Source organism: Lepisma saccharinum, chromosome 10 (assembly GCF_977018435.1).
Source record: "Lepisma saccharinum chromosome 10, izLepSacc3.1, whole genome shotgun sequence".
NCBI classification, from domain to species: domain Eukaryota; kingdom Metazoa; phylum Arthropoda; class Insecta; order Zygentoma; family Lepismatidae; genus Lepisma; species Lepisma saccharinum.
In genome coordinates, this window is record NC_139238.1 from 42250076 (window position 1) to 42394254 (window position 144179).

Consider the following 144179-nt stretch of genomic DNA (forward strand, 5'->3'; position numbering starts at 1 on the left):
TTAGGTTAGGTTAGACCAAGACAAAAACCTTGGTGATTTTTTCGAGTAAGATGTTGGCAACACTGCGAGTCCCACTTTCGGTTGCAGAACTCTCAAGCAAGGTTGCCAGCTCCTTGCTTTAGGTTAGGTTAGACCGACAAAAACCTTGGTGATTTTTTCGAGTAAGAAGTTGGCAACACTGCGAGCCTCACCGAGCCCCACTTCCGGTTTGTGAACTCTCAAGCAAGATTGCCAGCTCCTTGCTTTAGGTTAGGTTAGACCAACAAAAACCTTGGTGATTTTTTCGAGTAAGCAGCTGGCAACACTGCGAGCCTCACCGAGCCTCATTTTCTGTTGGTGAACTCTCTAAACTGCACTACTCCAGTCTTAAAAATAAAAATAAACACATAAACACTGCTGATAAGTGAGTGAGTGAGTGCAGCGTTCGCGTGGACAGCAACTAGTTTTTGTCTTACTGTATTCTCTGGCTGGTCCATTCAGTTTGTTGCTAGTGTGTTTGCGATGTTTTTTTTTTTTTTTGTTGTTATGCAGCAGGCAGCATGAAGCGAAGAAAGTTAAGTGGGGCGGTTTATCATTAACTTGCAAACGAAAAGCATGAACGAGGAGCAACCTTACAGTGCAAATTTCGTTAATGATCCTGCCGAGTGGTGTCTGAATGAGTCTACAATTGACATTCTTCTAAGACGTGGAATTAATCAAAACGCTGAAAACGATTTTTCTAAATCGCAAAGACTCATAGCAGGTAAGACAAGATTTTTAAATAATAGTGTTTTTTTTCGTAAACTTGTAAATGGCGAATGAATTTTGCGGAATTATTTGGTATATTCGTGCAGCACTGGTGCCGTTTATTGTGCATCATGCTGGTTGTTCAAGGGCAAGACAAACATCGCAACTCACGGCATTTCAGACTGGAAAAGCATTTCAAATATTCTAGCATCACACGAAAAGTGGTGAGTGCTGAATTTAATTTCTCAATACATTACATAATTTTAGGTATAGCACATACAGAAAATGAATTGTTTGTTATTGATTTTTATCCTTTGTTTTTTATTTCAGTATGTTCACTAATTTTTATATTAGCCTGTAAAAATACTGCAAATAAGTTACTACTTTTCTTTTGAGAAGGGCGCACATTAAGTTTATGCCTAGGGGCGGCGAGGAAGCTTAATCCGCCACTGATTGCAACACTTGGTTGGACCCCCGAAATGTATTTCTAGGTGCAGTAGTATTTGTGTTTATATATATAAGGGAGGCTGAATTTTGTACCCCTCCCAAATGAAAAACGTTCCTGCGCCACTGGATTGGATTACCGGGCAAGCTAGTGCCTTGGTGTCCAGTTTACAGGTAAAAAGGTAGTTTGAACTGGATGTTATTTTAAAGTAATTACAGTACAGCGCCTTGAATAACGTAGTGTGGAAAACGACCCAAGAAACTGGTTCCCCAGACGGATGAGAAACATAGATGGCAGTGCGATCAATGTCGGTGCTAATTTTCTTATGAAAGTAATGCGGCTTTGTTAGTTTTTGGAATATATTATGTAGATTTGTTTGTCTTGAAAGGCGGTACGTGAATTGATGGAGACAGTTATATTTGTGGAGTGATTTGCAGTCACGAAATGGCATTAATTTGGAAAGAAAAGTAAAATAAAATGAATAAATAGCATGCGTGCGTAACTCAAGAAGAATCATCGAAATGTGATTCCGGACGTCAGGTCTTGGACTGTGTATTAGAGTTTATTTTTCTATGTTATTAGAATATAAATAGTATCCTGAGAGATATTTCATACCGAGGCGACAAACCACAAGTGTCGCTTGAAAGCGAGCAGTCGGAAATCAATGCAGCCTTTCGAACCGTAGGGACACAAGCTCTGACTGCACCGTTTCCTCAAGGAGATTTTAGACCAAAGCGACACGCGACAAATGATACGAGGATTTCAGACCAAAGCGACACGGGTCATTCGGTCCAAGGCAACTTTCATACCGAAGCGACACATGTTGCTTGGAAAGGAACCAATCAAGAGCAACATTTCACATCGTAGCGGCATGACGGGAAGCACAGGCCAGAGTTCGGTTGGTGAAATCCTCAAGCGATAATTGTCGCGTGCCACTTGTCGCTTTGGTGCGCAATCTCACTAAAGCAAGACATTCATTGCATCGCGTATACGCGAACAACAAACCACGGCAACATGTTGCAAGCTATTGAGGAAATGGCCCAGTTTGAGCGACGCAGAAGCGACAAAGCGACACGTGTGGCTTATCGTGTCGCCTAGATCTGTTGTTGTAATGTGCGGTTTATCGTGTCGCCTCTCTGTTGTTCGCAAGCAACGCTTGCTAATAGACTGAAGGCACCATGTCGCTTGTCACTTAGTTGGGAACTCCCCCTGTAGCGCGTCGCTTCGTTCTCAGCAACCTTCCTTTAAGGAGCTTTCCGACCGAAGTAACAAGTAGCACGCGAATACGCCATATGAACGTGTCGTTTGCTGTTTGGACCCTCATGTGCAATGAATGCTATTTTACAGTCTGGAAGTGTGTGTCACTAGTGTGACAGTGTGGACATCCCGTGTCGCTTGTCCCATTGGCTTGAAAGTTGCCTTACACTCATGTCGATGGCACTAGAAGGTTTGTGGGGTTCCCCTTGTCGTTTCATGCAATCATCATTATTATCATCGCCGCGATTAGTTTAAAGCGGAAGAAAAGAAACAGTATAAATATAAAAAAATACAAATGCTTCAGTGTGTATATCTTTAAAAGAAATGATGATGATGATGATTATAATGAACCTAATTCATACACAAAAATTTAGTTGCCAAGAGCATTCCACGCGTATTTTTTCTCCCGTATTATTAACGAAAGTATGACGATAACAGGACGTGGTCGACTGTCTAGAATGTTCGTTAATATCTTCGCGACCACTGTACCAAATATCATAGCAATTATGACATTCATAGAAATGCTTCATGTAAAAGAATCAGACGTTGCAGCGAAAACTCCATTTACTTCCATTACAAGCAGACGAATATAAGCACCGGGTCCAACACCAGTGCCTTTAGCGGATCATTTTCGAGTGGAACCAGCCAGAGAGCTCAGAACCGTGCCGTTTTCTACACTACGTTATTCAGGGGGCTGTAATTACGGTGCACCGGGCAGCCTAGTGGCTTGTCACCATGGAGTGTTGAAAAATGTACACGTCGGGCGACCTCGCGCTTGGAGTAACGCGAGTCTACCTTGTGACAAACGTACTCACTATGTAATTCATGAAATGTAAAGCATCCAGTTACAAACAATAGAGATTTCAACATCAAAATTAGAGTTTTGGCCCGATAATTAGAGAAATGAACGTTCGGATACGACATGTATATACTTAAAATTTTACGTTAATTAAACTTATAGAAAATACCCAAAATTTATCCCCTATAGCAATTAGGTTTCGCAAAGGTTATCCGTTGTCTCTTGTAGTTAAATATACACAGTGTGGTATTTGTAGGGGAGACGATGGGGAATTCCCCCCTCTGTATACTTGCGTCCCCCTTTCTGCTTGATAAATTTTATATTTGTTTTATAGGTATGATACGAGAGCAGCGGCTGCGCCAGTTTGTAGGTGTGCTGAGGGGGCTTGGAATGAAATTTTCGGAGTGAGATGTTGAAAATAGAGAAAACATGCATTCTTTACCCATTACATCAAATACGAATGAACATTTAAGATGCTTTTATGAAAATATGCTAATGAAACTGAAGACTTGTTTGAGTTGTGTTTGTTTTGGCCACTACAAGCGCATGTTTTGTAATATGAAACGAACAAAGCTTGTTGATGACCATATACTGTCTTAAAACAGAAAATAAATTTTTAAAAGAAAAATAGTAATGGTGGAAGAACGAAACCGCCACTAATAACTGTAGAGACGCCGCCCCCCCACCCCAATAGAGGAATGCAAATGCGGGTTTCATTTCGATCAATGTCTGTTGTCTACAATGACAGTGGTGTTACTTCAATCTGACGACAAGGTTTTAGTAAGTCATACATAACGTAACATGGCAGATGCAGACGAAAATTGATGGTGATGAAACACCCCTTCGCATCTTCTTCCCCGCACCACCCACGCATGAGAGCAAGAAAAGTTTGGTCGAAAGCAGAAAGAAATATATAGCTATGACATTTTGTGTTGTATACGATTTCATTGTTTGAGCTCCGAAGCATGTAATCTCAGGAAGCAGATGCAAATGATCATATTTTTTCGGCGTCTGAAAGTGCTTTTGCGAACTTGTCCAATCTATCAAAATATCGCTCTTGTGCAACTGCTACGACAGATAATGAGCCATCGTGCAATATGGGCTTGTTTGGCCGAAACAAAGAACTGTTGTACGTACAATACTTCTGCAACAGCACAGATTACAAATGCCCTCCGATATCCGGATTCTCCGTTTTTAATATCCGGATTTGGCCATCCCTAGACTGTAAGGGTGTGCGTGATCCCTAAAAGTCGAGACCGGGATCGAGGAAAAAAAATTCCCGTCCTGATCCCGACTTTGAATTCCCCAATTATAAGTTTAGGACTACATGTGTTGTCTACGCGTAATCTACACGAAGATTACATTAGCTTATAGCTATGCTTATAGTTTACATAATCTACCGTAGACATTGCAAACAACAGGGAAGAAAGAAATCACAGTGGTCTTTGAAAGCGAATGTATTTTTTTCTTCAAACATGTCGATAATCTGGGCCAATAACCAACTTAAGACCATCCGACGTAATCAAAGATATATAAAGGCGGTCAGGTGCGTGATGCTGATCACATCTTCCCCACTCACGACCGGATCAAGAAAGTGTGGGGCGTTACACCCACACCCCGTATACGCCTTCATGGCGTGGTGCTAAGCACAGGGGAGCACATAGTCTACACGTAGAATGTAGACAATCATTGTTTACGCGTAAACGCACATCACTGGGAAATACCGAGTGGTCATTTTTAAAAGTCGTTAATTCTCGACGTTTTCTGCACTGTAAATGTCTGGAACTTATCGGAAATAGCTAGTTTTTGTACCAGAAATGCAAACACAATCACTTAAAGTGAAAATGACGTGTAGAATTCGAGATCTCCAGAGCTTCGGTAATTTTGAACATTTCCCGTTCCGAAAATTTCCTAACATATTTCAATTTTTTCCCGTCTCGAATTTCGGGATTTATAAAATTTCTCGTCCTGACCAGTGATGTGCCGTAGACTATAAGTTTACGTCTACATGCGTTGTCTACACGTAATCTACGCGTAGATTACATTGGGTTGTAGTTTACATAGACTACGTAGACAATCTAAAGTGTATTAAAATTAATTTTCAAAGGGTTTCATGAAAGGAAAGTGACAATTTCAACTATATTGGTTCCTAACGAAATAAAAAGAATCCTATTTACAACAAATTTCTCTTCTCATCTATTATCAACTATGGAAGAAGATAAATAGTATTCAAAAAACAACAACAGATGGCAGTCGTGAGGCAAAAGTGGTATTTTCCCCATAAAACACTAGAATATTTCCTATATTAGGTTTTTTCCTAGGTGAGAAATTGTTCGAATTTGGAAGAAAGAGTATGAAAATTTCTTCTCACACATCAGCAACTGATACGCAGTATAATTTTCTTCTAATTCCACGGCGCCCTTTGCTAAGTTATCACCTTTCGCCATGTTGTTTACATAGATTACGTAATCTACGTGTATAAAATAGTCTACGTGTAGAATGTAGACTATCGTTGTTTACGCGTAGACGCACATCACTGGTCCTGACCCAAAAAATTCTGTCCCGCACTTCCCTACTAGTCTGAGCTGATTCTCCGGATGGAACGGGGCTCTAGGCAACATCTGCTGCCGATTCGGACGCGGGCCTTGACCATTTTATTGCTATTTGATACTGTAGAAATAGCGAATCATCATTATTATATTTTAAGCTTCCTTTATGTCATTTGTAGGTTTCAAGAAACTTATCGAACAAACATTCGTCCGATTGGAGAGAAATAGGTTTATATCATAGTCACTCTCACCTTGGAACGGTAAAGGTTAAGAACCCTGAAAGCACATCTTATCCAACACAAGCCCCACCCCTCCATTTTCTGACGTCACGACAATAACCATATATGTGGTTGGGTTAAGCATGTTATGATCTCAGCACTCACACAGCATTTTTTGTGACGTCATAAATCGAAGGGCGGGCGGAGTTAAATAAGGTGTGTGAAAAGTGAGACCCTTGAGAAACGAACCTAGCAAACGCAAGCTATATGCATAATCGTGCATAACATATAATTTGTTGTTTTTATGAGAGAAATATTTATGTTTATATGTGTGATATAAGTAACAGTGAATAGTGTCAGAAGCAGAGTTAATACAAAACTGAAGAGAGACGTGGAAAGTGTCTTCAGGGTAATGCTATTTTCTGAGTTATTTAGCGGGTTTGTTGATGTTTATATGTGGTTTGCCGCATTTCCGTTGTTGGGTGATATGTAATAGTTTATTATAAGTGAGTAATGTAAAGAACTTTACATTATGTATATGGTATTTTGTTTGTGATGGCTAAACATTATCTTGTTTTTCGCAATGATTAGAGAAATAAAAATGTACACACCTGTCATACGTTTAGCCCATTGTTCATTGTAGTGGGGGATATGTTTAGTAAAATTTTATTTATTGGTGCCGATTATACGTATGTTGAAAATGCGAGAGTGATTAGGTCGCAATAAAATTGAATGAATGGACATAGCACCATATTTGCAACATTAGGCTACTGACAGAGTTGTCCAGGAGATAGGGTAACAGTTTCGTATATCGAAAACATATTTCTTCATTTTTACAGAAGAAAGTACGGTAACATTATCGTATGGGTAAGACGGATTCCTTCAAATTTCCTTCAAATTTACAGGAGAAAGTACTTACGGAAATCATTTTCTTGAGCGTTTTGGAAGTTCCTGAATGTAGATTTGATCCATTTTAATGTGAATACGTTTTGTTTTCTGCGAAAATCTCTGTCCGACATGCTGTTTCTGCTCCCGCCATTTGCTTTTTGCATGAGAGTGCAATGTTTCGTGTGTTAAGACGATGCAACCCCGTAGCCAGTGTTTCAGCCTCGCCGTGTTTTCACTAGAACCACCTGTAGAGTTCGGAACAAGCCATTTTTCCCCGAATGGGTGTGTCACTTATCGCACAACATTGTAGCAACATTGTGTTCGGACGTCACAGGAGAGAGCTGTTTTTACAATTTTTCTTTGTATTTATGCTAATGGAACCTAACCTAACAGGCCTAACCTAACCACGTAGGCATTCCTCGTCTGACGTCAATATTCAAGGTTGCAAGATTGTTGTGCGTAAAGGAAGAGAATTAACGAATTACGAAAGAAAGATGGTTCCGACCCGAATGGGTGTCACATATCGCACAACACTCTAGCAACATTGTGTTCTGACATCACAGGAGAGACCTTTTTCATGTTAGGCAATACAAAGGTAACGCGTCTCTTAGCGAAAATATTATTTTTTCTTTGTATTTATGCTAATGGAACCTAACCTAACAGGCCTAACCTAACCACGTAGGCATTCCTCGTCTGACGTCAATATTCAAGGTTGCAAGAGTGTTGTGCGTAAAGGAAGAGCATTAACGAATTGCGAAAGAAAGATGGTTCCGAATTGCGAAAGGAAGATGGTTCCGAATTGCTGTTTATGGACAATGAACGTGGTAAATCGCAAGGTTATTTTACAAGTTCTACACGTAAATGCGACGTATTAGCATAATTTCAAATAGGGGAACGAAAGTAGATATTTTCCGGTGAACGAGGTTGCACCACTGCATAAATCGACAAAACACTCTCAGAACGCCCCCTAAACCAGTATGCTATCACGGGGCCATAATGTGTTACAGATTCGAAACAACAAGTAACAGTAAGTACTCTTAAATAAAGAAAATAAACATTATCTTAGTTAGAAATGCATTATTTCGCCTTAAGAAATGTTCCGCAACACGTTAGCAATGTAAAGAAGTCCGAAATATATGATTCGTAGGTGTTTCACCCATACGATAATAGTACCGAAAGGACTTACGGAAATGAGTTTGTCTAAGTTTTACAACGTTCGTAGAGGTATATTCTTTCATCGTGGAATATGTATTTTTCAAGAGAAATATCTCACGGACGCACAATTGCCATTGTTTTTATTTGCCTCCCGTACCTAAACCGGATGCAGCATAGATTTCATGACGTAACCCCCTGTCAGTGTTTCCAACGGTAACACTTTACTATACTGGAGACGGATTTGTTATACAACATTTCAAACAAATCGGGGAATGCTCCCATCATCTTCAATTAAGCCGAATTGACAATAGGCTATAGAGAAAATCTGTAATTCACTTCCTACTTCTTATACACTCTTGGTGACGTATCTGGAGTTACGATTTGGGGGTCGCATGTTAAAATTGTACATTTACGTGTAGAAGTTGTAAAATAACGTTATTTACCGCGATAATTCTCCATAAAGATACACAGGCACAATCTTTCACGTAAGAACAAATGACGTTCAAAATTCATTGCGCTGTCTACAGCGTTGCCACGCTGTTCAGAGCATTGGTCGTGGAAAGTGATTGAGGTTAGGCGGGAGAGGAATGCAGGCTTCAATTACAGGTAGGTTTGGCAACAGTACTTCACCGTTGATTTCAGGAAAAATGGCATGTTCCGTAGTGATGAAACATTGTTCGTTGGGTACATGCTACAAAACTAGGAATTGCTTGTTGAAAGTGATCATTGTCGCACAAATCATTCACGGATAACCATTTCAGGTAAGGTTTAGTTAGGTTAGGCAAGCATAGTTATAATATTTCGTTCGTAAAACTACGCATATACTTCACCACTGATTTCAGGAAAAATGGCATGTTCCATGAATCATTGTTCGTGGGTTACGTGCTACAAAACTAGGAATTCCTTATTGAAAGTGATCATTGGCCCACAAACCATTCACGGAAGGTTATGTTAGGTTCAGTTAGGTTAGGCAAGCATAGTTATAACATTTTGTTCGTAAAAGTTATAGCATTTGTTTTGTAAATCTATGCATATACACCTATATATATATAAAAATTCAATCTGCTTTTTTCAAATTTCCAGACGTGACCCCCGGTTTTTTACAACAGATTTGTGATTAGGAGGCCAAAATTAGTTAGTATACCAAAAATTAACAAGATTGGAGACTTTCTCTATATTGTTAATTCACTCCTTTTTTTTTCACTATGCTTGCCTAACATAACCTTATCGGAGATGGTTCGTTGGGGTATCCGTGAATGGTTCGTGGGGCTATCCGTCAGCTACGCGTGCATAATGTACAATTTCCACCGGTGACCAACACGATAGTAGGTATTTTTCATTGAAGAAGGTTGGATACACTGCATACCCACAACGTGAGTCAAGATGTGGCCGACATATGGTGTGTTACGGAAGCGAGGAAAGGAATCACAGAAATCGCTCTGTATGTGAAAAATTGTGGTTTGTTTTCGTGTAAATAGCATAATGGCAACTTGAACTATGTTCCGCAATACACAATGGACATTTCCACTTTGACATGAAAAACGTTTTAAATCCATTCATTTTAGAGTCCAGCGCAGATATTTCTGCCGTGCGATGCGCGAAACAACTAAAGAAGCAGTGTTGCTAATGGAGCAGATAGAAAAATCGCTGCAGTGCGCCGATGCACAGCTGTTACGTACAACAATAAAATTAGAGAATTCAGGTCTATCTAACGTTGAGTTTTAAACGTCATGCATTATACCAGGACTAGGATTAATATGTACTAACAAGTGGCTTTGTATGTAGCTACATACATATGGATTAAAAATTTGCAAAATATGAACTAACACATAAGTAAAATTACCAAAAATGCTGCAAAGAAGACTTCTTCATACGATTCCTTATTTGAGTGATTTCAAACAAAATAAAATATATATATATATTATTTTTCATTGCATTAATGCACTGGTGGCGTTCTAACTTTTCACTCCCAAAACCCGTATACACTGGTATGGAACTGCAACGGCAGATAATAACATGCCAACTTGCTAAACTGCTACAATTGCACCATAACACTCCTCCTCAAGCAGTATTATTATTTCCTCTCTGAGATCGGCGACAGTCGGTTGCCTTTGTTGTACATTTACAAAGGTTTGTACATTTACATTTCCTCAACAATAACAAGTACATACACTGCCACTAGACGATAAGCTGCGCGGCTTTTTCTTTTGTTATGAACCAGGGCCGGCGCTAGTCATTTTGCCTCCCTGGGAGGTGGCGGCAGATGCCGCTCTATTTCGCCCCCCCCCCCTGGTCATTACGCAGCAACGGAAAATTGAAAATCAATATATTCCTAACTAAAACATCAAAATATAAAATAAATAATGAGACTTCTTATGCTATTTCAATACTATTCAGCGCAAAAGAATATCTCGCTCGATCACAGTTTTCAATAGGCTTATTTTTTTCTTCTCTTCAAATTTTGCCGCTCGGTTCGCCCTCCCCTTCCGCCGACCCTGCTATGAACTTGGTCACCCATCAAAGCATGGCAATTTTAACACAGAAAACAATATGCATCGCATTAAGCAGCAAAAATGACAGCCTCTTCTTCCTCCACCTAAATCCCATCTTTCGCAGCAAACGTTGCAAACTCTCTTGACTTCCCGCAAAATGTATGTCCGCCTGTAATTTGACATGCAATTTTTTCAATGTCGGCACTTCATTTTCACGCAGAGCGTAGTCGTATATGCGCCTACGGATAACGTTTTCATCGAAAGCGTCCACTGACGATTTGGTAGCTGGTCTTTGTCGTTCTTTCCCGGGAGTGTGGAATGATGTGGAGGGGCCTTCTGACATCTCAAGAGATTGTCTTTCGTTCATGATAGCCCTGATTGTCCGTTCAGGAACTCCAGTCGTAGCCGCTGCTCTCTTGCCAAAATGCTGTATTGGGATGCTAACACTTTCACTGGCTTCCTCCTTCATGAACTCGTGCACGTTGCTTAGAATTTCCCGAGCTTGGCTATGCAAGGTTTTTGATTTCAACTTTGACAGAACTGGAGGCATTATGGAATTTAACGTTAATTAACAAACGCACACGCAATACACGTACACAACGTCAAACCGGTAAAATACTTAGTATAAAATAAAAATATGGTGCTTCCAATCTAACAAAACTCACAGTCATTTTACCTGCCTTTCCCCTTCCGTGACAGAAATAGTGCTTCATTATTACAGTTGGCAACACTTACTAGCTAGCCAATGAACATGCACTGCATAAAAGAAGCAACCACTACGCCGTGCTATATTGCCACATTACCGTCTCTGCCGAACGGTGTGAACCGCGAGCTGAAGCGCTATTCAATTGTTTTCAATGATGTTTGCGCGAGTGTGTCCAGGAATGGAATGACAATATGGCAACAATAGCGAAGGTTTTCGAGCAGGGTAGAACACGTGATACTAAGAGAGAGGGAGACGAAACGAATATCTCGGCGATATTTGTCTTGGTTCTCGAGAAACATGCCTTCAAACACCGCTGAAATTCACCTCCTGCATGACGGATTTGAAAACGTCCTCTCCACAGACACGAGGTCCTCTGATGTCATCACTTAGAAATGCGTGCAGCCAGGTCTTCTGCTCGTCTTGTCAACTTAGCATGAGCTGCAGAAGCGACAGCAAAGTCACTTGTTACTATGTAAAACAAGTATATTGTAACTTCCAGTGCAAAAATCTGTGCTCCATTTATTGGAGATGAATTATGCCCTAGCAGTATTTACTATAAATCAGCCACTCGGTAGAGGGTTTTCCCATTAGGGTGACAAAGCAAAACTTGTAACAGTCAATGGCTGAACATGTGAACAGCCTTGTTCATTGCGAATACATAGATTGGGTCTGACTGGCAAGAACTTAATGTTATAGGAATGCCTTTTCTGGAATTACAGTTATTTTCGTCATAATATTTTCTTCGCAAAGTTTAAGATAATACGTTTAGAACACTGTGGTTTACATGCCAATTTCTGCAATATGCTACGCCCTTGGGGGTACGTACTTAAATGTTATTTACCACAGCTACAGATATCTTAATCTCAGGGGATAGGTTTCTTATTTGAGAATTCCAAATAAGAAAGCATTTTATAGCCAAGAGGATATAGTTAAATGCGGATCTATATTCTGAAAACTGTACACAATACAGAGAAAATATATATCGAAGCTTGTATATACATTGAAATATATATATATATATATACTGATTCCAAATTTATGTTGGTTATATTCTTCTTATACATATATGAATAATTGAAAGGAAATCTTCTTCTTCTTTCTTCTCGTAATTTCTAGAAAAAGGCTTCTTCTTCTTTCCTATCTTTGTTCTGGGAAAGGGCTTCTTCTTCTTTTCTTCTTTCTATTTTTGGAAAAGACTTCTTCTTTTCTTCTTTATATTTTTGGAAAATACTTCTTCTTCTTTCTTTTTTCTATTTAGGAAATGGCTTTGTCTTCTTTTCTTTCTTCTATTTTTGGAAAAGACTTCTTCTTCTTTCTATTTAGGAAAAGGCTTCTTCTTCTTTCTAATTTTTGAGAAGGCTCATTCTTCTTTAATTTATTGTCTTTCCTTGTAATCTTATTTATTACATATTTGCCCTCGCTTTCCCCGCTTCAGAAGCTATACTTATAGAAAGATTAAAAAGGTAAAGTGCTCCCCTGTGCATAGCACCATGCCATGAAGGCATATAGGGGGTGTGGGGGTAATGCCCCACACTTTCTTGATCCGGTCGTGAGTGGGGGTGATGTGATCAGTATCACGCTCCTGACTGCCTTTACCCCCCAGGGTTTCCCCCAGGTACCCATGTTATTCGACGCTGGGTGGGCGCCGGGTCCGCTTCCATTGTTAGAAAAGTTCAATTTGAACCTTAATTGGCTATATACAACATTTTATTTACTCCTATAATTTTATAAAACATCAAAGTTTTTTTTTTGTATTTATAATGATAATCCTTTGCATACGTTGTTAATTCTATATTTTTCGAGACTTGAGACGAGAACGAGAATTGCCCTCCCAAACCAAGATGGATGTTTATAAATCGAGACGAGACTGTCAATGAGCCATTTACAAATGAACACGAGGCAGACATTTGCAACTCTCAATGAGAATGAGACCAAGGCTGCCATGTCTCGTCTCGATAGGATTCTTAGTGGTGAAGTTGTGAACCAACCAATTAATGCGTTCGGGGTAACGAGATGAGGTGGCTTTTTTTGCAGTACAAAATTCAAAATATATTGTACCATTTCAGTATGGGATATTGTTATACACATAGGGGGGGGGGGGTGGATCAATTTTTGGTTTGATTAGGGTTGCTTTATTTCGTAAGTGAAAATCCAGGACACTGATGGCCGGAAGCTTGTTGGGGAGCAGGGGGTGCTGGACCTGACAAAGTTGTGTGTATGTAGTCACGCTAGTATTGATACTTTTTTGTTCATCTTGTGTCACTGCGTTTTTAAAAACCAAATATCTTTAAGATGACTAGAGGGGAAAAAATAACTGATTTGACAGTCTCAATGCAGTTTCTTATCTCAGAAATTCCGAAACAATCAGGAAATTGCAGACATTTGGTCTGCAGTCCCATCTGGTGTTTGGATTTTCGTAATTTCCTTTCCATCCATATCCCGTCCTACGTCTCTAATTTAAGAGAATAAAATAAGTCCGAAGAAATTTTTATGAACAAGCGGATAGAACAGGTAACTCTGGTAATTTTACTGAACCAAAGGGGGGGGGGAACCCGTTGAGCCCCCTTAAATACGCCCTTGGTTATACACATTATTTCCATGTAATAATTATACATAAACTAAGTGTTAATATGTACTGTGCAACTGATGTAATCGTCTCTGTGTATTTTCTCTTAATTGCCCAAAAATATTTGATCATAACTTGCGCAACTGAAAGGAAACACAAACTGAAATTGCTTTATGGAAAATAGGTTTTATAAATAAAGTGACGAATGTGAAAATTCTTATTTTGCACTACATAGGTTACGGTAAATTTCGATAAATATAAGTTTGAAATATATATATTTTTGAAAGTTTGGTGAGCAACCAATTTTACAAGCAATGTTTTTCGCATGACCTGAGAACATGCACGCAGCAGAACCCTTTCATTTATCTTTCACGTGAGCAGCAGGGATATTTTATGGAAGAATGATCATTACAAAGCATAGCTTTCCTTTCCACTGTCGCTCCTTCTTCCATTATTTAAATCTGTACAGATTTGTAAAACTGCTGCACATGTTTGTTCACCGTGGGCTACCTGCTGGAAACTGGACGCTCGAAGCAGATGACAAACGAGCTCTTTCTCTGAGTAGTGACGTATTAACATGGCGGCGGTGTGTTTTCAGCGCAACGCTAGCCTTGTAACTTTGGAAGTCTCGTTTTTGTTACCTTAAACTGGACGCAAAGAAACGCAAGAACTTGCAGGGGTCATTTTTCTAGGGTGTAGTTTTTAAAATTGTTGTAAAAATAATTGAGTGGAAATGTCCATTGGTAAGTACGAACCATGCGAAACCCAAAATATCCGATTTAAATGTGTTTCCGATATATGAAACTTACCAGAGGTAGTTGTTTTGAATGTAAAACGATGTAAAGTTGGGAAGTATGCAAGTCTTAAATGAGCAGTTACCATCCATTCTTTTGTCTTTTTAGTTCAAATACTTAACGATCAGGACTTCTTGCAACCCACCTCAAGTTTCACAAATATTATTCTGATTAATGTATAACATACCAATACATAGGTGCCGACTTTAGGGGCAAGGCACTTTCTGCCCCCCTCCCCCCAATTCCTCAAGTTAAACCATATTTATGTGACGTGCCAATAGGATAGTTACAAATTGGATATTGTAAACACATTTAACCAACACTTGATTGTAAAAAGGATATATGTGGGGGGCCCAAGTTCCATTTTTTAAATTCCAATTTTACCATGGTACATAAGCATTTTTTTTCTTGGTTCGATTTCTATTTTTGTCTTTTAACACACACTTTGGAGTTTTAGTGATTACTTACTACGTAGGTTGCTTGAGAATGTTTTTTCACTTCTGTATACCTGTATACTCCTATATGATTCTTCTCTTGCAACCAGCTATTCGTTTATTGTCACTTGGCTACAGATTCTGCTGCTTTCTAGGTCATTTATGTGGTGCGAAAGGGTTTCATAGTTAGGTTAGGGAAGTCTGGTTTAGGGCTCTTAAAAGGTTAGGGAAGTCTGGTTTAGGGCTCTTAAAATTCAAATAATGTTCCTAATGCATTTGTGGTAGGTTTAGCGTGCCACTTTTAGGGCTGTTTGCATTACAATTATTTTGCTAAATGGTTTCAACATCTCATCATTTTGGTGCTCGTCTCAAGCATGACACCCCTTCGAGCCTCATTTTGGAAGTAGTCTGTGGAATGCCTTATCGATGGGAAGTGGGGATATTTTGCATAAAATGCCTATTTCATCTTTTTGCTGCTAAATAAGACTTTTCGGAACTTCAAACACTTCTAATTATTTTCAGAAAGCTTGAAATTTACTTTTCAATCATTTCCACTTTTCTGTGAAACTTTTTCTTTCTTCTGTTAAATAAAATGGGAAGCTTGCATAAGGCACTTTTGTCTTTTTTCCCACATAAATTGCACTTTCCGAACTTGAAACAATGGTAATTACTAGGTAGCGATTTTTAGGTGTTAAAAAACTTTTACATACTTATTTTTTATATGTGGCTAAAAGTATAAAATATTTTCATTCAAAAATTATCAAACAAATAAACAGGATGTTAGATGCTTGTTGCATTCTATTTATTACATTGCACTACAAGCACACTTCCAAATTGTCCATTGAAAATGCTAGCTGATTATCTCTGAACAATGTATTGCGAGACCCACCATTTCACATCATACATAGTCAGATGTGTATATTTGAAGTGAGGGATGTCATGCACCCTTACACCATCCATATCATCTTCATGTTAACTCACCAGAACCTAAGAAACTGTACACATTTGTTGGTACCTTGTGCCCCCCCCCCCCCAACATATTTTGCACTTTGTCTCTAAGCATTCATATGTGTGCCCCTGATGGAGTGCCTTTCAACTGCAATAACGTCCTTCACTGTTTCGCAAAGCAGTTTTGTGAGATTTTCGTTTTTTTTATCATGCCACACAAAAGCTTTGATTTTCTGACAGGAACCCCGAATCATTCTGTAAACATCCACCTTTTCAATAAATTTTGAATCATCATTTTGGTGACGCATTAGCTTTGTCAAAGTCATTCACAACACAGGCAAAAGCTTCAAAATCATTTGTTGTGGAGTTCTGAATAGGGTAGTAATTTACTAATTTACCACATGCCTATTTTATGCATTAACTCCTAAATATGCATTTACAATAACAATTTGGAAACTTTATTTTTGCCTGTGCTAAAGGTAAAATTATGCATTTTTGTGTGAAGTTTGACTTTGCAGATTACATTGCAGTCATATGATCAGCACTCTTAACAAGTTTGGCTAACTTCTGAAGGAACAAAAAAAAATATGTTTTTTTCCTAAAAATCTGATCCCTAGTAATTCAAAAAGGTTAAAATTTACTGTAAAAGAAATGAACAAAAACATGCCAAAACCTGGCATTTTAAATATGATTAGTGTACATGTAAAACAACTACACAGATTGTTCACACATTTGTAAACACCGATTTGATTGTAGTAAACAGGCAGGCATTGAAACTGCACAATACAGCCTATCATGGCTTTTTTGTAATGGTTTTTGCCAAGATACGGGGTTATAATTATAATATATATGATGTTTATATTCATGTGGTAATACAAGGTGCATCCAGAAAGTAAGTTTAACTATTTTTTTCCCGTGAAAGTAAACATAAAGAGCCGTGTAAATTGTGCATGTGCAGCAGAGCTAAGACGTATCAGTCATATGCCAGGCGGACAGATCCCGCCCGGCGCCAGTAGCGAGGCAGCAGTGGTCCGAAGTGGAAGCTCGTATTCTTTCTCCCGCCGCATGCCAGTAGCGAGGCATCAGTGGTCTGAAATGGAAGCTCGTATTCCTTCTCCCGCCTCATGCGAGGTTCGGTCGGTGATAAAGTTCCTGAATGCACAAATTATTGTGCCAATTGACATTCATCGTCAGCTCTGTGAGGTCTATGGGCCGAACATAATGAGTAAGCAGATGGTGCGTCGCTGGTGTCAGCAGTTTTCGGAAGGTCGTCAATGTGTCCATGATGAAGAGGGCATCCGTCCCTCATCACTAATGATCTGTTTGAGCTGGTGCGGCAGTGCATCGTAGAGAACCGTCGCTTCCCGATTACAAAGTTGAGTAGCCTTTTTCCGCAGATATCGCGATCCGTGTTGCATGAGATTGTCATGTTGTTCAAAAAAATTGTGTGCCAGGTGGCTGCCGAAAAACCTGACACCCGAACACAAAATGAAACGTTCAGGAGCAGCACTGACATTCCTGCAACGGTACCATGATGACGGCGATGATTTCCTCGACAGGATCGTCACAGGCGATGAGACGTGGATTTCGCACTTCACCCCGGAAACCAAGCAGCAGTCAATGCATTGGCGGCATAGTGGATCTCCGGTGAAGAAGAAATTCAAACAGACGCTGTCGGTACAGAAAGTGATGTGCACCGTGTTTTGGGACAGGAAGGGCATTTTGCTCATTGACTTCCTCCCCAGAGGTGAAACGGTGAACGCTGACCATTACTGTGAAACACTAAGGAAATTGCGACGTGCCATTCAAAACAAGAGGCGTGGCATGCTTACTGCAGGTGTTGTGCTCCTCCATGACAATGCTCGTCCACATACAGCTCGGTGCACAGCAGCTGTTTTGATGGAATTTGGCTGGGAGTTGTTTGATCATCCACCTTAGAGTCCTGATCTGGCTCCCAGCGATTTTCACGTTTTCTTGCACCTCAAGAAATTCCTGTCCTCCGGTGAGCGTTTTGGCAACGGCAAAGAGCTGAAGACGTCTGTCACACGCTGGTTCCATTCACAGGCGGCAGAGTTCTACGACAGTGGGATCGAGAAGTTGATACCACAATACGACAAGTGTCTCAATTCTGGTGGTTGGTATGTTGAAAAATAGCTGAACCTTTGCTGTACTTGTTGCCAATAAATGGTTTCCTGAAACTGTGTTGTTGTTTTTTTTTAAAAAAAATAGGGAAACTTTCTTTCTGGATGCGCCTCATATATTTTAAGTGGAACAAGAAAGAGAATTTAGGTAAAACTGCATTTGCCATGGGAATATGGCAATGGGCAATGGTAGGGAATATGTATTACCTACTCTAATCCTTTCTAATGTCTCTTACAATTCAGGGAATTGGTCTGCAGGTTGGGGACTATCCTCAATGTCAGCTACGATAAATTTCCTATCCCATAGTATGTCTACCACCAGCAGAATGAAAAGACTTGCAGAAGTGGAAAAAGGCAGTTGTGTTTGTAGTGTGATAGTGTGCAGCAGGTGCAATAATCCATAAACAGTATGTTCAGAATTGTGGAAAACTGTACCCCCCCCTTTAATGGTATCATATAACCATTAACAATTTGCATATTATTTTCTTTCAACAGCTCAACTGTACCATAAAACTTGATTTGGTATACATTTTCTTATTTTGCAGATAATGTGCTTGTCTACAAGATAATCCAATGGTTTGTACAATGAGCTTTTCAAGTGATGAGGTCAATTTTTTGGTGTATCGCTACCTGCAGGAATCAGGTAAGAATAAGAATATGCTGGCTTGGTGGTTGAGCATTTGTATTATTTTTACATATAATGATGACAAAATTTAATATACATGGTTTTCAATGCACTCCTTGTTTTTCAATACAATTTCTTATGTAGACATTTTATTACTTTCTTTTTTGTTCTGTAAAAGTTTACAGTGAGACCATCAAAGTTCTCTTGAACACCTGACTGTACAGTAAAATGATTTTTTTGTCTTGTAAAATTATGTTGCAACTCATGCCACTGTCATAGGATCATCAGTTACGTACCTGGTGGAGGCACATTGCACAGTGGTTTGGATCCCACTTTAACCTTTAGTCTGCCGCAAGGGTCTGACGAAAGTAATCCCAGTGTCGCCGACGCTTTTGATCTTGAAATTTAAATTTGTATACCTATTGGAGAAAAATCGTAATAACTCTGGCACTATGGGACCAATCTACTTCGGATAACTTTTATTTTGCAGCTAAAACATCAGCGCATGCAACCGTGTACAATTTGGAACTCCCAACCATGGGGGGGTTTACGGGTGGGGGCCTCAACCCCCGAATGTCAATGAAAAAACATAAAAATGTGGAGTTTGTCCCCTTTTTCTTCTCTATTTTGGGAAGATCACACAAACTTTTGCCTTTTTTTCAACGAATGGACCTTTTGCAACAGAGTGAAACTTGTTTCATGTTTGTGGGTGCAATGCAATTTGAATAATGAGCCAAAATGTAAAACTCTGTTTTTTTTGTTTTTTTTACAAAAAATAGCCAATTTGCATATTACTCATAAAATTGTTATAACTCGGACACTATGGGACCAATCAACTTCGGATAACTTTTGTTATGCAGCTAAAACATCAGGGCATGCAATTGTGTACAATTCAGAAACCCCAACCGAGGGGGTTTTCAGACGGGGGACGCGACCCCCGAATTTCAATGAGGTAAAAAGAAAATCTGGAGTTTGCCCCCTCTTCTCCGGCTATTTTGGGAAGAAGATGCCAACTTTAGTTTTCATTGTATAGCATGAACCATTGGCAACGAAGTAAAACTTTTTTCGTGTTTATAGTTCCCATACAAAGTGAAATGTAATGCAATATGTGGAACTCAGCTTTCTTATAAAAAAAAAGGGGGGAAATAGTAATTTGCATAGCATAGCGCCCATGAAATTGTTATAACTCGTACAATATTTGCTGTAGCTGCTTCAGATAAGTTTTTTTTGCAAGCTAAAACATCAGGCCATGCAACGATGCACAATTCGGAACGCTGAACTGATATACAGGGGGTGTGGGGGCCTGCAACCCCCAATTTTCAAGAAAAAAATAAAAGTCTTGAATTCGCCCCCTCTTCTGCTATTTTGGGAAGAAGACGCAAACTTTAGTTTTCATTGTATAGCATGAACCATTGCCAACGAAGTAAAACTTCTTTCATGTTTCTAGCTGCCTTACAAAGTGAAATATGATGCAATATGTGGAACTCTACTTTCTTATAAAGAAAGGGGGAAAATAGTAATTTGCATAGTGCCCATGAAATTGTTATAACTTGTACACTATTCGCTGTATCTGCTTCAGTTTTGTTTGCAAGCTAAAACATCAGGCCATGCAACGATGCACAATTCGGAACGCCAAACTGATATACATGGGGCGTGGGGGGCTGCGACCCCCAATTTTCAAGGAAAAAGAAACAAAAATCTGGAATTTCCCCCCCCCCCTCTTCTCCTGCTATTTTGGGACGAGGACGAGAACTTTAGTTTTTCATTGTATAGCATGGACCATTGGCAACAAATTGAAACTTGTTTCATGTTCCTAGCTGCCATACAAAGTGAAATAAGATGCAATATGTGGAACAATGCAATTACTAAAATATTATTGTGTTCATGCTTGATTTGTGAAAACATTAAGGAATAATGTTCTTCTTTCACTGTAGATGGTCGTAAAGTTCAGGTCTCATACTGTCAACTGGTTCATACAGTTTATTTCCACTGTCAATAGATGTCATATAACAGCAGTTTTATGTGAGCTACGCATCACACATATGTATGTTGATATCATACTGGCTGGAGGGGTTAAAAACAATCATGGCTTAATGGAATTAATTTTTTAAAGCAAATAATGGACTAAGATTCTAAAGCAATGATTCATAAAATCTGATCTGTTTTATTTTGTTTGCCTCTTTACCACTTTCGGGTAATTAACCCTGGAGAAGGCATGTGGCGACATCTTACGTAAGGAGGCACATGCGGTCACGATGACTGCGCTTGAATATTTAGGTCTATTGGGTTTGTTTCATCATATTCCAAAATTAGGATTCTTGTACTTTATTGTTTCCTTCTTTCTTTTGTATATTTTTGTAATTTTTAACACAATAAATAAAACTGGTGAGAGTTTTGAAAAATTTAATACACTTTTTAAGGAAAATGTTTTGTTATCTATTTTTGTAAGAATATAGTAGTCAAAAGAAACATGATTTTACAAAAGTTTAATAGGCAATTGTTCTTGTTCATTTTTATTATTGTAAGAATACAATACATATAATTTTACATAAGTTTCATGCAAACATTTTAGAGAGAAAAACAAATATGATACTAAATGGTATTTACAATTACAGTATATTTTCTACTTTTACTACTACAGTTTTTTTTAAAATATATTTCATTTCTTTACTCGACATCTACTTCATCGCCATCAAGATTTCCATTTGCACATTCCACAATTTAAAAAATTATGTGTTCACTGCAGATGTAGAGTGAACAGTGGATGCATTTCTTTCTTTTTCTCATTCACATTATTCTTACTCTTTTAAATTGCCTTGGAAGCTCTTTATATCACATGGTGTCTACTTCTTGATGCTTTCAAGAAACCTATGAATTCGATCCTCTTCTTCCGGGCTAATAAAATACAGGAAAATCCAATAAAGATACATTGTTAAATCTATAACACGAGAAAGTGCGCGTGGTCAAAAGCACCGCAAAGGAAACTGAACTGTGCATTTTAAACGGTAGAAGGTCACTGTTAAAATAGTTGTCTGGCCAGCACGTCTCCCAGATGTCCAGCATAGATAAGGTGGGGGGAAAGAGCTAAATCAACACGTATGCGTAAAAAGGCAAGCAAGCAAAGAAATTTGCGGTCAAATCCCTGCCACGCGCGTTCTCCGGGGTTAAGTAGGTGAGTATGAAAAGTGATGATGAAAATTGATGAAACTACAATCTCAAGCCTCGCGGAGAATTATATGGACTATGAGACCAGATGCCAGAACTTTGTTTGTGTGTAAGAATGCAGTCCAGGGTGTACTACGTGTACAGTAAGGGCGTTTGGGTACTTACAGGAAAGTCATCTCCTTACACCCCTCTTTAAATCTGGTTGTAATTTAGTATTTTTTACTTTACTTTTACCATACTTTAGTATTTTTCTGCAGTAGGTCTAGTTGTGCCTTTTTATTTATGGAATTGCAATCACTTGAAAATGAGAAGAAATTATTGCATATTTTTGTTAATCTTGTAACAATATATAACCTACAATAGAATACATTTCATAAAGTGAATGCTCTTTAACTACTGTTTGAGTATGACTCATGAACTTGTGCTTTTTATTCAAAATTGCATGGTAATATCCAGGGGTACAAAAAAGAAACAGGGTGCCCAGTCACCATAGTGCATTTTCACTTAGTGCCTGAATTTTCAATTCAGTTCCAAAAAGAATATATATATGTATATATTTTAAAAAAGATCGAGTTTGTTTATGAAAATTTCAGTTACCTTATTTTTAAAATGAGTGTTTTTTTAATATTCATGTTTTCTGTATCACGTGTATCATTAAATCAGAATAATAACCGAATTTTAAAATCTCGGCAATTATTCATGCTGTTACCATTTGAGTCTTGTTTTGCAATGCCACTCTAGTGCAACAATTAATTACTTTTAATCTAATGTTGTATTATTTAATAAATGACATGATTTAAGATGATATTTCAAAATGTGTAGCTTTATCTTAGCTGGATTCATGGCTTTCTTAGACAATATTTTCCCAAAACAAATTTAAAAAGCTGTCTCCTGAGTAAAATGGGCTGGTGCCTGAATTAGTTTTAGTTTTTTCTAACTGTGGTAATATCTTACTTTATTGGTATAGTCATCATCTGTTTATGTGGAAAGTCATCCAGATCTGGGATCTTCATTGGTCTGTGTTCTGCCTATGTGACCCTCTCTGGCTTTCAACAGAAAATATAAAAATGGAATTTCCAAGTCCATTCTTTGGCCAGAATGACTATAGATCGCCATGGCTCTCGCAAAACTCTATATGGCAGGGGTTTCCAAACTTTTTCATTTCACAGCTCCCTTAGTGTTTCAAGATATTTTCCGCAGTGCCAAATTCAGAATGTAGGCCTACGTAACACTTGCAATGCTCAGTTTCTGTTCGACGTTGATTTTTGCACGATACTTGTTGCTCTTTATCACAACCACCGCCGAAAATCCAGCTTCTCACGGCTCAACAAGATTTCTTCTTCTGCAGAAGTAAATTCAGATGGCGTTCTGGCTGTGAAACCGTCTTGAAACCATGTGAACTTTTCAATAGTATCTTCTTTAAAATATTTCTCAAACCAGTTGATAAGCTGTGAAAGGTGCTCTTCAAAAACAGATTTTATGTTGCTAGAGATATCATTTTAGTGACTGTAAGTCCTGGGCAGTGCGGCACCACCGTGCACACTTTGGGAACCACTGCTTGTTTATGCATACATATAATATAAAATCTAATATATAAAAATGGATGTGTGTGTGTTTGTTCCGGCATAACTCTCGAACGCCTGGAGCAGGCACGTATCCAAGGGGGGCTTAGTGGGTTTGAACCCCCCCCCCAAAGCTTTCGGTTTAAACTAGATAAAATGAGATTTGTGGTTTCTTTTGGTGTGAAATAAAATAATTTGACGATAATTTAAGGAGATAAATAATTATCGAGGCAAGATGGATAATGTCCTATAACCCTTTTATTGTTAATAGCACATATTCAAGGTGGGAATCCCCCCTTTTAGGGAATTTTTTCTGTTTACGCTAGATAAATTTAGAATTTTGACTTCTTGAAAAACGTGACGATAATTTAAGGAGATAAAAAATTATCAAGACAAGACGAAGAATGTTCTATAACCCTGTTATTGTTAATAGGCATATTCAAGGAGGGGGAGGTGGTTCGAGACTGCCCCTCCCAGGAAATTTTTCAGTTTACACTAGATAAAATTAGGGTTTTGGCTACTTGAATAATGTGACAATAATTTAAGGACAAAAATAATTATCGATGCAAAACGGAGTATGTTCTGTAACCCTGTTGTTGATAATACTGCACGTAAACTTTTCTTGCGCTTTCGGTGTTGTCACAGCGAACTTGAACACTATGTACCTGTCAGCATTGGAAGCTGCACAACAAAGGTAGCTCCACACGTAGGGCAATTTGTTGTAATTTTTAATCTCTGGAAAACATGAGAGGGAACGTTCTTAAATAAGAGAAGAAGTCGAACCACTGGCATTATTTACGAATCATTTTATCTGTGGAACATTCTAGAATATAATGACGATATAAATACGCGACTAACAGAATCGGTTAATGAGACTTCAGTTCATACAGTCGATTAGTGATTAGTCAGTGTCTATGTGTCACCAAGCCACCCTTGACTTCGACTGATTTTTCGGTAAAATGTCTACATAGTACATGTCCTGTGTATAATATGTCAAATCGTAAGATGTTGCCTGTATAGTGAACAAGCACAGATGATAAAGGAGAAAGAAGAAAACTGAGGAGCATTCTCACCGGTTGAGGAGAATTTTTTCTTCTGTGGTCAAGAAGAGCTACCACTTCTAGGTGACGATGACAGTGGCCTACTAAGGGAGATTTCACACCGTGTCACCTGAGAATCTCACAAGTCGAAAGTAGGTTTGTGCAGCCCTTTGTGTCGCTACGGTGTGAAACGTTGCTGTTGATTGGCTCAATCCAAACGACATGTATCGCATGTCCCTTGAGTCTGAAATCTTCCTAAGTCTTGAAGATTAGTCGCAAGGATGGAAAATGAAGGCTTTGCTAAGGTTAGGTGCGAAAGCAGGCGACAGCACCCTAAAGGATAATATCCAAACCTGCAGAAAGAACGCATCTTACTTCAGTCTCCAATACGAAATGAAAACTCACTTCTGGTGAGTTGATTTTTAAAAAAATGTGTCCGAAATAAAGAGAGGCGTGCCCAGGATTTTCGGAGGGGAGAGGGGTTATGCATATTATTTTTGGTGGTTAGTCCTTATTTTGCCATCTTTTCCTGTCTTTGACACTCTTTTTTAAGGAAAACTGGGTCAACCAACCCTCCTTGGGCACATAACTGGATATAAATGACTAAGCATGTGATCATATCGGGAGACATAACATTACATGTGTTGGGAACGGAAGGGTTTACGCTCTGCATTAGTTTCATGATCCAGCTCTATTCTAGAAGATTTCCTTTCTTTCGTGCCGATATATGACAAGACTGCAGAAGCTGAGACAGACAATTTTGAACACTTGAGTGCTTAGGCCTGAATATGAACAATTTGGTGGGTTTCGGCTGTTATAAGAGCTTCAAACATGGGTGGACAAGACACATTAGTGGTGTTCAGGCTTGAATCAGAGAGAAATATTCGAGAATTGTCTGCGTCCAGTTTGCAGCCCACAATTTGAATCTCGTGTTGTCCCGTGCATGTGTAACAGCTTGGTAAAAACATTTCATGTACATAGATGTTTTGATGCCTCATGAGAAGAAATTGACATACACACGTACTGAGATGGTTCCGACACACAATGTTAGTGCATGGAAACAGAGGGGTCAGTTTGTAAAAAAGGTTCCAATTTCACCTTCCGATTAAAATGACAACCTTAAACAGTGGCGACAATTTAGGTGATAGTTGCTCCCCATATTTTTGCCTCCCCGCTATCACTATGGCCTCTTAATGCTAAGCCTTGTCTACCAAGATAAAGTTAACATTCCTTGCGCCCCCCCCCCTCCCCGGTTTTGGAACTCAATTGCCACCACTGCCTTAAACATACAATTGTGAGGTTCTGTCTATACCCCATTAAGAAATTTTGTTCACCCCCCCCCCCCCCCAAAAGGAATTCCTGCATACGTGCCTGGCCTGGAGCGATTTCAACCAAACTTGGCACGCATATCACTTCCAACCTTGAAAGAAATACTGTGAGGGTAAGACACCCCTGGCACCCCTAGGGGTGGGGGTGTAAGGGGTGATGTGAAAATAATGGAAAACTACCCATATTAGTGTGGAATCCATAGTTTTCGGGGTCGCTAAGTTGAATGGTGACATTCCCAACGCTGTTCAACTCCCAAGACACCCCTGGCACCTTTAGGGGTGGGTGTGGGAAGGGGGTGACATGTAAAAATAACAAAAAAAACGACCGATATTAGTGTTGAATCCATAGTTTTCGGGGTTTCTAAGATGAATAGTGACTCCCAATGCCGTTCAACTCCAAGACACCCCTGGCACCCTGGGTGGGAAGTGGGTGACATGTAAAACGACCGATATTAGTGTGGAGTCCATAGTTTTCGGGTTTGCTAAGATGAATAGTGACACTTCCAATGCCGTTGGACTCCAAGACAATCCTGGCATCCCTAGAGGTGGGATGGGAAGGGGGGGGGTGACATGTAAAAGTAATCAAAAACGACTCATATTAGTGTGGAATCCATAGTTTTCGGTGTCACTAAGATGAATAGTGACACTCCCAATGCTGTTCAACTCCAAGGCACCTCTGGCACCTCTAGGGGGGGGCTTGGGAAGGGGTGACATGTTAATTAATTGAAAATGACCACAATATTCATGTGGAATCCATAGTTTTTGTGGTCGCTAACATGAATAGTGACACTCCCAATGCCATTCAACTCCAAGTTTATGTTACACTATAGTTAGAATTCATTATTTTCCTCTCTAATAGAAGATTGGGATAAATAAATACCTGGGCAATGCCGGGCAATCAGCTTGTATAATAAAATTGTGTCAAGTGAATTAATTATGAATTACATGAATTGGTAAACCAAGTGTTTATAGCAAATAGAATGGATTTTGAAATGTACGTTCTTCAAGTTTGTACAAGGAAAGCACTTTAAATGCTAGAAAATGTGAAATGTGTAAAATAATTCTATTAATTTGTCTTTTTGGTACTAAGTACATGTGAAAAATGTAGGGTTCCACTATATTGAAAGTGCAGAGTCAATGAAACCAGAGAAATTAAATTTCAAAATTTTATATGAAGATAAATATCAGAGACTACATAATAATGATAACTATTCTCATGTAGTTTGTTCTAAAATAATTAGACCTTTTTTGTTCCAATAGGTTTCCAACACTCGGCGTACACCTTCGGTATTGAATCTCACATTTCCCAGTCCAATATTAATGGAGCTCTCGTGCCTCCTGCAGCCTTGCTGAGTATAATACAGAAGGGCCTGCAGTATACTGAAGCTGAGATAAGCATAGGAGAGGTAAGATATTGACAAAACCTTGTGCCATAATGAAGCACAAGATATTTAGATTCAGTACTTGTGCCTTGATTTTTTTTATGCAAAAAATACTTCATCTCAATACAATATTTGAAATATAGGATGATCCATTCAAAGTGATGTAAACATATAATGTTATAACCAGGTATGGACTAATATGTAAATATTCATACATATTTTCGTATGATGCTAAAATTAATATTATTTTTCATTATCTTTGTTACTCATGGTAAGTATGGTCTAAAAATGCTATTTTTATTTTCCTTATTTTTAGCATATATATATATATATATACATACATACTTAGATATTTCCATAACTTCAAACATTTTCTCTTCTTGTGGTAAATACCAAAGGTGATCCGTTCATTTGTATTCTGTTTATTTTGTACTGTGTTTGTTTTAAATCTTGACAATAGACAATGCATCAGTTGTTCCAACTTTTTTGTCAACAATAGAGAATGCAAGCTCAAGCATTCATGTCAATCCATTAGTTATTTTAAATATACTCAAATTACTTCATGTGATATTGAATGCAGTGAGTACGAATCTGTCTTTAAGGACAACAGGAGGGTATTAACCTTTTGCCACCCAAGCGTCTCGAATGAGATACCCAAATGTAACCCTCACTGTCTCAAGCGTCTCGATCGAGACGCTGTGTCAAGGTCGTAGTTTTTATGTTATAACTTTTCTATTTATGGCTAGAATTTCGATTTTATTGTTCCTAACACATGTATTTAACAGAAATGGTTTTTTGCATTTTTTTTTGTCTTCATGAAAATGGAGGGGAAAAGGCAGGAAAAGGTACTTCTCTTTTGCGGCTCTTTTCAACGTCACATTTTTGCCGATAAAGGAAGACGGGCTTTGTTGTTCTAAAGCAATGCTTTTCACTCCCGTCTGTTAACTGCATTCGAAGGAAACTTGTTTATCAGTATCCGATGTCAAAATGAAAGTTTTCCGTGAGGGTGCATGCAGGGGGTGCGGGGTGGGGGAGGGGGAAGACTGGTTGTTGAATCTGCGTTGTGAGAATGGAATTTCGAAGCACGCTGAAGGAAACTTTTTTTTTTTTAGCACAAGTGTCCACAAGTTGCGACAGGGGTTACCCTGCATTGTCTAAAAATAGAATTTCAAGCAGCTGCAAGAATCGCTGCTCATTTTTCACTACGTTCTAGCTTTTCGTCCGTGAATGTTGTGCGTAGGTGTCGTTTTGTGCCCAAGTGCGAGGACATTTTTTGGGTGAAGTGACAATTTTTTAAAATAATTTTTGGGAGTTTTCTCCCTTCCCCCTCCATATATACACCAAATTTGCATAAATTTTGCATTTTGTGCATTTTGACCATTTTTCAGGGGGGCATGGGGAAAATCCATTTTTTTTAAGAAAAAGTATTTTTGAGGGGATCTCCCCCCTTTCCCCCTCCATATGTACGCCGAATGTGCATAAATTATATATCGTCTGAATCTGTGATTCATTCTGCGTACAACGGTATATCTTCCATATCTCCAGGGCATTTAGTTTCTGAGCTATAGTCATTTCAAGGTACCGCTGCATTTTGAAGCTTGAATCAGTGGCGTGCCCACGATTCCTTTTGGAGGTATAACTCAAGTTACATTGGTCATACGACAATGATGCAAATATTTTTCTGTTTCTTACATTCCAGCGATAATTTCTATGTGCATTTTGAACTTTTCATATCCTTTTTTTGGGAGGAGGGGGCGAAACCCCATTTTTTAAAAGGAAAAGTATTTTCAGCAGATTTCCCCCCTTTCCCCCCTCCATATATACGCCGAATGTGCATAAATTATATATCGTCTGAATCTGTGATTCATTCTGCGTACAACTCTGCATTTTGCTCAAAATCGGCTCGGTACCGGGAGGCTTACATGTGAAAATGGCCTTGGGCACCAAAAGGTTAATGTTTCAGCACTTCTAAGAAAGTTTGGTAATCCATTGTTGTGGTACCAAAAATTAAGCACATTTTATATTTGAAATTTACATTAAAATTAATGCCATGTAAGGCTAATGCAATTTATTTAGATAGATGAATCACTGTTTATTGGAAATGCCATTGTTCACAATTGTAAGTGCGTATTTAATTCCATATTTTGATTAAATTAACTAAATATATGTTTACGTGTCCCAACACTTTTTTTTAGTACACATGTGTGTCCTTTCTCTGATTGTAACATAATGCTGTCAAGGTTTCTTTTTTACATATCTGTAGAGGAAACATGAGAATTTCTTGACAGAATGGAAACCTCAGTTGCAGGCCCGTAGATAGATTCGACCTCCCGGGGGGGGGGGGGGGGGGCTCACGAAATATCAGGGGGGGGGGCTTTGTAAACCAAGTCCATTTTTCAAAAGTTTAATAGTATTAAATGAAGGTAAATTATCTGTGTCGAGGGTCATTAAGTTAATTTAAAATATAAAATTTAGAAATATCATGTACAAATACTAGATTTTTTATATCTCTTGAAGTTCTAATGACTGCTACTGACACCATCCCTTTTATATCATACATGTTAAAATGTACAATATTCACTTCAATCATAGTGCCTACCCTACATTCCACACCCGGCCAAAGCATTAAAACTTGGGATCTGTTCACATTTGATGCAGATGCAGAAGGAATATGGATAATGACATCAAAGTCACAGATTTCTGTCAAACAACAGGCTGCAACAGGGGCAGGGAAGGTACAGATAAAGAAGGCTCCCTATGAAAGAACTTTCTAAAGTCTAGAGAATCTTCTACACTTTCCGCTGCTTAGACTTCTGCTCATAAACAAGATGAACAAAGTTGTGAACAAAATAATATATTCTGTCTACATTTTCACTGTTCACCTCAAACAAATTAGAATACAAAATAGTTTTACCTCAGCCCCCCCCCCCCCCTGGCCCCTGCCTGGCTACGGGCCTGCTCAGTTGCCTAGACCATTGAGTGGTCCACCCACCAGTGGCGGCACCAGGATTAATCATCCGGAGGTGCGATGTTGAAAATATAGAAAGCATGAAATCTGCATGCATGTTTTAGCAGAGGCGCAACTATGCTTTTTTTTGGAGGGGGGGGGGGTTTAAGTACCAGGATAAACGTGCCAATGACTTTATTATTATTATTAGTAGTAGTAGTATCAAAGATGTTATTATCGTCGTAAATCATGCAAAAATGGGAGAAGTCGGTGCTAAAGCATTTGTGTTGGACAAACTATTTGAAATATTTTTTTAGCATGTTCAATTTCACATCAGCTAATAATTGAAAACAAGCACAGAAACTGTATTTTTGAAAGACAGAAAATGCAGGACGAATATAATTATTTTTGTACATATGACATGTATAAATTTCATGTACAACATATGTTTTACACATTCAACATCGAGCGACATAAAAGATAAGAAAATACATATGCAACATGTTAACACAACATTGTGTACATATTCAAAGTTTCTTTAATACATATATGTAGCATATTATTTAAGTGCATTACATAATCAAAATTCATCTGCCTCATAACAAACCAACAGTAACAGTGGCTACTCACCAGGAATTCCTGGAATTCTGTGTGAATTATTGGGTCAGGGAATTCTACGTGAATTTTTCTTTGTAGACATGAAGAATTGCAACTTTTATATACATGAAGAATTGCAACTTTTATATAATCCAAGTCCCATTGAATTTATACATATTTATAAATGCTCTGCGGCAAGTTTTTCACAGTATAGGTTTTATTTTTATCGAAGAAGAAAACTAAAGCTGCGGGGAAAATAAAACAGAATTCTCTCAATCTGTTTACTTTTTTAGTGTCTTTTACAGAACAACCTATCTCACAGGTGAAGGATTTTTGCAAGATAAAATATCCTAAAGTTGAATAGACAAGTTTGAGTTTGAAGTTCTTAGATATTAGTATATCCCGTAACATCCTTCACTTGTATTTGATGATGTATTTCAAGTCTGGATATGTGGAATTGCAAATGTAAACACCGTACCTTAAATATTTCAAATATATGTACCTTTTAATTGAATTGATTCAGAGTTTTTGGATACATTGGAATCACACAGACCCTTTATATTGTTAATATACGTATTTGTGTGTACATATGTGTTAATGGTGAGATTTGTAACACGTTGATGTAGAGAAAACATCTGCTTGTTTACCCTTGAATTTTTGGAAAGTTCGCCTTGAAAACCGGGAATTATACTTGAATTTTAACATGGTCCTACAGTGGCCACCCATAGTAAAAATGATATAAATCTCTCAAATGTGCTTGTTTTCATCCAAACAAGTGTTCATGCATTTAACCTTTACTCTCCCGATGATACCATATGGTATCATCAGAGTGAGGTTGTATCTCCCCCAATGATACCATATGAATGTGCATTTTAAACCTTCATACTCTTATGTTTGGGTGGAAACTCGGACACAGGTCTGGAGCAAGCCTGCGAAAATCATTGATGACCAACCTCCCCCCTCACCCCTCTGCAACATATCCATGCCACATTTCCGAACAGAGTTTCACATTTTGGCTCATTATTTAACTTGTATGGCACCCAGGAACATGAAACATGTTTCATTCTCTTTGGAAACGTCCATTCTTTGAAAGGAATACTAAGGTTTGTGCCTTCCCCCCAAAATAGCGGGAGAAGAGGGGGCAAACTCCAGATTTTTGTTTTTTTCCATTGAAATTCGGCGGTCTGGCCCCCCAAAACCCCCTTCCTCGGTTCGGCATTCTGAATTGTACACGGTTGCATGCTCTGATGTTTTAGCTGCACAAAACTTATCCAAAGTAGATTGCTCCCATAATGCCCAGGTTACAACAGTTTTCCTCCAAAAAATGCAAATTACCTATTTTTCGTAAAAAAAATAAAAACAAATCACATTTTGGCTTATTATTCAACTTGTATGGCACCCATGAACATGAAACATGTTTCATTCTCTTGAGAAATGTCCATTCTTTGAAAAGAATACTAAAGTTCGTGCCTTCTCCCCAAAATAGCAGAGAAGAGGAGGCAAACTCCAGATTTTTTATGTTTTTTTCCATTGAAATTCGGGGGTGGGGCCCCCCAAACCCCCTTCCTCGGTTCGGCATTCTGAATTGTACACGGTTGCATGCTCTGATTTTTAGCTGCAAAACAAAACTTATCCAAAGCAGATTGCTTCCATAGTGCCCAAGTTATAACAATTTTCCTCCAAAGAGTGTTCCCAGGCGAGGAGAAGGGGGCTACTTTTGTAAACTTGGTCGGGAGTGTAATGGTTAAGACCAAACTGCTTAGCAGTAACCATCTGAAGTATAGAGTTGGTCTTTGTCTTACTTCTCTCTCTGGTAATTTACAATGCATTACAGAAATGAATGATATTGCTCTCTTCGCTAGCAAGAAAATATTTAGATCTAAATTATTGCAAACTGAAAACAATATTAATTTAATAGGGCATCACATTCTCTCTTTTATAACATTTTAATTTAGATTGTTTTCCGCCCCCTAGCTGAACTTTTACAATTTTGTAGTTGCGCCACTGGCTATCTTCCATCTGCCCCAGATGCTGCGGTGTTGGGACATAACACAAGATGCACAGCAACTTCATCTTTGTTAAAATCCCCTTCTGCCGCACTATCCCCATCAACAAACTGTAACATTTCTTCGCGAACGTTAGGCTCCTTAACAAAGTCTAAAATGGTACTTTACTAAACATGTTACGTAGAACATATAGAACGTACTAACAGGTAAACTACCTGTCAGGATACAACTCACGTTAAATAATTTCCCTAGCACGACCTGATGATATCTTGAAAGCAGTTGCAATTTTTGTTCCAGTGCGACTTTGAGAAAAGATGAACAACAAGTAAGTGGAAAATAAATCTGTTTAAGTTCAGTGCCAAATAAAGAAAATTCTCTGAGCTCTAGGAAAATATCGAAAAACACAAACAGGCCACTTAAAAGAAAAAAAAGTAGAAACAATGCTTAACAACAATACTGACGAAAGAAAAGACAACGGCCTCTGATCTTTATATAGACTGCTGACAGTACAGGAAATAAATGCGGCTTCTCTTTCAATACTTGGCTGTTGTATACAATAACAGTAATAACTATGGACCGGAACTTTATGTTATAACATATTTTTTATTTGGCATCGGATCGAATGCTGGGATGAGATCTTTACATATGTGATGAAAATCAGATGAAAATCAGGCGAAATAGACAAACTTCATAAGGCATATTTTGACATATTTTACCAATATCACATTTTTACAACATATTTCTTCAATTTTCTTGTAAAAAGACATATTTCTGTATGATTTTATAATTGTCTTGCATATAATCTGTTATTTTGTAATTTATTCTTCCTACCTTTAGCGCAACGGATGGCTAATATTATCGATGGCAGGATAAGGAAATTAAGAACAAAGAAATTAAAAGCAGATACCATCTTTTCTATCCAACTAGTATGGAACAATAATAATACCCCATTTTTTCATAGCAAGCTGACAATTATGCTTTAGTTTCCACAAAGGTGTAAATCTGACATAATAGTAAATGAAACTTAGGATAATTGCAGTAAACCTCACTATAATTTCAGTATATTCCCACTATATTCTTCGATTAAAGAGATTCTGACATTATTTTAATACCCTACCTCTCACCCTAGTCGATCTTCCCTGGAAGGTACTCATCCCATGTGATGAGAAATTCGAAAGTACTGTTGTGCATATTTTTGGCTTTACTTGGAAAATGATTGCCTTTTTCTGACATATTTTTAATTTTACATGATGTATTTTCCCATTTTTATGACATAATTACATACATATTTTACATTTTTATAGGACAGAAAGTCTGGGTCCTAGTAATAACAATAACTACAATACCTAACATTCGGCTGTTCAGTGTGACTGCTACATACTATGACACTGTAAGTGTTTATGTTTTCAACTTAGATTTTGAATAGGGGTGCTGCCCCTGCCACCCACGAAGGTTCTAGTCTTGTTTTGGTCGTGGGTATTTGTGAATGTGTCTTCATCTGATGATGATTCATTCCCTGTTATTGTGCTTAACCTAAACTGCCAAGAAAAGGATGATAAAATCAAGTGATTCATATAACAAAGGTCCCACTGTTCTGGAAAATACTAAAAAATGTGAAGGGATTTTGAAAGTAGGTAAAAGCTTAAGTTCCGTTTGCGTATAGCACCATGCCATGAAGGCACATTTAGGGGAGGAGGGGGGAAGTAGAGCCCCACATACTCCCGATCTTGGCCATTTTGGAGGTGATGTGATCAGCACGATGCTCCGGCTACCTTTACCATCCAGGGTTGCCCCCATGTACCCATTGATTTGAGGCTGGGTGGGGACAAGGCCAGAAAAATTTCAACCTTGGACCCTAGTGTGGGTGTCCCACGTGGCACTACAGTCGTTTAAAAAAGCCCGTTTTGCCACCTGAATTCTGGCAACCCAACACAACATTTGATCGAATCTGTGAAGTCATTTCCTGCAATGAAATAGCACAGGGCAGTGTTGGAAGGAACTCACAAGACTAACAACCATAATATGAGCTGTAAAACGAAGCGAAGAACGCGTCCAGTAGACCAAACATCCATGGTATCACAACCTACCAGCACCACAAGCCAAGCAGTCATTCCAGCGGAAGGAGTGAATGAACCAACTACAAGATAAATAGTAAATAGAAAAACAACGTATTGAAAATGAAGTGTTAATATCTGATTTTGTCTCAGCCTGATTGTCAAATATCATCATCAACAACAAATTTTATTGGACCTACAGCTTACAAGTGGCTGTTTACGCCCAGCTACATGTCAGATATTTGCAAATCTCGTTGCAAGATTGATATCTGCAGGTTTGTCCTGATACATGTGCTGTGGTATTGTGGTGCTGATAACCGAAGTATCCGATGTTCACCTTGTTACATTATGACTAAAACATGTACAACCACAGTAACAACCTAATGATGAATAATCAGCAGCGAATATACTGCCACGTTCGCAGTTGCAAACTATTACAACTGTATCCTGTGCATAGATAAACATAGACATTGTAGAGCTTGTTTTACTACTACTTATATCCTAGTATTTTCAACCATTTTTACCCCCTGGCTGCTACGCACGTATGTAGAAATACATTTTGGGGGAGGTAGGGGGATCCAAAAACATGTCACAATATTAATAAATAATAATAATTAGAATAATTATATTTAACTTAAAATATTAATTAAATATGTAAATCAATTAATATAGTATTGTTATTATTATATGAATAGGTAAAAGATAGTAAAAGAATAGAGGTATAACAGCACACATTCATTATCTAGCTTATGTGTAGCTAAGATCGCCAAGATTTGCATAAAAAGAAGTGCCCTGGCAAGGAATTTAATGTCAAATAGAAAAAGAATTGAATGTTTATTGAATAACAAAAACCGAGCTAGATCCAATGAACGAAAAGTAAAGTTCCTGATTAATATATTATGGATATTATCATTAGTAGTATGCATAAATCTTTGGAACTCTTCAAAGCCGTATGAGTCAAATTCCTTGCCTTCCAATAAGTTCAGCGGAAATAACCATTGATTATATAACTAACTAACTAACTAACTAACTAACTCTCTAGCCTTCTTAAACCCGAAGGTTCATGGCTGCAGCAACACAGGCCTTCCATCTGTCCCTATCTTGTGCAAGATCTATATACTCTTTTCCATCCCTACCGATTTCCCTTAGGTCCATCTCGACGTTGTCCCTCCATCTTCGTCTTGGCCTTCCTACTGGTCTCTTACCATCAGGTTTCCCAACAAGAATCCTGTAAACTCCTCTTTCCTCTCCCATTCGTGCCACATGGCCTGCCCACCTAAGTCTTCTTGATTTAATTATTCTAATAATGTCCGGACATGAATATAAATTATGTAGTTCTAAATTATGTAACCTTCTCCACTCACCTGTCTCCTCATCCCTTTTAGGTCCAAATATTTTCCTAAGGATCCTATTTTCAAATACTCTCAATTTATGTTCCTCTTTCAATGTAAGGGACCAAGTTTCACACCCATATAATACTACAGGCAAAATTACTGTTTTGTATATTTTAACTTTAACCATGTAAGTCAGTTTAATTCAAACTCAGTATCAGCACAATAGGTAGTAGCTATGGTGCTATATTGGAAAGGAAATTTAAGTTTACATATACTGATAACTTTATAATTATTATATTGATAAAAATGAAAGAAAAAAACTAGAAACAACCAAAATTACAATAGCATCAAATTATGCCTTTGTTTACAAGAATATTTATAAGATATCAATGCTATACATAAGAAAATATATATATATATCTTTGTTATCTCCTTCCAGGATAAAGCAAGTCTTTGTATCTACAATTCTGAGCTTCAGTTTTCGAAATTCATCATCTTCTCAAATCACCTCCAAACGTAGAACATATAAGTGTCACTCTATGCGACCTTCCTCCAAGCACTCATTTGAGGAACTGTAACATTCACAAGCCAGCCCCTTAAGGAAGATGAAAACAGATACTTATTCACTGCTTCCAATTCAACATGGCATATTTTATACATATCAGTGTCATTCCATAACTTTCGAATCTTTATAAGATTATATCATGATCAAAGTTCATTCAAGTCATAAAAGGCTTCTATATAACTTAAATATCCAAGTTATTATAACGTTGCCAAGTTTAATCTTTAAAAGCAACAATTATTATACAAATATATCACCATCCCATATTGATATATCTGTCCTTATCTTTGTTCCATCTTGAGCTCCACACCAAGTCACAGACAACTAGTATTAGAGCAACTAGTTCAAGCCAGATTTTTTAGTATGTGATATCTTCAATTGTTTTTGTTTTATATTTTTGTCCATAAGTGCTTAACAGCTTGAATGTTTGTGTAGTAAATGTACATATTTGCTCTGTTACAGCTATTTTACTATGTATATCACAATATACTTATCTATTGATCACAATTACCATTTTTTGAATGTTGATACAAAATACCAAGTATGACATCAGAATGTACATTGAACAATTTTAAAGAGTTGACCTTTGTATATAAACCTTGAAGCCAATGCAAATGTACACAATTTCAATAAATTTAATTATAAATTTGAATGTATCATATCTTTCTTGTCTGAAAGAACACATATGATTGAAGATATTTGTTTTTCATATTGCCAGTCAAAAATAACTGTTATGACAAAATTGTTATAAATATTGCACAAATGTGGAACTTTGAACTTAGCCTAACCTTCTTCAAATGTTGTTATGACAATATATTATTTTTATTGTCATACTGGCGCTCAACAAGGGACGGATCCACAACAACAGACCTGAGCACTACTGAGACTTTTAACATATAATAATTAATATAATTCCTCTATATTTACAAACTGTTTTCAGGTTTAGCATTATAATCAACTGAGTATAACTGAATATTTTTTTTAATGAATATAACTGAATATTTGTTTTCCAACAATAGAAAAAGAACATGTTCATCATGAACCAATACAGTGCAACTACATATAGTGAGTTTTTAGTACATAATAATGTTGAAAAACAAACAAAAAAAATCAAGTTCTACAAACCAACAATTATCTAATGAAGTTCCATATGAACCATTTTTACATAAAACAATGTGGCTACATAACATTTTTATTTATTATGAACCAATAAAGAACCATTAAGAACTTCATTCTTAATCTGAGAGCATTATTTCTATATTAATCTTTATTTAGCCAAAAATATATTAATTATAATTTTCCACATGTAGAGTAGATTACCTATGGTCCAACTAAGTTTCATAAACTAGTAAAGCATAATTGGGAATTCATCCATTTATCTAGTAACATCAGCTAACAAGACAAGAATCTAAGTCCTTGCATCGATAAGCAAACATCCTCAGATTTATGGAGTGCCGAAAATAAGATTTCTTATATCACAAATCATGCAAGAAATGTATAAATTATGATGTGCGCACAAAAATTATAAATCATAAATAACTGTTGTTCCTGAACTCACAGCGTCACGGCACGAATTTCCTATTCTGCCCTTTGTGAACACATTTTGGAGCCATAATGCATTCTAGCATTTTAAAGGAACCTACTACTTGACTTAAGCTTGGATCAACACATGAATCTCTTTGCTTCTTGTCAAGTTTATTTCTATTGGAGCCTACAATTCAACTCTTGGAATCTTAGAGCTCTAGTAAATGTTTTTAAGCCACAGCTAAATCTTAATATTAAAATCTATTATTGCGCATGCTATCACATTATATTATACATTTTTTGCACTCCAAAATACACATAACAAAGAATATTTGTTATATTGAATTTTTCCACCGTTAATCACAACTAAGGATCAAGATATATGAATGAGGACCAATGTCGGATTACGAAGATCAACTTAAGGCAAACTCTACAGATGAATACTTCATACCTGAACTAATGTTTCAGACTCAAGGAAAGAAGCACGAAAAATGAGAAAATTTTTACATTGACATCTGACTAAAGAAAAATTGTGCATAAAGTACTGTGACTCACTGTACCACCCTTAAGCAACAGTCTAAGAGAAGAACTCAACCAACCAACCCTCATGGGTATGGTTGTGAAACGAAGCAGTATCTTTTGTCCTTCAAAGCAACAAAATAAACAATATGTTGTCAGTCAAGATATCATTATCATGTTTTGTAATGATGAAGAAAATATTACATTATACATTTATGAAGTATGAAAATAAATATTGGATATATAATCTCAGATGTATAACCCTGTCAAACATATACATGTGTATATTTAAAAGAATTTACAACCATGAATCAATCTTTGATTATCCGAATTGCTTTGAGTTTGCAATTGAGAAAATACTATCTGAAATTGTCAAATAATTAATCAATCTGTGTCTACTCTTAATATAGATCACACTTATAGAGAATGACATCACACTGACAATACCTTGTGAAAGCTCATTACTATAATATCTTCAAGTGCAAAGATATCATATGATCATGTCAAAGTCCTTTGATATGTTGTAATAGGAAGTCACAAATTAACGTTGTTGCTCATTAGAATAAAACAACTAAAATATACCTCATACCAACAAAATTTCATCACAGTCTGTATAAATATTTTATCCTAGCAAGTGCATTGATAAAATAACATATCTCTGAGGCTTAATTGACTAAAACCTTTTTAACGTAGTCATGTGTGATTTCAGAAGTCATCAAAAATATATCTAACATAGCTTTAATCCAAAACATGGTAAGAATGGTTATCTCAAAAGATACTTGATACTTACGATCATTATCAATATAAGACATGTGGCTCAGATTAATCACTTATGTAATTAAGTACATTTATATTATAACATTAATGGAACATTACATTCCCTGAAAAAACGAATATAACTGGTCTTAATATGTATCTTTCCTTCATAAATTTATACCCCTAAGATGTGGAAATAGTCAACCTTCAATCATCATATATAGCATCATCATCGTGTGGCTTAGCTTGATAAGTGTATTTGAAATCATAAATACCTAACCTATCAACACTACACGATTACTATTGGAAGAATCCAAACTTGATAAAGCACCAAAGATAAATGTGCATCATAAAAAGAAATATATATATTCATGTAATAAATATTTCTACATTAAGTGTCACAATAGGACTTACTATTGCCTTTACGTGAACACTTCACAATGCTTTCATGCAACTGTAGCATGGAATTATGAGTGACGAGCTTGGATCATCTAGTGGATGTCTCTGCTACATGTCAACTTCATAAAATATACGAGGAAACAATTCATCTTCAGGAATTATTGACTTAACAATTCCCTAATAGCAAATAAAATAATTCTCGTATATAAGCATTTTAAATGCACTTACATTCTTGGTACACTACCACTGCTTAACTAACATCTTGGGTAACATCTTTCACCAGCTATTCAAGTTTGTTACATAGATGAACTATTAAAGTGTTTTAAAAATTTGCTTTTGTTGTGCATAATAATGCCAAGTTTCCCACAAACGTGCGGAGTTATATTTAAGAATAATAAACTTAAATATAGTGATCATGCAACTGAACTGTGCATAAAATGAATCACAAACTTGTACTTCAAAATATTATATTGTATTTTTGTCCATCAAGATGAACAGTAGTACTGTGGCCAAATATACCTCCCTAGACCAACAGTCTAGAAGATACTCCCAACCAACCACCCTTATAAGTTGATGTGTTAAGCAGTTACTACATCTATGTAAGATATAGAAGCTAAAGAAACATCAACTTGCATTTGTCTAACTTGGGCAAGAAACTTCTGCACAAGATCACTAATTTTACATTACAAAATAAATAAATAAATATCATGTATATGCCTACTTAAATATTTAATTTGATTCCTAAATTTAATTTTGTTATTGGCTTTGGAGTCTCCAATTAGAAGCTGAACTCTGAGTATAAGCAGAGTTTCTATAAGTTTTGCTACGGCCACCGTCACTAGTTTTGCTACGGCCACCATCACTATCTGATCGGTAATATTCTATTTTATCATAACCAGGACCATTGTTATTGCTCTCTCTGCATACTGTGTTTTGCACCCTTGTATCACATGATTGTTTATCATGCTGCTGTTGAATTTGATTACTAACATCAGAAGATGTTTGTTCGTTATTATTAGAAAAAGTCCTAGAATTTCTATAGAATTTATTAGAATATCTATCCTTATTTCTATTTTGATCATTAGCACATGAAACATTTGCTACTCTAGCCTTATTCTTTGGATTATAATTATTTCTGTTCGTGTCATTGAACCGTGCAGGATTATTTCTTAAAGATTGAAAATTTTCAATTACTTGCAACGTTTGTTGCAATGTACATACATTATTGATCACCATATGTTCACTAATTCTGTGTGGTAATAATGAAGCTAACTGTGCTATCAAATGAGGTTCTTCAGCATGAGGCTGAGTAGACTTCAAAATTTTGTAGTTCTTATTTGCATATTGTAAGAGGCTTACATTACTCTCTTTTGTAAAAGGAGAATTCAAAGTTTGAGTCAACTTTACTGATTTCCAGCGGTCATTCTGATAATGTGCCAAAAAAGCCTTTTTAAATTCAGAATAAGTGGTAAACTGATTCTTTACTTCTAAGTACCAAGTTCTAGCACAATCAGTTAGAAGTTTTGGTACGTACTTCAAGAATTGACTTTCTTTGATGTCATAAATATCTAGGTTTTCCTCTACTTTTTCTAAGAATTCCGATGGTGCAAACTCTAAAGATATCCCATCAAAATGAGGGAAATGCCTCAAGTCCTGTGGTTTAATGAGAACTTTAATTTGACTCTTATTACAATTAGTCAATGGAACATCTACTGAATGACTAACATTATTCATATGACCAGCATCATGTTGTGCATATGAAATTTTGTCATCAACATTATTATTAGCAACTGATTTGTTCTTCCTCAATTTTCGACGCTTAGATGCTAATCTTGTATTTCGGTATGGACCACTAAGCATACTTACTCTATCATGATCTGAATCTGTACTATTATACATCTCAGATTCAGTATTCACTCCTATATTATGTCTAACAAGACTACTTTTTGGTGAACCATGACAAACTTCATCTTTATTCCCAACTGTATGTTGTCTCTGATTTACAGTGTGAGAACTCATTCGAGGTGTAAAGTCACTCTCTGCTTTAGCTGTATTTTTAACTGCTCTTATATCATGAGTTGATAATGGTGTTAGTGCATTATTAACTACACTCATGATATTGGTTTCTATTTGTAGAAGTGCATTCTTAACACTTAATTCCAAAGAAGAGTTGATATTGCCTTTATTATTTACATCATGCAACTTATTCAATTCATCATCTCTATAATACTTGTGCCTTGTACTAATATCCACCGACTTATCACTATCAACATCACTCCTAATTGCATCATTCTCTGGAACGCGAGTGATAATAATATGCCTTGCACTGCTAGACATAACTTCTTTATCAACCTCATCATGTTGTATGCCAATAGATTTGACATCAACCTGTGGTTCAGTTGAATGAGCATACTTGGTTTCACTTCTTAACTTAGTTAGATCATTACTTAATGTACCAAGTGATACACTACACTGAGCACAAACCTCAAGACATTGATCCAGTTGAGAAGTGAACTGTTTGGATAAATTACTAACTGTATCGTCTAATTTTTTATCCATATCCGCAGCAAGATAAACTAGCTCATCATTCATCCCTTGATCCAGTAATTGAACTTTCTTTTCTAACTTTTCTGTTCTATCTAAGCACTCCTTACGGAACTGTGAAATATCTACTTTAATTTCTCTAAGTTCCTTACTTTGAGCTTTACTGGCTTCAATACTTTCTTTCATCTGACTCTGCACAGCACAGATACCTTCTTTCATTTCACCTTGCACTGCAGAGATACCTTCTTTCATTTCTGCCTGCTGCGATTTGAGCATCATCACAATGTCAGCCAATGTGATCTCCTTCTCCATAATGTTAGGTATTGAAACTAATATCAGAAACAAGAATATTCACAACTCAATAACTTATACTTTCCTATCCAATAATTGTACCATTTGAGTCCTCATAATCTATGTTTAACCATGTAAGTCAGTTTAATTCAAACTCAGTATCAGCACAATAGGTAGTAGCTATGGTGCTATATTGGAAAGGAAATTTAAGTTTACATATACTGATAACTTTATAATTATTATATTGATAAAAATGAAAGAAAAAAACTAGAAACAACCAAAATTACAATAGCATCAAATTATGCCTTTGTTTACAAGAATATTTATAAGATATCAATGCTATACATAAGAAAATATATATATATATCTTTGTTATCTCCTTCCAGGATAAAGCAAGTCTTTGTATCTACAATTCTGAGCTTCAGTTTTCGAAATTCATCATCTTCTCAAATCACCTCCAAACGTAGAACATATAAGTGTCACTCTATGCGACCTTCCTCCAAGCACTCATTTGAGGAACTGTAACATTCACAAGCCAGCCCCTTAAGGAAGATGAAAACAGATACTTATTCACTGCTTCCAATTCAACATGGCATCTTTTATACATATCAGTGTCATTCCATAACTTTCGAATCTTTATAAGATTATATCATGATCAAAGTTCATTCAAGTCATAAAAGGCTTCTATATAACTTAAATATCCAAGTTATTATAACGTTGCCAAGTTTAATCTTTAAAAGCAACAATTATTATACAAATATATCACCATCCCATATTGATATATCTGTCCTTATCTTTGTTCCATCTTGAGCTCCACACCAAGTCACAGACAACTAGTATTAGAGCAACTAGTTCAAGCCAGATTTTTTAGTATGTGATATCTTCAATTGTTTTTGTTTTATATTTTTGTCCATAAGTGCTTAACAGCTTGAATGTTTGTGTAGTAAATGTACATATTTGCTCTGTTACAGCTATTTTACTATGTATATCACAATATACTTATCTATTGATCACAATTACCATTTTTTGAATGTTGATACAAAATACCAAGTATGACATCAGAATGTACATTGAACAATTTTAAAGAGTTGACCTTTGTATATAAACCTTGAAGCCAATGCAAATGTACACAATTTCAATAAATTTAATTATAAATTTGAATGTATCATATCTTTCTTGTCTGAAAGAACACATATGATTGAAGATATTTGTTTTTCATATTGCCAGTCAAAAATAACTGTTATGACAAAATTGTTATAAATATTGCACAAATGTGGAACTTTGAACTTAGCCTAACCTTCTTCAAATGTTGTTATGACAATATATTATTTTTATTGTCATACAACTTTTAGTTTCTTAGATATTAAACGAGAAGACAAAAGTTTATGAAGAGAGAAGTAACATGCATTTCCTGAATTAAGCCTACTTTTTATTTCCTCTTTAATAGAATTTTCATTTGTTAATATTACTCCTAAGTATTTGAATTTGGAAACTGGTTCAAACGAGTTGTTATCAATAATTAGATTTTGATTATTACCTAACACTTGGTTTCGGCCTGTAAGCATATATTTAGTTTTCTCTTTGTTAACTTCCAAACCTATCTCTTTAGCAGTTTTGAAAAATATTTTAGCATTATTCTTAATTGTATTCACATCATCCCCCAGTAAGTCTACATCATCTGCATATGCTAACAACTGAGTCACACCATTTAATTTTAGTCCTTCTTTAGTTTCGTTTACCTTCCTAACAGCATATTCTAAGGCAAAATTAAAGAGCAATGGAGATAATGCATCTCCTTGTTTTAACCCATCATGAATTGTAAATTTGTCAGACATATTAATACCCACACGAATTTTACTTTCTGTTTCACTGGTGCATATTTTTATCATACTAACAAGCTTCTTAGGTATTCCAAACTCTACTAATATATTATATAATTTATCTCTTTTGACCGAATCATATGCTTTTTTGAAATCACTGAATAGCTGATGGACATTTTGATTATATTCCCACTTTTTTTCAAGTGTCTGTCTGATGTGAAAAATTTGATCTGTAGTTGATCTGTTGCGTTTAAATCCACATTGATAATCACCTATAATTTCATTAGCATATGGGGTTAGTCTTGTTAAAAGAATGTTAGATAATATTTTATATGTTGTTGAGAGTAGAGAAATTCCACGGTAATTATTGCAGTTCATTTTATCACCTTTTTTAAACACAGGAACAATTATGGATTCTTTCCACTGTTGAGGGATTTCTTCTTTATTCCATATTAAACAAATTAATTTATGAATTTGACATATTAATGAATTTCCACCATATTTAATTAACTCAGCTGGTATTAAATCAATGCCAGGTGCTTTGTTATTCTTTAGCCTTTTAATAGCATCTTTAACTTCAGTCAAGTTAGGTTCTGGAACTAAAGGTTCTGCTGTGTGGACTTCATTTACTTCTGATTTATCTCCTACATGGACATTTAAAAGGTCATTAAAGTAGTTCTTCCATCTATTTAGAATATCGCTTGGGTCAGCTAGAAAATCACCGTCTTTATCTTTTATCAAGTTTACTTTAGGTTGCCACCCCTTTCTAAACTCATTTACACCTTTATATAAATCTCTGATATTTTTATTTTTGCTGTTTGTTTCAATTTCGTTAATTTTGCTTTTCAAGTAATCTCTTTTTTTACTTCTAAATGTGCGGTTAACTTCTCGCTTTATTCTATTATAATTGTTTAGATTTGTATCATCAGAGTTATTTAACCACCATTGATTATATAACAAATGCTAAACAATTATATATTGATTATTTACTTTTACTACTTGGTAAGTCTTTCGGGAGGGGTCCGGACCCCCTCCCCCTAAATACATCCTTGCTGGCCACATAATGCCGTTAATATACATTACATTGTGTGTTACTTACTTTTTGGAATTTTGGATTCTTTCATTTTTATTTTGTCAACTGTTCAGTGTCTCACAGACAACCACTTTCAGATGAACGAAGTGGATAGACTACACTGTAAATGTCAACTTGGCAACGAGATTTGCAAATGTTTTACATATAGACTAAGAGATAAAATCTGATATTACCACTTCCTTTTACATATGTTGTTTTTCTACCATTTTTTGTGTTGTTGGTTTACTTCCTGTTGGGTTATTGAATGCATTTTCTTGATTCGTTTTACGGTACATAATGTGACTGATTACAGCTATGTCACTTTTCAAAGAATATGTGTGTTCCTGGCAACCCTGGCACACACTGCTTCATGACAGGAAATGACATCACAAATGCGATCAAACATTGTGTTGGGTTGCCAGCATTCAGGCAACAAAACTGGCTTTTTAAACGACTGTAGCGCCGAAACGACGCACCAGCGAGAAAAATGTTACTGAAAAGAGTTGTTAGTTTTGATGTGCTCTATATGTTTCTGTGGTCCGTGGGCACCATTAAAATGACACCCTGTATATATCTACATAATTCGTTGGGATAAAGCATTCATTCACTATGAGGCAGCATCACGTGTGCTTTAGCAGGGTGAGCAGGCCCAGAAAAAGTGGAGCATCTGCCATCATGCTTTCACAACTTCTTAATATGAAATGCTAAATACCATTTTGAAATTTTTGTTATAATAGTGCCTTTACTGCGTGGATACAAACGCATATGTATCAATTAACTCCCAGTGTTCCTTTTCACTGCTGAGAAAAGAGAGAGCATAACATTAGAACTTCATTAAACTTTTTTGTTCATTTCAAATGGATCATCCTTGATATCTTATGTGTATTGTTAAAAGGAAAACTTAATTTATCCCCAGTATATTACACTGGTCCATATAGGTGCATCAAGGGGGGGGGGGGTTGTTGAGGTATGCATATACATTCTGGATCTTGCCCACTTTTACCCCCCCCCCCACCCTTATCTGCCAGGTATCCCTTGATTAGAGGCTAGTTGTGCCCCAAAGTCTATATATGGAGGGACATTGTCAGAAAAATTCCCACTTCTGATCACTGAACCCAGATCTGCATTGCAGTCAGGTGCCGTACAGACTTGACTATCACAGATCTTGTAACGAATTAGGTGGGTCGTACAAAAATGAAGTATGAAAAAAGCTGTGGGAATACCACACCTAATAAGCATGAAGTATTTTGGTTTAGAAGTTTTCGGTTCATGGTCAATAAACCACTTCTACTGTGTTTAAGCATTCACTAAGTTATGTTTGCAACAGAACACATTCAAACAACTAATCATCAATATATTCTACATTGCTTTCTTTAACCCCATCTCTGTGTAATTTTCTGGCAAAATGCTTTCCGTTCTGTGTATTTTTTTCTGAGTTTGTGTAGTAATATTTTTAAGTAGCTACTGGTTCAGCACATTTCATCCAAATATCAGGGTTCATATGTCTTTCTCTTCAGAATAGAACAGGCTTTCAAATGGTACCACACACATGTGTACATCAAGTATAAGGAAAGGGAAATCAGGGATAATTCTGGAAATTTCCCTCCGAAAAATCCCTTTTGGTAATTTGGGGCCCTCTGGACCATCCCTGGATATAGGTACCTAATTATAATCTACCTTGAAAAATACTATGGTCTATATGTAATGCATCCGCCAAGTTTTGCAATATCTTCAATAAGAGCCTCCCCGATGGCACAGTGGTAACGTCATTGCCTTGTAATCAAGAGGTCCCGGGTTCGATACCCGGTGGAGGCACAAGTGGTTCGGATCCCACTTTAAACTGTAGGTCCAGTCCCAATTAGCCTTACTGTGCATAAAGTGGACTTAAAAACACCAACTCAACTCAATATCTTCAATAAGTATGAGGGAAAAAATATTTTGCAATCCTGTTTGACAAATACTATTAGATACTATTGGAAACTCACAAACTCAAAAACCAACAATAAATTACCAACATTGCAAATAACACAACACCAAAAAAAAATGTACATAAAGCAACTGACTAAATGCGGCACACAAACTAACACATGTTTGCACTTTGTCAGCATAACACAAGAACAGTTTACTTTCATCTGAACTACTACTAGTACTTCTTTTTCTTCTTCCTCTTCTTCTTCTTTGTCGGCACAGAAAATCATGACTATATAAAAGGTCATTGTCTCTTCAATAGCAAAACGTATGTTTCACCAACAAAAAATGTATTATTCCATTCAACACAGGTTACTTCAGTCAGAGATGTTCGTGGGTGTAATATTACGCTGAACACAGAATAAGGTATAGTGACCAAGGGCGTATTATTACATCGAACACAGGGAAGGGGTTAAGTAAAGTTTCATTCAATGCAACGAGCAGCACTCTAGAACACACTTATGTCTCAGTAAAATAATGACAGGTGTAATTTGTACCATCTTCACTACTAAATAATACCTAGGCTCGTGTATATTTGTCTACCTTTTTTGTATTGTCAATATGTTAATTAATCGTAAGATTTCTATAGATGTTTCAACGAATTTATTTATAAAACATTTAGCATTTTATAGGTTTGTCGCGTGTTACTCACAAATCCAGAATATAGAAAAGGAAAGTTAAAAATTGTACTTACGTATGTGAGTATAGTGCTCTTATTGTAGAACGACATTTCAGAGATTGACTATCTCTTTCCTCAGGTTCGTATAAAAACTAAGTACTTGGCATAGTACTGCGTCAAAAATGTAATATGAGGATTGTGGTTAAGGGTTGGTTATGGTACATTAAAATATTAAGTTTTTGCTATTAGAAGTACGTAAAAACCAAGCCGTTCCCTAATAAAACTTGCACAGTAGACCTATTCACAGGTAAAAAAGTTAAAAAAGTCAAAATTCTAAAAAACCTGCATAAATCACAATGCAACCTGCAGGTTTGGCCTTTCCTACCCAACTGTGCTTATCTATCCACATGAAGGTCAATTCTCAACGAATATTTCCCCTCTCCTTAATTTTCTCGTTTCCCCTTATTACGTCACAAATCCAACGTGAATTCACGTTCCTCTCTTGCAGCTTGCATAACTTCCGGAGTGACGTGGAAGCCGATATTGGGTTCAATCTTCCAGGCTTTATCCCATTTTTTGAGGAAATTGATCCACCCTTCTTCCAAATTTCCTTCGTCCCTATTAAGATTACTCTTTTACCCCCTACAAATACTCGCTGTTTCATACACGTTTCTTCCTAATTTCCTCCCTTCTTTTCTGATTACCTCTTTTTTTGCAATTCTATGCCCACTTTCCAAAATATGTTCTGAGAGACCCGTTTTGGGAACTTTTTCCCTTATGTCCTTTTCATGCTCGCTCCATCTTTTACCCATATTTCGGCCCGTCTGTCCTATGTACTCCTTCCCGCATTGGCATTCTATTCGATAAACCCCCTTCTGTTTTTCCGGTATTTCCCTAGTTGTCTTTCCTTTCTTATAATCGGTGAAGTATTTTTCTACATTCTTTGGTGCTTTCATCCCGCAAACGATTCCAAAATCTCTCGTTATTTTTCCGATTTTTTCCGATACGGGTTGATGGTAAGGGATGCCAACGTACTTTACCCTCCTATTTTCGATTTTTTCCCCTTCTTTTTGATCCCCTTCTTTCCTAATAATTTTCCGTGCTCTCTCCGCTATCTTATCCATTTCTCTATTTGTGTATCCATTTTTTAATCCTGTTTTTCTTATCCACCGAATTTCGTTGTCTTTTTCTTTTTCATTATTGCATAGTCTACCGGCCCTAATAAAAAAGTTAAGGAATACGTTTTTCTTTGTTATTTCGGGGTGCGCCGATTCCTTGTTAATATATAAGTTCCCCGATAAGGGTTTATGATGTACTCCTGTTCTAATCCTATTCCCTTCTTTCAAGATACTAAGATCCAGGAAATTGATTTTTCCATCGCTTAAGTTTTCCCTAGTGAAGTTTATTCTTTCGTCTTGTTTTTCTAATTCTTCAAAAACCTTGTTCAGTGCTACCCCCTTTCCTATAATCAAGATATCATCAACGTATCTCCCATAATATTTAATACACATTCCTGTTTTTTCCAAAGCTGCCTTCTCAATGAAGTGCATAAAAATGCTCGCTACTATACCCGAAATGGGGTTTCCCATCGCCAAGCCTTCTTTTTGTCTATAAATACTGTCATTGACATAGAAAAAGTTATATTCCGTTACAAGGTTATACCATCGTACATATTCCCAAGCAGTTAGGATGTCTATTCCTTTTTCTAACAGCCACCTTAGTAAACAATCTCCCGCCCGCCCCCTCGGTACACTTGGGTATAAGTTAACAACATCAAAACTACTTATTGTATCCTCGTCATCAATTTCCAAATTTTCTATACATTCTTTAACTTCTACGGCATTCCTAACGCTATATTGGGTGTTCTCATTTACCTTCCTTATTCTTTTTACCAGCAATTTTGCTAGCCCATATCCAGGATGTTCGTATGTTGGTATAATAGGTCTAAGTGGTATGCCTTGTTTGTGTGTCTTAGGTATTCCAAAAGCAATTGGTATGTTGCCAACTTTAATTTCCTTAATAAGGATTTTCTTTTCGCTTGTGCCCAATGTAATGCTTGTCTCTACCCCTTTTTTGATCTCTCTTCTAATCTTATTAATAGGGTCTTTCTCTATTTTCTCAAAATCGTTACCTTTAAAGCTATCTTCTAATTTTTGGTGATATTCCTCTCTGTCCATGATAACCATCTTGTTTTCTTTATCAGACCTAATTAGAAATACGTTATTCGCCTTCACCCATTTTCTTACATTTTTTAAATCGCGTCTTAGGTTTTCGTTTACTTTCTCTTTCCGTGTTCTCTCTCCCCCTTTCATGTTCGTTTCCTTTTTAATTTCTTTTTGCAAGTGTTGTTCTACAATATTACGTATCCTTTGTCTAACCTCAGTTTTATCCTCCCTTTCGTCAATAGTTGTTACGATCGTTTCTGCTGCTATTATGAATTCCTCTTTTTCAAGTTTCTCTACCCCTATTGCAAATTTCTGCCCCTTGTTCATAATCCTAATCAACTCTTTAGGTGGTTCGTGGGTGGTTAAATTTAAAATGTTCTCATTATTTCCCCACTCCTCTGTTCTTTGTTTCTTATTCTCTAGATTATCCTTCCTATTCAATTTTAATTTCATCAATTTCCTCTCTATAGTATTACTATCCCTAAATTTGGCTTTATCCACAGCTCTAAAGTGTCTCTCTTCAACGCGGTTCCACGTCACTTCGTCTAGTTCCCCACTAACTTCCAAATGTAATCTATAGCATTCCTTATTAAGACGTTCGACTTGTCCATGTGCCTCCCTAATACATTTCCCTAGTATTTTAAACTGTATTTCTTGTTTTTGTTCAATCATGCCTACACTCAACGGTTTATACCCCCATTTTAAAAAGTTTGGTAAAACCCCCATTTTCCTGCATTGTTTTAAAAATCTAATCCTGATTAAACCCTTATTCAACTTAATCCTCTTATTTTCTAGTGCACGCACTTTTCTCCCCGTATCGGAGATCAATAGCATTTTATAGGTTTGTCGCGTGTTACTCACAAATCCAGAATATAGAAAAGGAAAGTTAAAAATTGTACTTACGTATGTGAGTATAGTGCTCTTATTGTAGAACGACGTTTCAGAGATTGACTATCTCTTTCCTCAGGTTCGTATAAAAACTAAGTACTTGGCATAGTACTGCGTCAAAAATGTAATATGAGGATTGTGGTTAAGGGTTGGTTAGGGTACATTTAAAATATTAAGTTTTTGCTATTAGAAGTACGTAAAAACCAAGCCGTTCCCTAATAAAACTTGCACAGTAGACCTATTCACAGGTAAAAAAGTTAAAAAAGTCAAAATTCTAAAAAACCTGCATAAATCACAATGCAACCTGCAGGTTTGGCCTTTCCTACCCAACTGTGCTTATCTATCCACATGAAGGTCAATTCTCAACGAATATTTCCCCTCTCCTTAATTTTCTCGTTTCCCCTTATTACGTCACAAATCCAACGTGAATTCACGTTCCTCTCTTGCAGCTTGCATAACTTCCGGAGTGACGTGGAAGCCGATATTGGGTTCAATCTTCCAGGCTTTATCCCATTTTTTGAGGAAATTGATCCACCCTTCTTCCAAATTTCCTTCGTCCCTATTAAGATTACTCTTTTACCCCCTACAAATACTCGCTGTTTCATACACGTTTCTTCCTAATTTCCTCCCTTCTTTTCTGATTACCTCTTTTTTTGCAATTCTATGCCCACTTTCCAAAATATGTTCTGAGAGACCCGTTTTGGGAACTTTTTCCCTTATGTCCTTTTCATGCTCGCTCCATCTTTTACCCATATTTCGGCCCGTCTGTCCTATGTACTCCTTCCCGCATTGGCATTCTATTCGATAAACCCCCTTCTGTTTTTCCGGTATTTCCCTAGTTGTCTTTCCTTTCTTATAATCGGTGAAGTATTTTTCTACATTCTTTGGTGCTTTCATCCCGCAAACGATTCCAAAATCTCTCGTTATTTTTCCGATTTTTTCCGATACGGGTTGATGGTAAGGGATGCCAACGTACTTTACCCTCCTATTTTCGATTTTTTCCCCTTCTTTTTGATCCCCTTCTTTCCTAATAATTTTCCGTGCTCTCTCCGCTATCTTATCCATTTCTCTATTTGTGTATCCATTTTTTAATCCTGTTTTTCTTATCCACCGAATTTCGTTGTCTTTTTCTTTTTCATTATTGCATAGTCTACCGGCCCTAATAAAAAAGTTAAGGAATACGTTTTTCTTTGTTATTTCGGGGTGCGCCGATTCCTTGTTAATATATAAGTTCCCCGATAAGGGTTTATGATGTACTCCTGTTCTAATCCTATTCCCTTCTTTCAAGATACTAAGGAAAAATCAATTTCCTGGATCTTAGTATCTTGAAAGAAGGGAATAGGATTAGAACAGGAGTACATCATAAACCCTTATCGGGGAACTTATATATTAACAAGGAATCGGCGCACCCCGAAATAACAAAGAAAAACGTATTCCTTAACTTTTTTATTAGGGCCGGTAGACTATGCAATAATGAAAAAGAAAAAGACAACGAAATTCGGTGGATAAGAAAAACAGGATTAAAAAATGGATACACAAATAGAGAAATGGATAAGATAGCGGAGAGAGCACGGAAAATTATTAGGAAAGAAGGGGATCAAAAAGAAGGGGAAAAAATCGAAAATAGGAGGGTAAAGTACGTTGGCATCCCTTACCATCAACCCGTATCGGAAAAAATCGGAAAAATAACGAGAGATTTTGGAATCGTTTGCGGGATGAAAGCACCAAAGAATGTAGAAAAATACTTCACCGATTATAAGAAAGGAAAGACAACTAGGGAAATACCGGAAAAACAGAAGGGGGTTTATCGAATAGAATGCCAATGCGGGAAGGAGTACATAGGACAGACGGGCCGAAATATGGGTAAAAGATGGAGCGAGCATGAAAAGGACATAAGGGAAAAAGTTCCCAAAACGGGTCTCTCAGAACATATTTTGGAAAGTGGGCATAGAATTGCAAAAAAAGAGGTAATCAGAAAAGAAGGGAGGAAATTAGGAAGAAACGTGTATGAAACAGCGAGTATTTGTAGGGGGGGGAAGAGTAATCTTAATAGGGACGAAGGAAATTTGGAAGAAGGGTGGATCAATTTCCTCAAAAAATGGGATAAAGCCTGGAAGATTGAACCCAATATCGGCTTCCACGTCACTCCGGAAGTTATGCAAGCTGCAAGAGAGGAACGTGAATTCACGTTGGATTTGTGACGTAATAAGGGGAAACGAGAAAATTAAGGAGAGGGGAAATATTCGTTGAGAATTGACCTTCATGTGGATAGATAAGCACAGTTGGGTAGGAAAGGCCAAACCTGCAGGTTGCATTGTGATTTATGCAGGTTTTTTAGAATTTTGACTTTTTTAACTTTTTTACCTGTGAATAGGTCTACTGTGCAAGTTTTATTAGGGAACGGCTTGGTTTTTACGTACTTCTAATAGCAAAAACTTAATATTTTAAATGTACCCTAACCAACCCTTAACCACAATCCTCATATTACATTTTTGACGCAGTACTATGCCAAGTACTTAGTTTTTATACGAACCTGAGGAAAGAGATAGTCAATCTCTGAAACGTCGTTCTACAATAAGAGCACTATACTCACATACGTAAGTACAATTTTTAACTTTCCTTTTCTATATTATAAAACATTTGTAACTTGAAGAATATAACACGTGATAAACATTTATCAACATCCCAACATTAATATAGAAGTAGTTCATCGTCGCCTTGTAGTCAAGGGGTCCTGGGTTTGATACCCAGTGGAGGCACATGGCATAGTGGTTCGGATCCCACTTTAAACCGTAGGTCCAGTCCCGATTAGCCTTACTGTGCATAAAGTGCACTTAAAACACAAACTCAAACTTGTACAATTATCAACCAACAAATTTAAGTACAATTTCAAAACTAGAATATGATTACTCAAATGTAAACTGTAGGACTCTGTTTATGCTTAATTTTGCATAACGTACATTTACTTGTCTCTCGCCAAGGTACTCTAAATTACTTTTAATTTTAAAATTTAATTATGAAAGGAAGGGTTGGAATAATATTAGGTGAGGAATGCTCTTTATTTTAGATACTTCAATTATCATCGTCGATCTGGGTATTCAAGTTAACTGTGACACAATTTATTTGAATGCAGTTCATGGCTCGAATAGTTCACTTTGATCATGCCATAAAATTTCAAATATTGTAGCACCACACTTGTGAACCTGCATTTAACAAAGTTGGCAAACACACGCACAAATTAAATACTTTGGTCAACTTTATTATATTGTTCAGAAAATATCCTATACGTTCTTATGCAGAACTAATTTGATACGCAAAATTTATAGTCAGTGCAAGTTGGGGTGTATTTGTTCATTTTAAATAGTAAGTACTTTCAATTTTAAACAACAAGATATCTCGCCTTTTCTTGTCGTTATATTTCTCTCCGCATTGTAACTAATTAGGTGGGTAGTTAAATAATAAGTTAAAAGGGAAGACGTGAACTGAGGCCGTGGAGTCGAATTTGAACGTACCCAAACCCAACAATTACAAAGACGTTTTGTTTGAAGCTTATGACGTGTTTTTTTACACAGTCGCCTCAATCTCGTAAGAGAACCATGAATCAGGACAACCCAATTGATTAACACAGTGTATACCGCCGGTATTAATGCCAAGAGAAGTTATTTTCTCAAAAAAAAAAAAAAAAAAAAAGGCACTTTAATCTACAACCGAAATTGAGGGTTCGTTCCATGTCCATATGTTTACAAACCTAATTACCCAAGTTGGATCAGGAGTATATTTTTTTTAGGATAAATATGTAACACAATTTCTGACTTGTGACACGTGGTCTAATTTATTATAATAGCCTCGCAACGCAGAATGACTATTATTTTTCTCAACCTCAAATACATCAACATAACAATTAGACGAACCAGCGTCCATTCAATAGTCCAACCCTTCACCGTACTGTAACAATAGATTCCATCAACATCTTAAAGTACTCTCCAATGAAATAGCATTAACATATTTCCCATTAAACCTGTGGGAATTTAACAAATTAGCTTATCAGCAATTCTATAAAAATGTTTCTTCTTATAAATTACGAGGGTCGTTCAAGTCAATCGGGGACTTTTTTTTAAAACAAATAGAAGAACAAATTTCAAAGTGTGGTAACTGGATTTATTTTTCCACATAACCTCCTGCTACAGTTATACACTTATCCCAGCGTTTAACTAACGACTGGAATGCTTCGGCATAGAAAGATTTATCATTACGGCGGAACCATTGTAGGACAGCATTCTTCACTTCTTCACCAGTGTTGAAATGTTTTCCTCTAAGGAATTTCTTCAGGGTTCCAAACAGGTGAAAATCACTTGGCGCTAAGTCAGGACTATAGGGGGGTGTGGTAATACCTCCCAGCCGATTTCCTGGAATGTTTGGAATGTGCGTTGAGCGGTATGCTGTCGTGCATTGTCTTGCAAAAAGAGAACACCCTTTGTGCTGAAACCCGTACGTTTCTTCCTTAAACTCTTATGCACATCACGCAGAACACTGCAGTAATACTCACTGTTGATAGTATAGTATTGATACTTGCAATTTCACGACAGGTTATGCGACGATTGTCCAGGATCAGCTGCTCCACGCGCTGAATGTTCCCAGGAATGACTGGCGTGGGCTGTGATCCACCACAACCGGGATCGTCAGTAATAAAGATACGGCCATCTTTGAAGCGCTTACACCATTTAAATGTCTTACTGCGACAGAGTGTCTCATCACTGTACTGAGCCTGAAGTCTTCTGTAAATTTCAGCAGGTTTTCTGTCCTCGTTCACTAAAAAACTTCATCACAACACGCTGTTCCATGTAGACGTCCACACTGTTGTCCGCCATCTTGAATAACGGTCTATGCAGAAGCGCGGGAAATAAGCGCCACCTACCAGTAACAGCACACAGTTGCCAGTTCCTACTGCATACAAAACCTCCAGCCTAGTCGTCTATTTAAACCTGGAAAAAAATAAGTCCCCGATTGACTTGAACGCCCCTCGTACAAAGACCTAATCATGAATATTTGGCCCTTTAAATGACATTACACAAATCTCAATTTCATTGGTGCTCTTACAAGGGTTTTGTCTAAGGTACGTTGCATATCAATTTCTTCCCCAATACATCGGCGTGAATTTACGTAAAAATGCGCCTTTTTAAATTCCTTTTTTCCCACTCGTAGCGAACATGTTCCTTGGCATTTGTAAAGCGTAACACTACGATAATACTGTACATAGGTAGTTCGCCAAATTAGGCATACGTGGATAAGAAAGGGAGCAAAACGTCGCACCACGTCTCTCCGGGTCAATCGTGACGTTCGCCTTGACAACTAGGAATTGAAAAAATGTAACCCTTTTGTTTGCACTCTTTGCAATATTTTCTTGATAATTCACACGTTCAAAAATCCACGGTAACTATGTACGTTCCACGACGACACTACGTTATTCACTACCAGTTATCACAAAAGTACATACCTCAGTGAAGAGTCATTCGACTGCATGATTCCTTGAACCCTGGTAACATCAAAAGTCAATCCGTCCTCTTGCTAATCGTTGTCATGCCCAAACACGTCTCTTCTCAAAAATTACGTCCGTCCGTTGCAGCAGTGAAGAAAAGGCGAATAGTTAATTCTCACAATCGATCCCATGTCAGCATCCTAACCAGACTCCACTCGACATGACTTTCCTGAATGACAACTGGTATCCTTCTCTCGAACATCGTCAATTACACCCACCTCGTACGTAGTCAACTTCGATAACAAAAAAAAGGAATCAAAATGTGCAACAGTCAACCACTTTCGTAATAGTCCCAACACAACGTTGATCCCCTTTTAACAGCGACAACTCTCTCGGGTATTCTTCCCCATGCAGTTTCGAAGAACTTCTTTTGCCGTGATCCGAGAGTTGAAGGTAGTTAATGTTCTCGAAGGCCGATCAATGGAGAAGGAAGTAAAACTTGCCCAACGTGTCCTGTATTCCTTCTGGTCGAGACTCCTGCCCAAAACTGCCGCTTCTGTCTATTCGTCATCACGAAAAACAGTGATGATGCTGAGGACCTCTAGCGGCGATTCAAACAACTAGCCATAACAAAAGACTGACGCAAGGCGTACCGAAGTGATGAGGAAAACTGTGAGGTTTTTCTATGCGATAATGTAAGGTAATACTTTTATTACTATTCTGCGTAGAAAAATGTCACAGCATGCACAAGTGCACATAGCTTGGAATATCACAATTATTGCGTGAAGAGAGATTCAACTGCAAACTTTCCGCACAATAGGACAAAGTCAAATTCACTACGAACAACAAGAAACACATACCTCTTCTTTTGCAGTTTAGGGTCTTTGGCGAAGCTCTAACTGATTGGCAATCTGGGAATGGTATTTTGAATGGATTTTGGATTGGGTGTTTTAAGACCACTTTATACACAGTAAGGCTAATTGGGACTGGATCTACAGTTTAAAGTGGGATCCGAACCACTATGTGGCTCCACCGGGTATCGAGTGGTATTCTGGAGTGGCTTCTTACATGCATTGTGATCCTTCCAGTATATGTATGTGGGACAATACGGCTTCTGCATTCATGATACGAGCAACTTTCCTCCTTCAGCGTATCATTCAACCCATTGGTGATGTAATGTGAAAATCTTCCAAATTCTGGTAGTCGACGTCAAAATAAGAAACTTCGCAATTCCAGGTCGTAAGATTGAACTTGGGCGTACATGCAGAATGCAATTTCATGTAGACACCAATCCTTAGCTACCATGTAAAACCATATACAAAATTACTGAAGTCATACTTATGGTGAGAAGTACCCCATACTATGTAGGTAGAATCTGACGATGTTCTGCTGATAGTCAAAATTAAGCCATGACTGTGTGAGGCGAGAATCAGGCAAGCACTGATACTGTTATCTCTGTTCGGCAAGCATGCATGCGAGCAGAGCCAACTGTAGGTTTGCGGGAGGTTTGACATGAACAAACGAATGACAAAAATTGCAAACCTAATCAGTGGCGGAAATAGGTAATCGACTTGGGATGATTTTTACTTGTACTTTTAACAAAATACTTTATACTATTTTTAATGGCACAAGAAAATCATCTCAATCTTTGTGTATTCGCCTGAAGAAATCTATGCATTAAATAAAAATCAATATACTTTGCATAACTTCCAGGATATTTAGTCTCGACAGAAGTATCAGGCAGCATTTCCCAGTCTCATAAACATATCTCACCCTGGAAGAATATCGACTAATACCAGTGATTAAATTTGAATCAGTAGTTTTTAGCGTTTTGCGAAGTTCCGGACTCTCCCACTGTCTGTGAAGAAGTTTTTAGTATATTTTTACTTTTTAATGTGTTGTGTTTGTCTTGTGCAGGTCTCTTTACAACCTTGCACTTTTAATATTTCCCCAAGGGGCTTTTTACACCCCTTGTTTTAACTTTTTTGTAAGAATGTTAGGTAAGGGGATATTTCCTCAAATATATTTAAGAAATTTTAATCCAATCAATCAACCCTTCTTAAAGGCACTGCACAACTTGTACACAACAGCATCTAACAGCATATTTTCATGGTATTGTCGTTTCAATTTGGCACAAATTTCACTCTTTACAGCCTTCTTTGGTGAAGAATTTGATTGCAATGCTCTGTTCTCATGTGCAGCTTCCCTTCACTCATCATTCTAACGATTAACTCATTGCACAGCAGTAACCGAGTGCAACTGACTTTCGACAGTGTCTTCAACCTCCCAATACCACACTTGTTCTCACACCAGATGGCAGTGTTGCACTAGGTACAAGTTATAATTCATATTTACCTGAGCCTTGTGTATTACTTGGAAATCGGAATATTTTTTTTCCAGTTTATGGTGTTATATTGTTGTCCAACATTTTTTTTTCTGTTGAACCAGGATGGCTCGGAGCAGAGAATTGTGGAAAGTCTGTCATTGATTGATGCCGTGATGCCTGATGTGGTGGCTAGCAGACAGCAGCAGAACCAGCAGAAACATCAAGTGGAGAAAAATGAACATCCGGATACAAACGGCGAAGAAGGTAATTGTCTCCATTTATGCACAGAATATTTTAAATTGCATCCTTTTATGTTCTGCTTGTAAGTTGGGAAACGTGCTATTGGATTATTTTATAAACATTTTTGTGTGATGCTACTAGAGACAGATTAGGTCTTGCAGGAGGCATATGTGCTACCTCTGGATGAGTTTACGTTTGAATGTTCTACTCATCATCTCTCTGGGTTCAAGTATTCCATTCTGTTTCTTCTTTCATATATTTGACATGCACCTACTGCCTGTTGGGGCTTCTATTGGCCTAGGACTTCTCACTAGATTTATAGGTAGGTTTAGACGAAGTCCCTTATGCTGTCTTTGGTTTTGGATAGCTATGAACTTGGAATAAAGTAATTAATAATCTCAGTTTAAACATTAACTTTCCTTTTTGCTTAAGGTCTGGCATTGCACCCTTGGATGCTGCCCAACCTGCCAGGGAGCTAGATGTTACTTAGTTCTCTCATGTTGTATAAAATGTTAAGTTCAAACATACTGTCTAGAACACAAAAATATGATCCCTATAACATACATGTTTCGACATTCTGAGGTTAGCAATTCTGAGTGGTTGCAACTGGCTTTCAACCACTGGCCATCCATAGAATGGGGTAGGGGGAAAGGCAGGTAATGCATGTAAAAGGATAGGAAGGCCTGTGTGCTTCCCACAGTCTGAGCCCAAATCCTGATGCCGTAGACTGCATGGTCATGGTGCATGACTAATGAAGGCAGTGGTCATTTGAAATTAATCAGAAAACCAATTAAAGTTGCAATGAGGAAATGTGGAACTTCATTTGTGCAATTCTCTGAACTGGTTTATGGTGGGAGTTACTAGTAGGAGTATTAGTTTTGATGTTGGTTCAAAATTGTATTAGCTCAGCCCTAGTAAAATATAAAGAAAAAATACCACACTAATACTCCTGATGATTTCATAGGCATATATTTAGTTGTAAGTTTGAAGGCAATTCCATCTCGTTATATCACACATTCCATCCACAACACTCCTAATATTTGATAAGCTGATAAGATTAATGCAGATTGACACACCCATATACACACACAAACTGGCATAATTTCAAGAGAAAGAATAGTTATCTTTTAGTAATTATATGCTAGCTCAGCATTCAAACATTAGGTAAGAATATCTAAAAATGTCAAGGTACAATTCCTGACTGAAGCCCTAATTTTCACCAAATTTTAAGTAAGGTAACATTAATTTTTAGTTGTGTTAAGAAAAATGTATTTTTTTTTGTTTGAATTGGTTGATTTTAGCCATATTTTTGTGTTTTCAAATATATAATGTGATTTGTTTTAAAATTCCAGTTACACCAGTCACAAATGAGAACATGGAGGTTGACGGCAGCATTGAAATCCCTCCAAGCAAAGCGACAGTACTTCGGGGCCATGAGTCTGAAGTTTTCATCTGTGCATGGAACCCGACCACGGATTTACTTGCATCAGGGTAGGTGCTGCAAACATTTCTCTCAGGATTTATGTCGATAGCAAATTGTTGCATGAATGGATTAGGATGCAACATACATCTTTTTGTGCATATTTTACATCCAACATTTTGTGTTTAACCTTTAGCAGATGGAGCCTATTTCCACCTGTAAGCCTCTCAGAATGAGAGGTTTTCAAATGTGAAGTATTTCACAAAGAAAGAACTATTTACCACACACACAGTTTTTTCTCTCTCACATAGAATTGTGCTCTTATGAGCAGGAAAGAAATTGGTATCCTTTTCTCAAAAAAACATAAAACATATTTTCTCAGTATGGTCTTTGCAGGGGTGGACCATGTCATCAAACTATTTGGTGGGATTTTCCCCATAGAATAATATAAAATTCAACATGTATCTACTTTCTAAAGTATGTATGTATAAAAAGTATACCTTGCTGCAATATGTGTAGTGAAGCAGGGGAAGGGGGAATCATAATTAATGCTTTGTTCCAAAACTATGACTTTTTAAAACCCCACCATTATTTTCGGACACACTGTATATTTCCAGCCTTTCATGCTTAGCCACGTGAAAGATTTAACATAGCTACTGCTCTTTCTGATTTTCTACCATCATCCATCCTAATAACCACCACTTACCCTATCTATTATTTTAACACTGTCGTAAACACCTGTAATCTATTGCTTGAATATTAAATTTTGGTAGTTGAAATTATATTTAACATTCTAACTATTATGCAATTAAACATAAATTGATATAATTAATATTTGGTCCTTTCGTACTAAAACATTTTAAACATTAAGAGATAGAGTGCTACACTGCAACATTCCAACAGACAATGTGGCCAGACTGAACATTTTGTATTGTCTCCTATTTCCTTCAGTTTTTAAATCTAGGTATTATCTGCTCTGCTGGTTCTTCCTTTTGTTTGGTCAAGTATATCTTATAGTTAACCTTGAAAAATCAAGCCATGTGTTCAGGCTGAATGAATTGAACATCTATCCATTTTCTCCTTTGGGCCTCCTTGATGGCATAGTGCTACGTCACCACCTTGTAATCAAGGCATCCTAGGTTTGATTTCCGGTTTGGATCCCACTTTAAACTGTAGGCCCAGTCCCGATTAGCTGTTATGTGCATTAAGTGGACTTAAAACAACAAATCAATCTATCAAAAACATTTTCTTCTTTTCTAGGTCTGGAGACAGCACCGCTCGCATTTGGAACATGAACGATAACTCATCCTCGCCAAACCAGCTTGTACTTAGGCATTGTATTCAGAAAGGAGGGACTGAAGTACCAAGCAACAAGGATGTCACATCTTTGGATTGGAATGTACGTAACATTATATCACATCCTCGAACTCATAATTATCAACCTGCAGCTTAGTTTGTAGATCCAGTTTCATTCATGTTTCTTGTTATAAGATTAATTATAATTAAATGTAGGATTGTTGTTGTTCATGTTATACTAAAGCTGAGAATACCTCTGTGTGTTGCGGTGTATTCTGCGTTGGAGTCCATCAGGCAGCAAGACTGATAAGTGCATATTCTGTAATTTTTTAGTGTTCTTCTTCATTTTTCTTCAGAAGTTTGCATTCATTTGACTTATATCTTCTTAATTATTTTTTTGCCAGGGCACTCTAAAATTGAATCTTTCCACTTGTCTTCAAGATTTCATTAGCCTAAATGGTTTTTACAGTGGTCTATTTTTCTCCACAGTTTAACACTACTCATATTAACAAATCCCTTTTGAATGAATCAGTTAAACTGACATTATAAATAATAAAAAAAATAACTGTTAGTATTTCACAATACATAACAGTATTATGCTTTGTATGTTTAATCTTATTTTCTATCTTTCTATCACATTCTTTACTTGTGATTATTTCAAATTAAGTCTATTAAGTTTTCTGCTGCCATTTTTACTCCCCCCCCCCTAATGTAGTATTTGTGCCAAGTGAAAAATAATTGCGCACAAAAAAGTGTATAACAACATACTGAACTTTTAGTAGCCATAAATAAAGGAGTACAAAATTTAAAAAAGAAGGTAGAGAGATAACACTGTTAGATTATTTAGAAATGGTTGTGCAAAAAATGAAGATACTTACAAATTAAAAATCTGCTAGAGAGTAAATATAAGTGGAAAATAGATAATCCTAATATATGTATATATTGTGAGTTTAAAAATTTTATTATTAGACAATTTTTTTTATTATTATTTAAAGTTGAACAGATTTCTCAATGTTTTGTTTAAGTGATTGTTTTGTAATTATTAACCTATGTAGAAAACACATCATTTTAAAAACATATAGTCTCAAGCTTTGTCAGTAAAACTGATATATTTCTGCTCAGAAACATATTAACTTGTTTTATTTGTATTGATTGAGTTTTAGTATTTTTTTTAGCTGTTATTGCTCCAGAAACAAAATTATGTTTAACAGTATAAGTTAGAAGAATAAGTAGCCACTGTAAATAGACTAGTTGCGATAAAGTCTTTTCATTTCTTTCAGTGCGATGGATCATTGTTAGCCACTGGTTCATATGATGGCTATGCTCGGATTTGGACAACAGACGGTCGCCTTGCCAGCACGCTTGGGCAGCACAAGGGGCCAATTTTTGCCCTTAAGTGGAACAAGAGGGGCAACTACATTCTAAGTGCCGGAGTGGACAAGGTGAGTGATGTAATACTAATGTTTCTGTAAGCAAGCTTTTAGACGAATGTCACATGAGGAAGTTTGCATATGTACTATAGTGACATGACAAGCTGCTCGTGTTGCTTTGTCAGTAGCATACATCATGTAGCCTCAGTCTGTTGGTCACTCATGAGCAGAGAATATATATATATATATATATATATATATATATTATTTATAGACTTGCGGGGGTGGGGGGGGTGGGGGTGGGTATTCCAGTATGAGCAGTTTGTTGTTTTGTCACTTGTCAATTTGGTCTGTAGGCTCCCTAAGAAAGAAAAAGAACCGAAATACATTGAAATCTCAATTATACGTTTCGCGATAATACATTTTTCTCGTTAGTATGTTGTTTTTTCTGGCGGTCCATCCCTAAGACTGCGTGCTATTATATTTCAGTTATATGATTTTCAGATATATGATTTTTCAAGTTATACATTCTATGAGTTCAGTCCCAACAAGGAAAATACTTCATATGGAGAAACTAGTACTCACTTTTATCCGTGAAGTGGTTTTTGCTTCTTTATTGATTAATTTCAGTGGCCACTGCCACCATCCTCGTTGGAACTTGCTGCACTGTTGCTTGGCATGCGTCTTGCTAAACATATCAAATACAATAGCCATAAAATTCAAAAGGTTCGAGTCAAACACACTGCCCACATGCTCATAGACACCAAAATCAAGGAAACGCATGCCATAATGCACTTCCTGCATGAACTAAACATCGATAGCGGGCAAGCGCACCACACTTGGATTCCCCTACTGCAGCAGTTATTGCCCGGAAATAGCAGACGACACACCAAGATGCACAGCGCACCTAATGGCAGCCAGAGAACTATGAACAAAAGACGCATGTCAAGCAACAGTGCAGCAAGTTCCAACGAGGATGGTGGCAGTAGCCACTGAAATTAATTGAAAAAGAAGAAAAAACAGCTTCGCGGATAAAAGTGAGTACTAGTTTCTCCGTATTTATATACTACCGCGACTCTCTTTTCCCAATTACGAAAAGACTTCAGTTATACGTTTTTAACTACTTGCTGAAAAGAATGTTGGTCTTGGAGTTCAAGATTTCCTTGATGATAGCATCTGCCACCCATTTCCATACAGGTTTTCTTAGCTGCAAACATGGGACCAGACTCTCGACTTCGAATTCTATTGATGTTGCTTGCATCGGAGAGCATGGAATGGACAATGCACCCTTGAACCAGATTGGCCTGTGCCAAATAATCCTACTTATGTTCTTTGCATTGCAGTGGGCAAAGACACCTCAATCACACTTTTAGAATGTGTTAAAACCCTAGAGAAAGTAACATTTTCGCAATTGTACATTAGTTCCCCAATCGTAAGGCAGGAGTTCAATATTACATGGTGAATGAATGAGACTGCTGCAAAAGCAAGGGAGAGGGGAAGGAGAGGTCATCTGGCATATGGAGCAGGCTTCTGGCAAATTTTGTCATCGGCAGGATTTGGAAATTGTATAAAGCGGGAAAGGAGAGTTACAGTAAACATAAGATCGAGATATAAACGACTTAATGTACAACATGGTTTTTCACAGGGAATTTACTGAACGGATGAAGCGGGTAAACCTTGCTCGCACTCCTTCCACTCCCCGGCACATTCACTGTCTATTTCTCGTGATTTTGTGAATTTACAATAACGATTTAGAACAGATCAGTGCAATACAGCAAACTTTGGTGCATATGTCGTACACGTTTTCTTTCTTCATGTAGTTAATTTTATAATTTTAATTATCTTTCAATAATACATTTTTCTCAGTTATATGTTTTTTCCTTCTGTCTCCCCTAAAATGTATAACTGAGATTTCACTGTATATTATTTGAAGATGCGAGTTAAACTTTTAACTTTTACATGCCACATTGGGACAATTTGGTATTTATAATGTCAAATTGAGAAAATTGCATTTATGTATGTGTTAGGAATGGGCTGATATACCGATACTATATAAAATTCCAAATGGTTCTTGAAAAACCTGAATAGTTCATTGACCTTATTAATAAATGTTTGTTTCCAGGTGTGTGTGGTGGAAAAGAAGTTTCATATTTAGACATTTTTTTTAAAGTATGGCATGGAGATTATCCCTAAAAAGTGTAACAAAATGGCAGAATTTTGCACTAAATTATGAGTTATTTATAGATATATTGGGTTGGTAAAATAATTGGTAATTTTACCTATAAACCGATACACCGATATGCCTATATCGGCCCATACTGATACAGTATCAATTAATCTGCTTCATCCCTAGTACATATAGACTCATGAGTTTTAAGGTGGATTGCAGTCATGATTAGAAAAATCACTTTAATGCTTTTGAAAACCCGAATGAATAATTATTGTAATTTCATTTTTTGCTATTGTTATGAAAAGTAAAATATGATATATGATGCAGGAAAAGCTATAAGCAATAAGAGAAAAATAAAAATAAGAAACATCAGAACTAATCTGTAATTAGCTTAGCACCTGAATTAGAATCCTATTATTACCTGGTGATACCATTTGAAACATTTGAAATGTGCAAACAATACTGTACATTGGAACCCCAATTTTACGTTTGCATATTCTATCTTCATGGTCCTAATAAATCAAAACATTGTAAATTTTTCCAGAACTTTAATTTTTTTTTGCATTTTAAAGTTTTTCGTCTTCGTCCTGTGAAAAACATGAAAACAATGTTCTTTTGTATTATGTTCCAGAAACTCCAATGAAACACAAGTGTGTTGGCACAAAGTGTAATAGTCTTACTGTAATGATTTTCTGTTTTGCAGACGACCATAATTTGGGATGCGGCTTCTGGGCAATGCACTCAACAGTTTTCCTTCCATTCCGCCCCTGCCCTGGACGTCGACTGGCAGACAAACACAAGTTTTGCCTCATGCAGCACGGACCAGTGTATTCATGTCTGCAAACTGGGCGTTGACAAGCCCATCAAATCATTTCAAGGGCACACGGTGAGTACCACTCATAGCTGTGGAGAATGCATTCAGATTTTTAATTTTTTTTTTTCTGTGATTCAAGTTCATTACATGCACAATTCTATTTCAATTTCTCATAGAGTTTCATCTACTTGAAAGAAAAATATTTGATTGAAGTTGTGTTTGTGTCTTGTGCAGGTTCCTTGACAACCTTTAAAGAGGGGGGGGGGTAAGAACTCCCTTTACTCAAGAGGATTTTTACATTCCCTTTTTAATAGGGCTGATCTGATACCACTTTGAACCGAAACCCCATACTGATACTGATGTCCTTACTGATTCTCACCAACATGAATACTAATGCTTAAAAATTGTAACAATTAAAAGGGCAATTCTCTGAAAAGTGAAACCAGAATATCAAATAACGAAGTTGCAATATTAATTTTATATTCATGGTATTTAGGTAGAGTAGAATCCAAACCATCATGAAAAACAAAAAAGAAACAGTTAAATAATTAGAAAATATTAAAAATACATCTGTAAAGTTGAAGGTCAATTTACAAGTGAAAAAAACTAAAACTTTACCTCAGGTATATTTTTATATATATATATAATTAACATATTTGAATTATTTTTATTTATCAAATAAAGGGTTACTTAGCTGCATATTGAATATGGAAATAAACGAATTAGTATTTTAATACACTGCAAAACTGGCATTTTTAAAGTACTCCTTGGCCTTGTCCCGTGCATCATGCAAAATATTAAATTTTTCTTGTGGAGAAATAATTTTTTGTAGAAAAACATTTCGAAACTAAAATATACTTTCAATACACAGCATGAAGTACTGGAAATGCAATTATTACAATTTCATTCGAGCCACTGAGACACCAGTGCAAATAGTTTTCGTGTCCCGTGCACCACACTTCAAAGCATAACATCTTGAAACTTGAACTGTCCTCAGGAATTAACTATGAGAGGAGGCCTTTTTTTTGCCTGGTTGGGTACAGTAAGTTATTAGTCTTCAAAGGCCACTTCTAGTAGTTGGTTTGATTTAATTTGATTTGGTTTGGTTTATTTTGTTTTTCTGCCACTTTTGGCTAATTGTGAAGATGGGGATCAGTGATGATCTCATAAAATTTATGAATGGACACTCACAAACACCCACGCCCAAGATGGGATTGGAACCCGGAACACCTGGCATCGTAGCGCAATGTGCTAAACACTTCACCACAGGGGCCGGCCAAGTGGTTGGTATCACCAGCCTTCACCATTACGGATATCTCATAATCATCAGCAACCTTTCTCGCAACTGCACCACGATAGTGTTCGTCGTCATATCTTACTATGAAATAAATTTAGAACTGAGAAGCGAGGTTTTATGTACTTGATTTGTCTTTCATATTTTGGCTGTAATAAATATAAGTATTTTGTGTTCATAGATATAAAAATATGTAAAGTAACTCTATTATTATTCATACATCCTTGCCTATTTTAGTATGTACAATTGTATTATGAAATTACAATGCGGCTGCGTGACCTCTAAATATAAACCTATTTTACCAAACATTTATACAACTTATTTTTATATATATTGGCACAAAATGTGAAGGTGAGGCAAACAAAAATTAAAAGTTTATTTTTTTTCAATACATTTTTGAAGCAGCCTAATGGCTGGCTATATATGCTAACTAAATTAAGCCTGGGCAACTCGCCTTATCTGTGAAAGAGCACTCTCCAATGCACGCATGGAACTCAAGAGTGAGCAGCGGTATTGTTGTGTTGTAAAATTGGCAGAAAGGAGGGAGTGAGTGAATCATCAGGCTTTGAGGTGCAGTTTGTAGGCATAAACTCGTGGTGAATGGAGCAATCACTGGCCATGCACACAAGTTGCCCAAGCCTGAACTAGAATGAATGAATCATGTATATTCTTTGTGGAGTGTTGACCATTTAATATTAGATCGATGTAATGTTGATTGTTGATATCAGTTCATCTTTAATTTATATTAATGCTTTTAGTGGGTATGAATCTCTGGTTCACTCCTCCTGCGTATGACGAGCTACGGATTTGCTTATTTTTATATTGATTTAGTTAACATTTCCGCAATGAGAAGTCACTCTTCAGAAGTTAATTTGCCATAATCACATCAAGATAGAAACAGTGCTTCCATGTTGGCACTGCGCTAGCTGTGTTTATCTTTCACTTGCATATAATGTAGTATATAATCTGTGCTCAGAACCGAGGTGTGTGCCAATTCAGGAGCCACATGAGCATTTTTCTTGATTGAGTGATTGAATTAGGTTCTTTAGGTTGCTTTTCTGCCACTTTTGACTAATTCTGATGATAAGGATGAGTGATGGCCACATGATGAAATTGATGAAGTGACACTCACAAAGAACACCCATGCCCGGGCTGGGATTCAACCTGGGACACCTGACTTCTTGAAATTTGAATTTCTGCATTTTACAACGATGGATCAAAGCAGCAAAAGGAGTCTTCTATCTTGTTAGTATAGAAGATGCACTTTAAAGAGTGATGAGCAATTGTAATTTTTAAAATCACCCACTACGTAAGAGATTTGGCGTTTGAAAATTACTCACTTTAGGGGTTAAATAAGTATGTATATTGGATTCTGTTTCAGAAAAATCACTGCTGAGGACATTCAGATTCATAAATTTTCCACTTTGCCACATGACTAGTGTAGACATAGGCAGAGTGGAATATTACTTAGCGAGTTTAAGTGTATACTACTGTGTTTATTTATTACCCATATTTCTTTTTTGAAATGATGCTAATTCATTTTGTTCTCCGTACAGAATGAGGTGAATGCAATCAAATGGGACCCTCAAGGCAATCTACTGGCATCATGCTCGGATGACATGACACTCAAGGTAACTGTCCTTTGATTTGCTGTGTGCTAAGTGTTGGAAATGGTTCCTACTAGTGGACAGATCAGAGACTTTGGAAATTTGGATTGGATTGAAAATAAGAATTGTTTTAAAGAATTGGAGTTTATACATCATTCTCTGATGACGAGAGCAATATATGCTCTTGAAATGTTGAAAATAAATGCCAACTGTACCTGGCTGCTAACCCCAGAACAACTGTTTGGATTGGATTGGATTCAGGTTTTGAATATTGGATTCAGGATTCTGTTGAGAACCTCAAATTGCAATTCGAGATCCAATGTAGGATTTTGGATTCAAATCCTACTGAATTCAGATACAGGTAACTGTGGATTCAAATTCAAATGTCAATCCATAATGTCTGCTGATTGGGAATTCCAGAAATTATAAAGTTGGGAAGTAAATGTTTATGTATATGCAAGTGGAACCCCAATTTTACATTTTTCTGCATTATACATTCAATCTTGATGGCCCCAACATAGCAAAATGATAATACATTTTCATAGATTTTACATTTTCCTGCATTCTTAAGTTTTTTCAGCTGGTCCCCTGAAAAACGTAAAATCGAGGTTCCCTATACATGTGTGTATGTGCGTGCATGCATGCACAAAGTTGTCTAAAACAGCTGCTGAATCCAAATATTGGCAACTTTCTATATGTACTCATTTCAATGTTGTTTTATGTTACTCTTTGTATAAATATGATGGAATATTTGCAATAAATAATTTGTCAAATAAGTTTTCAGCTTCCATGCCAAAACATTGTACATTAGTCACCAAATGGTCACCTGAAGGTCAAATTCCACTTGTGAACATTGATAATTAACTCTAACACTCCTAACAGTGGAGACTTTATTGCCAAAACAACACCAACTTTCCTTCTGTTCTGATGCTTGGTAATGCACATCCAATCCTGACGATCCTTGGTAATTTCTCTTATCTCCTTTTCAACATTATCTTTCCACCTTTCTCGTGGCCTTCCTATCCACCTTTCTCGTGGCCTTCCTATAGGTCTCTTACCATCAAAGTCTCCTTGATTTAAGTATTGTGGTAATATTAGGATTGATTGATTTAGTTTATTTTACTTCGTGTTTTGTGCCTCTTGGCTAATTTGCAAAGATGGGGATGAGTGATGAAATTATGAAATTCATGAATGGACATTCACAAACAACCAAGCCCGAGCGGGATTCGAACCCGGGACCCTTGGCATCGCAGGTAATATTAGAAGAGACCCTGCTTAGCAAAATGGAAAGCACTCTCACCCTTGGTGGGAATTGTCCTTGTTGATTCCTTGTGAGAGCTTCAAAATTTCATTGTTGTCTTAGCATTGTGAGAGGACATTTGGGAGCTACTTGTAAGGAATAGCAGTGAACTTTGTCCCATAGGCCGGAAAGCAGCAGTGATCACACAATGAAAAGTTGCATAGAAGGCCTTGGAGATTAAAAGGTTGTTGAATGATGGAGTTTAGTATTATTAGGAGATAAACTAAAATATATGCAGTTCAGTATTCAAATCTTGCACTGCAGGGTTAGTGTGTTCTTTAGTACATTTTTTCACCCACCTAAAAGTACGTGGGAAACCTAGCTTCAAAGTTTTCAAATGAAAACATGTGTAATGTTGCTTTGTGATCTCTTGGTTTATGAAATGTAATTCTCTTACAGATTTGGTCAATGAAACAGGATACGTGTGTGCATGACCTGCAGGCGCACAGCAAAGAAATCTACACCATCAAGTGGAGTCCAACGGGACCAGGAACTCCGAATCCAAATATGAGTCTTATTCTTGCCAGGTAAGTTTCTGTTCAAAATCATATTTCCAAAATATTTCTGTTTCATGATCGTGTTAGAGTTAAGCCAATACAATGCTTTACTCATACTTTCTTGTGATGTCTAAATATGCAGCTTCTTTGCATTACAAAAGCTAGGTTAATCTGGTAACATACATTTATAAAGGAGGTCAATGAACCATTTGGAATTTTATATCAGATCGGTAGAATATCAGTTATTGTTATCCGTAAATTACATTGGTCCATCCCTATCATAATATTTTAAACTGTACTGTTTTAAATTATTGTCCCACACCATTGCTAAGCGGTCTAAAGTGGATGCTTTTGGCTACAGCTACAGGACATGCAACAGGTTTGAGTCTCCTGGGGGATGCGTAACAAGTTTTCTCCTGAGATTTCGATCTGTGTATGGGACCAGTGGCCATCCCATCATTGTGATAAAATTAGGGAGCTACAAATGAGTAGTGTAACCTGGTCATAGAAAACCTACAACAATGACTACGTCACATCATAACTCATTGGATGATCTCCCACTGGTGTGAGTGAGGCTGGCAGTCAGTAGGTAGACACTGGCCCCCACGGGCTGTTATGCCAATTTCAATTTCAGTGTATTATCATATCTATCGGGAATTGGTGTCAGCACTGGTATCAGTATTGGGTCTTCTCCTTACTTTTTAAATTTGCAGAACGTAAAACATTAAACTTGAAAACATAAGTTTTGACCTCATATGAGGGTCATCACCTCAGAGAATGCCAAAAGCTCAGTTTTGAAGTTTTAACTATATTTGTGCTGTTTATTTTATGCCACCTGTTTGAATGTAAGTTGAACATGATTTTTTTTATTGTTTATGCAATAATGCAGCAATCTGATTAAATTATGTAATTTCATAACACAGTGGAGACTTGCTTTTAGGAGACCAATATAATGTAACTTAAAATCTGGAAAAGCATAAAATCCAAGAACATTTTGTATCATGTTGTTTTATTGGAACCTCATAGACTGAATGTATAATGTTCATAAGTGAAAAATGAAGAATAAAAATCACAGAAAAATTAGGGGCTGGTGGATGTTATTGCACGGTAATTAGAAATGAATCAATATTTTTGGAACATTATAATTGGCATGTGCTATCATATATAAAAGAAAACTATGTTATGTTGAACAGCAACTCTGAAACTTTGTTTTGAATCTGCTGGTAGGAGTACGAGGGTCTGAAAGGTGTCTTCCTTGTCCTTTCAACTTATGTATCAACATATCAACAGGTGAATAACTAGGAAGAGCGGTGCATAGCATTACGCAAAATTAGGAAGGAAAACATAACAACTTGCAGGACGATGATGAGGGAAATGCACAAAATCAAAATAAAACAAATACCATCTTTTTAAAATCAACATAGCTTAGCTGCATGGCTGGGGAGAGACCTGGCTCGATCGCCAGCTCTGAACTTCGAAGGAGACGAAGAAAGTGAGTGGAAACATCCATCGTGACACTTTAGGCTGCTGCTTATAATGAACTAGGCTTCAGTGCGATTCCTCTCTCGAACCTTTAGGCCACCCTCTGTCGTCAGTGTTTTCGAGCATAAATCGCCCAATCGCTGCTAAAACATTAAAAAAAATAATCACGAAGACAAAGCATCCATCCTCATCTTTACCTTCCTATTTCCTTCGATCACCTTTCATATTCAATTTCATCTGTTTCTTCACCTCGGCTGAACTCAGTGGGCTAATGGGATGCTCTGACCCCTCTCAGGTACGGGTATAGTAATAGAAATACATGTGATATGAGGCTTCAACTGTACTAAATTGTTTTTGGCGTAGGCTATGGGAAAGGAGACTAGATAAATAAACGACATCTGATTCTGAAGAAAGGTCTGCATCTTCAGTAGGCTTCTTTATGGGCAATTATTTTTCTGAAGATGGTTTATTCTTAAGATACTTTCATAAATGTATATCTTAGTTACAGATCTTCATATACAAAGGACGGAACAGATTTCCTTCTTATAATTAAATCTATGCAACTCTTGCAGTTTATTTACAGAAAATGGATTAAGCTGTCATATCCGTTATATAAAGATGACCAGGTGCTTGCTTGGAACTTTAGGAACGCTCCCTGACATAATGAAGCATAACTTTGACATGACTGGCGAAGGTTTTGAGTATTGTTCCGATTTAATATTAATTGGACATTATGGTCTGGCTTCAAGAAACTTGAAGAAATACATAACTGCGATAATTCGTAAAATATTAGAGACATCGACTTGATATCAGGTATGGCAACATGTTAGCATGTTCACAGGGCGAAACCTAACCATGCCAGATATCAATAATGAATAACCTGATGAATTCCATATGATGGCATGTTAGCATGCCTACAGGGCAAACCTATTCATACGGCAGAATAACATTAAGTCCTGTGCTTTATGCAAAAATTGAAAATATATTATGTATATTGCGTATACGTTTCGAAGAAATCAAACTGAATTATCACAAAAGTTGAAAGCAATTGTAAATTAACTTATTCTCACGCATGGTGACATGTTTTCATGTCCACAGGGCGAACCTACCCATGCGTCAGAAGAACAGTAAGTTCTGAGTCGAAATTTAACATTGTTTTGCGAAGATACAATTTAAAATTTCAGAAAGCTTCAAAATAAAGTTTAAATGAATTTATTCTTTCGTATGGTGACATGTTAGCATGTCCACAGGGCGAACCTACCCATATGACAAAATAACTATGTCTCTAAGTTAATTTGAGAACGAATACTAAGTTCTTGAACCCTCCCATAAAGGGAGCTGAGTATTTAATACGTCAACTCATCGGAGTTGGTGATGAAAATGCCCCAGAATTAGGTTTCGAGGCTGTATTTATATCCCCACATGTCAAGCAGAGCGCCTCCCGTGACATGAAAGATAAACATAGCTACAGCTGTGATATAGAGAACTAATTTGTGTATAATGGCAATATTTTAAAGAAAACAGTATGTTCCATAAGGTTAATTTTTGTGTGTCTAAAACAACAATTATGACCCTTGAAGTTTCTAACAGTTGGGCTGAAAAGTTCGTAGGCTAAAATAGTAAAAAATATTTTTTTGACAAAATTCGATTTTATTATTCAATATAGTTGCCTTCGAGGGCGATACAACGATTATAGCGGTCATACAATTTTTCGATGCCATTTTTATAGTACGATTTCTCTTTAGCCTCAAAATAGGCCTCAGTTTCGGCGATTACCTCTTCATCAGTGCTAAATTTCTTTCCAGCGAGCATTCTTTTAAGGTCTGCAAACAGGAAAAAGTCACTGGGGGCCAGATCTGGAGAATATGGTGGATGGGGAAGAAATTCGTAGTCTAATTCATATAATTTTGCCATCGTTTTCATTGATTTGTGACACGGTGAATTGTCTTGATGAAACAGCACTTTTTTCTTCTTCAAATGGGGCCGATTTCATCCTTTAAACGCTCCAACAACGCTATGTAATAATCGCTGTTGATGGTCTGGCCCTTTTTGAGGTAATCGATGAATATAATACCATGCGCATCCCAGAATACTGATGCCATAACCTTGCCAGCCGACTGTTGCGTCTTTCCACGCTTTGGATTCGGTTCATCACGTGCAGTCCACTCGGCTGACTGTCGATTGGACTCTGGAGTGTAGTTATGGAGCCATGTTTCATCCATTGTAATATATCGACGGAAAAATTCGTGTTTATTACGGTTGAATATCGCTAAACATTGCTCCGAATCATCAAAACGTTGTTGCTTTTCATCGATTGTGAGCACGCGCGGCACCCATTTTGCACACAGCTTTCGCATGTTCAAATATTCATGCACAATATGTCCAACACGTTCCTTTGATATTTTTAAAGTCTCAGCTATCTCTATCAACTTCACTTTACGATCATTTAAAATTATTTTGTGGACTTTTTTGATGTTTTCGTCGGTAACAGCTTCTTTGGGGCGTCCACTGCGTGCATCGTCTTCGATGCTCATTTCGCCTCGTTTAAATTTAGCAAACCACTTCTCAATGGTTGATTTTCCTGGTGCAGAGTACGAATAATGTTTATCAAGCCAAACCTTGGCTTCAACAGTATTTTTTTCGCCAAAAAGCAATGCTTTATTAACACACAAAATTCTTTTTTATCCATTTTTTCACAATAACAAAAGCTGCTTCACTCACAATGCTATATCTCACGAACTAATTATCCGGCAGCTGTGAAATTTATACACGTATCTTTTGAAGGTTAGTACTAAGTAAAAATCACATGGATTTAATTCTAGTAACGCCATCTATGAGTCAGCCTATGAACTTTTCAGCCCAACTGTTATAATATTCTCTACCATAAACTTTGTCCCATTCTTAAAGAACAGCTTTCCAGTGTCCATAAGGCTTATTTTACTAATAACTTCAACTGAAATCTAGCTCTTTGGCTTTCATAATAGTTTAATTCTAGAACTGAGAACAACATATTTTTAATTAATTGTCAACAATGAAAGATTTTGCTTTCATGAAGCTTGCAAATAATAAACACGAAACTTTTCGAATGACAAAATTATGTCATTAGGTCAACCATTAAATATCTTAACCTTCATAACGTTTATAGTGAATATAAAAAGCAAAATAATTAAGAATAATATTAAATATGACAGATCTTTGATAGGATTCGGGAGGATCATATCAGGTCACTCTGAAAGTTTTGAGAATGGAAGCCTTAAAATGAGAAAAAAGAAATATTCTTTTCATTACATCTTCTCAAAGTACTCTCCACCACACACTATACAACGTGTCATCCGTTCAAACCACTTTTTGAATGCTGAATGCCATGCGGCATGCGACAAGTACACTGTTCATATGCAGCCACCGCAGCTTCTGGTGAGTCAAATCGACGACCACAAATGTTTTCTTTTATTTTAGGGGGGGGGAATCACATGGGACCAGATCTGGGTTGTAAGGGGGATGGTGTAATGTTTTGACTCGCGACTCGTTCAGAAAATCTGTTGTCTCCTTTGCGGTGTGAGCAGAGGCATTGTCACGATGCAGCATGATTCCACGCAGGCCTGTCTTTGGACGGTTCCTCCTCAATGCATCGAACACTTTGGGCAGACATTTTTTCATGTAGTATCTGGCAGTGACTGTTTTTTGTTCTTCAAGTGGAACATTCACAATGTGCCCACTTGCAGAGAAAAAAGAACAGATCATCTTTCTGCCAACATTTCTTGATCTCTTCACTTTTGTTTGAGGATCGTCCCCAGGGAAGACCCAGACTCATGACCGCCGCTTCGTTTCAGGATCATATTGGTATATCCAGCTTTCATCACCTGTTAAGATGTTAAAAATGTTTTTTGATCTTCCTCCACTGAATTTGTCCAACATTTCCTGGCACCAATCCACTTGTGTCCTTTTCTGCTCATTTGTTAGGTTGTGGGGGATCCAGCGACTCCAAATCTTCCTGACATAGTTTTTCATCCAGGATCTGTCTAACTGCTGCTGATCCAATATTTAGGCTTGTCTGAATATGTATATCGTTGATCTTCTCTTAACATTTGTTCAACTTTCGCCACATTTTCATCTGTTGTGGCTGTTGCAGGCCGCCCTGAACGATCTTCATCTTCAAGGGAGTCCCTTCCTCTCTTAAATTCTGCAAACCATCAATAGATGGTGGCTTGTGAATGTCAAAGATCCGCAAATGCACGGTGCAATCTTTCACGACACTCACTCTTGCCTAAACCAACTTTGAAGTCATAAAAAATAATTCGTTTCAGATCCATCCTTGCTCGAAACAAAACCTCAACTGCTGCTGTGTAAACTATCATGCTGACTCAGCTCATTGTTGGAGCAAGTTGAAACTTGCAGAGTTTGCTATTGAAATGTCAATCTAAATATAGAAACACCAGCATCGTGTTGCATTGGCTTATTGTTGTCAATTCTCAAAACTTTCAGAGTGCCCCTCGTATTTGAGGCTCTTGTTATTGCTCTATAATTTCTTTTGAAAAGAAGACATTCTGTATGCTGCAATATACAACAGAATCTGCTGTTGCTGTGGAAAGGGCTTTTAGACAAACATAACAGGTGGTCTAGATTGAGGCAAACTTAAACCTTGACTGCTACATGTTCGCTAGAAGCCCACAAAAATCAAGTTATTGCACCAGTCCTGAGTTAAATCATCATTATCTTATGATCCATTCCATCATATCACAGTGTGGTATTTCTTTTTGTAGGGTTACAAAAAGAATGGCATACCTTCGTCTGCTTCTTGCTGAATAGGCAAACCAAATACAGTATCTGCATTGCTACAGCAGTGTCCACTCCTAGTACTTGCATTTGTCTGGTACGGGTTTCATTTCATTCACGCATTCCAGGGTTATAATTAGGGATGTGACGAAGTTGAATATTTACCGATGCCGATGTACTCACCGATCATTTTTGGAACCGATGCCGATGCCGATATTTAACCGATTCCGATACATAAGATTATTAAACAGAAATGGGATGTTATTTTGAGCATGACAAAAATATATTTGGTATGTACATTTCTATTGCATATCATATGTATATACATATATATTCTCAAGAGATGCGAATGTACATTTGCATCTACAAAATGTTATGTGAACCTTTAAGATGAACATGGATTCTCAAGAGATTAAACATTAGTACACAAGCAGTTCTTTGAAATGCAAAATGAATTCCTGTTCTGCCAGATTCAACTTCAGAAACACGAGATTTGGAAGCACTTCAGGAAGTAACCTACTTCTTCTCTTATCTCAAATCTGTTCAGCAACATTGAACACTCAATCACTGAATACTGATGCAGCAGGTATGCCCAAGTATTTTCTCAGGACTTGCTTCAGGTTTGAATATTCCTTTTTGAATTTCCAATACAACAGCAGATCCTGGTTCAGCAATGTAGTGTTTTATTTCAGATTTATAGTTAGGTTGATCCTCTGAATGAGTTTGCAATAATTTTATTACAAAAACTCTACAATAATGACGAATCATAACCAAATTTTCAATAAATTTTACAAAACTAGAATATAAAACTTATTAGAACTTAAAAACTCTAGTATAATCTGTACCGGTTTAAATATCGGATTTTTGCCGAATTCGATACCGATGCCGATGTGTCAATTTCGGCCGATTTTCATACATCTGTAATCGGCTTTGGCACATCCCTAGTTATAATGCTCCAAAAGTGTTCAATATTTTACTTACCTTGAATACATATGATCAGCGAACGGATTTATATGTAAATTCATATTTATGTATGAAGCTGAAATCAGTTATATGTTCTATTATCTTTGCACATCATGACATGTAGACTCAAAGAAATCCATTTTTATTTTGCATATTTGTACATATATTAGGTTTTAGCTCATATTTTGCATATTTTAGTTATTTTTACGTATTATTTCAATATTTCAGAACATTTCTCAACATATACTTCATACAGAGTGTCTACAAAGTCCTGCCCCTTGAACTTTGAATAGCTGTAAGTTGGTAACGAAATATCGGAGATGAATATGACTTAACACAAGAGAGCATGGTCCTTTGGCATGTTTTTGCGGTTGAAAGAAAATACACCACGTACCTGAAGAAATGCAGAAGGGGGAGGGGTATCGTGCAGGGTGGAGGAAAAAAATGAACAAAATCATATTTTTGCCCCAAAACTTCTCTCAATTTCTAGTTTACGACAACTTTCTCTGAACTTTTAGTCTCTACGTACACAGAAATGTCGAAAGAGGCTAATTTTTTTGGGTTGCAATGTGTAGGGTGACAGAGAAATCAAATTTTATGACGTCAGCAGGAAAACCTACTTTTCGCACATTTTCACGGCAGTTTTCGACGCTGCAAGCATCAAATTGCACGGCACGATGCATACTGGGTATCTACACAACATGGGAAGAAAAAAGTACTGGTATCGAGTGATCGTAAATTGTAACATCTGGTATGGACGGTTACTTTTACTGTTTGTTGGTTAGCAACACTGACTTCTCTGGTGACCAATCTAGGTGGTGCTGCCATGCTGTGTAACTGGATCAAGCCGGTCAGCGCTGGTCTGTGTGTTGCATTGTTGGCTCGTTCGTTGTGTCGTATGTAAGTGACGTTGTTTTAGCTGCTGTGAATGCTGTTATTAATTTGATTTAAAAGTTATTATTACTTTATCTTTTGAAATGAGTTACACCTTGCAAGAATGTGTTTTTATCCTCAAATGCTTCTTGAGAACAAACAGTCATGAACAGGTGCAGGAACAGTTCGCATTGAGGTATCCTGGCAAGAGTGTACCACATAGGAAAACAATATTGTGGCTTAAAAACAAATTTGATGAAACTGGTAGCGTGTGTGATAAGCCACGAAGTGGAAGCCTTTACAGCTGATTTTTTGGAAGATTTGGAATGTCAGTATGTTCGATTGCCTAAGAAATCACTCCGGCGTTTATCGAAAGAATCTCATATCCCTAAATCTACCATACATAAAGCACTGCATAAGTTAAAGTTTCGTGCTTACCGTGTTCGTGTCGTACATGAACTTAAATTTACGAACATGGACAAAAGAATATGATTTGCTAGATGATGTCTTCAGACATTCAGGTCTCAAAGGGAACTTGACAAAGTTATTTTTCCGATGAAGCATGGTTTCACCTATCGGGTTATGCTAACAGTCAGAACTGTAGGATATGGGCTATCTAAAAACCCCATGTTTTACATGAGGAGCCACTTCATTCCATGAAAATAGATGTCTGGTGTGCGATATCATGGTGCCTCATTGTTGGACCATTTTTCTTCAACGAGACTGTGAAAAGTGCTGTGTATATGAACATTGTGCAGGAATTTGTGTCGATGTTAGAGGAGGATGAGAGACACACATGGTTTCAACAAGATGGGGCCTCAAGTCATTCATCACGCAAAACAATGCCTTTCTTGAGAGAATTTTTTCGCGACAAATTGATTGGAAAGGGCTTGTGGCCCCTTCGTTCCCCCAACATCTCCCCACTAGATTACTTCTTGTGGGGTTATTTAAAAGATGTTGTTTATCATGACAATCCACAAAACATTAGAACATCTACAAGCAAACATTGTGCATGCCATTAACAACATCAGCCCACAAGTCTTGAAAAAAGTCTTCCATAACTTACGGCGTCGTCTGCAATGTACCTTGGAACAGAGGGGTGGGCATTTCCAGCATTTGCTTTAGACGAGAGTGTTCAGACCAGTGTTGCCACCCATGTAACGAGTTTACTGTTTGTTACTAATTTCCAACAATTTTCAAAATAAATATGTATTCGTCAATGTCAGTACTTTTTTCTTCCCATGTTGTGTAGATACCCAGTATGCATCGTGCCGTGCAATTTGATGCTCGCAGCGTTGAAAACTGCCATGAAATGTGCAAGAAGTAGGTTTTCCTGCTGATGTCATAAAATTTGATTTCTCTGTCACCCTACACATTGCAACCCAAAAAAATTATCCTCTTTCGACATTTCTGTACATAGAGACTAAAAGTTCAGAGAAAGTTGTCGTAAACTAGGAATTGAGAGAAGTTTTGGTGCAAAAATATGATTTTGTTCATTTTTTTCCTCCACCCTGCACGATACACCTCCCCCTCCTGCGTTTCTTCAGGTACGTGGTGTATTTTCTTTCAACCGCAAAAACATGCCAAAGGACCATGCTCTCTTGTGTTAAAGTCGTATTTATCTCCGACATTTCTTTACCAACTTACAGCTATTCAAAGTTCAAGGTACAGGACTTTGTGGACACTGTATTCGCGCAATAACTACATGTCTCCATGTGACAAAAAGAGTTTGGTGATTTTCTTTCGAAAAACTGATATAGTTCAAATTGACGTTTTACACCTCCCAACTTTTTGCTTTTGCAAAACAGTTGCAACGTTATTTTGGCAATGTTTTAAGAGAGTCCCAAATTGAGCAGCCCATTGTTAACCTGACCCTCTCTACTAGTTGTGTGCCCGACAGCAGTGCCAGAAGCAATAATTTTGTGTCTCACGTGCGGGATATTTAACTAAGCTTTAGTCAATGTAAGTCCATCTTAAGAAACAACAGAAGGAAATCCACATTCAAACACTTAACAACAAAATTTTGTTATTCATTGTTCTGGAAACAGGAAATGAAAACACATTTTGTGTTGTATAATTAATGTCAATGTAAGCGTACTGTATTTTATGTAGCTCGTGTACTGTTGTATATTATTGAAAAAGGTAAATTTTTACGATTTTAAGTGCACATTTAACTCCTTATTTTGTTGAAAGTAACTAAATATGTATTCACATATTTAGCACATTTTTACTACATATACATCCGTTCCCTGCATATGATTATCTTTCTCCATGTAACATCTCCGGATATAACATAATATTTTAATGGTGAATTAACATGTTAATGTACCTAATTTTTTTAATTTTCTTCCTTTTCACAGTGCATCCTTTGATTCAACTGTTCGGTTGTGGGATGTTGAAAGAGGAGCTTGCATACATACTCTTACGAAGCACACGGAACCAGTTTACAGTGTTGCATTTTCACCTGATGGAAAGTTTCTGGCATCAGGCAGCTTTGATAAGTGCGTGCACATTTGGTCGACGCAGGTAATTGCAACATTTTTGTTTTCTAAGCCTTAAATTGTAAATGTATTTTATATATTTTTTCTTAATTCTCAAATTTCCAGCATCTCAGCTACTAAATACATGCAATGCTGCGCACAAATTGACTGCACAAATTTTTGCATTGTAATTGTTTCTAAATATATATGATATCTTGGAGGTTCTGCCATCCACGGTAGTGTAGAAGACAGCACCTGCTCTGGTCTGTACACCAGAATTCCTTTTCAAGGGAAATTGAAATCCTTAACACGTTCGCTGCCACCTAAAAAATGGCATACTTTGGTCAGGGTCAGATTAAGGTGCTGTTATGTAATGTTGCTTATTTGTAGCATAAAATACATTGTAAATTTGCATTTTCATGTAAATTTTACAATGATGCACATGTGTGTCACCGGCATATAGTATGAATTTTTGTTACCCTGTGCCGCATGACGTGCAAATGTGTCATGTTTTATTCACATAGATAATTTTTATTTTTACACAGCGTGCGGTATTTCACAATATTATATTTTTCTTTATTTTGCATGTTCCTCCTAATAATACAAATTATTATATTACAATGTAATAGTGTTATTATTATACACATGTGTTACATACATTATATAATTATATTATATTGCATTACATTATTTATTATGTAATGCAATATAATATATTAAAATGGCTATATTGATTTGTTAGATTTTGATTTAGTTTATTTTACTTCGCTTTCCTGCCACTTTTGGCTTCTCGCAAAGATGAGGATGATTGGCAATGTGATTAAATTGATGAAGGGACGCTCACAAACACCCATGCTCAGGCTGGGATTCGAACCTGAGACCCCTAGCATTGTAGCATGCTGTGCTAACTACTCCGCCAAGGAGGCCAGCAATACTTTGTTAGATATTTATGTAACATGACAGAATCACATATAAAAACAATGTTACATTTATAGGTTTGCTTGTGAAAGTCCAATGATAAATTTCGAAAGTTCCCATACATTCACTTGTGGGGTAAAGAGCAATACAAGGTTCAATGCAAAGGCCTGACTTTCATGGACATTCTAAACAACTATTCAAAGAATCCTTCACCAATGTGCCATGAAAGACTTAAAAGCCTGCTGTGCAGTGCCGCTGATGGGCAAGCATTCAAAGATGGAAATACGTATGATGCACGCTACAACCCCACATTACACATACTTGCATCACCGGCAGTGAATGTGTTAATTACCACATGTCCTTGGTGACCAAGCAACATGGGTTGTCAACTCAAGATCTTGCCACTGAAGGTTCTGAGTTCACATCGCAGCCTGGGCATCGTTAATCATTAAAGATCATTATTGAAATAAAATAAGAAAGAAACAAATACCCAAATGGTTGACACACTGCAGAAAAGGAGAAGATATTTCCGATAACGGGCAATGCTTTGGATGCTTGCTTGCTTCTCCGAGAAACTTTCATGTGCCTGTTGTCATTTTTGCATGAAACTTGTGTGTGACGATGACAGCATGCAGACAACAAGATGACCGAATGGTAGGAACTCCAAGTTTAGACAGTTCAGATTTGTAGAGATGGCATAATACAATCTGCCCCAACAGCCTGGTTAGTGTAGATCATACACTTAAAAGGATAAAGACAATCTCTCTTGAGACATTGTAATGAGCTTTCAAAGAGAAAAGAATATTAAGGAAAGTTGTTCAACTTGATCTTGTCTAAATGTTCTGAAAGTTTGTTTTATGTGAAATACTTTGATTGTTCCATGGTACGTTTCTTTTTTTTTTTTCGTAAGTACAGATGGGCCCCCCAAAAAATGTGTACACACTTTAACAAAAATAAGAATAAGAAGAACTGTATAACTGTGTTAATACTAAATTTACATACATGAAGTGACTTCTACAATTACTCTGTTATTGTCCAGATTTCAACAAACTACTTCTCATGCAACATTTTCCACAGTGTTCACTGGGATTGCTGCACAAGACATTTCAATTCCTTCCTGAAGTGCCTCCACATATTCTCAAATTTCCATTTCAAAATAGTGTTGAATGTCATCCATGTTTCTGTCGTATTTTCAGGCTAGTGTTACATGATTAACATATTTTGAAGGGACATAATACCAGGACATAATACCATACATTGCTACAGTAATTCTATTCAACTTTGAAGAAAAGTCCACAGATAACTTCTATTAAAGTAAAAAGCAAAGAAGGAGAAAGGAAACGCTCATCAGACAGAGAAAAAATTCGAATTTTTGCAGACTTTATCGCTGCATCATCAGTGTTAGGAAAAAGACGGACTGCGAAAATTCGAATTTTTTCACTGTCTGGTGAGTGTTTCCTTTCTCCTTCTTTGCTTTTTATTTAGCTCTTTTGGCCCTCCTTGCTTTTATCCATTCTATTAAAGTACATATACATATTTTTTGGGTCCCCTGTACATCTTATATTTCTCTGAATGTTAGTGACAATAGTTGGTTATTAACATGCGATGTTAATTGGACATTAACCATTGCCCAGTGCTTCTTATTTTACCTTTTCAGTTTTCACCACTGGTAATAAAAGAATACAGAATATTTGTTCACTTGGAGATAGAGACAAGGTGCTATGTTGAAACATAGCATTAGGTTAGGTAAAAGTAGACACATTAAGTAATGGATAATGTTCAATTAACATTGCATGCTAATTTTATCGTGCACGAAGATGTAAATTATGTTCTAATTATTTTGTTGTTGCAGAGTGGGCAGTTGGTGCATAGTTACAAGGGCACTGGAGGAATATTTGAAGTCTGTTGGAATTCCAGGGGTGATAAAGTGGGTGCTAGTGCATCAGATGGGAGCGTAAGTAGACTTTACTTTCATTCCAATATGTATTTACTAGGACCGATGAGGAAAATAGCTGCATGTTGGACCTTAAAACATATTCCTCAGGGTTCTTTTAAAGGTTCACATAACCAGTTACATATTACAAAATAATACCATATATGTTACTTTTGATGTGTTTTTTATAAATATACTTTAAAAGAAACATTCATTGAATTATTTTGTGATATTCTTCAGTGTTTCAAAGGAGAAAAACTGAGCAGTGGTAGTTTAGATATTGGATCTAAAAGATGGTCACTTGGGAGCAAGATTGTTTGGTTTAAATTTGTTACTTACGTGAAATTTTGAAATTTCATATTTCCACGTTGCACAATTTAAAGGTTATATCCTATTAATTTCGAAGACTCTCTGTCTTCATTCACTAAGGGTACGGCGTCTGGAGCGGAGATGGTACCGCATCACTACTTTGTTTGTTCCTGGGTGGCGGTAGTATAGTGGTGAGTATCCCTGCCTGTCACGCGGGAGACCGGGGTTCAATTCCCTGCCGGGGAGGGCAAAACTTAAATCATGTTGTATTAAATAGTGTGATTAAACAAACTAAAAAGAAAAAAAAAATCACTTCAAAAGCAAAGAAATAATGTATGGAATAATGTACATAAGCTGTGTGCAAATTAACAGGGATTTCTCCCCACACAAATTGCTATCCCTGGCAGAAGATTTTTTAAAAAAAATCCCTTCCAAGGATGTTACCCCTGTCCCCCTAAAAGATTTGATTTTTTTAAATTTGATTTCCTCTATTTTACTTCACTTTTTGTCCCACTTTTGGCTAATTTGCGAAGATGGGGATGAGTGATGACATGATGAAATTGATGAATGGACACTCACAAACATACATTCCCAGGCCAGGATTCGAACCGGGACCCCTGGCATTGTAGCATTATGTGCTAACCACTCTGCCATGGTGGCCGGCCCCCCTAAAAGAAAATGGGATTGAAAGCACATACTGTACTATTTCTAAACTATGAAACAAACAACAATGAAAAATCATTTGCGAAAACAGTTATTTAACATTTGAAACAATTGCTCCTGCTTTGCATCTAAAGTTATATTTTTAAATAGTTAATTGTTGACCTGCTTACATAGTTGTCTGGTGCAGAGGTTGTACATAATATAAGTCTTCATATCATATTATTACAACAAAAGAAAATGAGATTAGAAATGAAGAAATTTAGCATGCAACAATGATACATAATTGAAAACAGGGTTTACCATATCTCTTCCCCTGCATTTAAATTAACAACTTAAATGTCATAAAGTAACTGTAAAGGTAGCTGTTGCAAACATTACTTCTATTGCAAAAAAGTAACTCCGTTACAGTTACAGCATTTACTTTTAAAGTAACTAGTTACTTTCAAACACTGTATTCTACCAGCGTAGAAAATATTTCTGTTCCGTGTGAGTTTCAACACTGATTTGCAGTGTGCAGGTTGCCTATACATTAGGCTTCACACTTCCATTGCAGGGTGTCTACCAGTCAAGGAAAATGTCAAGAAATTATGCTTTTGGCAAGAATTTTTGCTATTCTTCACAGTATAATGAATTTACATTGGTACGAGGGCAAACCAATAAGTCGGTTCCACGATTTCTTTTTCACAGCAATTTATTGGTCAAACAAGACGACAATAGGTGTGCAGGAGTAGCAGTTCGTTACTTACGTATTTTTCTACATATCCACCACCGACGGCAATGCATTGTTCTTCCCACAGTGACACCAATTTGGATATGCCAATGGCATAGAACGTCATCGGCTGCTGCTGCAACCACTGCTGCACAGCATGTTGCACTTCACGATCAGACGAGAAGTGCTGGCCAGAAAACATAGGGCCGAAGAGGTGATAATGAGAGGGTGCCTGATCTGGACTGTATGGCGGATGTTCCATGATTTCCCAGCCGTACCGAGCGATTTTTTTGACACGTTCACAGGTCATCCGGACCGCTCCTCGTCCGTGACACTGGTGCGACCAGCCTTGAACTGCTGACACCAATTCCCAATGGCTTTGCGGCACAGGACGTCGTCCCCATACACCAGCTTCATCCTCGCGTGAATCTCCGTTGGTGTCTTGCCTTCAGTCCAGAAGAACCGCCCATGGAACGCTGCTCCTCGACCGTCGACGATATCAGACAGGTAGCCATGTTTGTCACTGCTGCCATCTGTAGCAGAGACAAAGGAACATTACAAAATCACTCATTATGACCTCAGGTCAGATGACATTTTCAATACCCAAAAGTTCACCTTGGTGTGATTATCCAATCCTCTGCAAAAAATAGTGGAACCGACTTGCTGATTTGCCCTCGTATTATATACCTGTACTGGTATTTGATAAAATTGAATATTTGGAAATCTAAAATTGTATTGAGTTGTGGTTAAGATTTGTTAACTTTGTTTATTAAGAATTACATTCTTGTATGTGTCAAGTTTTGTAAAAATATTAAATAATGTGGCCATTCCTCATCCCGGATGAAGTCTGAAGCATTAATTTTTTCATGCATTAATAATTAAAGCAAGTCTAAATCTCTTGTTAAAGTACAGCTTCAGTTTTCATCTTAACGGACCTTGTGGTAGGGTTTTTTCATTGAATAAAAATTTATGTTTTCATAATTTCCAACTATACCTAATAAATGTTAAGAAAAAGGGAAAAAAAGGCCAAGAAAAAGTCAAGAATTTTGGATTTTGTTATTTTGGTGGACACACTGATTGGATAATCTTTTAGATTAGATGTGTGTGGTTCCAAAATCTATCACTGCACAGGTTTCCTCCTTTTGTCAACCCAAAGAATATGTTCAAGAGCAGGCACAATGATAGCCACTTTGTGGCCTTTCCTTGCTGGTCAGTATGAGTGATTTGAAGAACATTACCCAGGCACTGCAAGCAGTAAAAACGCCAGATGTTGTCAAGAATAGTTTTGCGAGAGAGGCTAATCAGGATTAGACATACAATTTATACCCTCCCTGATGGCGCAGTGGTTGCGTCATTGTCCTGTAAGCAAGGGGTCCCAGGTTCAATACCCGGTGAAGGCACATAATGGTTCGGATTCCACTTTAAACTGTAGGTCCAGTCCCGATTAGCCTTACTGTGCATAAAGTGAACTTAAAACACCAACTCCAGTACATACAATTTATTAAGTGGGATCCGAACCACTGTGCAATGTGCCCTCCACTAGAGATCAAACCCAGGATGTCTTTGATTACAAGGCTCTAGTGTTACCGCTATGCCATCAGAGATGTCTGGTCACCGGATGATATTCACATTTCGTCTTATGAGAGGAACGTAACTCCAAAAATGTGGTTTTCAGTTTTGCTTAAATCAACTCCTTTGAAGAACACTATTTGGAGTCAGCTAACATATCTACACTTAATCCTTAGGAGTAAGGTGGAGTCACATGTTCCTAGAAAACATTATTTCCTCTCTCATGTAAATTTTATAAATTGTAGTTACGCCCCTCTGGTTCTCACACGACAATTGTAAAGAAGTGTGTGTATTTGGTTGGAATTTGTGACTGTTTCATAGTGTTTTGTTGTGCCATCTATTCCTTCAATCATCATTCATTAAAATAAGAAGTAGAGAAGTGATTTTAAATAATAGTTAACATATTTCTTTGCAATGGGCATGTTGCAATATTTGTAGACTTGTACTTACTAGTATTGCTTCATTTTTCTCTTTCATTTCAGGTTTTTGTTTTGGATCTGAGGAAGTTGTGATGAACTTCAGAAGTCTATGTACATATTATTACAGAAAGGTAAGTTGCTTTTCATGCAGTTTACAATATTTTTATCCGTGTTTTATTAGGAATGTGCTGATTTACCAGTTGAGTATTCACTTAATGATAATTGCAAACTAGTATATCAGTTTTTAATAAACCTGAAAATATCTAGGAAGTTATGCTTTCCTGGTGACAAAATTCATGGATGTGGGAAACGCGGTTTAAGTATTACATACGTGAAGTTTTGTGTTTCCACGTTGTGAATTGGATAGTTATTTTCCGATTAATTTTGAAGGCTCACTGCCTTCATTCACTAAGGATATGTTGTCGGGGATGGAGATCGTAGTGCATCACTTGTTTGTTTGTTCCAGGGTGGCGGTAGTTCCATTTTCTCCCATCTGGCAGCGCTGGTGTGTGTGTTTCTTGGCTTGTGTTGTCTGCTGTGCTTTCTGCTGGCAGTTGTTTCAGTTTCTGTCGTCCAGTGGCATGGCAAAGTGGTGGTTTTGGTTTCTTTTGTCTGGTGGCGACATCACTGCATCTCCTCGACATCCAGTCTTCACCCAACTGGCTCCCTCAAAGAAAACATCATTATAGAAACCATGTCGTCGTCCAACAGTAACCAGCACTGAACCTAGACAGTGGATAGGCACACCAAGCCTGGCATTCCGTTTTTCCAAAAATTCCAGAACACAAGATGAAAAATGCTGCCCCCTAACCCCCCCCCCTCCCCAATTTCCCAAATAACACCAAACTTGCCACACCTAGCAACAACTCAGTGGACAGCCCAACCCCTGAACCATCACCCTCCCTCGCCACCAGACTACAGAAACCGAAACAACTGCCAGCAGAAAGCATAGCAGATGACAAGCTGAGAAACACACACCAGCGCTGCCCGATGGAAGAAAGTGGAAGTACTGCTGTCCGGGAACAAAAGAAGAAAGTGAAGCACTATCATCTCCGTCCCAAATGCCCTACCCTTAGTGAATGAAGGCAGTGAATCTTCGATATTAATCGAAAAGTAACTATCCAATTCGCAGCGTGGAAACACAAAACTTCACGTATGTAATAATTCAAACTGTTGTTCTCTGATCATCAATGAAAATATTGAACATAAACTCCCATCCAACCAGGTTGTTTACATGTCTATGCTCTGTAAAAGTTTATACTATATATTCAACCACATATTTCTGGAAAGTAAAATGTCAAGATTGCGCTACAAAAAACTGGACATGTTTCAGTCTAAAAAGTGGTATATGAAATTACTTTTGTGTTAAAATGATGAATATAATCCTAAAATTTGATGCAAAAAACAAACTTATTACACAAAATAAACATGTTTATGTAGTTATCAGAGTATTATGTTTATTCCTCTGTAAGGTAGTCCATATTTACCTCTCCAATTGCTACAGCCAACCTGCTGTGGCAGAGTGGTCAGCACAGCACACTAGAGGTGCTGGGTTTGAATCCCTACCTGGGCATGGATGTACCTTGTGACTCGCTTCATCAGTTTCATCACATCATTTTCATGCATTATCATGCATCATGCATCATGAGTAGCTAAAAGTGTCAGAAAAGGCATGCTCAACAAAGCTCAAAAACAAATCAAATCAATTTGTTACAGAAGAATTAATAAATTTTCCATGATTTTACGTAACTCACAGGATGATTCAGACTTCAGAAAGTGTTGTGTCTGTAATTAAACTATAAATTTCGTGTTTAAAAGAGTTTTAATTATCATTTTGCATTATTTTGTGGTAGATTTTGGTAGGAAAATGTACCTCATATCTTTCAAAATCATGGAAAATGAACATTACAACGTGTTATTTCACATTTCCATCATAAATGAAATATGCATGTCTCATATGGTTTTTGAATGTAATATGTAAAATAATGGGTATTGGAATATATAAAATATATCACTGTTCAGTGTGAGTCATGTATTGTCAATAGAGAAACATGGCAATCCTGTATGAACATATAAGTGTTCCATGGCAATTATACCAGATTTTTGCTTCAACAGGGTGTCTACCATGTGAATTATTGATAGGAATTTTACATGAATTTCCTTCATAAAGATGAAAATTTGCAACATTTGCATACAGTTAACTGTTCATAAATGTGAACCATAAAATGTCAGGACCAATTAATTCTTATTATAAAATTGTTTATTATTTTTAGCCATGAATTTTTGGAAAATTCACCTTCAAAACCTGGAATTATTTTTGAATTCTATCTTTGCTAAAGTAGCCTTTCTGTTCAGAATAGTGAACATTTCAAATGTTGCATAATTTCTAGGATAATTAAACTGTGAAACTTTTACGCAAGATTTTTATGCACCCTATGAGATACTCAGATATTTTTTTAAAATTAATGTTGCTTTTCTGCCACTTTTGGCTAATCAAGATGATGAAAAAGAGTGATGATATGATGAAATTAATTAAGGGACACTCACGAAGAATACCCATGCCCTAATGCCCTAGGCTTAGATTCAAACCTGGAACCTATGTCATTGTAGTCCACTATGATAATCACTCTGCCACGTACGTTGTCTTTGGATAAGTATCGATGAATAAATTCCAAGCATTGTCACTAACACTGGTATATACAGATATATTGGCATCATCATTAGCTCAACCCAGCTTCTAAACTTTCATTGTAGTAAATTTGAGTGAGTGTCTGAGTTTTGCGAGTGCGATCTTTTTGTATTTTAATAAGTTATTAACATATTCGGGTCTGGCCTCATAATACAGCATTTTTACCTCTGGACTGCGGTTTTTGGTTGTTTTTCAAAAATCATAGAAAAATATGTGTAATTTGTTTTTATTTATCACACATTTCTTAAATCTACAAAACTTCCTCTTTTCAATGAACAAAAATTTGTTCTTTTCATTTTCAGACATTTTTGAATATTTCTTTCAGCAATGTTTCGTGAAAAAAGAGTACAAGATTGTAACAAATATTAATATAGAGATATTTTAAGTTCGTAATCTGCAAATTTCAATAATTAACTATATAAACTATTAATACATCTTTTGAATCTTGCATAAGAATACTTCTTATGTGCACATAACAAAAAATAATTACAAATTACAGGTAATTAGCTTTTGTATGAAAAAGTGGCTGCAGGACAGGACCAGACGATGTATCAGTTGGTTCTGCGTCATCTGTAAAAATTAAACAAATAAATAAATAAATAAAATAAATTTTCATTTGACATACACTATACAAAATAATAAATGGAAAAACTAAAAATACATCAGTACATGTAGGAGAATAAAGCAAGAGGCAAGATTAATAGACCCAAAAAAATTACCTCTTCTCACTTCATTCATAAAATGCTAGAGTTTGCAACACTGTTTATATTGCCAACAATTAATTATTACGAAATTAACCTACCTTCCAAATCTTCAAATTCATCTCCATCATCAAAATCGTCTCTAACTTCAAACTCTGAGGTGGAATTCTCATGCAGAATTTCTGCTATGCAGTCTGAATCTAACGACGCCGTTCTAAACAATTCAACTTACATCAACCCAACAACAAACAGTCGCAGGTGCGAGATAAAAATAGCACATGAGTCACCTAGTGGTCGGAATTTCAACAGAGGGGCTTGAATGAACACGCACATGAGACGAAGTACGAACATAGCGCGTAGTTCAATCAGCAAAGCGATTGCATACCGCAGGATGGGCTAAGCCCGTCGTTCGTTCACATTGACTTTAAGTGCACTGCGGGCTATGCCCGTCGTGAGACCCCAATGTGTTAAGGAGTATTGTGTCTGTAATATCTATTTTATCAACTTGTCATCTATTTTTCTTTTTGTTACTGATGTAGAAAGTGCAATTTCAGAAACCAATTGATAAAGTGACAGGATAAATTAGGGGAGAGTCATCCAAAATGCGGACGCTAACATATTTTAGCCTAACAAAAGTAAATTTATCAATGAAAAATGTGGTACTCATATGAACAATGTAAATTCGAGGTCTAATGCAAATTTTTGTTACAAAAACTTCTTTGAAAGAACAGAAGTCATGTTAACCCTGAATAATACAATAAAATTGTAAGACAGGAAGTGTTTTTGTCGTATTTTTTAAACTTCTACATTAACAAATAATCCCTTATACTCAATTTAAACACTTAATAAACAACATATCATCGCAGATTTACCTGAGAATTAAAGCATAGACCTAATATGTAAAGTATATTTCAATATTGGTCGGTGGCATTCAAAATGGGGACAAACCCATTTTGGACTACCTTCAACGTCCCCGTTTCAGCATACAGTGAGGGACACTAGAAAACAAGATGAAAGGTAACCTATGAAGCAGTGTGTAAAAATCTAACGTAAAACTGGAAGAATCGATGCTGTACGCACCCAAATTAGGTGGCTTGTTAAGACCCAACACAGTATAAAGGAGAAATTGAAAACCTTATTGGCGAAAACTTAAAAAGTTCATAGAATAAAGAAGGCCTGGCTGCCACGTCCACAACTCGATTCAAACTGGCATATAGATGGCCAGGAATGGTAGTATCGCATTGGGTCCCAGGCAGCAGAATTAATCAGTGAGATATCAAACATCCTCATTTGACCTGACATCCCCATTTTGGATGACACTCCCCTACACCTCTTTTTCTGAAAAATATTCAAATAGGTTGACATCCCTGTATCTGTTGATGTGATAGACACACACACATGCAAATAAAAAAGTGGAAGACGATTTTAAAATACATAAGGACGGGAAGGGGCACACTGGCATCCTTAAACCTGAAGGTTCGTTGCAGCAGCAATACACATCTCCTACCTGTTCTTATCCTTGGCAAGGTCAATCCACTCTTGGCCATTCGTACCAATTCCCTTCAGGTTCATCTTAGTGTTATCCCTACATCTTCATCTTTGTCTCCCCATAGATCTTTTACCATCAGGCTTCCCAACAAGAACCTTGTAAACCTTTCTCTCCTTTCTCATGTATGCTACTGCCCACTGGAGTCATCTTGATTTACTTATTCTAATAATACCATGGGATGAATATAGATTATGCAGTTCAGTATCACGTAAACAATAGTTGTAAAAATATAAGATGCACTGTAAAGAGTACCCTGTTGTCTTCTTTATAGTAATGTATTTTCTTTCTTCCAGGGCATAAAATTTGTCGAACATAATTAACTGAGTCCAGAAATTACGGTGATCATCATTGATGTATGTACTTGACAAATAAGAGAAACCTCACAATATTACAAACTGCTGTCTGTAGTAGTTTCCTTATGTTTCAACACAAAGCATATTAATGTTACTGATTCCAGACATTCTGATCGGCGTTGATTACATCAGAAACAATTGAGGTCTCGGATTAGTTTATCTGTATTCTCTGTTTTCAGATCATGTCAAAAATTTCATGAAAAAGAAATGAAAACTGTAACTGTTTCGACCTTTCAGACCGAAGCGACAAGCAAAACGTGTCGCTTGGGAACCAGCCAATGAACAGGAACGTTTCACACCATAGCAGCATGACAGGCTGGACAAATGTGGGTTCGATTGGTGAAATCCTCAAGCAACATGTGTCGCTTCGGTGTGAAATCTCCGAAACGAAGGAAAAATAGAAAAATTTTGTGGAGTTCTCAGAAAAGATGTCGATTTTTTTATACTTGAAGAGATTAAGTGGTATGAAGCGTAGAAGTGTACAAGAAATATAAACACCAGTTAAATATAAACTTGTTTTTTATTGCTAGTAACCCAACATAGATGTTGATTTAGTTATTGCAAGGATCATATGTGTGTCAATGTAAATTGAAGTGTGTGGGTGCGTGTGCGCATCTTGTGGTCCATGTTTCTTTAGCAATCGACGGAGCTTGTGAGATCCTGTAAAGTGTAGGGATACATACACCTTTTGGTTATTCCAATGATAAATAAGTTGAGGGTACGAAAGCATCAACCTTTATTTTGCTGTGCATTAAAGGCTTCTGGATATGTCTCACAGGATGCACTGCTTCTATTACAGTGATGCATTCATCATCAGATTCCCTATGCGTGCCCTGAAGTGCTGTCATTGTCTGACCCTGGTGGGAGAACCAGGTGTGCTTGCAACATTTCACGAAACATTATCATGAAGTGATGCAAGTTGTAATCAAGAGGTCATGGGTTCTATTCCTGATGGAGACTTTACACAGTGGTTTGAATTCCATTTTAAATTGTAGGGTTAGCCTATCTGAGCATAATATGGACTCAAGACAAACAATTTAAGAATCACTACCTCATAATGAATCTTTTATTACACACAAGTGGTATGCGTGGAGTTCCTTTTGTAAACCTGTCTCTTGTCAGCCCTATTCATAATTTACATCTTCCTGTAATTGGTCTCCGCTGATATTTGGTTTCATAAATCCTCACTGGCAAAATGGCTGATTGTAAACATCAAAAGCATGCTGCCAAGTTGTTTTGGCCATGTTCCAGAAGTTCCAGGAGGTTGCCAAATGTGGCACTGTATACATTTTTGTCCCATTCTTGTCTTTTAAAGTTTTGTTCATTTCTCATTGGGAAATTCGTAAGCTTTCCTTGTTAACATGCGATCAAATAGGAGTAATTTAAGAGTGAGTCAATATTTTTCTGAAGATTAGATTCTTGTGGAGCCTTCAAAATGTGAAATTTTAATTAACTACAATAGAGATGCAAAAAGTAATGTGAACCGAGTTTTGCTATGTACCTGAGAATTCTTCATTCAGCTATATGCCTTTATGTGGTTTGGCCTGCTTCATATTGTGACAGATTTATGTATTTATTTCCTTCCATATGTTATATATGTCTTATGGCTCAGCTAGAGCTTTGGCCGATGCAAGGGCTGATTTTTTCAAATTATCCTTTCCATTCGAAAAACCGTTATGGTATTCCAAAAACCTGAAAAATTATGTATGCTTAGAATTCTGTCTAGAGCATTCATGTGAATCTTCATATGGTTTGCTTTCGCAGTTACCTAGATATTATCAATAGTTTTGTAGACTTACATAGCCATTTACATGCTATTTTTTTGCCTCAATTTATTTCTGACACTAGAAGCTTGCCTTTGTAAACAAGTGGTTGAGAAGAATTGTTGAAATTAGATCGCTGAAAGTAATAGAAAATAAAACTTTATCAAAAGTGGAGATCAAAGGGGCACACACTACAACATAAGAAGCGTTGGAATGGGATCCCAAGGGAAAAAATAAAAGATCAGGACTTAGGGAAACTCACAAAAGGACTGTGACTAGAGGATGATGAAAGCTGGGAGAAATAAAATCACTGGTCCAAAACTAACTGCAATGAGGGAGTTTCCTGTAGACCCTATGCTCCAACTAGGAATAAGTAGCTTTTAATGCATGCATTTTTTGCAACCAATGGTATGATGGTAAATACAGTAGACTCGCGATTAACCGAGTCCCGATTATCCAAGGCTCCGGGTTAACCGAGGGAGTGGTTGGAAAACATCGTGCTTCATAACGCAACCCCTGTTTGTTTATGGAGTCAAGTCACCATCCACACTGCACGTGTTCGTTACATTGTCGGTGTATCTGATTGTTACGGTGGTGTTTAAGTCTGTGTAGGCCTATTCTAAGTGGAAAAGGTAATCTCATTTATGTATGTATATATATATAAAAAGCAAATTGCTCCCCTGTGCTTAGCACCACGCCATGAAGGTGTATAGGGGGTATAGGGGTAACGCCCCACACTTTCTTGATCCGGTCTTGAGTGGGGGTGATGTGATCAGCATCATGCCCCTGACCACCTTCACCCCCCAGGGTTTCCCCCAGGTACCCATGTCATTTGACAGTGGGTGGTCACCGGGCCCGCTTCCAACGTTAGAAAAGTTCCCGGATTTGAACCGGCCGGGGATCGAACCTGGGATGTTTAGCATGGTATTAAGATGCGTTATCAACTGAGCCACTGCGACCACTATTATTACCTATTAGCACATTATCTCCATAATATCAGAGTTTTTCCGTATCCGAGGTAATCTCCATCCAAATTAGCTCGGATAATCGCGAGTCTACTGTAGTTAAATTTGCAGGTTCATATTATGCAAGCAACATTTGCCATTCGTAAGAAAATATAGCAAGAGAGATATACTGGGACCACCAGCAAATGAACTGGCACAGACCTGTGACAGACCGTACCATCTATCTCATAGAGTGTAAGGTGGTTTTTTTTTATGTATCAGCGAGTTGCAGAGAAAAAAACGGTAAACAGTTGAAACTTATGGACTGTTCATCTCTAGAGACCTGCACGAGACCTGGAGCAGACCCGTTTGCGAAACATCGCTCCTAAAATGCCATGCAACCTTGCAACACCCTCGCTTGAGCAGCTTGTCTGCCCACCTGCCCAGATCGTTCCTGGCAGGCATTGTAGACCCGCCGGGTACCCGCAGTCTTACGATACCTGGTAGGTCTCAGTTCGTTCTTTCCATCAACTGCAGGCCCCTCCCTCTGCATGACGTAGTTGCTTCGAGTAGAAACTCCACCGGTCGCACACCTGTCTGCAGTGTTGCCAACTGCAATAGATTTCTAGATTTCCACTACTTAGAAAGGGAACTGAAAGCCACATCGCCAATGAAATGAGAATGTTCCTACTTTTGACCCCACACACACTGAAATAGGTTTTCCGTGGTATAGGCTCCATAAGAATATGTTGTAAACAACCAATAATCCAGGGCACTACTGGAACATGTCACGGTCGATGCTGAGCACACGAGTAGAGCAACACACTGTTCTACTGCGAACACCAGAGCCGTAGCCAGACAGGTCGAGGGGCATTGCCGTTACCCCCCCCCCCCTTTTCTGAAGTTTGGTAAACTACTTTGTAAAATTTGTTTGGAGTGACGAGTGAAAATGTAGACTGCAGATATAATTTTACTCAAAACTTGATAAAGGTTAAATTCACAGAATACAAAGAACAGACAGGCGTGAAATGATTTCATTTGATTTACGAGCCGAAGTCAAAGTAGCAGGTAGTAATTAGAATATTTTCTCTCGGCTTCAGCTATGAGTGGGAAGATATTGAAAATATATTGTAAGTATTTGAACAATATTTCTAGATTTTCTGTGTCCTATATTAACTTAATGATTAGGCTACACACACAACACACACATATAATTTGCTTTCATATAATACTATTAAACCCTTGAAAATGGACTTGGTTTATGAAGCCCTCCCTGATATCCCGTGAGCGCCCCCCCCACCCCCACCCTGCCAATCAATTCTTGCTACGGGCCTGCAGAGGCGCAACCACGAATCTTCTTTTGGAGGGGCAAATACCTGGATAAACATTCCAACAACAACAACAATAACAATAATAGTAATAAGGTAACATGAAAGGCATTATTATTCTCATAAATCATGCAAAAAAGGGGTGGGTAGAAGTCTGTTCTAACGCAGTTGTGTTGAAACAAAGGATTTGAAATATTTTTTTCAACACCTTAATTTCACATTAGCTAATAATGGAAAACAAGCACACAAACTGTTTTTGAAAGAAAGTGCATGATAAATGCATTCCGAATGTTCATATGGCATGCAAAATTTTCATGTAAAATATTTTCTTTTCACATATGAAACATGGAGCGACGTAAAATAAGAAAATACATAAGCAACATGTTAACACTAAATTGTGTACGTATTCTAAGTTTCTTTAAGGCATATTTAAGTACATTACATAATCAATTAATCATTGATTGATTGATTGATTTGGTGTTTTAAGTCCACTTTATGCACAGGAAGGCTAATCGGGACTGGACCTACAGTTTAAAGTGGGATCCGAACCACTTGTGCCTCCACCAGGTATCGAACCCGGGACCCCTTGATTGCAAGGTGGCGACGCTACCACTGCACCATCGGGGAGGCCCTTAATCAATTAATCAATCTCATAACAAACCAACATTGATAGCAATGTTGGCATTGGGCCGCCATGGCATTCTCCATTTTAAAACGTTTTCATTTAGATCGTTCGGCTCCCAGGGCCGACCTCAGCTACCCCCTAGCTATGGCATTGAACTTGATGAGACTGTATAATACAGGGTAAGTCAAAATGATGGACCCGATTTCAGACATTTATTCTGTGAAATATAATAAACAAATGTTATTCTGAGACATGTGCTAAGAAAGGTAAACTGTCAAAGTTTCTTTCAAAGAAATCACAAGTGTTCTATGTGAGCACCTCGCGTAACATGGCACACATCAAGCCGATACTCTATCTCCTGCCAAATCTTGTGTAGCATGTTGCGGTCAATATCAGCAATGGCTGCTGTGATGCGGGCACGCAGGTCATCCAATGTTGTTGGAAGTGGTGGTACGTAAACATGATCGTTGACAAAACCACACATGAAGAAATCACATGGGTCAAGTCGGGGGAACAAGGTGGCCAATGAAGGAGAGGTCGATCCTCCGGAGATGCACGGCCTATCCAACATTGTTCCAATGCCCCATTGAAATGGTCCCGAACGCTGCCATGGTAATGCGCAGGGGCACCATCCAAGAATGAAATCTGCGCTATTCTCTGCAAGATGTGGAAGGAGCCATAGTTGCAGCATATCAAGGAAAACAAGTCCTGTCACAGTACGTTCATGGAAGAAAAAAGGGCCCATAAATCTTTTCATGGGAAATGGCACAAAAGGCATTCACTTTGGGAGAATCGCGTTTGTGTTCCAGAAATTCATGGGGGTTAGCAGTTCCCCAAATCCTTACGTTGTGTCTATTCACTGTAAATTAACCTCTCAGAGAACCTATTCGTTTCCATTAATGCGAGGAAATCAGCACAGGACGCACGCAAAGCATAATCAGTGTCTTTTAAGGCTTGAACTAGTTGCAAGCGGTAGGGTTTCATTTGTAAACGTTTCCGCAGAACCTGCCAGACAGTTTTCTGTGGAAGTTGAAGTTCTCTCACTGCCCGGTAGGTGGACTTCTGCGGACTCCACACGAAACATGTGCGCACTCGTTCCACTGTCTCTTCCCCAGTCGACGGACGGCCAGTCGATTTTCGTTTACAGATGCAGCCCGAATCTCTGAAATGTTCATATCACTTACGAATGGCCTGCCCCGTATGTGGTTCTCTCCAATATTTGGTACGGAAATGCCCTTGCACACTAATCACAGACTTGTTCACATGATAATCAAGCACATAGAAAGATCTCTGTTCTCCAGTCAACGCCATTTTCCTGCTCGCTGCTGACTCCTAGCGGTAGAAAGTGGAAACACTGCGTGGAAAGTTAAAAGTTGAAAGTTAACCTTTTGAAGCGCATGTCTCACACTAACATATGTTTCTTAGATTTCACAAAATAAATTTCTGTAATCGGGTCCATCATTTTGACTTACCCTGTATACTATAATATATTTCTACTTTCATAAAATTTGAAATCAAGGGGTTGCAATTGCCCCTCCGTTTCCCTCTGCAGGTGCCCTTTGCTGTCTGGAAGGAATAATGCAAGAAAAATATGAAAACTAATTCCATCTTGAGTATCCTTTAGCCTAGTTTTTCTTGTACTTTAATGTTTGTCCCCCTTGCCCAACCCTGCTAGACTTCATTTTCGTCGAAAGTTAATGAGCAATGCCCCCTGCCCCCTGTGGTTGCGCCACTGCGTGCCTGGTTAAGACACCATGTAATGAAAAACAATTAGTTTTAGATGAGGAGTTTTTTGTTTGCCCGATCATTCATTTAAATAAATGAAGCTGTAATATTGCGTGCATTTCCTGGCAATAAGATAAAAACTGCTTACAATGAACTGAAATCGCTAAGTATATAAATTCTCCTTAAAGTAGAGAGCTCCTCCTAGGACTTCGTAGGATTTTGGAGCTACGTAAGTAGGCAACACTGGCTGCAGCTGTCCACGTGGTGAAGAAACGCCTGGAGCGACACGCTGCCGGAGGGCTGTTTCCTTCCAGCAGGTTTTGCAGTCGCCCGGGTCTTTGTTGAATGCCCAGGTACTTTGTAAGCGCAGAGCACCTTGAAGATGAGGAACCCGGGTAAAGATGCAAGTTGACTCGTTGCCGTGGTCAGGTGAGCAGGTAAACCTGTTCTCGCGGGGCAAGAAGCACGGGTAGGCAAAAGACTTTGCAGTACTCTGTTCATCTCGTCAACTCTAGATTTATAAAAGGGGTGTTTCGTTACCTCTATGGAAAGTTAAGACATGACAGGGACAAGGTGCCAGAATGTCAGTAGTTTGAGTGAGATTTTGTTTTAAGTCTACTTTTTGCACAGAAAGGCTAATCAGGACTGGATCTACAGTTTAAAGTGGGATCTGAACAATTATGTGCCTCTTCCTGGAAAATGTCAGTAATATCGTTTGATAAGCTGGCAGTCAAATTTCAATGAACAGTTCAGTCTAGACAAGATTTGATACAGGCCTTCTCCTTTTCTCCACAAGGAACGTTGGCCAAATTATTTAAATCCTTCCAAAAAAGTAGTCACCTAGGGGGTCAGTTTAACTCACAATTTAAAAAGTAAAAATAATGTAGCTGGATTTCTATTTTTTACTCTTGTTTTCAAATACTTCAAGACCTGAAATTCAGACATAAATAGAAATTCCTGCAGAATTATTATGCTATCTAAATCGATAAACTATGAACATTAAATTATAAAAATGATGCATGTTGCAGAAACTTTGGTAAAAGTCACATTTTATTACTTTCTTGAAAAAAAAATCACTTTTTTGTTACTTCATGATTTTGTTATTGATTTGGTGTTTTAAGTCCACTTTATGCACAGTAAGGCTAATCGGGACTAGGCCTACAGTTTAAAGTGGGATCCGAACCACTGTGTCAAGTGCCTCCACCGGATATCGAACCCGGGACCCGTTGATTACAAGGTGACGATGCCACCACTGCACCATCGGGGAAGCCTGTGTTACTTCATGAAATCCCATGTATATAGCCTCCAGAAAATGTAAGCACTTAATCGTGTTGGAGACAAAGTTGGCCCAGGATGGAAAAAACAACCATACAGTTGCAAATGGCAGAAAATACCATGTTTGCATAAAAAGGATCCATTAGCTGCCATGTGCTTCGAAAATGTTTTGCAAGTTTTACTGCTGGCAATTTCTAGGACATGGTGCAATGGCCATCAGTGCATTAAATGGCCCATTTGTGTCCATTGATTTACAAAACTCTCACTTTTGCCATTGATCACAGACAATTCTGCATAAAGGTGCCTAAAAGGAAATAGTTGTAAAGTTTGTCTTCCAAGGAGTTTGAATTCCAACTAAGAAACATGTGCAGCTGGACTACTAACCTCGTCAAAAACCCATGGAGTCTGAGATTGGCTGCATCCTGCCACACATCGTGCACACTTTTACCATATTAGGGGTGGTAAATAATAATTAATATGTCTGGTCATACTTGACATACACATGTCAAACTTCTGGATTTGGATCAAATATGTTATATAAATGGCTCTACAATTTCATTGAATTTACAATTATGCATTTCAAGTTTGCATGTTTCCCTAAAATTCTAATTTTTGAAGTATCTACTGAAGATCTGAATTTTATTTTTTCCATAAAGGTGCAAAAAAAAAAAAAATGTGACTTCAAGTATGTACAGTTGATTACACAGGGCCGCAAGGGTTCTGTTGTTTTTATAAGTTTGGGTGTTTTACATGTATTTGAACTTGCTGATGCTGAAACTGGCATTAGTTTTCTCACATCACGCAAGAATTTTTTACAATTCACGATTTATATATGTGGGTAGTGGTATGCACGTTTCAGTGCAATTGAAGTGATTGTCGCTAGATGTCACTGGTACGTTTCAAAATTACTCAACAAGTAATAAAGACAAATAAGCTTTAAATACACAGAAGTTTTGTTTTATTTAAATTAATTAATATGTTTCTTGTCAAAATGCTGAAAATAATACTATGTAAAACATTGATATATCATTTGAAATTAATTTTATATGTAACTGTCAAAAGTCCTAATTTGCTTCCATGATACGTTGATCTCCTACATTAACATTTGGTTGTTCAGTGTGGTACATTACTGTGGTGTGGCCATGGCATCTCGTGGTTGTCTGAATAGCCCAGATGTGTTTTGCTACCTCTGCGGTGAATTTGTTCCCTGGGTACAGAGACAGGAAATTACAGATTTTGTAAGAAGAGCATATTACGCATACTTTAAAATGAAACTAGGAGATCAAGATAAATCGTGGGCCCCACACAAGGTATGTAGATCATGTGTGGAATCTTTACGAAACTGGAGCATGGGAAAACGGCCATCTATGCCATTTGCAATACCCATGGTGTGGAGGGAGCCTCAGGATCACATCAATGATTGTTACTTCTGTTCCTGTGAAATTGTAGGTCGAAATATTAGAAGCAAGAAGAGGATGGTGTATCCCAATATTCCCTCTGCAATGAGACCTGTGTTGCATGGTCCAGACTTGCCTGTACTGACACCTCCATCAAGTCTTGAGTGTGTAAGTGATCCTGGTTCACTAAGTGATTCAGAGGAAGGAAGTGAAATGGAAGATGACATTTATGATCCCCCTCACGGATCTCGTGACCCTATACCGTTCACTCAAAGCGAACTCAATGAGTTAGTTAGAGACCTAAATTTATCTAAAGAATCAGCTGAGCTTCTTGGTTCCAGACTTGACGAAAAGAACTTGCTGGCTTGTGGAACAACATTTTCCTGGTACAGACACCGAGAAAAAGAGTTTGTGCCTTATTTCTCGAAACAAGATTCTCTCGTGTTTTGTTGTGATGTGTCCGGTTTGCTGACTAAGTTAAATTTTCCTTGTCTTTTAACTGTTTGGAGGCTATTCATTGACTCTAATAAAACAAGTTTAAAATTTGTTCTGTTACATAATGGAAATAAGTTCCCCTCAGTTCCTATTGCTCATTCTGTGTCACTAAAAGAAACCTACAGCAATATGCAACTTGTTCTTAACATTAAATATGAGGACCATGGTTGGTTGGTGTGTGGTGATCTTAAAGTTTTGATCATTTTACTTGGACTACAATGTGGATATACGAAAATGCCATGTTACATATGTAAGTGGGATAGTAGGGCACGAAATTACCACTGGGAAAGAAAAGAATGGCCAATACGGAAAACGTTGAACCCGGGTTCAAAGAACATCGTAGAACAACATTTAGTCAGTCCTGAGTAAGTTGTACTTCCCTCTCTTCATATCAAATTTGGGCTGATTAAACAATTTGTGAATGCACTTATCAAGGAAGGACAATGTTTCCAGTTCATATGCAACAAATTTCCATCCCTGTCGTAAGGCAAGTGAAAGAGTGTTTTGTTGGACCAGACATTATGAAATTAATGAATGATAAAGACTTCAAGGAAACAATGACTGTAGCTGAAAGAGATTGGGGAACCACAAAAGTCCTGATTACAGAGAAGTTCTGGAGAATATGTTACTTAAATTTCAAGAGCTGGGTTGTAACATGAATCTCAAATTACATTTTTTTGCATTCACACCTTGATAACTTTCCACAAAATCTCGGTGAATTAAGTGAGGAACAAGGCGAACGGTTCCATCAGGACATGAGGGATATGTAGAAAAGGTATCAAGGACATTGGAGTGTTAGCATGATGGCTGACTACTGTTCGGCATTTTACAGAGAAACACCAGAAGAAAGTCACAAGAAAGTTAGGAATTCTTACAGAAGAAAGCGTGCTAAACAGAACTGAAAAATATGTATTGTGTAATGATTTTCTTGTGTGTATATTATATACTGCTTTATGTCGTTTTCTATATTATATGGGTCCTTTGTGTCTGTCTATATTCATTTTAAAATTAACATGTTGATGCATTTAGAGTGATAAGCTACTTATTCTGATTGAAGAAAAGAAAAATTATACGAGGGTCACTATTTATATTTTGAGCCTAACAATGAAAAAACAGGAATTCGGCATTGAAAACTGCTTTATTGTTTTTCGAAGTATTCTCTTTTATGGTCAATACACTTTTGCATTCGTTCGAACCTATTGTCAAAGCAGTTTTTCCAATCTTCTTGAGACACCTCCATAATATGGTTTTTGAACGCATCAACGGCATCTTCCGCCGACGAAAATCGTTGTCCACGCAATTTATTCTTGACATTCAGGAACAAGAAGAAGTCATTGAGTGCCAAATCAGGACTGTACAGCAGATGACCCATCAATTCGATTTTTTGACTGTTCATAAAGTCGGTTGTTAGACGAGATGTGTGACAGCTGGCATTGTCTTGATGAAGAATGATCCGACGGCATTTGTTTGTTTTTCGTATTTGACCGAAGACCTCTGGCAAACAAATTGTTTTGTACCATTCAGAGTTGACCGTTCTACGTTCCTCTAAAGGCACAGTTGCCACATGACCAGTTTTCCCGAAAAAACAGGCGACCATTTATTTCGATGTGCTTCGAGCGCGAACAACTTTTGTTGGATTGGGTTCATCTTGAAACACCCATACAGTCGACTGCTGTTTACGTTCCGGCTCATATGCATATATCCATTATTTGTCACCTGTTACAATCTTATATACGTCTTTTGAAGCACCATGATTGTATTTATTGAGCATTTGTTTGCACCAATTGACGCGAGCGTCTTTTTGAGTTTTTGTCAAATTGTGTGGGATCCAACGATCCTTTCTCACAGCTAAATGATCATGTAATATTTTATATATGCTGGTGGAACTAATGCCTATGGTTGCCTCAATCTCACAGTATGTCACATGACGATCTTGCAGTATTAGGTTTTGCTCAGCATCAATGTTTTCTTGAACAACAACTGATTTTGGATGACCTTCGCGAATCTCGTCGGTGAGCGAATGGCGGCCACGATTAAATTCGTTATACCAGCGTTTCACAGTGGCAAAGGATGGGGCTTCATCGCCAAATGTGGAAGTAAGTTGATCGATGCACTCTTGTCTTGATAATCCAGGTCGAAAATCGTAAAACATCATCGCATGAAAATGTTCACGAGTTAATTCCATTTTATTGTTGTCGCGAAATCTCCAAGGCAACATAAACAACACAAATGAAGCTATTGACAAAACATTTGAAGTACGTTATGGTCAATAATGCCAGACAATTCCGTGCAAACGTCAAATCGCGCCTAACTTCAATCAGTGTTGCCAAGGCTCAAAATATAAATAGTGACCCTCGTAATTGCACAAATAATGGCACAAATAATAAAGTTCACCTATTAAACAAAAAACAACATTAAATTGAATTTAATTTGCGGCCCTGTGTTATGAACTGTACACCTTCTTACAAAATGGAAGAAAAACCTACACTTTTTAGTGAAATTCTCATTGTAATAAAATGAAGTGAATAATTTTCAGATAACAATTATCAAAAAAATACTTTCAGCTTTCCAATGAGGTATATTTGCTTTTTTTCTTCCTATGGATGACAATTTTACAAGCATGCAAACCAAGGGCTTAATATTTTTGATGTGAATAGTAGGCGCCAAATTGTCACCAGGCTACTGTTTTGGTTTCACATGGTGCTGGGCACAACATTGGTTTTGGAGCAGATAATTTGTTTCTCTTGCACATCACATTTGCTAAATAATCATCTCATATTTCTGACTACGATTTTATGATGTATTTTAAATGAAAAACTGTATTTGTTGCTGTATCAAGTAAAACTTAGAATAAGTACGAGGGAGATCCACAAAGTAAGCAGTGCTACAGTCACAATTTTATAGAGATTTTTATTCAGCGAAGTAAAGCTGTATGTGGAAGGTGGCAACACCGCAAGCTTTGAATTGCAGTGTCCGCAGGCAGTTTCAACAGACATTGCAACGTTCTGCAAACAGTTTTACTCTGCTGAATAAAAATCTGTATAAAATTGGTTTTGCAAAGTGAATTGGCAATTATAATTCATTTTAAAGACAGATGCAATTAACTTCAAAACAAGACTAATTTGTAGGACTACCCAATGCCAAGAAAAAGTTGTTTGGCAAAATTAAGAATAACTGTTTTTTGAGAATTCTTTTGTTCTCACGACGGTAAAAAATAGAAGGCACACTCGAAAAAAAATGGCCAGCATAGATTAACCCAGAATTGAATAAGCTAAATTTTGATGCAACTCGTTTTTATGTAGGTAAACAAAGGTAAAGTGCTCCCCTGTGCTTAGCACCATGCCATGAAGGCGTATAGAGGTGTGGGGGTAACGCCCCACACTTTCTCGATCCAGTTGTGAGTGGGGGTAATGTGATCAGCATCACGCCCCTGACCACCTTTACCCCCCCCCCCCCAGGGTTCCCCCAGGTACCCATGTCATTCGATGTTGGGTGGGCACTGGGGCCGCTTCTAACGTTAGAAGAGTTCCTGGATTTGAACCAGCCAGGGATTGAACCCGGGACCTTTAGCATGGTAGTCAGACGCGTTACCAACTGAGCCACCACTGCCGCTGGTTAATTTTTAATTTTTAATTGGAGTCCAAACTCTAGTATCTATGATTTTTAATCCAATAGTAGTGATGGCAGCTACAGTAGGTCCATCACCTGGTGCACTTTTTGTTGGGGAGTCGAAGCAGATCTGAGAGCCTGTTCCAGCATATACCAGACATCTTCAAAGGAGTTACAGTCAGGTGAGTTTGGGAGCGAAATACTGTGAAGTATTCATTGTCATGTTCTTTCATGATCCAAGCCCATTGTTGTGTTGAAACATGGCTGGAAAAGACCTCTTAGAGATGTGGAAGCCGATGGTCAACTAACACATTCCTGTAGTGATCACCACTCGAGCATTGTGGTATGATGACTAATGGTCCTAAAGCATGCCAGGATAATGCTCCCCAGACCATGACACCACCACCACTAGCCTGTTGAATCCCAGATGGGAACCAAGCCATCTGCACAGTTCAACGGGAAACAGGACTCATCACTCCAAATGACCTTCCATGTGTCCATGGAGCATTGACGTTTTTCCGTGGCGCAAGTAATGTACAGTGTGTGACTCTCAAGAAGTTCTTTGTCACACACGTTGAGAGTTCCTCGGCAGGGGTTTTCATTGTGAGCATGAACAGCCCAACATCATACAGTACTAACGTTACACATTCATTGCCATAAAAAGCCTTCATCCTCCGATGAATGTCAATTGGGGACACATTTTCTGCAGTTAGAAACTCGGTCACCACATACAGTTTCAGGTGCACCGATATAGTATGGTTACATGCTGCCATTTTCCTCGCTCTAGTTCAGCAACCCCTAGTGATAGAAGTTTGAAACTTGGAATGGAGAAGGGAGTACATCTGAAGAGTACAATGCATGGTTCCCCAAAATCCAAAATGTCTTTACATCGTCACAAAAAATAGCAGACATTACTTTTCAGCACGCACTCTTATATTTCAAATGTCGCATACGAGTTTGTCCGTGTAATGGTAATTAATCTACTTGAGATAAAATGTCTCTCATATACTGCTATCATTTTTCAAAAGTGTCAAGGTATTTCTTTTCTTATTCATTCTAAATTTATTTTTCCCTCTCTTCAAAAGTTGTTAGCAGTTAATGTTTTCAAGTGATACATTTTGTTAATGCAGATGTTCATTATTTGTGTACATAATCAGTTTGTTGTGACAGTATCATGTCAGTTCACGTTCACAATCATTCTTGAAATTTAAGTTCAAGAGCATTGACAAGAAATGCCAGAATATCTGCACTTCGTGCAATAACTTTAGTAATTGGTTTTCCAATCCCATGCCCTACATCAGTCTCAAAACGTAATAAAAGAGGGTTTGTTTGCTTTCCATAGTTTTTAAGCACATGTTGAAGTTGAGCTATAAACTTCAGGGAATGCATTGGAACTACTCGATCATCATGATCACCTGTGAGAAGGAAAATGGAGGGATACTGGCAGTTCCACTCACGGGGCATATTTATGTTATGCAGTGGCGAGATCTTGAGTAGATTTTCAAACTCTTTGGTGGCGCTGGGTGAACCGTATTCACGCATCCAGGCATGGCCGATCGTAAACTTGTCGAATCGTAGCAAGTCAAAGATTCCATCCAGGATTAGCGCAGCACCAAAAAGATCCGGTCTTTGGTTTATGGAAGCAGCAACAAGTAAACCACCATTGGAATACCCGTGCGCAATTAATGTTTTCTTGCTTGCAAAAGAGTTCTCGATCAGAAATTCCGCAGCTTTTATGAAATCGTTCAGTCCAGTCTGCTTGCGCATCTTCCGACCTTTGTGGTGCCACTGAACACCATTCTCGCCACCACCCCTCACATGGGCTATCGCAACAATTCCATTAAAGTGCTTCATGAACACAAGATTCAAGACACTAAAGGTAGGCAGGAAACTAAACCCATATCCTCCGTAACCATGCAACAGGCAAGGACTTTCTCCATTTATTTTCACACCTTTTTGATGCACTATGGACATTGGCACTTGAGTTCCATCCTTACTTTTGAAAGTCTTCTGATGCACGACATACTCAGTGTGGTGCAGACCTTCTAATTTCATCTGCTGATAAACTTTAAGCTTTGGTTTGCTTGATGAGGTGTCACATTTGTAGATAATTCCTGGGCAAACGAATGAGGAGAACCGAAAGAATATCTCTGCACTTTGTCTGCTTCCAGAGAAGTCATCGATTTTCCCCATTTCAAATGGAAATTCCATGAGAAGACTGCAAGTTTTCAAGTCTCGCAATTGCAATACATGCCTCATATTTTTGATATAACAAATGACTAATTTATTCCCTCCCACAACATTAGCCCAGCACAATACCGAATCTAGGCTCTCAGCTAGCAGCACTGACCTCCCAGCCCGCAAGTCCTTTATATCCATTTGTATTAAATGCCGATTTGGTGCATCCTTGTTTGTTAGGAATACAAATTGTGAGCATTCGTTTGTGACGTATGCATACTCAGCTTCAAATGCTCCCACAACCACATGCAGATTAAGCTTTCCCTTTACTCCATCTTGTAAGGCTATCAGGTCAGCATACAAGACTTGGTTCTCGTTCACGCCCTCTCGGGGCAAAACAAGAAGGTACCGGCCACAGTTGCTGACTGTGGCTCCAATCCTCCAGTTAGGATGGTCTGGAAAGCTTGCCACAAGAACATCATGCTCCTCAGCAGTTCCTACCACGTGGTAGAAAAGGCTCTGGTTTTGAAGAGGAGCTGTCAGACTTTCTTCACTGTATCTTGCATAAAACATCCCAACACCGTCACGAGTCCAGGCTAAGTTTGAATATTTTACACTGCGTAGCTGGTCGAGGTATTTTTCACCATTGTCGGACCTCATGAAGTGAACTGTGACCCACTCTGAACCATGTGTGCTAAGACCGTAGGCGAAGGTGCTGCCATCTTGTGAGAAGCTCGTCTGGATCACGGCTGTTGTCCCATTTGCTGATAATTTATTTGGGTCGAAAAACACCCTCTCCTCCGAATTCAGGGAGTCCTTCACGTAAAGAACATTCTGTTCCTGAAGCCCCGAGTTGTGATAGAAGTAATATGAATCTCCACGACGAATTGGACACGAGAATCTAGGATAATTCCAGGCTTTAGTCAGGCATCTCTTTATATTTTCACGGTCTCTGCATGCTTCCAGAAATCTGGCCGTGAGCGCATTCTGATGGTAGATGAACTCCTTTGTTTTTCGCGAATCGAGATTTTCCAACCATCGATAGGGATCGATAATCTTCATGCCTTGGTATTTATTGATGATACTCTCGTCACGCCAGACCTCGGGGTATCGATGTTTATTCTTATCATAGGAACGATGGCTGAGCATGCTGTGGGGCTGTCAGGTGAAAACTACAATTTCCGAAAACGTTAATAATGTATATATTTATTGAACTGTAAGAAGTAAGTAAACATCTATGGAGACTGAGTTGTATTGTTGCAGAAGTCGTCTTAGATCGTCTTAGGAACCTTATAAATAGGACCTGGAAGTATGGACTGAAGGCCTACAATGGAAACTACATAATTTACATTTTCCGAGCAGTTTAATACATTTACTGGACTCATTCTTGAACGGCAGAACTCCTATAGCTACAATCAACAATTGCAAATCAACAAAGAAATTATAATTGCAATGGTCCCGCAAGGATCAATTTTATCGCCATTATTGTACTATCCGCTATACACGTCTGATATACAAACAAATAGAGATGCTACGCAGGAATTATATGCAGATGACACTGCCATTTTCACAAGGAGCACAAATTTTCGCATGGCCTCCCTTAAGGTGCAACCTTATCCAAGAACTTTTAAAGATTGGACCAAAAAATGGAGAATAAGAGTAAATACGTATAGAAGCGTCTCTTATTCGCAAGAAAGAGAAAACGCGAACCATTATACCTTCGAATGGGAGGAAATGAGATTCCCCAGAATGCAAAGGCAACCTACCTGAGTACATTACTCGATGAGGGCCTCAATTAAACACCTTAAGAATCAAGCGCACAAAGGCAACAAACGTCTAGGGCAATTATATCCAATATAGAAATGCTCAGCACTTACAATAAAAAATACAATATCCGCCCATAAAAAAACGTATTTTTTTAGGAAAGAAAACAATTAATTACCTTCAAATGACCTTATCACCTTCAAAATAATCACCAGAGGAGGCAATACACTTTGACCTGCGTTTGTACAGGTCTTGAAAACACTGTTGATAGTCATTGACAGGAAGTATTCGCAAACATTTAATTTAATGTCTGCGACATCGTCAAATATTCGCCCTTTCAAAGCCATCTTAAGCTTGGGAAAAAGGAAAAATCAGCAGGCGATAAGTCTGGAGAATATGGAGGGTGATTGATCACTGTCACTGAATGCTTAGCAAGGTATTGTTGTACAGACAATGCGGTATGAGGCCGAACATTATCGTGTAACAGAAACGATTGGCCAGAATCACAGAGGTCCTTTCTAATCTGCTTCATCCTGTTTCTGAGTCGACCAACCACTTCCTTGTAATACCACTGATTGACTGTTTGGTTTTCAGGGACAAATTCATCGTAAGGTAGGTGGACATTAGTTAGTGGTCAGGATTTAACATAATACGTAACATAATGCTGACGAAAGGAGTACAGCTTCTCCAGGACGACGGCCGCGCCCATTCTGCTCAGGAGACAATGACTCGCATGCAACCACTTTGATCTTCGAAATTCTCCCTCACCCTCTCTATTCTCCAGACCTCGCACCTAGCGACATCTTACTCTTCTCAGAAATAAAGAAGTTCCTGCGTGGGCGGTATTTCGATGACGATGATGACGTCATTTCTGCGGTGAATGACTTCCTGGACAGCCAGATACGAGTCATTCCATATGATTTGATTCGTTGGTTGATTTGGTGTTCAAGTCCACTTTATGCACACTAAGGCTAATCGGGACTGGACCTACAGTTTTAAAGTGGGATCCGAACCACTATGTGCCTCGACCGGGTATCGAACTCGGACACCTTGTCATTCCATATGAAATCAACACAGCTCACAACCTGACCAATTCCGATCTACATGAAAATCGGGGAGACTATGAATGGAACTTAGTAACTATGAAAATTTTGAGTCTCGTGCGTCTTGTAATTGTTAAATTATTCAAGGTCAAAGTTAGCATAATTGCCCTTTTTGAGCCCGCTTAGCTATATTAAATGTGCTGTAACTCCGCCCCTATTTCGCCTAGGAAGCTCAAATAAAGCTTACTATACAGGGAATTGAACAAGATTTCGAGTGATATATAACAAGCCTACCTTTGGATAATATAATATAATTTTGTCACATGACCTTGACCTTTGACCTTGAATATCTCAAAACATGATATCACCAAAAATCGTGAAAAAAATATATTTGGTCCCTCATGCCATACTCTAAAACATATAAAAAAAATCTGGGACTGCAGTGGGATCAGAAGATACAAAATAATATGTGTAAGTGTGGGACTGATAAAAGCCTCATTACATGAACTATGACAAGTCAAATTGTCCCTTAACACTCCCTACAAAATGTAAAGGAGTTATCCTGGTCATGAAAGAAATAGGTTAGGCAAGGGAGATCCCTAGCTGTGTGTGTCAAGCGCAGTGGCGGATCCAGGATTGGCAGTTGAGAGGGGCGATTTTCGCCAGGTAGATTACAGTACCTTACCAAGCCAGGAAACTATCCTGACATACGTTTTCAAAGGGTTATGTAAACAATGCTGCTTCAAAGAGAAGCTGAGTTGTCGCCTGAAGTCTCGTTGGTAGCGTTCGAAACAAGGGTTTGAGAATTCCAATTCTAGACCCGTTTTTTTCCTCATAATTATCGTAATTAATTCCAACTTCGCGACACACACACACATAAAAATATGCATCGTAAATCTGTAAATAAACTGATGACAAACATTACTGTCACTCATTACATGCACCTGAAGCATACAGGATGCTTTAACCATCTACCTGAGGAAATATTGTTACCTTGGCAGACTGCGATATTCTTTCGGACAACAATGCGGTGAGACGGAACTACTTCACAACCAGTGGCGAAGCGTGACATTTTTACGTAGTCATCTCAAGATTTGCCAAACGTCAGGGTCAATCTTTCAACGGAGAGGCAAAATATTTCTCGGCGATAAACGCCAAGGTTATTGCCAACTCATAGTAAAAGCTCATACCACAGGCCTTACGACTATCCCATACGACGAGAATTATTAAATATGATGGGAACTGAAATGCAAACATCTCAATTGTCCCGTTTAAAGGTAAGAAGAACTTAATGGTTCGCCGCCAATTGTTGTTTTGGTAATCAAAAGCAGATTCATATCGTTTAATGTGTACTTTTCCTCTTAACAAGTGGAAATAGGAGACATTCGAGTGGTGTGCCCAGGATTTTCGAAGGGGGGGGGGGTTACGTGTACTTTTTAGTAGTCATTCCTGAAGTCCTCATTTTGCCATCTTTTCCTGCCTTTTCTTGCTTCTTTTTTTTTCAAAGAAATTGAGCCTAAGCAGAATTATGATCCTCACTACCCCTCCTTGAGCACGCCACTGGACAGTCGGAAGAATCTTGATGACTCCATACAAACCCTGCCGTGACTGTAAACATTGGGATGGGGACTGAGAAAATGGTCTGTTATGACCCACACCTTCGAGAGTGGGGGAAAGTACAGGTCGTTGGACCTGTCTGCCTGTTCGGAAGCGTTCGGCTGTTCTCGGCACCGGCAGAGGCCAGAGAGATTCGCACCATTCTGCGATGAGCTGGGCCGACGAACATCATTGCCTTCAATAGGAAACTTGGCGGGAGGGTGCGGCGCGAGGGGTAGTACTGGGGCCTCATTTCGATGCGTTAATATTAGCGAATCTCTTGCGCATTTCGAGCTGTTTCATGCTGTCGCTTGGCTTATTTCGCACAAATATGCGAGTATTCTGACTTATTATTTTTACTGCTTCTCTAAAATATATAAAATGCAATATTTTTATTATTTTGCTTGGTCTTCGTCGCCTCTGTTCATAGCTTAAAATGTAAATATCAAATACACTTCCTCCGGGAGTGTATTTGTTGCAAGGGAAAATCCAACCACAAAGAGAATAAGCTATTAAACCCAACTCTATATCTATATCCAAACAAAGTGCTAACAGAAAATAGCCAATTAACTAAAATATTAATTTATTTCTGTTTACCAAATTCAGGAGCAACCTATGGATATTTCGTAGCGTTCCATCATGAACGCGGGGATCTTAAATAGGGATGCAACTTGCCCTTCCCGATTAATACTATTGATGGTAGAGACAGCCCTGAACGGGCCAGGTACAAATATCTAACTTAACATTAATATAGACTCATGGTTGGGTTTTATACTGAACTGAGCAATGCGAATGGCAAATAAGGGTGTAGGATAGCTTATCCTGATCGGTTTAGAAAACAGACCAATAGCTCCTGCTTCTCCGATGATTCCAAGTAAAAATACCTCGTGTCGCTCTCATGCGCACCTATTTAAGCCTTTGCTTGGCCTCCCGTCATCTCTACCCAAAGGCCAGTGTTCTTACCATTTCCTGAAAAAAGCTTATCCTACACATTTCTGAGCAGGAGCTGGCAAGGTCTGCCAGGGTCAATATTTCTTAAACCAATCGGATATGCTACGATCTCCCTCTTGCAAAACAAGTTCCCAAATTGAAATTGTAATCATTAAAAATTTTTAATGGGACCTTCTGCCATTCACCAAAATTTAAAAGGTATTTTATTACAAGAAGAGAAAAAAAACGTTACATAACATAAAATAATAATGTCGGAAACCCTTCACCTAAAAATTAAATTGAACAAAATTGAAGCTCAAAGCTTGACTGCAGAAAGAAAGTATTTTGTTCATTAGCCACACGCTGGAAGAGTCTTGTGTAATCAACAATGCTGATCTTTGGTCAACATGCGATAGCAAGTGTTGTTCGCAGGTCCGCTTAGTCAGCGGAAAGTTCAACACATTGTATCGTAACTCGAGACATGCGAATGGCTTCTGCGTTTCGCATAACAACTCGGAGAGATAAGTAATGGATGCACTGAAGCTAATAAAATAAACAACACACTCAGTATTGGCTACCCATAACCACTAGAAGATAAGAAGACAGTTGAAGAATAAATTTTCACTTGTCATTGACGTTCGTAGCACACTATATTTAGGATGTCGGGAAACATAAGATTCCTCGATGCACAACATGTGAAGTCAGAAAGCACAACATTTGAAAAATTCACAGTGGTATTAAAAAGGGGAGAAATTGCACGGATTGCTATTTCTGTATCTAAAACCCTACGAGTATGGATAATTTCATCATCAAAAATCAATTGATCAAAATTCTTATAATTACAGAAACAATATGTTCCTTCAGACACTGTTATTGTACTGTGTGTGTTTAAATTGCCGTTTAAAGTTTGTGATTGGAGGAATTTTACTGTGCCGGAAACTATCACTCCTGTTCGAGTTCGAACTTTCGTGAGGTGGCCCCCGACGTTGGATTTTATTTCTGTGGAACAGAAAATAACGGAATTATGAAATAGAATATTTGTTAAGCATTTGATATTATCGTGAATTGAGAGCTCCGTATGAATACAAACGTAAATAAAGGAATTAAATTTACAATGACTATCAAGAAGTTCTACGATTTGAGTTTGACCATTATGTTCCATTTTATACGATAATTGGGGAACCTTAACCCGGAACCATTTATTATCAACAAAAGTGCCAACACTTACAGTCCGAAAAACGGGAGAAATAGCGTTAAGAGGTAAATTTGGAGTTTCTAAGAAAATATGAAAAGAATGAGTGGATAATTGACAAGGTATACATTGGTCAGGCCGTAAAAGAGACCAATATCCGTCAGGTATAGGATGTCCTTAAACTCAGAATGAAGACTCAGAAAAATACGGAGCCAATCGGGAGAAATCATGTGATAAGATACTTTATTCATAGATAGATCGGTGACCATAAAATCAATATGGGTAAATAATTCTGAAGCTTGTAGAAGTGCCATTAGGTGCCTTTCCTCCGTATAGATTTCACAATATTTCGAAACTAAATCCGCTTTAAGAGCAATAAGAGAACTTTTGAAGATTACCAAAATGTTATTAACAACTCGGAAAGCCTGGATTTCGTCTTTTTTCATTTCCTGTAATTCTGCCTGAATCTGATCTTGATTATTTTTTAGAGCTTGAACAGAGGAGCTAAGGAGATGAATTGAAAAGGAGTTATAAATTGAAAGGCCCGCCGAAAATAAATTAATTAAATTAAAGAAAATCGATCTTTTCCCTCGAGTGCTCCCAGACACATTTTTCCATACCCCATGGCAGTTCGGCCGGCTATCGCTGGTTTTAAAACGACAAGGGAGGTAAAGTGAAATTTCGTGCAAGTATGATTGAATACGATCATGGGTATCATTTTGAATAGCTGAGCACTTAACACAGCCTGAGTGGTTATCGGTCCGAATGTTAATATCAATATGAATATTGGCAGTCGTATATATGTAATCGGAACTGTGAACCATAAAGCCTTGTTGTTCCTAAAATAAACCCAACCCACTTACAAAAATATCCTCATTTTCATTTGCAACTGTATTGGAAGGTGGGAAGGATTGTCAGGAATAGAAAAAGACACCTCCAATAAAATTGCGCGATGTAAGCCATTCTTTTTATCTGGAAGGGAGAGAAAAAAAATGTTGGTGGCGTAAACAAATTGTTCTAAATAGGCGGAGAAAAATGAAAAAAAGGAAAAAAATGATAAAGAATAATAACAAAAGAAATTAAATTAAAATTGCTCAAAGCAAACCACAAACATCCCGGGTGTGACCCTAGGAGGTTGCTTTGGCCGGTCTTAAAACCGTTGGCAAAATAGGGGTGGGGGCGCATTTGTCTCTCTTAGGTAAAATGTAAATTCAAAGGTGAAACTAATCTGGGTTAATTATTTAGAAAACATTGCTTGGCTATCTTTGAAGTAAATTTACGGATCTGAGAACAAAAGGAAAAAATATAAGGCATTGCGTTAAACAGAAAAGAGGAAAAACTATTCTACGTCATGCTATAGTCCGCCGTGAGAGATTACACTTGACCCATGACACCTGTAGGCGTCTAGATTCAGTCTTTTGAGTTTTTAGCCTAACAGGTTAAACAAAAAAAAAATACTACTATTTATGGTCGCCTTGGGAATTCAAAATATATAAACGGAACCGTAAACGAAACATAATGACGGCGGGCCGGGAGAAAAGGTATAGGATTTGGCATGGGCAGTCACAATTAGCCGGGTTTATGTTATGCGACGATTTCCTCACCCCTACAAAGAACCTGCGAAAAACGTACCTTTCGTATGATATGCTTTCAACTAGATTGTATGGCGTGTGGGAGATTAAAATATAAGTAGACACAATTACTCGTTACTAATTTCCATGCATAGTTTCCTCTCTCCAAATTTCATGAAAAGCGGAGTTGGTCATGTTGGAAATTGCACATATCTGTGTTGATTTGGTATGGAATGACTCATACAGGACTTTTGCAACAACGGCATCCTCAAGTTGATACATCTATGCGAGAAGTGTGTCACTCTCGGTGGAGTTTTTGTGAAGAAAGACTGATTTATTCACAAAAACTCGTGTGCGTTACTGTATTCTTTCTTGGCAATAATTATTACTTTATGAACGTCCCTCGTATTCAAGTGCAAGCTCGCTAAGGCTAGCTGAAGCACTGAAGCGGAAGCGGAGAGAAGAGAAAGTCTTCACCACGAGCGATGGAAGGAACATTTGCGTCCCAATATGTGCTTTGTAGACGCTGAAAAAAACAACTTTTTTTTAAAAAAATATATATATATTAATGTTGCATTAAGTTAAAGAACTTATATTTTCATAACAAATAAAATAGAGACTATTGGCATGTCAAACAATATCTCCATGTAACGTTACTTCTATGTAAAGAGTATGAATACTTTCTTGCTGAAATGAGAAAATGAACCATTGCAAGAGCCTACAATAAAATACATCTGTTTTATGAGCAGCTGCAAAATTATTTACAGCCTTGTGCAAATCTGCATATTTTGCAAGTTTTATTTCTCAATGGACAGAATAGATAAAACACTCAACTTCTCGCTACCAATTCGATTTGCTGCAAGCTAGATAATGTTCACATTCAGCACATTGCAAAATACGCAAAGCTCATAAATTTCGTGACATGCAAATTTGAATGTTTCAACCATTGCAAGTAGCTGCTGAAGGATCATTATTTTGAGTTTTCTTTCCGCCTCGTAGCGTGCGATAACTTTTGGTATCAGTTAACCTGAACTCTAAACTGTCCAAGTTACAACAGTAGTGAGCAGCTAAAGATTGTAGCTTTTCGGAAATTGTCACTTTCTGGATTTAAACAGCTATCAAGAATTGAGAAATTGATCCAAACTTTAACATCATCTTCAGACTTAGCTCTTTCTTCTTTCATGTGCAGTAATTTCAAACGCATGATGCTGAAACCAAGTATTCATTCTTTCCCACTTCAGTCAGACTAAATAAAGTAGGCATCAACCAAGCAATACAATCCTTGAATAGAAAGCTTTAATGATATTATTTTCTCTGCAAAGATGAACTATGTTCCGTTTTATTGATCAACGACTGGAATTCAGAACTTAAGACTAGACATGGGTAGAATGCGAGAAATAATGTCAAGTCAGCAGTAACGTTTCTGAAGAAAGGGAGTGCTCCACTCAAAGAACAAAAATATTTCCACTACAAATTCACCTCCACATAGGAGGCAAATATATTGACATACATTAAATTAATACAGCTGTAAATCTCGGATTGGGTATTTTGATATGTGATTAGTGAAATAATTGGTGAAAAATATAATTTCATTTAATTTAAATATATTATGTATAAATGCTGATGCTCCCTGTACGGAGTGGAAATTGGCCACTGTAATAGAACTGCAGAAATTATTTTCGAACCTCACATATGGCTAATAGAATTACCCAAGCGTGCTGATTTTCACCGTATTTCAATATCAATTTCAATTTCAGTGGTCTTTATTCTTGGGCGAGGTTCAACAAATGCTGATCTACCACCTAACCCGGCAAAGAGAGATGTAGCAGAGTACCTAAAAAAAAGTACATTATATTATATTTGCAACGACAAGAATAGATATAACGGTGAAACGAATGAGAGAGCATCGCTGATACTTACGGCATTACTGGTACTCGAATGAGGAACTAACAAACTGAAGATAAATTTGACGGTTCTTTAAATGTTGAACGTCCTCCCGATTAAAAATAAAATTTCATTTTTCATACCTGTTGGACGCATTCTGAACAATAGTGATGCGATTTATAGAGGCAAATAATTGCACATATTTATATGCATATGCATATATTCTTCGTCCAACAACCAAAGAACAATCTCCCAGTAACTAAATACATCCACCTACCAGACAGGCAGCAGAGTATCGTTTCAATTTCGAAGCAAGTTTAGCGACTCGTGGTTAGCCGATTACTTAGTATCAAATTGTCAATGGCCGTGTAGATCTAGGCAGATCTGCAGCTGCCCTATACCCCTACGACTTTAGATCACATCGTTATGAAACAGTATTGCTATTTTACTCAAGTAGGAAATGTACTTGGGCATTCTAATGCTTTGCCCGAATGGAAGTTTTATAATGGAAAATATTATGTAAGAAAACTTCTAGCTTTTCTTATTTTAAGTCGAAATGCGTCTACCGACCTACAAAAATCTGAGGGGGCTGAAAAATGTTAGCCCCCCCCTCCTGTAACGCCGTCCCTGATGCAAGCAGGACGGTGAAAGTAAATTCGGGGGCGGGGTGGAGGCAAGGTTCTACATATTCGCAATCTCGGTCATTTTCAGGTGTTATGTGATCCCTCTTCACCCTCATGGACCCAGTTGTTTGAACGTTGGGTGAACTGCGAGGCACTCTATGCAGCTATTTCTGGGGGAAAAAATCCCACCACAAATCACCCACCCCGGGAATCGAACTCAGGTCTCCTGCGTGGAAGTCAGACGCCTTACCGATTTTTCTTAAAGTCAGTTACTAGACTCTTTCTTTCACTGTATTTCAATTTTATTTAACTTATCTGTTCCATTTTCGTTACCATCCTACACAGTTTTCATCACGAACAACACAAACGTTCATGTCTTACCGGGATTCGACCCTGGAACCCCTGGCTGGCGCAGTAGCGCGCTGCGCTAACCACTCCGTCACGGATATCAAAGGCGAGTAGATCATGTAGTTCTTATAAAATGTATGTTTTTGTTATTTGTTACTTTTCTACCACTTTTGGCTTTTCGCGACGACGAGGATGAGTGATGCTTAGATGAAATGCCACCGAGCCAGTGTAAAGTAGGTGACCCAAAGGTAGCCCGTGTTCCCAAGGTGGCCTACATTACGAAAATCATATTATTATTTAACACAGCTAACAAATGGCACTACATTAATATACCCGGTCCCCCTCAGGTGAACCATGCAAGAAACCAACTGTCTCGGGCTGCCAGCAGCCATTTTATTTAAGTTATTGTCGAACCCCTGGCGTCGCAGGGACTGTGCAGACCAGTCCTCCACGGAAGTCGGCTATTCGTCGTTATAAAAAAAGCCCTACACATATATTTCTGTTGCGATGCGCGACACAACTCAAGAAGCAGTGTTGCTAATGGAGCAGATAGAAAAATCGCTGCAGTGCGCCGATGCACAGCTGTTACGTACAACAAGAAAATTAGAGAATTCAGGTCTATCTAACGTTGAGTTTTAAACGTCATGCATCATACCAGGACTAGAATTAATATGTACTAACAAGTGGCTTTGTATGTAGCTACATACATATGGACTAAAAATTCGCAAAATATGGACTAACATATGTAAAATTACCAAAAATGCTGCAAAGAAGACATCTTCGTAGTGATTCCTTATTTGAGTGATTTCAAACAAAATAAACACTTTATTATTTTCCATTGCATTAATGCACTGGTGGCGTTCTAACTGTTCACTCCCAAAACCCGTCTACACTGGTACGAAACTCTGGCCCGTAGCCAGGAATTCTTTGTAGGGGGGGGGCAATCCTAGAGGGGGCAAATTTTTAATATATTGTGTCGCATTGGCAGATATAGCAGGGTACACAGAGGCACTTTTTCCCCCTCCCCAAAAATATATAAGTATCAGAAAAGGGATGTTATCTTGAAACTCCAACGAACAAGAAAAACCTTCCAGCAACGTCAAATAGCAATATTTCGATGATGACCTTTCCAGATTGCTAAACAATATAAAGTTTAACATAAATAGGCTAATAGGGACTGTATTTGCTTGATATGCACAGGTCGATAATGTTAATACGCGAATTAATATGCACTACCAACAGCTTTGGGCCTCTCTGCAACTGATTAAGGGAGCCCTTTATAAATCGTGCTTGATAAAGTTTCCCTCTAGTTCCCAGTATGCAAGATTTTTACGCACAAAGGAATCTAACGAGAATCCAACAACACCATTGTGTTGTGTTATGCAAGAAAAATCAAATTAATTAAATAATAATGGTTACATATTATCTACACTTTGATGAATTGTGTAAAAATTTGTAGTACTTTTTTTGTACTTGCTAAAACATTAAAACATGGGTCCTCAGTCCACCACGGACTCTATTTCCTTCAAAGGAGAGACTCTTGCATCACTTACAGACAATGTTTGCCTACTGGTTACGTTAACCATTTTGTAAATTGTATTATATATATAGTTGAAACACATGTTTTGACACCTGACAAACAAATAGGAAACTTTTGATTGATCAATGACTTCTTGGATTACAGTGTCATCATTAATATTTTATATTAAGTTTCATAGAAAGAAATTGTTTTAATAGGGCCCAATAATTCACGGAGCGCCATGGTATTCTGTTTAACATTGTCTTCATATAGATCGTTTGGCTCCCGCCGCCCCATAGCTTTGGCTCTGAAGTTTGACTACAAGAATAGGAGAAATTGCGAGCGAAGCGAGCAAAAAAATTTTTAAGAAATGTATTTTTATTTGTATGAATTTTGAAATCGATAGGGGGCAATTGACCCTCTGTGCCCCTTGCAACTGCCCTTGACCGTTCAAGGAACACGTAAAAACTAATTCCATCATGAGTATCCAATTGTCCTGCAACTGGCATTCTGTAATGAAGACCTGGGCAAGTTCTGGCTGAAGAGAAGAGAGTATCCTGGTCTGGTATCTGCTGCTTTAAAAATCATAATTCCCTTTGCTACATCCTATCTGTGCGAAAGTGGTTTCTCTTCCATGGTAAGCATTAAAACAAAGACCAGAAACAGCTTGTCAGTTGAGAATGACTTGATAATGTGCGTCACGAAAATTGAACCGGACATTGCCGCACTAGTGAAATCACACCAGGCTTAGGTTTCACACTAGCCTTCATTTTGCATTGTATTTCAATATGCACTTTTTGTTGTATTTGTATTTTTCTTGTATTTCAATATGCAGTTTTCACTAGTTTCATACTTCTTTTATTTGAATTGTTTTTTAAACGATTCTTCATCTGTTAAAATAAATGTTAAATATTTTTTTGCTATATTTAACCATAAGTATAGAAATAGAAATGTCTATCAAAATAAATTCAAAATAATTTAAAAAAATATTTTTCCGCTACTTGACCCTAATTACATTTATCTTTTTCGCCTCCCTTCGCGACCCCCATGAAATCCTCTCACGACCCCCAGGTTGAGAAACCCTGCGCTAGAGGAACCGGCTGATATGGTGTGTGGGTATGGACGAGCAAATGGGAACTGTAGGGAAGCAGAAAGGTTGTATCAGACCACGTATCCACGGCGCAGACATCCAGAGCACACCATGTTTCCCAGTCTTTTCCAACGATTACGGGAAACGGGCCAAGTGCGACCTCAATTCCACAAGCAAGGACACCTGACCTTGAAGGAGCAGTGCTGGATCGGGTGGAAGGACAACCATCCATTAGTACAGCAGCTGCACCGTTACCATCCACAGTGTGTCCATACCTTGGGTCCAGCTGATTTCGCACCCCGAGTCGTGTTTAGTGAGTGGTTACTGCAGCGCTATGTGGCTGACCCCCAGTTCCATGCCTGTGTGCTTTTCACTGATGAAGCATATTTCACGAGAGACAGGATGCTGAATAGTCGCAATAGCCATGTATGGGCCGATGAAAATCCCCGTACCACAATCGTGAAGTGCCATCAAGACAGATTTGCTGTAAACATGTGGGCGGGCATTGTCGGCGAACATTTAATAGTTCCGTGTCTTTTACCGCCACGATTAACTGGACCAGTGTACACTTTGTTTCTAAGAAACATCCTTCCCGAGTTATTGGAACATGTCCCACTTTTCGTTCGTCAACGCATGTGGTTCCAGTATGATGTGGCCCCAGCCCACTTCGTAGCTGGTGCTCGTGATATTCTGACAGACCTTCCCACAGCGATGGATAGAGAGAGACGGACCTGTTGCTTGGCCTGCCCCTTTCACCTGATCTGACCCACTTCATTTAATTTCTTGTGGGGTTATGTCAAAAGTGTTATTCACGAGACAGCTGTGAGTAATGTAGAGGAACTTTTGGCAATAATCCTTTCAGCCTTTGATCTGGTCCGAACGACTCCTGGGATATTAAAGCGGATGCGACAGAGCTTATCGCGAGACTGTCATGCCTGTATCGAGGCAGGGGGCGTCACTTTGAACAACTGCTGTACTACTCATTAAAGCCACTAGACTGATTCTTCTGTGTTTGTCTTCCACTTCCCCAGACATCTTTTATGGTTCTCCTCCGCGTTGTGCATGGTTGTCTGCCTTTCGAGGGTTTTGGCTTGAAACTTTTGACTGGGGCATTTTCGGACCAGGGTTCCCTATCTCATTTTGTTGCGTTTGTTCCCTTCCATCATCCTTGCAAGTTTGTAACACGATGGCAGAAATACCCTGTATAAAATGCATGTCGAAAAACAGAAGTTTGGGACCAACAATTTTCTTTAATAAGATTTAGAAACGTGAATAAATATGTTTTCTTGAGCACAAGCATAATTTTCTAAGCCAACTATAAGGCGGACCAATGGGACCCATGGGCCACCTCGGGAACAGATGTAACGGTTTTGTATTTTTCTTTTGTTTTTTAAACCTTTGGTTCACCTACCTTTCTATACAGATAAAGCTGTAACATAAGAGGCAAAAATCAATCTCTCTTTAGTTGCAATATTCAATTCTTTCACAGCAGAAACTATTGGTTTTTGTGAGCCCCGTAGGACCCGTGGCCCCGGAACACCGCCCTAGCTGGTAATGAGCAATTATGGCCGTCTCGCGCAACAAAAAAAAAATCAGTTGTGCCTGAATACGAATCGCCAAAATTCAACAATTGTTTTTGAACAAGTTCTCGACATTGTTGAAAAGATTGTTTCTACGAAACCACAAGTCTATCCACGTAACTGCTTTGAAGAACATCTCTTACAGCTATCATATTCTAAGGTGGAATTATTTTAGTGCTTTTAGCCTTGGGCTTTATTTTGTTCCGTTCGTCATACGAGGAGGACCCGATTGGTCCCAGGTTAAATTCTTACATTTTGGAACTGTGTGTCCTACTTTTTCCACATAATGATTAGAAGACCCTATAGGTATAAGTGGTGGCAAGATGTGATATCTTGGGTATAGGGAGCTTACTATAAGCGGTGCATTGTGTATAACGTGGCAAAAAAGCTGTTTATGCAATTTATCTATTAGGCTCCGATCTACAGTCATTTTTATAAAACTCTGCATTTTGCTTAAAATTGGCCCGGACACCCGGGGCTTACCTGGCGAAAGAAGGTCGGGTACCAAATGGTTAACATTAGATTTACATTGTCCTACTTCGATGCTTTGATTTTCCTTGAATAAAAATAAATAAGAATTTTCTGATCTTTGATCCAAACCACAAGTATGGATAACATCAGATATTCATTATTTGACTTTGAAAGCCTCCTTGAATGATGTACAACATTCATGAAAATAAATGCTCAGCTACACCTAAATATTACAAATGACATACCTTATTCAATATAGAATAATCTCAATTGTGTGTGAAACCTAACGATCAGTATATGAAATGGAGCATAACAATTGAAAATAAAAATTGTAATAAGATGCACAGAACACAATACAAAAAGTAATATAAAATCAAATACATCCTACTTTTAGTCATCGATTAATTGGAATTGTCATAGCAATTAATAATGAAAATAATTTTATTTAATTACGTCAACAGATCGCCCAATAATTCCTCTCATAGTAAGGATAATTAAATAGCTACGTAACATTTTTATCAATACTTGCCTTACCTTATCATCTGGCTCTACATTACTTGGTGGGCCTTGGCCTCTTCCACGACGTGCCTCCAGTCTTCTCTATTTTGTATTCTTCTCTCCCACTCTATTATTTCCATTTTCTTCAGGTCCTGGATGACTTCATCCCTCCATCTTGATTTTGGTCTCCATCTTCTCCTCCTTGAATACATTCTTTCTTTCATTATTTTCGTTGACAACCTTTCCTCTCCCATTCTTTCGACGTGCACCATCCATCTGATTTTTTGTGATTTTATGAATCTAACTATATCGTGTCCATCGATTATTCCATCTATTTCTTCGTTATTTCTGATTCTCCATTCATCATTCGTCCATACGGGTCCATAGATTTTCCTGATTCTTCTTCTTGCAAGAACTCTCAGGTGGTTTTATTCTTCCAAACTTCAGAGCTGCACTGGTCTCACTAACGTCTTATAAACTTTCTTTTTAGTTCTCATAAGCTTGCTCTTGAATAACTGTAGATTGGCATAGTATGCTTTGTTGCCTGCTTGTAATCTGTCCAAAATTGTTTTGCTCATTTGATTGTTCTTATCTATTTCCATTCCCAGGTATTTCAAGCTTTGAACTGTTTGTATTTCTGTATCCTGTATTTATATGCTGTGTATTTGTCTATATCTGCTTTTAGGTGATACAATCATACATTTTGTATTCTCGGTGTTTACCCGTAGTACTACTTTCTCTGTTTCTTTTTGCAGTTCTTGAAATACCTGTTTCATTGAATTTTCTGTCCTTGCTATGATTGTTACATCATTTGCATAGGAGCAGATTTGACTAGCCTTGGTAAATATAGTCTGGCTTTTGTTAATTGTACTAATGGCTCTGTGAAGTGCAATGTTGAAAAGGGTAATTGACAGCCCATCTCCCTGTTTTACTCCGCTGTTGATGTCAAAAGGAGTTCTTATCTCACTTCCGACTTCAACTTTTACTATTGTATGCTCAGTGATCATTTTTATTAGTCTGTCACAGTCAGATTTACCGTCGACCTGCCTCATCATTATTATTATTCTAATCATTAGCCGTGAAAAATGTGTTTAATCAAGGTGTTCGAGTGTTTTTATTTGTATGAATATATATTTGATCTGCCAAGCTAACGGGAGTAAGCGAGGAAGTCGCGAGTCTGACGGGCGAGCACCAGAAAAGTCACGTTTTGCGTCTGGAACTTAGGAAATTCGACCTTAACGACAGCCATTCAAATATCTCGGGTTCCAGCAGCCGGACTGAAGTGAAACTTTTACCAGCGCAGCAACATGTATACAAGTACGGATGTGTGGAGATTCGTCGCAATCAAGCAAGAATTACGGATGCCAGATCGAATTGGTTATAATCGATCAGTTTATGGACACAGATTGCAGTGGAGCTGTCGGCGCCGGGCTGGCTCGCACTTAATCCGAACGTTCTATGACCAATCAGCATTGGGCATACATGGCCACACACAAATAACCACAGGCCAACCTAAGTACAAGGGCCATTAGGTTGGCATCAGGGAAAGCTTGTGAGAGCTATTCTCCCAGAGACTTATACCCCCCACCCCCAATTAGAATCATGGGTCATGTTTACCAACCAGTTGTCACTCATGGGAGGGGTAGAAATGCTTTATTTATAAAGAACCAACCATTGTTAGGCTAACAGTAGCCATTTTGGAGAACAAAAACCATGTGCTCCAAATCACATGTTTACTAAATCTTTTATTCTTTACTGAAAATCAGAGATAACACTCACCCATAGGTAAAATAATGCCTAATTTATTAAAAGTAAACTCATTTGCAATTATCTGGCATAATTAAGCCAGAAAAGGTGGAAAAAACACTTTTGTGTACACTTTTTAAGCAATTGATAACTCTGCCATCTGGTGGGAGAAAGTGGCACTTCTCCTACAGACAAGGAAAAATCTCAAAGGACTCCAGCTGGCCAATGAGAAGCCTTCAAGGCTGTGACGTCACAGAGGAGGCTTTCAGATGGCCTATTGTGTTCTGAGCTTGCTATTCAAGCTCACTTGTATTACAGACCCACCTGAGAGCAGGTCTCCTGGAAGTTGCTGGTAAAATCCAGTGTGTGAATGGCCACCTGTGCCAGCAACAAAGGATACATAAAGGGAAAAGGGATCTAAGGTCCTGTTACAGTAAACACAGGCCTAAGTGTGTGTGACCAAGTGGGATATTGTGTCCACAAGTGCATTTAAGGATCCCAGTGAAAATTCAGCAAAATAGCGAGTTTTGTGTCCCTCATCCCATGTGGAAATCCAGACCACATGGTCGGCAGAACTGACGCCATAGAAGCATCCATAGGATATCAGAGAATATCCAAGTTGTTCTTAGCCATCCATCCAAGAAAAGCCAGGAAAACTCATTTATCACTCCCCCAAAGCCTTTGCTACACCAAGGAAGCACATAATATTAAATTTTTAGTGTGGTGTACCCCAAAAATTGTCCATGTGTCGGGATGTGGCGATAAAGAGTGAAATAGTGTGTGTACGGCCCCAGGTATGATTGATATAGTGTGAAAACGGCTGATATGTAAGTACAAAATCTTTTGTATATCTTTTTTGTGTCATGTACAGTGAAATGCTCATGTTTGGTGGCAGCTATGCCACAAGCGGTGTTCTTTTCAATGAATAAATATGTCGTTTAAAGGTGTCTGACCTTCTATCATTTTAGTGAATCATAAGCCTATTAAGCCCTCCTCTAGTTACCGATTATTAAAGTTAGGCTAAAGTTCGTCTGTTGCTTAACAGATATCTCAGGGGATATCTGTTACTATACGAAACACCACACGTGGAATAGGGTTTGCGTGTGGCCGCGTAAAGCGTGGTTCTCTTTTGTTTTTGCTGTTTTTGATGTATTATATATTTAAAGTTAACCTTTTGTAAAACCAACTTTAAAGCAACATAATATAAACAAGCACCCATAAAACATCCCCTCTTAGTTCCCTACCAGAGCACGCGCTGTCCAGGCTGGGAGGCAATGGAGCGAAAAGGAATGACCTCTTGGGAAGCGTAGCATCAACGACTGCCAAGCGTTCTTTTTCAAAATCCGCATAAAACGAAAAGACCTGCCATTTCGACACACAGTTTTACCTCGAGTTCCAAGGAGAACACATCCACGCGCTCCGAACGTTGAGACTACCATTGTGCCGACTCGTCGTGTGTTGTTACCTTTTGGTGTGAGGACGAGCGGAAGTGCGCCAGCCTACTGTAGTTGTCCGAGCGAGTTTGTGACGAGTGGCTTTAAACGAGATTTTGTCCTTTTCGTGAAGTGAAACGCTCATAAGCATGGCCGGCTGACTGTAGAAGAGAGGAGGAGGGACACCCTCGGTACGCACAGATTCGAGACGAGACACCTCGACGAATGCCTATATCATGCTGAAAACCCGAGCTACTCCGCCTGATGCCTACCAGCCGCCACAGAGAGGGAGAGAGAGATGTCGAACGCTGCCATATCGACGTCCCGACGCTTGAGATCGTCCGACGGTGATGGAGAAGACGCCGACGACCCATGAACTACCGTCCGCCGCTCAGATGCGACGTCCGAATCACGCCTAACGACGGAGATGCTCACCGACCCCGAGAGGAAGAGACGCCGAGGGCCTTGACGTTCCCCGAGCTACGCCGACGACCCATCGTCACCGATCCGCCGAGGAACCAGATGCATGAACGCTCTTCACTTCTCGTCGTCGCGATCGAGGAAGAATAGGAAATCCTTTCGTGTGCATACTAAGTGATTTCAGTCGCCCGCGAAGACACCAGGATCGCCGTGGAACCAGAGAGATGGTAACGTATTCATTTGTATGAATGTCAACACGTACCGGCTCGATTGATATTTAGAGAATGCCCTAGAAATTCGTTGATGTTTTTGAAACGCCCACACAACTCGACAATTCGTATCAGACTCCCGTTGCGCTTAATATTTGTATTTAGTTGTCTCAGGTCAATTTTACTCATTTCTTGTGATTTTTAATGTTCTTAAATTCACTGTTGTTTGTGCTCCTTTTGTATTGATTGAAGTGCGTACTGCTAGAGTAAAGCCCCGCCCGCTTAATTGTTTTATCTATTTGAGGTTTGTTCAGTTTAATATGTGTCAGCGCTGTGTCGCTGCTAGCTACGTCAGGTCGCGTATGTGATTATTGTTAAAGTATTTGCCTGGTAATATTAATTGCTCGTCGCGGCGAAGTGTTGAAGTCCCGCCCGCTAGAGAGTATATGTTTGCGTCACTCGACGGAGGTTATTGTTATGTTTAGGACCACGTGAGGTCAAGTGAAAGGAAAAATCGTCCTCCCACGTGAGCGTAATTGCTGTTGAGACGCTTTGTTTATTCTGGACAAACAATGTATTGTCACCGCACCGACCTATTTTTAAAGGTAAACTTAAGTAAGGACTGACTAGTGATTTGAAGTAGCACTGGAGCAAATTCACAAATGACCTGATAAAACAAAAGTGAATGTAAAAGTAAATGCGAATGCAATAATTAGGGCTCGTCTTCAAAAACCTGTGCATTTTATGTATTATTTTTGTTGATGCCCCGTAGTCTGGATCTGTGAGAGAATGTGTGAATGCAAGAGTGGGGACCTGTACTGAATTGATTTTTTGTTATGAATTGAATATACTTTTTATTTGTTATGTTAATTTGGGCAATATAATTTCATACGTAATTTTGAGGTATGCAGCTAGCCGCTTCCCGACTACAGGTAAAAGTCTGGTAATTGAAAGTATATGTGTTTTTGTTTGATATGGCTAATCGCTATGCACTGTTGGTCACCGTCCATATACACGAACTCAACCTGGACCGTTAAGCACTTTCACTTGTCCGAAGGAGATTTTGCCGCCTCTATCTAGGTAGTGGTAGTTCTTGTTTTCCCGGGCAAGGGAGGGCGTTTACAAGTCTCACTACTTTATCTGGCTAGTTTAATTGTCTCATGATCTGCAGCAATTCTTTTCTTCTTACACTATCAAAGACCTGTTTGAAATCTACAAAAAACATGTAGGGTTACATCATGTTTATAGTGTTTTTGTATTACCTGTCTTCTTACGAATAGTTGGTCTGTTGTACTTCTATTTGATCTAAATCCACACTGATATTTATCAAGTATCCTCTCTGTGTAGTTCTTTATTCTCTCATTTAAGATTCCTGATAGGATTTTGTATGTTACATTCAGTAATGTTATGCCTCTGTAATTTGAGCATTCCAATTTGTCTCCTTTTTTATGTATAGGACATATGATACCGATTCTCCACTCTGCAGGCATTTTCTCCTCATTCCATATGCTGCTAATGATCTTTGTTATTTCTTCTATTATACTTCTTCCTGATTTCTTTATAATTTCAACCACAATGTCATCACTTCCAGAGGACTTGTTGGATTTTAACTTTTTGATCATCTTCTCTATATCCTCTTTTCTAGGTGCTCCATCATTAATTTCTGTATTTTCGTTGGTCTCCTTTCAAGTCTCTATTTGTATCCCTTCTCCATCTTCTATGTTAAGTTGTTCGTTGAACTATTCTACCCACCTGTTAGTCACTTCATTTTTTCTGTTATTATTTCATCTTCTTTATTTCTGCATCCTATTTGTCTGGATTGGTATCCTTTCGTCATTTTGTTAATGGCAGTATAGAGTTTTCTGGTTTCATTCTGTTTATTCAATGTTCAATTTCTACTGTCTTACTCTGTATCATCTGTTGCTTCTTTCTCTTGCATATTTTATTTGCTTGTCTGCTCAGAACTCTGTATTGTTCATAGTTATTCCTGGTTCCCCTTTGTAACATTTTTTTTGCTGCATTTTTCTTCTTTATTGCATTTCTGCACTCATCATCAAACCACTCTTTATTTATTCTGGTCTTGTGCTCTTCTATTACTTCTAGGGTTGTTTCGGTTAATATATCTTTTACTCTTCCCAATTTATCTTCAATTGATTCTTTTTGTTGCATCGTTGCTCTTCTTTCTAGTAACTTCTTCTCGATACTTACTTTCCTTTAATCTCTTTATCTTTACATTTATTTTAATTCCATTTCTTCCTTGCCTCTCATTCTTCCTGCTATCTTCATGGTTCATATATTCCATGTTGCTATAGTAATTTCATTATCCTTTTCTCTTTGCCGGGATCGTCTTCATGCGTTTACATATGCCGATTCGATTTGGAATGGAGTCGTAGCGCCTTTGTATCCTCTCCCGAGGCAAGTCGGCCCACAGCAGTTGTAACTAGTCTCGATATCGTTGAGTCCGATAAATCAATTGATTGGAAAAGATCGATCAAAGATCAATTGATGATGTAGTTGTGTGGGCAAGCAAGGGTATTGTTTTGAGCGATGACGTCATAAAATGGGTGGGGATGAATTTTTGTGTAGGATTGGTGGGATGTTTTAAAATGGGCGGTGCTTAATTTTGTGAAGAGGGTTCTGATTGGTTGGTGGAGGAAAAGTATTCGGGGTTTTCCCGGTGACGGTTGGTCGCCGGCGTCTGAAAACAGATGGCATTGATGATTCTGAAATTCTGGGAATTTGGGTTGGGGAGGAGGAAAAGTATGGACGATTTTCCGGTGGCGGTTGGTTTTCTCGGAATTTCCAGCGTCTGAAAACAGATGGCGTTGATGAGGTTTGTAAGGGGTTTGGTGAATGTTAAGTGCCTGTTCTTGGAAAATGTGGTTTGTTGAGTGTTGGTTCGAGGAAATGTTGTGAGAATTAATGGATGTGGTTTGTGTAATGGGTTTGGAATGGTAATTGCTTTTGCGGTTTTGAGTCAAGTGTTTTAAGGGCTGTTTTTCAAGGAATTTTGTCGGGAGATTATTTCAGGGTCTGGTGCATGTTCGAGCAGATGACGTTGAAGTGTTGAGTGTTCGAGTACTAGAAATTGTGAGGGATGAGAGTAGGGTTTCGGGGAATGAGAAATGTTTGATGTCTGGTGTTAATCTGTTTGGTGTTGCGAGAAAGATTATCGTTAAGTGGTTCCAGGAATTGGTGAGCGATATGTGTGTGTGTGGACGGTTGAGAGTGATATGCATTTACCGGATGAATGATGTGCGGAATGGTTGAAATGAGCAGGATGAAAGCGGTGGTCTGGAAATGTCGAGATATGGGTTTCCGGAATGAGTGTGACAGAAGAATGGTGTGTTGTATTCTTAGAAGTCCGTTGAATGTTGTGCTGGAAGGAGGGTTCTCTGCAAAGCATGTGGGATAGCACGTGATGGATAAAGAGCATAAGGAGAAAAAGTGCTGGAGAAGACGGATGTAGATAAATTATACAGAGTAAAAAAAATACGATTCTCGGAAGAGTTGAGTGTGTACAGTGTACCAGGACAGGAAGAAGATAGGAGAGGCACGTGGGCGTTGGATTCTCTGCGCGAGAGATTACGTATCGAATATGGCTGTGTTGATCGTCGGGAGGAAGGTATATAAAAAGGAACGAACCAGATATGCATCATAAGAGGTACAACTGTCTGCCGGATAACTGTCCACAGCTCATCCAGCACAATCGCCTGTCAGGTTTCAGATACTATAGTAAGAAAAGTGATCAGTTTCAACGGATCAATCCTACCTGGTATATATATATATATATATATATATATATATAGTGTAGTGGGTTATCTTGAGGTGAGTAGAAGTGTAAAATGGGTGTAGGGGGCTGGATATTGCAATTTGTCGGCAGTGTAATGGGGATGAAATCTGCTGCTCCAGATTTGTTGCCAGCGACGACGGCATCACGAAGTAGTCGTCCACTGCCGTCTCCTCCACGGTCACCACGGTCGTCGGTACAGCCTGAAATGTTTATTGATGACAGCCCGTACGTGAGCGGTCCTAAGTATTTTACGGAACAGCAATTTCGTAGATCGTGGGAAGCAAAGAATGCTGCACAACACAAATATGAGAAGTTGAGACGCTGTAGAAAGAACAGTAGTGATGGCAGGGGTGAAACGTTGAGGAAAAGAAAACATGATGTTGATAAAAATATGCAGTATAATCCTTTGTACGGTTACATAGAGCGTTCTCCGAGGAAGGCAATGTGTTTTGCATACCCTGTAATAGTCTCCGATTCGAAAAGACTGCATGGTGTTAAATCAAAAATATTTGAGAGTAATAGTCCCAAAGTGTTGATAGTCCGGTAAGGTTCAGGGAATCTCTTTTAATAACATTTTACAATAGAGATCTAGTGAACGAGAATTTTATGGAAATTGAAAGTAATGGTTTTCCGATCAGCATGCAGTACATCAAGAGTCGTAGAACAGGTTTATGTGAGACACATTACTTTTTCGAGAGAGCACCTGTATACTGTCATCTGTCGTACCATGTGTGGAGCAATCGTGTAGCCGGTGAGATAGCATCTCACGGTTATAATGCAGGACCTTTTACTGTAGTATCGGGAATTTCCTCAAAAGATTGCATCTGTATGGAGACAGAATCGGAACTAAATTCGGAGGATGTAGATATATCCGATCTGCATGTTCCTCCACGTTGTGTGGTTACAAAATATATCATGATGACGGATGAGAATTTAAATTGTGGGCGTACCGCTGTCGAATTGACACGGTACGAAAATTTGGAACATTTACTGAATGAGGAGATTCCCCTGCTGTACCGAGTAGGGTGTCACAAAAAATACATGATAGTGGATTATAGTGATGTTTCAACCCTGATGTAGATATTTAGAAAACAATATCTGGAGTCTATGTTATCACTGGGTGAAATATTTCAGTGGTTTAACAGTAGTGTGCCCCTACAGGAGTCGGTAAGCGATACATTAGGAGTAAAAGGTACTGCATTAGATTTAGAAGAGTTAGCTGACTATTGTTACAACCCATTACGGCGTTGATTACACTAAGATCAATATGCTTTTATTTCCAGTGTCCATAAAGTTCAAGAGCAGTTTTCGAAAGGCACAGGCCCCCATCGTGAGTTCCCCGAAATAATAGAGGAGACTGACACGTCGGAAGCAGAAAACGATACAGCTTGAAAGGTGAGAAAATGAAAAACATTACCTATGGCAGCAGAGGTTTATTTTGGAAATGTACAGCCTATGGTGGGGGGGTTGGCTGTTCCCGGTCCTCTCCTCTAGGTGGAGGTAATGGAGGCGTAAGATGTCCCTCCTCCTCCTCCTCCTCCTCCTCCTCCTCGCGCTGCACCAATTTAATGAGGGGCGGATCTTCCTCCTCTTCCAGAGCAGGAGAAGGAGGACGAACATAGCCTCTGAGGACCGCAGGAGGTATCAGTAGGAGCAGGTTTTCGGCCCTACGAACATTGCGTCGATCCATTCTGAAAAACAATATATAATAATTAAAAAAATATATTCGGTTCCATGTAGATATTGGCTATAAAAGAAAAAGTGGTATGTGACATACATAATCGGAAAAATGGTAAACATGCATGTGAAACCAATTTAACTAACCGGGGCTTATTTGCAGTAAGTTTTACTGAGGCCTAACAGGGCCGCAACAGGGCGTTCTTTGAAACATGAGTACAGGAGGCCTACAGCCTTAAAAGTGGGGTATGTGTAGATTCCGAATATACAATACTCTAGGGATAACAGGATCGTAACTGAGGACCCTTTGAAACACGAGGTCCGAGAAACAGGGTCAGTAACTGGGGACCCCTTGAAACTTGAGGTCTGGCGAAAACAGGGCCGTAACTAAGGGCACTTTGAAACTTGAGGTCTGGGACAAACAGGATTGTGACTGAGGGTATTTTATTTCAATTTTGTTCAAAAACTTTATAAACGTGTTTAAAACATTTTGAACTTTTTTCGATTTTTCGATTTTTTCGATTTTATTTTTTCAATTTTATATTTTCGATTTTAATTTTTCGTTTCTATTTTTCGATTTTAATTTTTCGATTTTATTTTTCGATTTTATTTTTTCGATTTTATTTTTTCGATTTTATTTTTCCGATTCTAATTTTCGATTTTTGCGAAAAATTCAAATCGATATATCTGTCCCTAATTGAGCTACAAGGATAGTCGATAGGTTGTCGGACCATGTCAAAATATACAATGTTATAAGAAATAAATTAAAATAATTACCTTTGGCGATAATGACGGAAAGTGTCTTCCATTCTTTGTCGATTGAGGTGACGCCGAACCGCGAATACGGCCAACGTCTGTTCGTATTGCCGATTGATTTCTGCCTCCTCCTCCAGACACCTCCTAACATCCCTGCTGAGCTCTGCGAAGTGCTGTTCTTCTTCTGCTCCTATCTGATATTCATGAAAAGCATTTCGCAGAGCCTCCCCTTGCTGCATGTTATGTTCCTGAAAATATGTGTGAGTTAATATATACTGCTGGACAAAAAAAACCGGACACCTTAATATTTGACATCTGAATTGCAATTACTTATGAATTACGCTCTCAGTTAAGTATTGAACAATTGAACATTCATTATTGAACATTTTCCACAGTTTTCCGTTTATTATTTATCTATTTATTTATTTATTTACTCGTATTTACTTATTTGGAACACTTAGTAGGCTCAAAATTAATTTCATGCAATTTTGTTTTAATTTATTGATTTTCAATTCCTGTTGATGTTATTTTGTTTAATGTCTAGAGAGGCATGAATTTTGGTTCATAGTAACCATAGTAACATATATTATTGACATTGTCATTGCTGGTATTTTTCTTGCAAGTGTATTGTAAGTTTGCTGCTAGCTTGAAAATGAGACGTGAAGAGGTAGTGTAAAAGCAGTAGCTCTTCGCGATGATGGTCGTAGTGTACACTATATTGCTAGGGTGCTAAATATAGCACGAAGTACTATCCATGAAGGTCTCAGACGGTATGACGCAACCGGTTCCTATGGTAGAAGACCGGGTTCTGGTCAGAAACGATGCACAACAGCACGGGAAGATCGTTTAATGCGTATCATAGTCTTAAGAGACCGTCGTACGACTTCAAATATTGTGGCACAGCATTTGAGAAATGTTCATAGAACTGTGGTTTCTTCACGAACAGTTCGTAGAAGACTGAATGAAAGTGGTTTATCATCTCGGAGGCCGGCTGCAGGTCCCAGGTTGTTAGCACGTCACCGGAAGCGAAGACTGGAATTTTCTACAAAACACTTACGTTGGAATGTGGAGCAGTGGGAAAAGTTTTTATTCTCTGATGAGTCAGAATTCAACCTACGTTCATCAGACGGGCTTGAACATGTGTATAGAAGACCTAATGAGCATTATGCGCAATGTTGTTTCGTTGAAATAACACCCTTTGGAGGCGGTGGTGTCATGTGGTCTGGGTAGGTATCTCTTTACAAGGACGTACAGAGTTGGTTTGTAGAGAATGGGGCACTGGCAGCTTGTAGGTATATTACAGAATGTGTGGCAGATCATGTAGTACCATATGCACCATTCATAGGCCCGGACTTTGTTTTTATGCATGACAATGTGCGTCCTCACGTTGCGAATATTGTCACGGAGTACTTGGACGAAGTTGCGATTACGCGATTAGAATGGCCACCACAAAGTCCGGACCTAAATCCGATAGAGCACGTCTGGGATCAACTGAAACGACATATCAGAAACCGCGCAATAGTTCCAGAAACAATTGAAGAGCTAAGACGTGCTATTCAAGAAGAATGGGAGCAATTGGACCAAGAAGTGATTGCCAACCTTATTCGAAGTATGCCACGGCGGTTACAAGCTGTAATTGATGGCAGGGGCGGTAACACCCGCTATTAGACCCCACCAGTACCAGTTAACAATATTAAAAAAAAAATATTGCTAAGATTTTTTTTGGTAGTTTTCTGTAACTTTCGTTTATGTTCTAATTTAACTTATTAACAATAAATTTTAATTTGCTTTCTGTTGAATATATTCAGGATTTCTTATTTCCAATAATTTCTGCAACATTTACTTAGCCTTCGAATCAGAATTTATGCGTTATCACAAAAAATGCAAGTGTCCGGTTTTTTTTGTCCAGCAGTATATAACAGTGATTACAGTTTATATAATATATACCAATATATATATAATATATATATATTACCAGGGTGACTGGTAATTAGATGTATTCCCTGAAAGCAGGGAGTCGTAACGTAACGAAATGGAACGGTATTTTCAATTACGGTTTCCGTTACGTTACAACCAGAAACTGAATAACTTTTTTCGTGAACAGAAACGTTACCTCAGGTATATGAACATTACGTTACAGGTGTGCATAACGGTACCGAACCATAACTGATCTGTAAATCAGTAGGTCGTTAGGTGACGCTTTAACGTTCCATCCATTGCCGGCAACCAGTAACGTTACAGGGTAAGAAACAAGTTCGTCACGATTGACTAGTAACTTTAGTGTGTGTGGAAAGTGATAGTAACGTTACAATTAACCAGTAACTTAATTGAGGTCACGACTGTAAAAACGTTACACTCTTTGCTTCAAAGCAACAACGTTATTTATAGCTGGTATCATACAGACGTTCCGATGTGCAATAACGTGTCCGATGCCGTGTTCCGGAGAGAATAACATAGGTCTCTCGTATAATTGTGCTCGTTACTTTTGTAACGTTACAGTTCTTTCCCTTCACAAAAGTCTGTTTCAAAAAAGTGATACACATATCCGTTACGAATAGTAAATACCGTTATCGAAGGCGTTTTCGAAGAAGCCTCACAATTATGATCGGCAGCATACTAACATTACAGCATTTGACATTTTGAAAGTCATTAAATTATAATACGTATTTTCGTTTTGGATGTCAGTGAAAAAATGAAATTGTAAAACAAAACGTTTGAAAACATCCGTAAACAAGATTCAGCGTGACAGAAGTTCTGGTTATTGGAATTTACTGATTAACTATGTATTTATCACAAATATATTTATTTTCTGCATACTAAATCACTTTACGTGGATTTGTTCTAATTTGATTATGTATGCAAGATGAATTTTAACATGTGCGTTCACTTTATACGATAGAAAACAAACGTTTGTTGTAAGAAAACGTTTATGTATATCTTTCTCTCTCTCTCTCTCTCTCTCTCTCTCTCTCTCTCTCTCTCTCTCTCTGTCTCTCTCTTTCAGTTTACATGTGTTACATCAATTAAAAAATACAGTATGTTTGGCGATGAGAATGATTCATGCTTAGATTAAATTGCTGAAGGACGAAACATAAAGGACCAACCAAGGAATCATCTGTGCTACGCGTTCATCCACGTAAGCGAGAGGCAAGCTTTTTCCTATCGGAAGACGAAAAATAATTATTTGCTGCACGACCTTGATAAGACGAACTGAACCACAAGGAAAGAAACCTGTGCAGACCCGCAACTCCTGTGCACTGTACTACCACGTGGAGGGGAGGGGGAGAGTTGACCGTTCTTCCTTATGGGCCGAGCTGAAGAGTAGAAGAGCTGTGCGCGGACTTTTCGTCCAAGGTTTTTTCACTTGTGTTCGCTCGTAGCAGCAGCAGCACCACGCAAAATCGGAAAATGTGAATCCTCAAACTTTGTACACGTGACCTTCGGTCACGAAGCAGCCGAGTAGACAACGCCCTGGGGCGATATGAAAGGCACTTTTAGCAAGTAGAAACTACGTAGAAACGAAACGTTAGATGGAATTGTTGTACGAAACAAACGAAACCGCGTTTGTGCAACTGGTTTGTGGCTAGACAGGGCCATTGGACTCTCAAGAAGGCAAGAATTGTATGGGAAGTGATTCTCAAAACTAAGCGAATAAAAGGACAGTATATTTTATCATTTACAAGGGCCCTCATCCGCTTACAATTTTGAAAATTACTTTCAGTAATTCTTGTCTTCTTGGACAGGAGGTTCATTAAACTTTTTTGGTGTAGAAACAGACAGAGCGCCCACCTACCACGTTTGAAAGAAGAGCATAGGCAGACATGAAAGTAATTTTCAAGTACGTAAGGACGACAGTCGACGTGAACATTGAGCAACGTGTGACTGAGAAATACAATCGTAACAAAGGACAGGATTCTTCAAGAAACAGTAATTTCATAAAACTTCCTATCATTAACTCAGTTCATCCTTTTATCCTCTTTTGTTTGTTATACTTTTGTATTATTCTTGTTTTATATCGCTTTTCTGCCACTTGTAGATAATCGCGACGATGAAGATGAATGATGATCATATTAAATCTATGAAGGGATGCTTACAAAAAAAAAACAGCCATGCCCAGGTGTCTACTCGAACTTGGAATGTTTGGTACCGAGTGTATGAGTGGACCACTCAACGACTTCGGTCTTCGAGGCTACGGTTTCAGTTGCAACATGCAGTATAATTAAGTTTCTACTACTACTACTTATAAAGCCCCCTTGACACATGAGATACTACAAATAATTTCAGGCATACCCTCGAATTTTGATTGCCTGGCACTTTTTTAAACTAAGTAATGAAGTCACGTTTATATTCATATTAGGCCTACGACTAGCTCGAACTAAAAACGCTTGTGAAATACTGTGTATATGTTATCCATCTGAAGTGAGAAACTTCATATTCTGCTAAGAAAATATGCATGAAAAATTATATTTGTAGCTACTACTTGAAGAATTCAAATTATTATGATGGAATTTCAACTTACGTATACTCTGCATATAATGTGTTATCGGAGAGGAGTTTTTGTCTCGCAGTCAATTTATTTTTAGTTGAGGAACTCGAGAGTAAGTTGGAAATATTTAATGACCCACGTTGTGGTGTGCTGTTCGATTAATCAGAATTGGAGTGAGAGAAATCTGTAGTTAAGGTCATTCAACACGTCAATTTGTAACTGTGAATGCAAGTTTTCTTTGATTTAGCGGGAAATCAGTTTGCTATTGTTGTAAGTAATAAATTGAAACATATATATTTTCTGCTCGAGTAGGAATCCACAGCCCTTATCCAATCAATCACTTTCTGTGTTTGAAACTTCTGTCTAGGAAAGCTACACACAATTTGCTTTTAATAACAGAAGCTTCAAAATAACCTATCCATTCTTGTCTTGCAAGTAATGTTTGATTTGATTTGTTATATTTAACTTTGGTTTTCTGCCACTTTTGGCTAATCGCGAAGACGAGGATGGGTGATGCAATGACAAAATTGATGAAAGGACATCACGAAGAAAATAATGAAAACAATACACAGGCTGGGATCTGAACTCGGGACCTGTGGTGTCGCATTGTTCATGAAATAAAAACATAACATGTATAGTGGCTCAAATTAGTAATCGAATATGTAGCATTTTGCTGCATTTCTTCACAATATTTCGAAATTAACAACATGTACATAAATATAAACGATAGTGAAATATTTATAGGCATTTATTAAAGCTATATTCCCTGTTACATTTTTTTCTTTTTTAATTTTGGGTGCGTCAGCACTTAGGCTATTTTGCAACCGCCACGTTATACGGGGTCCAGCCCCTTACCATAACAAATAACGTAACTGTAATATCGAATAACTGAAATATTAAAATATTCTGACTTAGGTTAAAAGCTGAGGCTCGAAAGGGGCACTCAGCACACATGACAAAAAACAGAACACACAGAATTATACTGGCCATAGGGTCAGTCGCCAGAGCCTCGTTAGTCTGCAAAGAGCAGTCCAGGGTGTACTACGTGGAATGAAGTTGACGATTGGGTGTAATACGTGGAAGGTCACCCCTTACACCCCTGTTACGTTTTCAAATCTGAGAATAGTTATTTATGTTTTGGTGTGAAAGAAGAGATCACTTTAATATTCAGACAAATCGTGAAAGCCTTCTGTTTCTGTTAAGCTACGTTTCCATTCAGACAAGTTCCAGACTCATGACGTGCAACATGTGCCGGCGCATGTTGCGCGTCATTTAGTGTACTCGTACTGCTTCCAATTCAAAACTACTTCTTCAAAATACGTCCGCAACAACACTGGAGTGCAGGATCGCAGTGTAGCGTTGTGCAGTGCTTTAGAGTAGTCAGTGTTCCTTCTCTTGTATTGTAATAATTTGGTGGTGATTTAACTTGGGTAAAGATGAACAATAAAGCTATGGCGGGTTTTGTGGTTATGGCAGGCGCGTATCATGAATTTCTAAAAAAAGAGGCGAAAACAACCTAGATGGTGGATTAGAAGTTTTCTAGCAAAAAATTAACTCGTTGATGAGAGACTTACGTCTTCAAAGTGGATACGAAAACTTTGTAAGAATGACTGCAAGTGATTTTGCATTGTTATTAAATTTTGTTGGACCACAGATTGTAGTCGCGTCGTCTGTTCCTACTCTAGTTCGTATGCCCCAGGAACTTGCTGCAGGCTGTTTCCATTGTCCGCCGCGCACGTTGTGCGTCTTAATCGTTTGGGGCAATTTTGTCCCCGGCACTTGCGCCGCGGCATGTTGCAGACAGTTTCCATTTCAACAAATGCTTGGCACATGCAGCGTCGCATGCCGCGTGTCATGTTGCGCGGTAAAATTTGTGGTAATAGAAACGAGACTTTACATAGTTCTTTTATCGGTCAACTACAGTGCGGGGAAGAAACAATTCATGCTATTTCCTAACTACGTCTGTTACCAGTAGCTCCATTGCCCCTGACTGAAGTACGAGAAAAATGGGTAACAAAAACAAAAATACAACATTTGACGAACTGCAGCTATTTATTTTTACCTAACCAAAGGGTGCAGGTACAGGGAAATTAAAAATGTTAAGTACATGTAAGAGTACCGTGGGTGACGCAATAAAACAAAATGAAAAGGAAAATGAGGTAGATTCCGTATCTCAGAAAATTCAACCAAGAGAAATAGGAGAACGAAATGAACGAGCTTCAGTATGAAAAATAAAGACCCTTTCCTCACCCCCATCCCCTTCCAAAACCAAGGGCTCCGAAAGCAGCTGTGCAGCAACTTGGAGCAGGCACTGGGACTGCTGTACGTTCAGTAGCGTTTGGTCCGAAAGCGAAATTCCTAGAAAAATGCCACAGTTCGTCCGCGACGGTTTAATGAGTTGCATTTCGCCCGAGCCTGGCTGATGATGAGTCATACCTTGACTAACCGGTGGCAGCGGTGGAATTAGTGACTAGGATACCTCAGTTAACAACTTTTAAAACTACATTGCATAGACAGCGGAGTGTAGCGCAGGAGTGCAGACTCAGTCAAATCGTCGAGAGAGGGGTCCCGGGTTCGATACCCGGTGGAGGCACAAGTGGTTCGGATCCCACTTTAAATTGTAGGTCCAGTCCCGATTAGCCTTACTGTGCATAAAGGGGACTTAAAACAACAAATAAAATCGTTGAGAGGAAGTGAACTTGGATCCAGAAATTTTAGTCATGGCAGTCAACACTACTACTTCTAAGCAGCTCCCATAAGTGACTGAGGTTAGAATGAAAGTTTGTCTTGTTTTAAGTTCACTTGTATGCACAGATAGGCTAATTGGGAGTGGGCCTACAGTTTAAAGTGGAATTCGAATCACAGGAATCGAACCCGGCTAGAATGCAAGTGTTTTCTCATACTCACATGGGAAGTTGTTTATGTTATTGTTTCACATAATTTGTAGGTAGTCACACGTGGTCTGAGAAACAGAAAAGTCACACATAGCCTACGCATAATTCTCTCGAGGCAGTTTGTTGCAAGAACTTTGCTTGCAGGCCACGGACAATAACTTTCATGGGTAAAAAAGTGTCCCATCATAAGGTAGAGAGCATCCTGCTTAGAGCAATGTATGCGCTCCAAACGTTGGACGCTGACGCCGATATAACCTGGCTCGCAAGCCGAGAACACTGTTCGAATCTCCACAGGCATATAACAAAAATGCATCATACCCAATGACACATCTGGCGTAATACCTAACGTGCCAAATTTTGGAAAATAGGGGCTGATAGCGTGTGTGAGAACCAGAGCGACTTAACTCTAATTTATCAAATTAATAGGAGAGGAAATAATGTATTCTTAGGAATATGACTCTTAAACGTGACTCCGCCTTACAGATAAGAATTAGAAGTGGAAAATGTCGATTTTCTCCAAATACTCTTCAGAGGATTTTTTTTTTAACGAAACTGAAGACAGAATTTTTGTAGTTACGTTCCTCTGATTCCCGTAGGACGATAGGTGAAATACATTTCATGAGCGATGTTTCAAAGAAGTTGTGTTAAGATGTCAAACATGTAGCCGACAGCCATGTTGTATGAAGAGAGCATATAGGATAAGCTCCAATCACACTTAATCTAGGCTCACAACAAAGATAGCGGCTGAGTGACCTAGCGTAATGAAAGGCAAAGAAAACAGTCAATCATTGGAAAAAACAATTAGTTTCATGTTTAAGATCATTCTATCAATTAATGCAGTTGCTTATAAAAATAAAAAATGGTCCAAAATGCTTCAAAGTAATTGAAAATATGAGGCATTGCGGATACGAAGGGCGAACTCAACAAAGTGCATTGTGATGGAAATGCGTTTCAAGTTGCCAGGCACAGTGCAAACTCCATAAAATCTTTGAAAATCACGCATGAAACATTCCGATCTACAGTTACCAAGTTTTTGTGGAGCTCGAATTGTGCCTGACAACTTGAAACGCATTTCCCTCACAATGCACTTTGTTGAGTTCGCCCTTCGTATCCGCAGTGCTTCATATCGTCTCTAGGAAAAACCCAGAAAATTAATACGCCCATTCAAATTTAAAACCTTTATTTGCATACTAAATAGAAAGAATTTTCACCAGATACTTGAAATTAGTTTGAGAAAATCTAAAATAAGAGGAATTCCTATCCCTGTTCTCGTGTTGATATTTCCTGGCAAATACTCTGTAAGAGGCTGTCGCGGTATATTGCCGCTCTATACATTGAAGAATCAATGCTTTATACTCCGAAGTCGATACTAAAGGTTCATGAACGTCTGCAGGATTTTTTCCAAAGAGGCGCAAGCAAGGTAGTTTTTCCGGGGGGAGGGAGGCAAACAAGGTGCATAACAGTGTTGTCTCCTCAAAAAACATTGCTTTAATTTGAAGTTATCATATTCATCTTATTTGAAAATAAGATCCTTAGGAAAATATTTGGACCTAAAAGGGATGAGGAGATAATTAGAATAATTAAATCAAGAAGACTTAGGTGGGTAGGCCATGTGGCACGAATGGGAGAGGAAAGAGGAGTTTATAGGATTCTTGTTGGGAAACCTGATGGTAAGAGACCTTTAGGAAGGTTAAGACGAAGATGGAGGGACAACGTTGAGATAGACCTAAAGGAAATCGGTAGGGATGGAAAAGAGTATATAGATCTTGCTCAGGATAGGGACAGATGGAAGGCCTGTGTTCTGCAGCCATGAACCTTCGGGTTTAAGAAGGCTAGAGA

General features: G+C 38.0%; 1 protein-coding gene and 1 pseudogene across 1 annotated transcript; one reads left to right on the top strand and one right to left on the bottom strand.

Annotated features, from left to right (window-relative positions):
• The first annotated feature begins 6222 nt into the window (after nt 1-6222).
• Nucleotides 6223-93984, top strand: ebi (transducin beta like ebi). The gene is made up of 14 exons (XM_083130453.1): nt 6223-6403; nt 18664-18761; nt 27099-27244; nt 59210-59351; nt 60680-60818; nt 62008-62146; nt 63324-63485; nt 66287-66469; nt 69248-69322; nt 70998-71125; nt 81547-81712; nt 84437-84538; nt 88250-88317; nt 93419-93984. Exons 2-13 carry the CDS (start codon nt 18692-18694, stop codon nt 88277-88279), a joined length of 1482 nt encoding a protein of 493 aa, XP_082986579.1. The 5' UTR covers nt 6223-6403; nt 18664-18691; the 3' UTR covers nt 88280-88317; nt 93419-93984.
• Nucleotides 93985-107833: 13849 nt separating this feature from the next.
• LOC145994076 (prolyl endopeptidase pseudogene) lies at nt 107834-109879 on the bottom strand (annotated as a pseudogene).
• Nucleotides 109880-144179: the final 34300 nt, after the last annotated feature.

Coding starts and splice junctions, on each gene's coding strand:
- ebi (XM_083130453.1), top strand. CDS start 18,692: ATGGTTTGTACAATGAGCTTTTCAAGTGATGAGGTCAATTTTTTGGTG. Junction 63,486..66,286: donor TAAGTGCCGGAGTGGACAAG/GTGAGTGATGTA, acceptor TCTGTTTTGCAG/ACGACCATAATTTGGGATGC. Junction 71,126..81,546: donor ATGAGTCTTATTCTTGCCAG/GTAAGTTTCTGT, acceptor TCCTTTTCACAG/TGCATCCTTTGATTCAACTG.